We start from the raw sequence: 144,179 nt of genomic DNA, 5'->3' as shown, positions 1-144,179 counted from the left end.
GAAAGAAAGAAAGAAAGAAAGAAAGAAAGAAAGAAAGAAAGGAAGGAAGGAAGAAAGAAAAGAGAGAAAGAGAGAGAGAAAGAGAGAAAGAGAGAAAGAGAGAGAAAGAAAGAAGCACACACTCAAGGGGCAACAGCCAACCTGGAGGGACTGTCATCACAGAGTTATCATGTGCTGCACCAGTCAATGAAAACATGCTTACATGTGCAAATGCAGAGAAAAAAAATGGGGGGAGCTATATGGTTTCTACAGAGCTATTTTTCTGCAGAAAGCCTGAATTATTCCTATTGGCTTGATGTGACAACAGTATCTTAGACCCTCTACAAATCTATTACCATTGTTTTATGCTGCATTTTTGTATGATACATTCCCTGCTCCCAAAACAGACTCCACAGAGTCCCCACCACCTTCATTCGCACTGAGTTATGCCCAATAAGATAAATGACATTTAGTTATGGGGTCATAATTTTCTTGCCACTAAGAAGAAAGAAAGGCATTTAGTGGAAATTTCACCTTTTGTAGATAACACTTTGAGAACACTGTTCCAAATCTAAAGACAACTCAAAAACAAAAATCACTGACCAGCTTCCAAACCTATGAAAATTGTACAGTACTCCAAACTCAGTCAAGTTCTGCTTTTTAGCTCCCTCTCTGTTCTTCTTTCTCAACTTCTGTTAATGAGTGGGATCATCTCATACTCTTTCTCCTTCTGACTTTACCTCACTTAACATAATTCCTTCTAAGTACATCCAGGATGGGTTGGAGAAGGTGGGTTCATTATTCTTAATAGCTGCATAGTATTCCATAATGCATATATACCACAACTTTCTCAGTCATTTGTCTGTTGTTGGGCACCTGGGTTGCTTCCAAGTTTTGGTTATTATGAACTGTGCTGCTATAAACATAGGTGTACACATATCTTTTTGTATGGGTGTGATTGAGTCTATCTAAGCACTTGAGGTTTCAAATTAGTAATCTGATTGAATTTTAACAGTGGACTCAAATTTTAATATATTTTATTGGTTATTTATTACTGATTTATAAAATTATGAGATAACATGGATACAATTCTACACAATTCCAGCTGCCAAAATTTTGTGTCACCATTCCCTCCATTGGACACTATAGCAGTTCTCCCAAGGTTACAGATATAAGTTGACTGTTACTTCTATAGCTATTTATCTCTTGTTATATATAATTGGCTTTTTTTCCTATGGTCCTGCCTCTATTCCTTTCTTTTCTTTCTTTTTAATTGAATTAATTTATACAATAAAAAATAGAAAATGTTGACAGAACCATAGAATAAGAGGGGTAAAATTCCACACATTTCCCACCACAGTTCTATATCCCATCCCCTCTATTGGAAGCTTTCTTATTCTTTATCTCTCTAGGAGCATGGGCAGAGAAACAGAAGGTGGGAGGTCTGGTTTCTGTGATTTCTTCTGCTATGTACATGGGCATTGACAAGTTGATCCATCCTCTTAGCCTGTCCCTATTTTTCCCTACTGTGGCAGGGCTCTGGAGAGGTGGGGTTCCAGGGTACATTGGTGAGGTATAGCCAGACGAGTCAGGTTGACATCAAGGTAGCAGCTGCAACTTGGTGTTTGGAACATGTATTACTTTGCTTCCTCCTTTCTTGTGGAACTTGGTTCAGTAGTTCTTATAAGGTAGGGCTGATTGTGGCAAATTCCTTTATCTCTCCCTCATATTTGAAGGATAATTTTTTTAGGATATAATATTTGTGGCTGGAATTCCCTCTTCTTTAGAAATTTGAATATGTCATTCCACTCTCTCCTTGCCTCTAGAGTTTGTAAAGAGAAATCTCTGCCTTTGTACGTAAATTCTTTTTCCCTAGAAGCCAGCAATTTTTTTCCTTGTCATTGACTTTTGATAGTTTTACAATAATGAGCCTTGGCATTGGTCTTTTTGTATTTATAAATCTGGGTGATCTTTATGCCTCTTGGATGAGAATGTTCTGATGGTTTCCTAAGTGAGGGAATTTCTCAGCTAAAATTTCTCTGAAAATGAACTCTGGGCCTTTGGCCTTGTCCTCTAAATAACTATCAGTTATCTTATTGGGCATATCTCAGTGCAAATGAACTAACTAGCAACAAACATTTCTCAGTTTTAGCTAGTCATCAAATCACTTTGAGGTCAATTTCTGATTTTTTCAGTGTAACTGTCTTTTACCATGAGATCTAGTGTCTTCTCTAAACTTCTTTAAAGTCCTACTATTATCATATAGTCAATAGAGTGAAACAGAGTCTATAATTTCACTGAGAGTTGTTTCAGTCTTTCTAAACCATTCTTCTCCCTCATCTTTGAATTGTAAGAGTGGGTAGGCTGTATCTTCTACATTGGAGATTATTTTTTCTGAGCATATGGATCTACTTCTTAAGTCTTATATCTGGGCATGGATTGCAGTTAGAGTGTCTTTTACTCCCTGGAGTTTTGACTGAAGGTCTTCTTGATTAACACAAGCTCCTTTGCTTAATATGGGCCCCAGATAACATCAGTGGGATTTATAGTTAATCATATTTATAAACACTTCCCGTAGTTGGTAGCTACTCTCTTCCCTAATCCAACTTTCTAGTCCTATTTCCAACTATGACACTATCTCCCCAGACAATACCTTTAGGCCACCTGCATGTTATCTGTCAAGCTCAGGAAAAGTTAATAAAGTCAAATGCACCTTAGATTATACCTAAAATAGAGTTTATAGCTTTTTCCAAAATGGAGACCCCAAGTCTCATCTGCTGTATTTTTACGTATAAGTTCTTGATCATTAAACAATTTGTTCTGCTTTATAACTTAATGCTTTCAGCCACCAAGTTGCAGATGGTACCATGGTGGTCAACCTGATTTTCCTGGGTATACGACCTTACAAATATTTATTGGACCCCAACTTCCCTAGAGCCTTGCCCAACTAGGGAGAGATAGAAACAGGCTGGGAATATGGATCACCTGCCAATGCCCATGTCCATCAGAAAAGCAATCACATAAGCAGACCTTCCACCTTCTGCACTCCATAATGACCCTGGGTCCATGCTCCCTGGGGGGGATAGAGAATAGGAAAACTTCCAATGGGAGGGACATGATGAACTCTGGTGGTGAGAGCTATGTGGAATTGTACCCCTCTTATCCTACCATCTTGTCGATAATTATTAAATCAATGAAAAAGCAAATTAAAAAATGAGACTTGAAAAAAAGGTTCTGCAGTAACTACAGTATTAGATCAAAATTTTTATGATTTATATTTTACTTGGCACAGCAGAAGAGTTTAACTTCTGCATAGTCTATTTTGACCATTTTGTAAACCTTAATATGAAGGTCATAGCACAGAACACAGACACAATGAAAGTTTCTATGGCAAAGTATAGGCTGTTTTCTGTTATGAATTTTCTGTTATGTGAATAAACCTCTGTGGAACCTATGCACCAGGTCATGGGAAATAAAGCTACCCACTTAGCTATACAGTAAAATAGACTCAACTAAATGCATTAATACTAGTACTTAGATTCAACTTCCGGAGGCTGAGCTACGAGCAACAGATCGCTTTCTCTCCTCTCCTCTCCTCTCCTCTCCTCTCCTCTCCTCTCCTCTCCTCTCCTCTCCTCTCCTCTCCTCTCCTCTCCTCTCCCGGATCAACTAGGAATACCAAAGGAGACCACCCAGACCGAAACAAGACAGGACTAGAATGACCACTGGAACCCAGTAAATCACCCGTGAGTACAAACACACGTGGCTGGTGACAGAGAGGAGAGAGGGGCCTAAGGAGAAATTAAGTGACTGCTAACATTCAGCAGTTTATCAGTGGAGACACCACCTCCAGTCTGCTCCACAACAAGGGGACGGCTGAAGGGAGGAAAGGACTCCCCAGAGACTCACCAAGTGCAACTCTGAGTCTCCATTGCTACTACTCTCAGAATCTGGAGCAGCAACAGGGAGGGACACCAGGGGACAGAGATCTAACTGGGAAACTCAGGAGAAGACCTATACCTCCTTGGCATAGCTGAGGGGCTGTGAAAGTCTCTTTGCATAACCACTGGATTATCTCTGCCACACCCTGCTTTATCTCTTGGTCAGGAGTCAGTGATTAAGCTAAGAAGCCTATTGATAGTTTAAAAGCCCTCAGGCATCCATAGCCTACAGGGAAGAAAAAAAAGAGGCTTTTATACCATTGAGCTTCAACTCAGAGATTGAAAAAAAAAACTGTTAACTTCCACCACGATAAAACCTTTAATTAAATTACTTAGACACAAGTCAATCCAGGCAATAGTGATCAATAATTTGAAAAGTACTGATAAAGGGAACTCATAACATAAAATATAAAATGGTTAAAACAACAAGAAAAAATATTGGAGACTCAAACCAGGACAAGAGTCCAGCTAAAAGTCCTCCAGAGGGTGAAGCACAAAACAACGAGTTCAACATCCAAACATTAGCTAAGGAAATAATAATAGGAGTAAGGAATTTGAAAAAATTGTAATCAGAAATGCAGGAACAACAAATGAGAAAATGGAAGAAAATTCTAATTATCTCATGGTTATTAGAGAGCTGAAAGCTGAAATCGCTGAGCTAAGAAGGCAACTAGCTGAACAAGCTAAAACAGTATCAGAGCAGGGCAACAAAATAGATGAACTCCAGAAAGCAGTAGAGGGCAGAGAGAATAGAATCTATGAGGCTGAAGACAGAATTAGCAAGACTGAGGATGAATTAGAGACAACTAAAAAAGAAGTCAGAGATCTCAAAAAGAGATTAAGAGATGCTGAAAACAACAACAGAGTCCTATGGGATGACTTCAAAAGAAACAATATACGCATTATTGGCTTACCAGAGGAAGAAAGAGAAGGAGAGGAAGAAAGCATTCTCCAGGCCATAATAGCTGAAAATTTCTCTAGTCTAGACAACATCAAAGACATAAAGATTCAAGAAGCCCAGAGGGTCCCAAACAGAATTAACCCAGACCTAAAGACACCAAGACATGTCATACTTAGAATGGAAAGGAATAAGGATAAAGAAAGGATCCTCAAGGCTGCAAGAGAAAAACAAAGAGTCACCTACAAAGGAAAACCCATAAGATTAGCAGCAGACTTCTCCATACAAACACTACAGGCCAGAAGAGAATTGCAAGATATCTATTGAGTGCTCAATGAGAAAGGCTTTCAGCCAAGAATACTATATCCTGCTAGACTGTCATTCAGACTAGATGGAAGCATCAAAACCTTCTCAGACAAGCAACAGTTGACGGAAGCAACCATCACCAAGCCTGCCCTGAAAGAAGTTCTGAAAGGTCTCCTATAAACAACCAGACCACCACAAATAGGACATATATCAAAACACTCTAAAACTCTACAAGAATGGCGTTAAAATATCTTCAATCTTTGATATCAATAAATGTCAATGGCCTGAATTCACCTATTAAAAGACACAGAGTAGGAAGATGGATCAGAAAACACAACCCAACAATATGTTGTCTACAGGAAACTCACCTAACTCAACAAGACAAACACAGACTTAAAGTGAAAGGATGGAAAACTATCATTCAAGCCAATGGCCCACAAAAAAGGGCAGGAACAGCTATTCTCATATCTGACATGGGTTTTCTCCCTTTTTTAAAATAGATAACATTAAAAAAGATAGGAATGGACACTACTTAATGCTCAGAGGATCAGTCAATCAAGAGGACTTAACAATTATTAATATCTATGCACCCAATGAGAAGCCATCTAAATACATCAAACTTCTACTGAAAGAGCTACAGCAATATATTAACAGTAACACAATCATAGTAGGGGACTTCAACACCCCACTATCTCAACTTGACAGATCATCCAGGACGAAAATCAGTAAAGACATAAGGGAGCTAAATGAAGAGACAGATAAACTAGAACTATTGGACATTTTCAGAGTCATTCATCCCAAGAAACTGGAATACACATTTTACTCAAATCCACATGGATCATTCTCAAGGATAGACTGCCGGGATAGCCTGAGGGTACTTCTTCCCGAGCTAGTGCTCTCTGGGTTGGAGAGAACTCAACTGGAGCTGATCTAGGCTGCTGTGTGGGTGAGGGATCAGGAACTCGTGCCTCACTAACTTCCGCAGGAGATACACTCTGGAACTCTCGGAGCCAGAAAGCAATTTACAAGTGTCTTTAATCAGAAGAGCAGCTGTTTTTATACTCTCCAAGTAGGGTGGAAACAGGATGTGATATAGAGAGGGTGGAGAGAAAAGTGACTGGTGAAAATCAGGGTGTGACAAAGAAGGGATCAGGGTGTGACAAGGAGGGGGTGGAGCAGGCGAGAATCCTATCATTGAACCACCAATGCCCTGGAGTGCTTTATGTAAAAGTGATTTATGTAAATAGACCAAAGCTTTGGATCAGTAAATCCCTATATAGGCATATGGTTAAGCAGAAGCCAGGGAGAGGTGGCATACTACCCAACAATAGACCATATGTTAGGCCACAAAGACAGCATCAGCCTATTCAAGAGCACTGAAATCATCCCAAGCATCTTCTCAGACCACAGTGGAATTAAACTAACACTTAACAATCAACAAAAGAATAGTAACAGTCCCAAATGTGGAAGCTCAACAATACACTTCTTAACAACTTCTGGGTCAAAGAGGAAATCAAGGAAGAAATCAAAATGTTTCGAGAGTTCAATGAAAATGAATACACAAGCTATCAAAATATTTGGGACACAGCTAAAGCAGTCCTAAGAGGGAAGTTCATAGCTATTCAAGCACACATTAGGAAACAAGAAAAGACACAAATAAACAGCCTGATTGCACATCTCAAAGACCTAGAAGAAGAACAACAAAGGAATCCTAAAGCAACCAGAAGGACAGAAATCACTAAAGTTAGGGCAGAAATAAATAACATTGAGAATAGGAAAACCATACAAAAGATCAACGAAAGTAAATGTTGGTTCTTCGAAAGAGTAAACAAAATCGACAAACCTTTAGCCAGACTCACAAAACAAAAAAGGGAGAAAACCCAAATAAATCGGAGAGTAAATGAAAGAGGAGAAATCACAACAGACACTGCAGAAATTCAACATATCATGCGAGGCTTCTATGAACAACTATATTCCACCAAGCTAGAGAACCTGGAAGAAATGAATGATTTCCTAGATACCTACCAACTTCCAAAACTAAGTAAAGAGGAAGTGGATAACATGAACAGGCCCATCACAGCTAATGAAATTGAAACAGTTATCAAAAATAAAAGTCCTGGACCAGATGGTTTTACAAATGAATTCTACAAAACTTTCAAAGAAGAACTAATACCTCTACTTTTAAAAGTCTTCCAGAAGATTGAAGACACTGGAATACTCCCTGCCAGCTTCTATGAAGCCAACATAACTCTGATACCAAAAGCAGACAGGGACACAAACAAAAAAGAAAACTACAGACCAATATCTCTGATGAACATAGATGCGAAAATATTGAACAAAATTCTAGCCAACCGGATACAGCAGTATATCAAAAAGATTGTTCATCATGACCAAGTGGGGTTTATCCCAGGCATGCAAGGTTGGTTTAATATATGTAAATCAATCAATGTGATCCACCACATCAACAAAAGCAAGACCAAAAACCACATGGTCATGTCAATAGATGCAGAGAAAGCCTTTGACAAAATACAACATCCCTTTATGATCAAAACACTACAAAAAATGGGAATAGATGGAAAATTCCTGAAGATAGTGGAGTCTATATATAGCAAACCTACAGCCAACATCATAGTCAATGGTGAAAAACTGGAAGCATTTCCACTCAGATCAGGTACTAGACAGGGCTGCCCACTATCACCATTACTATTCAACATTAGTAATATTAATTCAACATGTTGGAAGTTCTTGCCATAGCAATCAGGCAGGAGCAAGGAATTCAAGGCATACAGATTGGAAGAGAAGAAGTCAAACTCTCCTTATTTGCAGATGACATGATAGTATACATGGAAAAACCTAAGGAATCCAGCAAGAAGCTTTTGGAAATCATCAGGCAATACAGTAATGTGTCAGGCTATAAAATTAACATTCAAAAGTCAGTGGCATTCCTCTATGCAAACACTAAGTTAGAAGAAATTGAAATCCAGAAATCAGTTCCTTTTTCTATAGCAACATGAACAATAAAATATCTAGGAGTAAACCTAACCAAAGAAGTGAAAGACTTGTATATTGAAAATTATGAGTCACTACTCAAAGAAATTGAAAAAGACACAAAGAAGTGGAAAGATATTCCATGTTCATGGGTTGGAAGAATTAACATCATCAAAATGAATATATTACCCAGAGACATCTACAAATTTAATGCTATCCCCATCAAGATCCCAAGCACATTTTTTAGGAGAATAGAACAAATGCTACAAATGTTTATCTGGAACTAGAAAAGACCTAGAATTGCCAAAACAATCTTGAGAAAAAAGAACAGAACCAGAGGCATCACACTGCCAGATCTCAAACTGTATTATAGAGCCATTGTCATCAAAACTGCTTGGTACTGGAACAGGAACAGACACACTGACCACTGGAATAGAATTGAGATCCCAGAAATGAGGCCCCACACGTATGGACATCTAATCTTTGACAAAGGAGCCCAGAGTATTATATGGGGAAAGCAGAGTCTCTTCAACAAATGGTGTTGGAAACAATGGGTTGAAACATGCAGAAGAATGAAACTGAATCACTGTATTTCACCAAATACAAAAGTAAATTCCAAGTGGATCAAGGACTTGGATGTTAGACCAGAAACTATCAGATACTTAGAGGAAAATATTGGCAGAATTTTTTTCCGCATAAATTTTAAAGACATTTTCAATGAAACGAATCCAATTACAAGGAAGACTAAGGCAAGTATAAACCTATGGGACTACATCAAATTAAAAAGCTTCTTCACAGCAAAAGAAACCACTACCCAAATCAAGAGACCCTTCACAGAATGGGAGAAGATCTTTACATGCCATACATCAGATAAGAGTTTAATAACCAACATATATAAAGAGCTTGCCAGACTCAACAACAAGACAACAAATAACCCCATCCAAAAATGGGGGGAGGATTGGACAGAATATTCACCACAGAAGAGATCCAAAAGGCCGAGAAACACATGAAAAAATGCTCCAAGTCTCTGATTGTCAGAGAAATGCAAATCAAGACAACAATGAGATATCACTTCACTCCTGTGAGAATATCACACATCAGAAAAGGGAACAGCAGCAAATGCTGGAGAGGGTGTGGGGTCAAAGGAACCCTCCTGCACTGCTGGTGGGAATGTCAATTGGTCCAACCTCTGTGGAGAACAGTCTGGAGAACTCTCAGAAGGCTAGAAATGGACCTACCCTATGACCCTGCAATTCCCCTCCTGGGGATATATCCTAAGGAACCCAACACATCCATCCAAAAAGATCTGTGTACACATATGTTCTTGGCAGCACAATTTGTAATAGCCAAAACCTGGAAGCAACCCAGGTGTCCAACAACAGATGAGTGGCTGAGCAAGTTGTGGTATATAGACACAATGGAATACTACTCAGCTGTAAAAAATGGTGACTTCACCGTTTTCAGCCGATCTTGGATGGACCTTGAAAAAAATCATGTTGAGTGAAATAAGTCAGAAACAGAAGGATGAATATGGGATGATCTCACTCTCAGGCCGAAGTTGAAAAACAAGATTATTAAAGAAACACAAGTCGAACCTGAAATGGAATTGGAGTATTACACCAAAGTAAAAGACTCTGGGGTGGTAGGTGGGTGGGGAGAATACAGGTCCATGAAAAATGATTAATTAAATAGTGGGGGTTGTATTGTTAAATGGGAATCTGGGGAATGTTATGCATGTAAAAAAAAAAAAAAAGAAAAAAGAAGTAGAAACGCAAAGCAGAAATTGACTGAGTTTGGAGTATGGCACCAAAGTAAGAAAGCAGAAGTACACTAGAGTTTGCAGTGAGTACCCTCCCTAACACTTCCTCTCCACTATTCCAACCTTTGGGTCCATGATTGCTCAACAATTTTTTTGGCTTTGTATGTTAACTCTCTTTTCAGCCACCAGGTTCCAGGTGTCATCAGGATGCCGGCCAGGGTTCCCTGGATTGAAGACCCCACCAATGTGTCCTGGAGCTCAGCTTCCCCAGAGAGACCCACCCTCTTAGGGAAAGAGAGAGGCAGACTGGGAGTATGGACCGACCAGTCAACGCCCATGTTCAGCGAGGAAGCAATTACAGAAGCCAGACCTTCTACCTTCTGCAACCCTCAATGACCCTGGGTCCATGCTCCCAGAGGGATAGAGAATGGGAAAGCTACTGGGGAGGGGGTGAGATATGGAGATTGGGTGGTGGGAATTGTGTGGAATTGTACCCCTCCTACCCTATGGTTTTTTTAATTAATCCTTTCTTAAATAAAAAGAAAGAAAGAAAGAAAGAAAGAAAGAAAGAAAGAAAGAAAGAAAGAAAGAAAGAGGCAGAAGAATTATTACTGAGAGGCAGAGCTCACCCAAGAAGACTGGTGTTTCCCATACACAGTCCCTCTGTTTTGAGTCCAGATTCTATCTGGTAACACTAAAACATCAGAAGCTTCTTGAATGGTCTCTCTCTTTCTCTCTCTCTCTCTCTCTCTCTCTCTCTCTCTCTCGGTCTTTACTTAAAACAAGAAAATAAGAATTGAGAAATTCATGCAGCAATGGTGGAATGAATGAGGTCCCAGTGGAACAAAAAAAAATGATAATAATGAATTGAAAAAAGTAGTTTTGACAGTTGGCTTTAAAGTCATTATAAAAAAAAAATACTAGTACTTACTAGTTAGTACTTCCACAATAATGATAGTAAATAGTTAAGAAAAGATCCCTGTAAAAACATAGCCATTGGAACAATATTGGATACAGATTATTCACTACTAGTTATAATGGCAAATAGCTTACACATATCAATAAATCATTGCCTCATGAATAAATATTACCAGTCAGGTTTATTATTAAATGAAATAAGACAATGTCACCTTGATAAGTAGGCCAATTTTAATAGATAACTATTGAATTTATTTCAAAGGAGCCAAGAATTTCAAATATTGCTATAGATATTCTTATAAAAACATGAGTATTTCAATATTCTTCTTTTTTACTTAAAGATTAAAGAGTTCTTTAAAGATTTTGTTATTTTATTTTTATTTGAGAGAAACCAGAGCACAGTTCAGCTGTAGCATATATGCTCAGAGGGATCAAACCAGGGAAGTCAGGCATTCAAGTTCTAATGAGTCTATCGCTGATCTAGCTACCACTTCAGCAAATGCCACTCCACAACCCACTTTTTCCTTTTTTCCCTTTCTTTTCTTTTCTTTTCTTTTCTTTTCTTTTCTTTTCTTTTCTTTTCTTTTCTTTTTATTCTTTTTAACATTTAATGGAACTTTTAGTATAGTTCTGTAGTCTTTGATATATATAATCTATAATTCAGTGAGGTTATGCTATATCTTGTAAAGTTAATTTTACTTCAGCTGTTACTGAGCTATTTGCTTTTATGGTTTGTGGTTTTGAATTATATATCTAAGGTAATAAAAAGTATCACTAGATATTTGCGAGTAGGAGTTGCCTTTTAATAAAGGCTTTAAAATTGTCCTTATAACTCTCAAGAAAATATTTTATTTGTATGGAAAGGTATAAGTATACCTTTAAATTAAAAAAAAAAAATATATATATATATATATATATATATAGTCAGTCTGTGTTAAGTCTATTAGTGATTGTTACATCACCAAATGTTGCATCATTTATACATACTTGATCAAAACTTTAAATTATAGGATTGTTATGAAGCTTTATTAAATATTTTACTTTTGAATAACGCACTTTCAAAGTTTGTATATAGACTATGCACTTCTTTTTTAACATTCATTTTTATTTCAATTGCTGTGAAAACTTCATTTTTATCTTTTTATTTATTCATTATTGGATAAAGGCAGAGAGAAATTAAGTGGAGAGATGGACCTAGACAGAGAGACACATGCAGCCCTGCTTCACCACTCCTGAAGTTTTCCTCTGACAGGTGGGAACTAGGGGCTTAAAACTGGGTCCTTGCGCACTGTAATGTGAGTGCTTAACCCAGTGCACCACTGCCTGGCCCCTAAGCTACACACTTCTCATCTAAATTTCTCCTTGTTATTAGCTTAAATTGCCATGGCACTTTAACTTAAGAAATACAAATCATCATATAATCAAAACTTGAACACCATATTCTATTCATAGTTACCGATTTTACTCCTAATATTCTTTTTCTATTGAAGGATTTTATCTAGAATATATACATATATTTTATTATATATATAATAAAATATAATATTATATAATATATATAACCTTTTAGTACCAATTTCTGTGCAGTTTCTTATTGGATGGTATAGTTGCCATGATTTTTGGTGACCTTATAAACTTCAAGCCATTCTGGTAAAGCATTTTATGTAATGTCACTCAATTTGAGATTGTCTGATGTATTTGTTGTTCAGAGTGAGATTATATTTTACTGAGGAAAAGGTTATTGAAGTGCCAGGACCTTCTTATACCATATCACGAAGTAAATACTGCCAACTTGACTTACAGTCCAAGATGCTAACCTTCTTAACCTAGATAGGGCTGTGTTTGCTAGGGCTTTCCTATTTTTCTACACACTATTATTTGGAAACAAGTTACTAATTCCAGCCAGCACACAGATGGAGAAGAGAAATTAAGTTTTACGTTGTAGAGTCACAATTTATCACTGCCTGTACACATATTACATCAACTTGTTCAATAAGGAAGAACGTCTTTTCCTTGCTTACTTATCTATAAAGTAATGATTATATCAGTATGGTCACACATATGTAGTATAGATTATGATTCAATATAATGTTACTTTACTTATATGATGATTTTTTTCTGATTATGTTTGGAAATTATCACTATTCTTATTTATTAACTTATTGGCTAGAAACAGAGAAATCAAAAAAGAAGAAAATTAGAGAGGGAAAGGTCTGTAGGTATCTATCTTTCTCTCCCCCTTCTGTCTTCCCTTTCTCTCTGTCCTAACAACAATGACATCAATAACAACAATTACTACAATAAATATTTTATATCTGATTGGATAGAGACAGGGAAATTGAGATGGGAGGGGGAAGGAAATAAAGAAGGAAAATGAAAGAGACACCTCGGCACTGCTTTCCTCTTTGTGAAACTTGACCCCTGCATGTGGGGACCAGGGGAAGGGGTAAGTTGAAACTGGGTCCTTGTGGATTGTAGCACTGAGCTTCCAGATGCCTCTGAACTAGTTTCATATCTTTAGACCTAACCCAAGTTCTACATTCTAGAAATCTGTCCTGTGCCACATATCTTCCCTTTCCATCAGTGAGATTTTAGCTCCTGCCATATAATATCTACACTTATTTATTCAGACTCTCTCTCTCTCTCTCTCTCTCTATATATATATATATACATATATATATGTATATATATATATATATAGTCAAAACCAACATGTATTGTTAATCATAAAGAAATTTACTGGCAAGAGTACAATGTTGATACTCAGTTAGTTTTGTCTTAAGTCTTATATGCTTCCATCAAAATATCATTTTCTGAAGTTAATTAGCTCATCTTTTTTCCTCAAAGTCTTTCTACCAGTTACTGAACACTGGACATTTATAATAAAGTTATATAGCTTATGGGCAATTTATGTTGGACCTATGTTATTCTCTAAACCCCTGTGTTTTGAAAATTTGAAATTTAATTTATGTTATTTTCATTCTTTATAATGTTAAATTGCATGGATTTTGGCAAATGTATTGATAGAATATTTGGAAAACTATGGTTTTAGAACAGAAGTTAAAGTCTTCATTTCTGTAGGCCCATTAATCTTAAATTAGATGTCTCATTTCATAGTTTTAAGTCATTTTTATTCTTCTAAATTGATTTGTATTGAAGAAATGTTTTACAAGACTATTTCTATTTTCAGAATTACAGTTCACATTTCCCCATTTCACATATATGCTAGTTGATCACATCTTCAAAATTTTATAAAGTGACTCCCATAGTTAGATAAAATTAAGAAGAACAGATTTGTCTAGATGGATATGCCTGGATATTTCACTTAAGAATCTCTTCACTGGGAGGAAAAAAATCACTAGCCAGAAGTAAGGAAAGCTAGATACAATGCCCTCCTCTACTTGAAGCAAAAAGACTATTTACTTGTGGTGAAATCAAGAGAAAGGATTCTAGAAATTAAAATATAATTTATTTCTCTAGATAATTTATTGATATATTAACTTTTTAATATTTATTTATTTATTACCTTTTTGTTGCTCTTGTTGTTTTATTGTTGAATTAATTACTGTCTGATAGGACAGAGAGAAATGGAGAGAGGAGGGGAAGACAGACGGGGGAGAGAAGGATAGAGATCTGAAGACCTACTTCACCACTTGTGAAGCAACTCCCCTGCAGGTAGGGAGCCCGGGCTCCAATGGGTCCTTGCACTTTGGGCCACCTGTGCTTAACCCTCAGCACTACAGCCCGACTCAGGATATATTAACTTTTTTTTTTCTTCCTCCAGGGTTATTGATGGGCTTGGTGCTTGCACCATGAATCCACCGCTCCTGGAGGCCATTTTTCCCCTTTTGTTGCCCTTGTTGTTGTAGCCTCGTTATGGTTATTATTATTACCATTGTTGACGTTGTTCATTGTTGGATAGGACAGAGAGAAATGGAGAGAGGGGGTGAGAAAGATAGACACCTGCAGACCTGCTTCACCACCTGTGAAGCGACCTCCCAAATCTGGGCCCTTGTTTTTTTTAGCCATTTCCTATACTCTGACAATTAGGAATGAGGATTCCTTTTCCTGCCAAGAATCATTATCCACTTATGATTTGGTGATGTTCTGAAAACAATCTTCTAGATTTATTGAATGTTGAGTCCGTGGGGGACCCTGGTAGGGTTAGATCAATGTCTCATATGTGGCCTGCAGAGTTGATGGTCCCCTTCCCTGATACTAATAAATACTCTCTCCAAGGTCACATTCCCATAATTCCTAGAAAGAGTTTCTCTTGAGGGAGCAGGGCAGTAGCACAGCAGGTTAAGCGCACGTGGCTACAAGTGCAAGGACTGGTGTAAGGATCCTGGTTTGAACCCCCAGGCTCCTCACCTGCAGAGGAGTCGCTTCACAGGTAGTGAAGCAGGTCTGCAGGTGTCTATCTTTCTCTCTCCCTCTCTGCCGTCCCCTCCTCTCTCCATTTCTCTCTGTCATATCCAACAACAATGACAACAATAACAACAACGGCAACAAAAGGGAATAAATAAATATTAACCAAAAAAGCTTCCCTTGGGCTGAGTAGATAAACATAATCTTATGCAAAGAGCTTTCCATGCCTAAGGCTCCAAGATCCCAGGTTCAATCCACAGCACCACCCTAAACTAGAACTAAATAAACCTATGGTGAAAAAAAAAAAAAAAACCTTGGCTCTTTTCTTTCTGTTTGGAATTAGTCCAAAAATTTTTTTAAAAAAAACATTTATTTATTTATTTATTCACTTTTTTAGCCCTTGTTGTTTTATTATTTATTTATTTTTTTAAAATAATTTATTTCTTTATTGGGGAATTAATGCTTTACATTCAACAGTAAATACAATAGTTTGTACATGCATAACATTCCCCAGATTCCCATTTAACAGTACAACCCCCACTATGTCATTCATCATCCTTCATGGACCTGTATTCTCCCCACCAACCCACCCACCCCAGAGTCTTTTACTTTGGTGTAATACTCCAATTCCATTTCAGGTTCGACTTGTGTTTTCTTTTCTAATCTTGTTTTTCAACTTCGGCCTGAGAGTGAGATCATCCCATATTCATCCTTCACTTTCTGACTTATTTCACTCAACATGATTTTTTCAAGGTCCATCCAGGATCAGCTGAAAATGGTGAAGTCACCATTTTTTACAGCTGAGTAGTATTCCATTGTGTCTATATACCACAACTTGCTCAGCCACTCATCTGTTGTTGGACACCTGGGTTGCTTCCAGGTTTTGGCTATTACAAATTGTGCTGCCAAGAACATATGTGTACACAGATCTTTTTGGATGGATGTGTTGGGTTCCTTAGGATATATCCCCAGGAGGGGAATTGCAGGGTCATAGGGTAGGTCCATTTCTAGCCTTCTGAGAGTTCTCCAGACTGTTCTCCACAGAGGTTGGACCAATTGACATTCCCACCAGCAGTGCAGGAGGGTTCCTTTGACCCCACACCCTCTCCAGCATTTGCTGCTGTTACCTTTTCTGATGTATGACATTCTCACAGGAGTGAAGTGATATCTCATTGTTGTCTTGATTTGCATTTCTCTGACAATCAGAGACTTGGAGCATTTTTTCATGTGTTTCTCGGCCTTTTGGATCTCTTCTGTGGTGAATATACTGTCCATGTCCTCTCCCCATTTTTGGATGGGGTTATTTGTTGTCTTGTTGTTGAGTCTGGCAAGCTCTTTATATATGTTGGTTATTAAACTCTTATCTGATGTATGACATGTAAAGATCTTCTCCCATTCTGTGAGGGGTCTCTTGGTTTGGGTAGTGGTTTCTTTTGCTGTGAAGAAGCTTTTTAATTTGATGTAGTCCCATAGGTTTATACTTGCCTTAGTCTTCCTTGTAATTGGATTCGTTTCATTGAAAATGTCTTTAAAATTTATGCGGAAAAAAGTTCTGCCAATATTTTCCTCTAAGTATCTGATAGTGTGTGGTCTAACATCCAAGTCCTTGATCCACTTGGAATTTACTTTTGTATTTGGTGAAATACAGTGATTCAGTTTCATTCTTCTGCATGTTTCAACCCATTGTTTCCAACACCATTTGTTGAAGAGACTCTGCTTTCCCCATGTAATAATCTGGGCCCCTTTGTCAAAGATTAGATGTCCATAGGTGTGGGGCCTCATTTCTGAGCTCTCAATTCTATTCCACTGGTCAGTGTGTCTGTTCCTGTTCCAGTACCAAGCAGTTTTGATGACAATGGCCCTATAATACAGTTTAAGATCTGGGAGTGTGATGCCTCCGGTTCTGTTCTTTTTTCTCAAGATTGTTTTGGCAATTCTAGGTCTTTTCTGGTTGCAGATAAACATTTGTAGCATTTGTTCTATTCTCCTAAAAAATGTGCTTGGGATCTTGATGGGGATAGCATTAAATTTGTAGATGGCCTGTATTCTCTCAGGTCCATGAATACAGGTCCATGAAAAATGATGAATGAAATAGTGGGGGTTGTATTGTTAAATGGGAATCTGGGGAATGTTATGCATATAAAAAAAAAAAAGTAGAAACGCAAAGCAGAAATTGACTGAGTTTGGGGTTTGGCACCAAAGTAAGAAAGCAGAAGTACACTAGAGTTTGCAGTGAGTACCTCCCTAATACTTCCTCTCCACTTTTCCAAGCTTTGGGTCCATGATTGCCCAACAATTTGTTTGGCTTTGTATGTTTTAACTCTCTTTTCAGCCACCAGGTTCCAGGTGTCATCAGGATGCCGGCCACATTTCCCTGGATTGAAGACCCCACCAATATGTCCTGGAGCTCAGATTCCCCAGAGACCCACCCTACTAGGGAAAGAGAGAGGCAGACTGGGAGTATGGACCGACCAGTCAACGCCCATGTTCAGCGGGGAAGCAATTACAGAAGCCAGACCTTCTACCTTCTGCAACCCACAATGACCCTGGGTCCATGCTCCCAGAGGGATAGAGAATGGGAAAGCTATCAGGGGAGGGGGTGGGATATGGAGATTGGGCGGTGGGAATTGTGTGGAGTTGTACCCCTCCTACCCTATGGTTTTGTTAATTAATCCTTTCTTAAATAAAAAAATAAAATTAAAAAAAAATTTGTAGATGGCTCTGGGTAATATATTCATTTTGATGATGTTAATTCTTCCAACCCATGAACATGGAATGTCTTTCCACTTCTTTGTGTCTTTTTCAATTTCTTTGAGTAGTGACTCATAATTTTCAATATACAAGTTTTTCACTTCTTTGGTTAGGTTTACTCCTAGACATTTTATTGTTTTTGTTGCTATAGTAAAAGTGATTGCTTTCTGGATTTCAATTTCTTCTAGCTTAGTGTTTGCATAGAGGAATGCCACTGACTTTTGAATGTTAATTTTGTAGCCTGACACCTTACTGTATTGCCTGATGATTTCCAAAAGCTTCTTGCTGGATTCCTTAGGTTTTTCCATGTATACTATCATGTCATCTGCAAATAAGGAGAGTTTGACTTCTTCTCTTCCAATCTGTATGCCTTTAATTCCTTGCTCCTGCCTGATTGCTATGGCAATAACTTCCAACACTGTGTTGAATAGTAATGGTGATAGTGGGCAGCCCTGTCTAGTACCTGATCTGAGGGGAAATGCTTCCAGTTTTTCACCATTGAGTATGATGTTGGCTGTAGGTTTGCTATATATAGACTCCACTATCTTCAGGAATTTTCCATCTGTTCCCATTTTTTGTAGTGTTTTGATCACAAAGGGATGTTGTATTTTGTCAAAGGCTTTCTCTGCATCTATTGATATGACCATGTGGTTTTTGGTCTTGCTTTTGTTGATGTGGTGGATCACATTGATTGATTTACGTATATTAAACCAACCTTGCATGCCTGGGATAAACCCCACTTGGTCATGATGGACAATCTTTTTGATATACTGCTGTATCCGGTTGGCTAGAATTTTGTTCAATATTTTTGCATCTATGTTCATCAGAGATATTGGTCTGTAGTTTTCTTTTTTGTTTGTGTCCCTGTCTGCTTTTGGTATCAGGGTGATGTTGGCTTCATAGAAGCTGGCAGGGAGTATTCCAGTGTCTTCAATCTTCTGGAAGACTTTTAAAAGTAGAGGTATTAGTTCTTCTTTGAAAGTTTTGTAGAATTCATTTGTAAAACCATCTGGTCCAGGACTTTTATTTTTGATAACTGTTTCAATTTCATTAGCTGTGATGGGCCTGTTCATGTTATCCACTTCCTCTTTACTTAGTTTTGGAAGTTGGTAGGTATCTAGGAAATCATTCATTTCTTCCAGGTTCTCTAGCTTGGTGGCATATAGTTGTTCATAGAAGCCTCGCATGATATGTTGAATTTCTTCAGTGTCTGTTGTGATATTTCCTCTTTCATTTACTATCTGATTTATTTGGGTCTTCTCCCTTTTTTGTTTTGTGAGTCTGGCTAAAGGCTTGTCGATTTTGTTTACTATTTCGAAGAACCAATATTTACTTTCATTGATCTTTTGTATGGTTTTCCTATTCTCAATGTTATTTATTTCTGCCCTAACTTTAGTGATTTCTGTCCTTCTGGTTGCTTTAGGATTTCTTTGTTGTTCTTCTTCTAGGTCTTTAAGATGTGCAATCAGGCTGTTTATTTGTGTCTTTTCTTGTTTACTAATGTGTGCTTGTATAGCTATGAATTTCCCTCTTAGGACTGCTTTAGCTGTGTCCCAAATATTTTGATAGCTTGTGTCTTCATTTTCATTGAACTCTCGAAACATTTTGATTTCTTCCTTGATTTTCTCTTTGACCCAGAAGTTGTTAAGAAGTGTATTGTTGAGCTTCCACATTTTGGGACTGTTACTAATCTTTTGTTGATTGTTAAGTGTTAGTTTAATTCCACTGTGGTCTGAGAAGATGCTTGGGATGATTTCAGTGCTCTTGAATTGGCTGATGCTGTCTTTGTGGCCTAAAATATGGTCTATCCTTGAGAATGATCCATGTGGATTTGAGTAAAATGTGTATTCCAGTTTCTTGGGATGAATGACTCTGAAAATGTCCAATAGTTCTAGTTTATCTATCTCTTCATTTAGCTCCCTGATGTCTTTACTGATTTTCGTCCTGGATGATCTGTCAAGTTGAGATAGTGGGGTGTTGAAGTCCCCTACTATGATTGTGTTACTGTTAATATATTGCTGTAGCTCTTTCAGTAGAAGTTTGATGTATTTAGATGGCTTCTCATTGGGTGCATAGATATTAATAATTGTTAAGTCCTCTTGATTGACTGATCCTCTGAGCATTAAGTAGTGTCCATTCCTATCTTTTTTAATGTTATCTATTTTAAAAAAGGGAGAAAACCCATGTCAGATATGAGAATAGCTGTTCCTGCCCTTTTTTGTGGGCCATTGGCTTGAATGATAGTTTTCCATCCTTTCACTTTAAGTCTGTGTTTGTCTTGTTGAGTTAGGTGAGTTTCCTGTAGACAACATATTGTTGGGTTGTGTTTTCTGATCCATCTTCCTACTCTGTGTCTTTTAATAGGTGAATTCAGGCCATTGACATTTATTGATATCAAAGATTGAAGATATTTTAACGCCATTCTTGTAGAGTTTTAGAGTGTTTTGATATATGTCCTATTTGTGGTGGTCTGGTTGTTTATAGGAGACCTTTCAGAACTTCTTTCAGGGCAGGCTTGGTGATGGTTACTTCCTTCAACTGTTGCTTGTCTGAGAAGGTTTTGATGCTTCCATCTAGTCTGAATGACAGTCTAGCAGGATATAGTATTCTTGGCTGAAAGCCTTTCTCAGTGAGCACTCAATAGATATCTTGCCATTCTCTTCTGGCCTGTAGTGTTTGTATGGAGAAGTCTGCTGCTAATCTTATGGGTTTTCCTTTGTAGGTGACTCTTTGTTTTTCTCTTGCAGCCTTGAGGATCCTTTCTTTATCCTTATTCCTTTTCATTCTAAGTAAGACATGTCTTGGTGTCTTTAGGTATGGGTTAATTCTGTTTGGGACCCTCTGGGCTTTTTGAATCTTTATGTCTTTGATGTTGTCTAGACCTGAGAAATTTTCAGCTATTATGGCCTGGAGAATGCTTTCTTCCTCTCCTTCTCTTTCTTCCTCTGGTAAACCAATAATGCGTATATTGTTTCTTTTGAAGTCATCCCATAGGACTCTGTTGTTGTTTTCAGCATCTTTTAATCTCTTCTTGAGATCTCTGACTTCTTTTTTAGTTGTCTCTAATTCATCCTCAGTCTTGCTAATTCTGTCTTCAGCCTCATAGATTCTATTCTCTCTCCCCTCTACTGCTTTCTGGAGTTCATCTATTTTGTTGCCCTGCTCTGATACTGTTTTAGCTTGTTCAGCTAGTTGCCTTCTTAGCTCAGCGATTTCAGCTTTCAGCTCTCTAATAACCATGAGATAATTAGAATTTTCTTCCATTTTCTCATTTGTTGTTCCTGCATTTCTGATTACAATTTTTTCAAATTCTTTACTCACTCCTGTTATTATTTCCTTAGCTAATGTTTGGATGTTGAATCATTTTGTGCTTCACCCTCTGGAGGACTTTTAGCTGGATTCTTGTCCTGGTTTGAGTCTCCAATATTTTTTCTTGTTGTTTTAACCATTTTATATATTATGTTATGAGTTCCCTTTATCAGTACTTTTCAAATTATTGATCACTATTGCCTGGATTGACTTGTGTCTAAGTAATTTAATTAAAAGTTTTTATTTAATTAAATAAGTGTCTAAGTAATTTAATTAAAGGTGGTGGAAGTTAACCGTTTTTTCAATCCCTGAGTTGGAGTTCAGTGGTATAAAAGCCTCTTTTTTTTTCTTTTTTCTTCCCTGTAGGCTATGGGAGCCTGAGGGCTTTTAAACTATCAATAGGCTTCTTAGCTTAATCACTGACTCCTGACCAAGAGATAAAGCAGGGTGTGGCAGAGATAATCCAGTGGTTATGCAAAGAGACTTTCACAGCCCCTCAGCTATGCCAAGGAGGTATAGGTCTTCTCCTGAGTTTCCCGGTTAGATCTCTGTCCCCTGGTGTCCCTCCCTGCTGCTGCTCCAGATTCTGAGGGTAGTAGCAATGGAGACTCAGAGTTGCACTTGGTGAGTCTCTGGGGAGTCCTTTCCTTCCTTCAGCTGTCCCCTTGTTGGTGGAGCAGACTGGAGGTGGTGTCTCCACTGATAAACTGTTGAACTGTTAGCAGTCACTTAATCTCTCCTTAGGCCCCTCTCTCCTCTCTGTCACCAGCCACGCATGTTTGTACTCACGGGTGATTTACTGGGTTCCAGTGGTCATTCTAGTCCTGTCTTGTTTCGGTCCGGTGGTCTCCTTTGGTATTCCTAGTTGATCCGGGAGAGGAGAGGAGAGGAAAGGAGAGGAGAGGAGAGAAGAGGAAAGTGATCTTGCCCTTGTTGTTTTATTGTTGTAGCTATTGTTGTTGGTATTGATGCCATTGTTATTGGATAGGACAGAGAGAAATGGAGAGAAGAGGGGAAGACAGAGAGGAGGAGAGAGAGATAGCCACCTGCCAACCTGCTTCACTGCTTGTGAACCGAGTCCCCTGCAGGTGGGGAGCTCTGGGATAGAACCAGGATCCTCACTCCAGTCCTTGCTCTTTGTGGCACCTGCTTAACCCACTGCTCTATAACCCAACTCGCTAGTCCACAATTTTTCACTTAGTCTTGATCTTCTTTATTTACTATGAATGATACCTTAAATACTTAATTTAAAATATTTTAATTTATTACTTGATAGAGACACAAATTCATAGAGGAGTGGGAGAAAGTGAGAGAGAGACACCTGCAGTCTTGCTTGAGCTAGCTTTCTCTCTGCAGGTGGAGATGAGGGGCTTGAACCCATCCTTGTGCAATGTAGTGTGTGTCACTAACCAGGTGTGCCACTTACCAGGTGTGCCACTAACCAGGTGTGCCACTAACCTGGTATGTCATTAACCAGGTGTGTCACTAACTTTGCCCTGTGAATGATAGTTAATTTCATTATTTACTCTTACAACTGAAAACCCCAGGACCTCACAATTCTTATAGACACTTTCTTAGTCATTCTTTGCTGCAGAACCTGTGATTTTTTGCACAGTGAAACTTCCTTCCTTTCTTCCTTCCTTCCTTCCTTCCTTCCTTTCTTTCTTTCTTTCTTCCTTTCTTCCTTTTTTTCTACCTGTCTTTCTTTCTCCCTTTCTTTCTTTACATTATTTTGATATAGATAGAGAGAAATTGAGGGAAAATTTAAAAAATGGAGAGCGGAAGATGAAGAAATATACCTGCAATGTTGCTTCACCTTTTGTGAAGCTGTTTGTTCCCTGCAAGTAAGCACGGGGCACTTGAACCCTGATCCTTGCACATAACAATATCTGTGCTCTACAGGGTATGTCTTCACAAGGTCCAGACATGTGTTTCCTAAGTGCTGACTAATTCTTGATTCATTTCACCCGCGTAAAGAGCAATACTAAAATAGTGAAAAAACAAATTAAGTGATTGCTAAATACACACACCACTTTATATATAAAGCTCTATTAAGATAGTCTCATGCAAGTGATTTGAATGTGACATATATTAAAAAAATAATATTATATTAAAAAAAGAATATTGAATCTTCCACCTGAGGAAGATGGGTCCTGATATTCGAGCAGCTTGTAGCATTCCTGCTCATGACCACAGAATGTGAGCTCAGATCTAGAGGGATGCAAAGGTCACATAGGCTCCTAAGCTGAATATGGGCCCCAGATCACATCAATTCGATGGGGTTTATTGTTGGTCTAGCTTCGTGGTCAGGAGACAGAAGACCAGAGACTCATGGCTGAGCTATACGCAGTATCTCTTTATTCATGTGGAACACAGCACAATCTAAGCCAAGCTAAACTAAAAACTAACTATAATCATAATCCTGTCCTTATATATATACTAGCCAAGTAGGGTGGAAAGAGAATGTGATGTAGAGAAGGTGGAGTGAAAAGTGATTGGTGAAAATTAGGGTGTGACAAGGAGAGGGGGTGAAGCAAAAAGACATAGTGAACCAGTGGGGATTAAACCAATGCCCTGCAGGCATGCTGGTGCTTAGTTAACAGTGGTTATGTAAATAGAATACAGTGTTAAGCAGGGGGGATTAAACCAATGAAACAGAAGGGTTTTGGAAGCATACCAACAGTTTATAGTCAACAATATTTATACACCTTTCCCATATTTCCCTGATCCAGCTTTCTGATCCTTTTTCCAGCCATGACATCATCTCCCTAGACAATAACTTGGGTCCACCTGCATATCAGATGTCAGGCTCAGGAAAAAAAAAAAAAAAAAAAGACACTAGTATAGTATGGGCCCTTTGGAATATAACTAAAATAGGCCTACTAGCTATCTACAAAACAGAAACCTAAATCTTCATCTGCACTATTCCAGCCTTTAGGTTCATGATTAGACAACAATTTGTTTGGCTTTATATGTTAACTCTTTTTTCAGCCACCAGGTTCCAGATTCTACCATGATGCCAATCAAACTTCCCTGGGCAGATGATCCCACCAGTGTGTCATGGAGTCCCATTTCCCCAGAACCCCACCCCACTAGGGAAAGAGGAGAGACAGGTCGAGAGAATGGATCCACCTGTCAAAGCCCATGTTCAGCGGGGAAGCAATTACAGAAGCCAGACCTTCCATCTTCTTCACCCCATAATGACCCTGGGCCCATAATCCCAGAGAGATAAAGAATAGGAAAGCTATCAGGGAAGGGGATGAAATACAGAGTTCTGGTGGCAGGAATTGTGTGGAGTTATACCCCTCTTATCCTATGGTTTTTGTTTGTATTTTCTTTTGATAAATAAATATTAATAATAACAATAATATTAAATAAGTTTCTGTATCTGCTCCAGCTTATAGAGACTTCACTCCAGCATATCTCCCTTTATGCATTTCCAAAAAAAAAAAGTACTCTACACAGCCTATGCAGATTTCTCCTTTTTTTTATTCTAGAGATCTGTTCAGATGAGCTTTGCTCTTTACTGTCTTTAAAAAAAACCTGATAAAACAGCAGATGCACATAGTTGCTGCTGTTGACACTTGGCTCTGTATCTCATGATAATTTCCTGCCACCAACTCCCAGACTGATCCATATCTTGACAATTCCCTGTCACAGTGTCCGCATAGTACCATCTACTGTTTTAAAGATAAAGTCATTATTTTTACATCCAGAAGTTACAGCAACAAATGACCTTTACTCTCTCACTAAAATGATGACTGATGATTATGAATGATTTTTCATTCAAGACAGCAGTGACTCTTGTTATAAAAATCACAAAATTAATTCAAAGGTCTCAAGATGTTCCCCTTTCTCCCCTCCCCACTCCAGAGAGAATTCAGCTTCAGTGCTACACTGACAACTTCCTGAGTGCCATCAAATAATTCCAGTAATAGGCATATGCATGGCATTATTTAATAAAGCTTTGTATACAGTCTGAATCTGAGGAACACATTAGTTCAGAATATTTTAAGACATATTTTCAGAGATTCTTCCAGCTGCTCACCCCACCCATACAATAATCTTTCTATCTCATTCTGAGTGGTTGAGCACAGTTATCCTTTTGGATTTCAAGGAGACCAAGGGAGCACAAGAAAATTCAAATTCTTGGTTTGGTCTGTCTGGTTTCTTTCATCCTATTGTTGGTATGCCACTTAAGTGAGTTTCTATTGTGGACCTGCTTTTCTTTCACCAAGGGCTGACCACAGGAGACAGAACAAATTGAGGCACATTGTAGCTAATTAGATAGTGTAGATTCCTGGGCAAACAGCTACATGAGTTACTGTAGAAATCACTGCATTAACAAACATAAATAAAATACTTAAGTCACTTGTGTGCAGGCCTATGTGCTGTTTGTATTATCATTATTATTTATTGGATGTTGGAATTTCCCTAGGACTCTTAACCTGCAAGACTCCATAGACCTTGACTGGCATTTATTTTTATTTAGAGAGAACATAAGAGGCAGGAGGGAGAGAAAAGAGATAGATAGATAGATAGATAGATAGATAGATAGACAGACAGACAGACAGATAGAGACCACAGCAACATCCACTGCTAATGAAGCCTTCTTTTTGCATTATATTTCTATATCATGTCCAGGGTCACAAATCCATAAACCAGGTCTTAGCACATGACAAACTGTATGTTCTACCATGTAAATAGTCTCCCAGTGCCCAGATCAATATTTTCTCCTAAATAAATAAAATGACCAAAATGATGTACCATATATATATATATATATATATATATATATATATATCAAATAGCTATCCGAGAGCAGGAAAAAAAATCTCACATCTCATTTAGGTTCTTCTCAGACTGAACAAATGAATTTTATCAATTTCCCTCCAAGACATCCTTTTTAGGAAGTAGGGATGAGCTTCAGGATCTTACACCAATTTTATGACCCAGAAACAACTTTTCATAGTTTTTTATTTCAGAGAAAGAGAAAGCGAGAGAAATACAAACAGCCATAGACAGAAGCAGAGACACCACAATGTTAGACCTTAATGTTCCAGCTCCCTCTGGCCCTGAACCAGAAGCCCAGGACAAGCATGGTTAAGCCATGCACCCAAACAGCTGAGCTATCTCCCTATCTGATACATGATTCTTAAAATGATTTTTAAAGTACAGAGTTCAAACCAACTACAGAAGATATGTTCATATTTCACTCAACCTCAACATCAAAGTTTTTTGTAACTTAATATACAACTTTGAGCAGCTTGTATGTATGTTATACCTGTGTTGCTAAGCTCACATGGAGAAAAAATTGGCTTGATAAACCTCAAGGAACAAACCAATTATATATTCATCAGAAGTCAAACAATTAGCAGACATAGAAATACATTGCAGGTTGTGTAAAATCAGATATTGATCAACCCATGTAAAGATATTCAAAGTTATTCAGTGGTGACACATCAAGTCAAAATAAAAGATGATCAAAGTCCAAATACAGCCAACCTGTAAGCACATTTACTTTTCTCAAAAATCTAGGAATCCATGTGATTCTATTTTTTTTCAGTATTCACAGTATAAAATGAATTTAAAATTCACTATTACTGATTATCTTTTCATGGTGACCCTACTAACTTTATTTTCAATGAATAATTTAAAAAATGTGTTGTGATGACGATGTATAGGTAAATGATGGAATTTAATTAAGAAATATTGACTACATGCCATGAATTTACCTGATGTGAATTCAGGTAGTAGAGATAGATAAGGCTGACAAAAAGTTTACTTACAAGGTGGAGGGTAGATAGCATAATGGTTATGCAAACAGACTCTCATGCATGAGGCTCCAGAGTCCCAGGTTCAATCCCCCACACCACCATAAGCCAGAGCTGAACAGTGCTCTGGTAAAAAAAAAAAAAAAAAAAAAAAAAAAAAAAACTTCCTCTACAACTGTTCATATTATATATGTATTTACTTTAACTCATAAACCACATGAAGAATGTAAAACACTCTGCTGCGCTCCATGTGGTCACCTCATTCAGCAGTTACAAACATTTGACCTTCAAAGGTTACAGTTACAAGTAGTCTAAAAGTTGTAGTAGGCATTTGGTTCTCAGGCTCATCAGTCTGTGGATGCTTTTTTAATTTCATTCATTCCAATAATGTGATAGTGGGGATGATGTCGGTTTTCTGCCGGAAAACAAAATGACATTTAACATTATGAAAAAATGCAAATAACAATATGATCCCTGAGTATAACTGGGAAGGTCTCCAAATGTCTGACCTTTCTAGACTTTATATTTAAATAATCAGCATAAGATTTTATTCTGAGGCAAATTTATATAGGAAAATCTCATAACATTCACTGATAAAATTAATAAATTACAAAAAAATGAATTTTTAACCAACTGCTTGAATAACATCTTAACTGAACTAGTTCCTCAGTTTTTTCCTTATTCACTTCAAAGGTACAAACTGCATCAGCTGATTGTTCAGTCTTTCAGGGGCACAGAAGAACACAGCAATAATGCTAGGGACACAAAGCTGAAAGAATCAAATTAATTTTGTGGATGAAATGATTCATTGACGAAGCTTTATGCTATTGTCAGGCATGCATTCATATATCTGGGTCAAAAAGAGAACTTTTAGTACATAAACTATTTGAATATTTAAAAAAATCTTTAGAACGCTATCTACAAAAGGGAAGCAAAGAAATATTTGATCAAGATTTAGTTCATAATGGAACTTGTGCTACCCCTTCCTTGGGTGTGTGACTATTTTTCTGGAAACAATTGTTAAGCTAAATAGTAAAGAAGTGAAGTATGAGAGAGAGAGAGAGAGAGAGAGAGATACTACAGTAAGTGTAATGCACCACATAATATATATTAATAGGTGTCTGCATGTGCAATATATAAACCATATATATATGCATATATATATTCTATCAATAGATACATTATTCTACTTTTCCAAGTAATTTATAATTCACTTAGATCAATGAAAATTGGTGTTTGTTACATAAGTTGGTGACATATTAAAAAAGATATAAAACACCATGCAATGACTGGAGTCAGCTTCACAAGCAGTGAATCAGTGTTTCAGGTGTCCACCTCCACCTTTCTCTCCCCCCGTCCCCTCTCACTTTCTCTTTATCTCTATCAACAAAAAAAGTTGAAGAGATACAGAAATATAGATGCAATATAATTCCTTTTAAAATATCATTTGTTTATTAGGTAATCACAGAAAGAAATGGATTGGGCAGGGAGAGGGACACCTGCCAGTGTTTCATTGCTTCTGACACTTTCACCTTGTAGGTGGGGACCATGGGCTTGAACCCAGGTCTTTTCACATTGTAACATGGGTGCTGAGACAGGTGTGCTACCAGCTGGGCCCAGATATATATATATGATTCTAACCATGCACATGGATATCTGTATGTTTAGATGTGAGAGCATTTGTTTATCTGTGCCTAAGTCTACTAAGTTTATATGCATATATATTTGCTATTTTGCCTAGGCTCAGTACTATCTGGAAGAGCTTTTCTGTTGGTTATGAAAATTAGTAGTCATATCATAGAAACAATAAAAAAAGAGCTCATGATCTCTGTAAACTGAGGGTATAAGATTTTCTAATTAATCTTTCTTGCTTGATTGCCTTTAACTTCCATGCCTTCCATTTTTTAGTCATCGTGAGACAGATCACAGTTAACTCTATTTACAAACTATGTTAAATCATAATATAGGAAAATGATTCATGGAAATAAGTGCACATTATTCATGATGATGATAACTGGAAAATATTATGCAGAAAGGCAGCATGTTTTTCAATCATCTGATTCTATTTCAAGGTACTCTTTCCCCCACCACACACAGTTTTTTATTTTCTTATTCTTTCTTTCTTTCTTTCTTTCTTTCTTTCTTTCTTTCTTTCTCTCTTTATTTTTTATTCTCTAATTTGCAGAAACAAGGCCTAAACATGGGAGAATTCATACACTTACCAAAAAATCCTAGCAGTATTTGGTATTAGGCTTTAACTGTGAATCTCCAAGTATGTTTAGGGAAAACCTCATTGCTTTAGTCATTTAAAATTAGGCTGCTCACATCATGGGGGGAATATAGCAGAGGAAATAATGCTCCATATTTCTTGAAGATGGGCATTCTGATTTAATGGGCTTTCTTCATTTTGAAATTCTATAATAACATGAAGTTTTCAGTTTATTTTTTTATGATCTGAAAACACAATTTTAGACTTATATGTGTGTGTGTGTGTGTGTGTGTGTGTGTGTGTGTGTGTGTGTGTGTGTGTCGTGAATTTATGAGAATTCTTAGGAAAGGGTATATATTTTGAAGCATATCTCAAAACTAAGTCTAAACGATTTCAGTTTGTTTCACTGATTTTAACATCGACAAAGAAATATGAAATATGTATTTAGTTTTTGGATAGAGACAGCCAGAAATCAAGAGGGAAGGGGGTGATAGAGTGCAGGAAATACAGAGAAACCTGCAGTACTGCTTCACCACTTGCAAAGTTTTCAGCTGCTGGTGGGGGCTGGAGGCTCGAAGCCAGGTCCTTCTGCATTACCATGTGCACTCAACCAGGTGCACCACCACCTGGCCCCTTTGGCTCCTAAGCTGAATATGGACTCCAGATCAGATCAAACTGATGGCGTTTACAGTCAACAACATTTATACACCTTTCCCATATTTGGGAGCTACTCTCTTCCCTGATCCAGCTTTCTGGTCCTTTTTCCAGCCATGACATCATCTCCTCAGACAGTAACTTGGATCCACTTGCATATCAGACTCAGGGGAAAAAAAAAAAGCTAGTATAGTCATGGACTCTTTGGAATATTGGAATATAACTAAATTATAACTAAATCGACTAACTGTAAATAAAACGGAGACCCCCTAACTCTTCATATGAACTATTCCAGCCTTTAGGTTCATGATTAGTCAACAAGTTGTTTGACTCTATGTGTTAACTCTTTTTTTTCAGCTACCAGGTTCCAGATGCCAACATGATGTCAACCGTCTTCCCTGGGCAGATGACCTCACCAATGTGTCCTGGAGCCCTGCTTCCCCAGAGCCCTGCCCCTCTAGGGAAAGAGGAGAGACTGGCTGGAGTATGGATCATCCTGTCAATGCCCATGTTCAGTGGGGAAGCAATGACAGAGGCCAGACCTTTTGCCTCCTGCACCCCATATTGACCCTCGGTCCATACTCCCAGAGGAATAAAGACTAGAAAAGCTATCAGGGAAGGGGATGGGATACGGAGTTCTGGTGGTGGGAATTGTGTGTTAGTTGTACCCCTCTTATCCTATGTTTTTTGTCAGTGTTCGCTCTTTATAAATAAAAATAAAATAAAATAGACATGAAATAAGTAATAATTTTCATATTTAGATATAAATTATTTTTGAAATGCATTTTTAAATAGTGATGAAAAGTGGTCCTGTGAAATATAATACTTGTTTTAATTGTGGTAAACATTTCAGAAATATATGAATTTAGCTGTTCCATTGACCGCTGGTTACATAATCTTGAACTGCTAAACAACTGAAAGTACAGTAAGATTTATGTTCAGAAAAATATGTATATAATATGCATCTTCTTTAAGATAAGGCAATGGTATTACTCTAATATACACAATCCATTTCTTTAAGAGCTTATTGAAGGTATTTGCTTGTTTTTATTTTTTTTTTTAATTTGGAGCCCTAAAAGTATGAAGCAATTTCAATCACATTAGAGGAACATGCCAATATTCTTGATGAAAAAAAAATTTAGTTTTGTTTTTTCCTAAATGAAATGTCACATGAATCTAAAAAGTCTGTATTTAGTAGACTGAAGATATTATATAAATGTATGCATTTTTAATATTATTTTTTATTTAAGAAAGGATTAATTAAGAAAACCATAGGGTAGGAGGGGTACAACTGCACACAATTCCCACCACCCAGTCTCCATATCCCACCCCCTCCCCTGATAGCTTTCCCACTCTCTATCCCTCTGGGAGCATGGACCCAGGGTCATTGTGGGTTGTAGAAGGTGGAAGGTCTAGCTTCTGTAATTGCTTCCCTGCCGAACATGGGCATTGACTGGTTGGTCCACACTCCCAGTATGCCTCTCTCTTTCCCTAGTAGGGTGGGGCTCTGGGGAAGCTGAGCTTCAGGACACATTGGTGGGGTCTTCAATCCAGGGAAGCCTGGCCAGCATCCTGATGGCATCTGGAACCTGGTGACTGAAAAGAGAGTTAAGATACGAAGCCAAACAAATTGTTGAGCAGTCATGGACCCAAAGCTTGGAATAGTGGAGAGGAAGTGTTAGGGAGGTACTCACTGCAAACTCTAGTGTACTTCTGCTTTCAGGTATATATTTTGCAGTAGTTTTTGGATATGTGTGAACATATGCTCTCTCTCATAGAAACTGGTGTATATCTAGGTTTTGGGACTTTGTTAGAAAGTGAACCACCTGAGATGAAACCAGAGTATACTATGAAAGGAAAGGTCTCACCCGAGTAATGAAGCTGAAGGGTTGTCATTCCACACTTGAAGTCTCTGGACACAGTGTGAAGTGAAGCATGTTGAGGTGGTAATCGTTGCATTGGTTAGGTTGTGATCGGCGGATGCAATATTATTTGATATGGATTGGGAGAGGCATACGGGAAAGTGGGCCCTATCCAAGGGTTCCAGGACTGGGGGAAGTAGGGGCTCTATAGTGGAGATGTGAGATTTCTGCTGTCTTAGGGTTCAAAAAGACAATTGATGTTATTGTGCACGGGCCGCGGAGAAGAGAGAGAGGAGGGGTCCAGAGAGAAGAGGAAACACAAATTTTTATTTGTGCTGGCACCTCAGTGTTGGGTGCTAGAGAAGCAGGTTGGGCCACATGGAGGTAGCGAAAATGGCCACCTCACACAGTAACCCTTCCTGCATCTGAACACCGGAGTGAAGTGCTGGAAAGAAAACGAGGTGCAGAGGAAGAAAGGCTTGATAGGAGCAGCTTTCATGAGAAAGGGAGGAGGGAGGAGTAACCAAAGCACTTCCAAATATCGCGGGGGATATAGACAATGCCCTGAGGGCACTACATGGCTGAACAGGCACTCTGAGAATGTCCCAACTCTTGCGGAAACTAGCAGTAGCCTGAGGGGAAAACATGGCAGATGTGACTGCGTCAGCACAATTTCCCAGCATCTCCCTTTTTCCTTTTATCTAATGCCCAGGGCAACAGTGTGTAAAGTCTATGAACTACTCAGGGTCAGTCTGTGAAAAACCAGCAACGTGAAGGGAAGGAAGCTGCTGTAAAATTGTCTAAAGTGTCCTAAGGGTATATCAGCAAGTCCGATAGAAGTCTCAGTCCAAACTAGGCGACTAGGGGGAGAAATGGCAGGGGATGAACTGCTGCATGAGGAAGGTCAGCCTCTGGAATTCTGCTTTTCTGTAGATTGTGAGCTGGAACCGCCAAAACATGACAGGCAAAGCAGAAGCAGGAAAGGCAGACATACAGTAAAAAGTTCTGTCCTTGGAGTCTGTGAATCAGGTTCTTCAGATCGCGTCAGGTGACATCTAGGGTTTTGGGGGTGTGTGCCACTGTAGTCGTGCCATCTAGTGGGTGATGTCAGGGTGTGCAGGGGTCCAGATGTTTTTTTTCTAGGATTCCTGTGGAAGAAGCACAAACAATCTGCTTCTCGTGGTTAGCAGGGCATCTGATTTGAATGTTTTATAGAAAAAAAGGTTTGGTGCCTTAAACAACTGAGTATTGGGGGATGTCTCTTTCCTATTCATTTATTATTATATATTCATGGGGAAAAAGAACTTATCTTTTAACAAAGACTCTAAGGTGTAGGGAAGCAGGAACTATCTTATCCCTTTTTTTTGTTTTTGGTATCTTGCCTTTTGTTGTCCTAGTTGTTTTATTGTTGTAGTTATATTGTTGTTATTGCTGATATTGTGGTTGTTGGATAGAACAGAGAGAAATGGAGAGAGGAGGGGAAGACAGGGGGAGAGGAAAACACCTGTAGACCTGCTTCACCACCCATGAAGTGATTCCCCTGCAGGTGAGGAGCTGGGGGCTCAAACTGGGATCCTCAAGCCAGTTCTTGCACTTAGTGCCACCTGAGCTAAACCTGCTGCACCACCACCTGATTCCCAGGAACTATCTTTGAACATAAACTCTATGGCCATGCCAATAGCAACCTTGAGGGCACATGTGGCTCCCCACATGTCCCCCTGTCTTATATCATGTTTTGATGTTTGGCGGACTTTGTTTTGTGGCAGGGTGGACTGTGCCTGTCTTAGGTTGGAGATCAGCCTTCCGTCTTACCCATCATTGGAACACCTGGTCATTTTTGCCCAGTAGTACCAGGTGCCCTGTCTTAGGTTGACTGGATAGCACTAGTTTCCTCTTACCTGTCATTGGCTAGCCAGCCCTCTACATGGTGGACATTCTGATGGAGGGGGGCAAATCCTCCACAGCAACTCAATATTCTGCCATGTCCAGCCTATGATAGTGAGTTTGTATAGGTTGCATCTTTATGGCATCAATCTGTTGCTGCAAAAAGGCCATGAGCTTGTTAAGAATTATAGGACCGTGGTCTGGGAGGTGTCACAGTGGATAAGGTGTTAGACTCTCAAGCGTGAGGTCCCAAGTTCAATCCCTGGCAGCACATGTACCAGAAAGATATCTGGTTCTTTCTCTTTCCTCCTCTCTTTCTCATTAATAAATAAATTAAAATGTTGAAAAAAAGAATTATAGGACCTATTGTGAGCAGAAGAAGTAAAACAAGCTAGGGTCCCACAACTAAGGGTAGACAGGTAAGGAAGGGGGAATGTATCCATTGGTATGAAGAGGTAGGATCATATCTTAAGTCTAAGGGAAGCAGTCAGTGGAGGTGATGTCCAGGGGAATAGCCATTTGTTTTGGGGGGTAGTAAAGGATGTCCGTGGCATGGGTGATGTTATAAAGGGAAACATCTTTAAATTGTTGGCTGACAAAGGCAGGCCTATGGTGGCAAGACAAGATACACCAGTTAAGTTTACAAGAATATGTGAATGTTGCTAATTCACATAGGTTGGATACGGAGGAACTTCTTACAGTTTAATACCTTACCATATGAACAGATCATTCTTCATATGAAGGCTTGATAGCTGTAATCACTTGTGAAAAAAATAAAACTTGTAACAAATTAGAGGTTTACTATAATTGATACCTCGATGATTATAATTGGTTTAAATATCTTTATGATTTTGTTTGAAGGTCATCTAATGTTACCTCTCGTAGCAGTCTCCACAGTAGGATCTTCAGACCAATATAGTTAAAATATATATTGATTTTTAACCATTTTTACTTTGGAGTATAAACAGAGTCAGGTTACTTAGAGAGTTAACGCATGTTAGTGACAATGGTTTTAAGATTTAGAGTACTCTGAGCAGATGGGTCATACAAAAATTTTTGGTCATTCAACACACTCACTCACAAAACACAACTGGCCAGTCATAACATAAGACATTCAGAGAAGGTGTAGGAGAGAGGGCTCTGTGAGCCAACTTTTGTAGGTTCTGCCATGTCATATTATGGATCCTGGGATGTATCCTGCATCTAGTCCTCTTGTATTATTTCTAGTTCTTCAGGGATAACAGTGCCATCATGAGGGTATTGTCGGACATGGAGGGCAGGAATCCAGACAGGTTTAGAGTAATTATGAGGGAAAATGCATGCAAAACCTCTTCCCATGGTCAATAGAGGGTCAGGCCCTTTCCAAATTTTATCAAGTGGGTCTTTCCATTTGACCTTAATAGATAGGAGAGTAGATGGTGTTTGCCAGTGAAGAATAATAGGAGGTAAGTCCGACTTATTGTAAATATTTAAGAGATTTAACGTAGTTAAGGCTTTTGCTAGCTGCATATTGGGGGGGTACATTCCTCCTTTATCTTTATTTAATTGAGCCTTATGGGTTTGATGGGCCCTCTCGACAATGCCTTGTCCCTGTGGATTATAGGGAATGCCTGTGGTATGAGTAATGTTCCAGAGGGAACAAAAATCTTTAAATTGTTTGCTGGTAAACGCAGGTTCATTGTCAGTTTTCAGTTGAAGAGGTAAGCCCATCACAGCAAAACAGGAGAGCATATGGCTTATAAGGTTTTTAGAGGTTTCTCCTGTCTGAGCTGTTTCCCACATAAATTTAGAAAAAAGAATCAATTGAGACAAACACATATTTTTGTTTGCCAAAGTTTGGTATGTGTGTGACATCAATTTGCCAAATAGCATTAGCTTTTAAGCCTCAGGAGTTAACACCAAGTGTCTGAATAGCAGGTGTCTTTATGAGACTCGCACAGGAAGAGCATGTAGCTAGGATATGTTTTAATTGTGGTAACAGAACATCAGGAAATCAAGCTCTAAGGCCTTTAAAATTAACATGGGTTAGGGAATGAAAGTCAGCAGGATCAGAGACAGAGACTAGAAGAGCTCCTGTGGAGGCAAGGTGGTCAGCTGCAGCATTCCCTTCGGACAGGGCACCAGGAAGAGGGCTGTGGGAATGAAGGTCCTGGTTTCGAGAAGAGAGGATAGAGGCGATTTGAATCAAAAGAGGGGAAAGTGGGTTGTCATCAATTTTCACATAGGAACGAGCAAGCCATGGAAGTAAGTTAACAGTATACACACTGTCAGAAAAAAGGTTGAAGGATTCTGGTACAGCTTTTAATGCAAGGAAAACAGCATAAAGTTCTTTGTACTGAGGGGAATTCTCAGGAAGTTCAGTAAAGAAAGGTTTAGGGGGTTGTTTGTCAGGGTAATATATAAGGGCAGCAGCTCCCTTTTTTCCACCATCAGTGAAGACTGTAGGAGCAGAAGGAATGGGATCTTGAGATAAAAGTTTAGGTGCTAGTATAGGCAAAAGAGGTAAAGAACCTATCAATTTATTAGAAGGAAAATGGTTATCTATTTGTCCTGGAAACCCCCAAAGCTTATGGCAAAGCAGGAATGATGGCGTATAAGCAAAAGGGAAAGAATAATTAAATCCGGTTCTTTCCCTAAGACCTACACAGACCTATTTCTTCCTTTGCGTACCATGAATGCTAACGCGTCTATCTCAGTGAGGAGTCTTGGAGCTCTGCCTACTGGCATGTGAAGCCACTTGAGAACCCCATGGTTCTGCCACAATGCCCCTACTACTGTGGGGGTGGAGTTAAAGATTAGAAGGTTTACTGGAGAGGAAGGGGATAAATGAACAAGGTGCATGTTCTGGAGGGCCTGGTTAATCCTTTCCAGTGCCAAGGAGGCCTCAGGAGTTAACTTACGTTTTGAGGAGGGCTGCTTGTTTCCTTTTAACAGGTCAAACAGTGGTTTGAGGCAGCTTGTAGGCAGATAGAGATACTGCCTAAGCCAACTTAAATTTCCTAGAAAACTTTGTAAAGAAGAAAGAGTAAGGTGACATTAGGTTTTAAGGGACAAATTTTCATTAGAGAAATCTCTGAACCTAAAAAAGATACTGGAGTAATTAGCTGTATCTTCTCAGGAGCCACATTAAGGCCACTTTTCTTTAATGCAGGAATGAGAAAAATCACATAGGGCACAGATATCTGTATCTGATTTTCCCCATATTAACACGTCATCCATGTAATGAAAAACATTAAGGCCCTTATGGATATATGGATAAAGGGCAAATTTAACAGCCTCTTGACAAATTGTAGGACTATTGACCATGCCCTGTGGTAGCACTACCCATTCAAATCTATCGGCAGGGCTGGTGTTATTAATAGAAGGAACAGAGAAGGCAAAACGTTTACAATCTTGTGGATGCAAGGTAATAGAGAAAAAACAATCTTGTATATCAATAGCTATGATTGGAATACCTGTGGGAATTGCAGAAGCAAGAGGCAAACCCCTTTGGGTGGAGCCCCAGACCAGCATGGTTTTATTAACTGCACGGAGATCTTGGAGGAGGTTCCATTTCCTGAGCGCTTTTTAATCACAAAGACAGGAGTATTCCATGGGCTTCGAGAATGGCGAATGTGTCCCAAGGATAACTGATCTCAGACGAGCTCTTTTAAAATTTCTAGTTTATCCCTAGGTAAAGGATACTGTTCCACCCAGACAGGCTCATTAGAAAGCCAGCTTAAGCGGGGTGTTTGGCTACGAACAGTGGCATTTAGTATTGGGGGTGCTGATTAGACCTGGTCTTGCAGGAACGAGTGTTACACTCTGCAGATGCATCTGTGGATATCCTAACATCAAGACATTTCAGAATATCCCTGCCCAGTAAGTTGGTGCTAATATCAGCTACCAAAGGGCGGAAGTGTCCGGTAGAACCTTCTGGGTCTTCCCACATGAGCGAGTCTCGTGTGCAAAATGATTGGGTCACCCCTTCTACTCCAAGTATACTGGATCCAGGGATAAGTTCCCAATCTTGGGGAACCTCTTCTTGCCTTAAAATCATCTTTGCTGCCCCCGTGTCAATCAAAAATTTAAAAGGAATATTGCCAATCTTTACTGTCATAGAAGGGTGACACCATTCTAAAACAGGAGTGGTCCACAAAATCTCAGGCCCCGAATTTGTACCATTCAGGGGTGAACCATCTTTATGAAATTGGGACCAACAATCTCTCTTCCAATGAAACCCCTTACGACATCTTGGACAAATAGTACGTGGCCTCTGGCTCCCTGACTGAAAGCGGGGTTGCTCTGACTGGAGGCGTGGTCACTCTAACTGCAGGTGGGGTTTCCCTGACTGGAGGTGTGGTTGCAGCTTATGAGGACATTGGTGTATGTCCTTGGCAACCTCACTGAAAGCAGGCCCCGTTGTGATTATGTGGGGTAAATGCATAAACCTGTGTCGTAGCGGGTGCCACATAATTACCTGATGTAAGTTCCTGTGTCGCTAAATTCCAATTATCTTGGTGTAGGTGTTTAAGATTAAGGCATTGTGGTATCATGCCTTCCCAGACAACAGAGCGCAGGAGTAGTGAGTGGACGTCAGGATTATAAACCTTTCTCTCTAAGCTTGTCTTCACCCTTGAGATGAAGCTCGCTAATGATTCATCAGTGCCTTGGCAAAGAAAGTTAATGGGAACAGATGAATCTACACCCTTTCCCATACTTTGTTGTGCAGATGTGTACCTGTTCAAAATAACTGGTTGGAAACCTGGCTTCTGACTGCTGAGATCCAGATTCATAAGGTCCTTCTCCAAACAAAGCATCAGAATCCAATTCTACCTGTGTGTTACTATTTTCCTGCGACTGTCTAGAGCACTCATTGCGGAAGCATGCCTTCCACTGTAGGTAGAGGGGGTCTGGGAGTGCAGCACGAGCCAGGTCCTTCCAATCCTGTGGTGTGTTAAGATGGTGGTAAAAACTCCTTAAAACGGACTTGGTCCATAGAGAGTGCACTCCATCCTCCCTGACCACTTGCCTGAGTGCTTCGAGTTTTTTAGAGGAGTATGGCTGCCACGGCTGAAGGTTTTGTTTAGAAGGGGCCACGTTTACTGGGAAGGTGTGGATTTGGTCCGATGGCGCGGGAGAGGAAACTACAGAAGTGGAAGTTGCCGCGGAAACTGCTGTAGTGGCCGCAGGGGAAACTGCACGCATATCTATGGGGACGGAGATCTCGGGGTGTACTGTACATGGTTTAAAGTCCTTAAATGCTGCCTTTAACTCCCATACCTCAGCCAATAGGTCTCTTAATGATGACGTATCAGCAGGGGGTGGGGTCAGAGAAGCAGAAGCCTCAGGGGAAGCCAAAACCGGGGAGGTAGGAGGAGGGGATAGAGAACCTGAAGCCTCAGGGGAAGCAGGGGGCGGGGACAGAGAAGCAGAAGGAACTGAACATGTGTTTGCCACAGAAGGAACCGAACACGTGTCTGCAGGGACAGCGGGTGAAGGGGTCATGGAAGCCGCAGAAGGAACTGAGCACGTGTCTGCAGGGACAGAAGTTTGGGTGCTGACTGCAAATTGCTTAGGGCGTTTAGGTTGTAAGCACATATCTCTTAACTCTTGTATCTAAGGAGAAGCTGAACCCTGGGCATCAGGGGGCAGGGTCGGAGGAGGATCTTCCGAACATGTGTACGTGTCTGTGGGAACAGAAGTTCTGGGTCAATCTGTTGATCGCTGAGGGCATCTGAGTCTTAAGCACATGTGCTTTAACTCTCGTATCTCAGCCTCAAGGTCATTTATCCTCATGGCAGACCACGTTGTACATATCTTGTAAGCGGCAACAACAGTTATAAAAATCCAAGGGGTAGCGAAAATTAAACAGTCTGTAAGAGCGTGAATCTGTCCCAGGGCAGAAGGAGATAATAACTGGGACACCTCCTCATAAAACAAAAAATTCCCATGGTGGAGGGAAACGTGGGGCCACAGAGGTGGATGGATGCCACTTACCTGTGTCTGGGCAGCTTTCGGGGACCTCAGGCTGGGTGTGAGTGTGGGACACGTTGGGCGTCAGATGTTGTTTTGCGTGGGCCGTGGAGAAGAGAGAGAGGAGGGGTCCGGAGAGAAGAGGAAACACAAATCTTTATTTGCGCTGGCACCTCAGAGTTGGGTGGTAGAGAAGCAGGTTGGGCCACGTGGAGGTAGCGAAAATGGCCACCTCACGTATTAACCTTTCCTGCGTCTGAACACCAAAATGAAGTGCTGGAAAGAGAGCGAGGTGCAGAAGAAGAAAGGCTTTTATAGGAGCAGCTTTGGTGAGAATGGGAAGTGGGAGGAGTAACCATAGCACTCCAGGATAGGATAATAACTCTAATGAGAATGGGAGGGGGGAGGAGTAACCAAAGCACTTCCAAATGTTGCGGGGATATAGACAATGCCCTGAGGGCACTACATGGCTGAACAGGCACTCTGAGAATGTTCCAACTCTCGCGGGAACTAGCAGTAGCCTGAGGGGACAACATGGCAGATGTGACAGTATCGGCACAATTTCCAAGCAATCGATAGTTAATGTAATCATCACATTATGTGGTAATTGGGTTAACTTTGAAAAGTCTTTTTGTTATGGTTTGCTGTACAGTACCCAGTATCTTGTATATAGCTGTGCTATTGGATGCTTCTGATCTACTTGGTCTAGGCTTTTGAGAGAGTCTGAATATCAAATACACAGCCTATATATTAAAAAGATTCAGTTTGTGTTTTGAAAAACTTTGAGACATACAATTGATTTTCCCTTCTCATATTAATTAACTAGTGATTTATATGTATACATTTTGCTAGGAGTGTACATAAACACCATTCCCACCACCAAAAGACTGTGACCCATCCCTCCCACCCCCACTGGCCCAGAAAGCTGCGTGTCTACCCCTCACCACAGGGTTTTTACTTTGGTGCCCTACTTACAATTTGGTCAGGTCCTGCTTTTAGTTTCCCTTTCAGGTCTTCTCAGTAAACTTCAGTTGATGAGTGGGATCATCCCATACTCATCTTTATCTTTCTGACTTAGCTCACTTAACATAATTCCTTCTATCTCTGTCCAAGATGGGTCAGAGAAGGTGGGTTCATTGTTCTTGATAGCTGCATAGTATTTCATTGTGTATATATTCCACAGCTTTCTCAGCCACTCATCTGTTGTTGGGCACCTGGGTTGCTTCCAGGTTATAGCTATTATGAATTGTGCTGCTACGAACATAGGAGTACACACCTCTTTTTGGTTGGGTGTTATGGAGTCCTTGGGATATAACCCCAGGAGAGGAATTACTGGATCATATGGAAGGTCCATATCTAGCCTTGTGAGAGTTTTCCAGACTGATCTCCACAGAGGCTGGACCAATTTACATTCCCACCTGTCTAGTCCCTGATCTGAGGGGGAATTCTTTCAGCTTCTGTCCATTGAGTATGATGTTAGCTGTAGGTTTGCTATATATAGACTCCACTATCTTGAGGAATTTCCCATCTATTCCCATTTTTCTAGAGTTTTGAGCATGAATGGGTGTTGGATTTTGTCAAAGGCTTTCTCTGCATCTATTGAGATAATCATGTGGTTTTTGGCTTTGCTTTTATTGATGTGGTGAATGACATTGATTGACTTACGGATGTTGAACCAACTTTGCATTCCTGGGATGAATCCCACTTGGTCATGATGAACAATCTTTTTGATATGTTGCTGTATCCAGTTGTCCAAGATCTTGTTTAATATTTTGGCATCTATGTCCATCAGTGATATTGGTCTGTAGTTTTCCTCTTTTGTTCTGTCCTTATCATCTTTTGGTATCAGGGTGATGTTGGCTTCATAGAAGATGGAAGGGAGTATTCCTGTTTCTTCAATCTTATGGAAAAGCTTAAGACGTGGGTACTAACTGTTTCCTGAAAGTTTTGTAGAATTAATTTGTGAAGCCATCTGGTCCAGGACTTTTGTTGTTGGGGAGAGTCTTAATAACGGTTTCAATTTCTTTGTCTGTGATTGGTGCATTTAGATTTTGTAGTTCTTCTTGGTTCAGTTTTGGAAGGGCATATGCTTCTAGGAATTGTTCCATTTCTTCCAGATTCTCTAGCTTAGTGGTGTATATTTCTTCATAGAAGTTTCGCAGGATTCTCTGGATTTCTTTGGTGTCAGTTGTGATATCTCCTTCATCGTTTACAATTCTATTAATTTGAGTCTTCTCTCTTTTTTGTTTGGTGAGTCTGGCTAGGGGTTTGTCAATTTTGTTTAATCTTTCAAAGAACCAACATTTGGCTTCATTGATCTTTTGTATGGTTCTTTTATTTTCAATGTTGTTTATTTCTGCTCTAACTTAAGTGATTTCTGTCCTTCTGGTTGCTTTAGGGTTCCTTTGTTCCTCTTCCTCTACGTCCTTTAGGTGTGCAGTAAGGTCATTCATTTGAGCTTCTTCTTGGTGTTTACTGTGTGATTGTATGGCTATAAGTTTCCCTCTCAGTACTGCTTTAACTGTGTCCCAAATATTTTGATAGGTTGTGTCTTCATTTTCATTTGTTTCCAGGAACATTTGAATTTCCTGCTTGAGTGAGTCTCTGACCCAGTGGTTCTTAAGGAGTATGTTGTTTAGTTTCCAAATTCTGTGACTTTTAATAATTGTCTGTTTGTTGTTAAATGTTAGTTTTACTCCACTGTGGTCTGAGAAGATCCTTGGGATGATTTCAATGGTCTTGAATTTATTGATGGTGTCTTTGTGGCCTAACATGTGGTCTACCATTTCCAAGAGATGTGGTCAGAGCTCAAGCCACTAGCAGCTTCTCAGTCCGCCATCTTCCGGGAACCCCCATTTTTAATATTTTTAAGAAGGGCTAAAATACTTCCATCTCAAATTATCAAAACTACCAAGTCTTTATAGTTTAAAAGAAATATTAGACATTATAACATTAAGTAGAAGAATTCCAAAATACTTTCTTTTATATTAATTAGGTAAGAGAATGTACCCAGAATTATGAGTTCTTGAATAACACAAGAATTTTATTCATAGATTTAGTATTATTTCTCCTACCTATTTTATTCTTTCTTTATATCCTCATTCTTTTAGCAGATGAAGTAAAATAAGATACCTTTTATGTCCTTGAGGGAGCAAATGGTCTTGTGTTTTTTTCTCATATTTATTAAGTAACATAGTAACTACATAGTAATTATTATTTCTTAAGTCCATTGTATATTATTTATTTATTTATTATTGAGGATGGTTAATAGTTTACAGTCAAATGTAAAATGCATTCATTTTCCTTTATATCACATAAAATTTGATGCTATTAAAATGTATATCCTTTTGGAATTTCATTGAATTTCGTTATCTTCTTTATTTATGAGAACAAATACCTTTTAATCATTACCATTTGCAAAATCTTAGATATTGATACTATATTCTAATGAGACAGATAATGTATATGTTACATATTCTAACTACTCACTTACCTTATGTAGCATTATTTTCTTTTCTCTATAAATGTTAATTTTTTTTTGCCTTGAACTCTTTCCTGTTATTTCTCAGTGATATAATTTTGTGGATCTGTATTCCTTTCATTTATGGTTCAATTTGTTGGTGCCTTCAATATAGCAGCATGGGTTCTTCAACTTCAGTAACTGCCTTTGTATTATTTCTTAGAGAGATAATATGGTGCAGTTGTTTTATTGTTGTAACCACATTATTTGTTATGATTTTAGCACTTTTGTATCAATTTTTAGGGAATATTATAATTTCTTTTTTTTTAGAATATTATTTCTTGGGACCAGTTAGTGGTGCACCTGGTTAAGCACACAAATTACAGTGCACAAGGACCAGGTTCAAGCCCCTGGTCCCCACCTGCAGGGAATTGTGAGGATATGGTAGAGCTTGGCAGGACCCCCCCCATTGAAAGATGGGTGCCTGAGGGACAGGGCCAGTCCTATCAGTCTCTCTCTACTGAGAGGTTGAGCAAGGAAGGACAAGGCCTCCAGAATCTGCCCTATCAGCCTCCCTGCCTCACAATAGCCCACTTCCTTATCTACATAATGATTGTTTTGCCTGAAATTCCCCTCCCTATTTCCACACCCATTCCATTCCTTTGATCATATCTGATCTGTCTTCTCTCTGCTCTCAGGACCCCCATCTGGCTGCTGGTTACTGATAACCTTGCTTCCTCATTTCTTTAATTGATTACACCTGCCTGGTTTAATCCCCACTGGTTACAGCTCTTTTTCCACTCTGCCCCCTTATCCTAGGTACTTCCTTTTATATCCTGCCACTTCCTTCCTGGAAAGTATAAATGCAGATGAATAGAGTCAGCATGTCACTGCATTCCAGCTCAGCCACAAGAGATCCTGGTTCCTCTCCCATGTCGCTGAGTAGGCAGCAGCCTAGGTTGGCTCCGGCAGAGTTCTCTCCAACCCAGAGAGCACTGGAAAGAAACACCCTCAGGCTAGCCCAGCATGTTCAGAGCAGCATCCTATGGCCATAGACAAAATCTCCTCATTGCAAAGGTCTTGGTGCACGATGGTAGCAAAAGACTGAAGTTGGGGTGAGAGTGTTTTCCATACACCAATCATGGTGAGATAAGAAATTTGACCCATGTTTCAACAAGTGTATTGCAAACTATTAACCTCCCCAAATATGATTTAAAATAGTAACAACTTAAAGCAAAAAAATAAATAAACAAACAAACACAAACAAAAAAACTTATGCAACTGATGAAATAGCTCCTCATGAAGACTATATGCCCCAGACTGAAAGCAATCCAGAATGGCTTCTCTGAGAGGTTCTCTCATAAAATTAGTAAACAAATCATTTTAAAAAATCATAGAACTCACCCAGAAAGATTTTTTAATCATCAACGAGAGTCCAGAAGCCAAAGTTCATTCTTTACGCCATATTCCTCATGAATTCTGTTTACTTTGCCTCTGGGACTAGCTGAGATAAGTACTCAGCTAGCATGTAACCATGTGCAAAGAACTGGGTTCAAGGCTCTGCTCCCCACCTGCAGGAGGCAAGCTACATGAGCATGAAACAGCTATGCAGGTATCTATTTCTCCCTCTTCATTTTCCCATTCCCTTTCAATTTCTCTCTGTCCTATCAAATTGAAAGAAAGAAAGAGAGAGAGAAAGAAAGAGCATTGAATGAAAGAAAGAAAGAAGAAAGAGAGGAAAAGGAAGGGAAGAAGGAAGGAATGAAGGAAGGAAGGAAGGAAGGAAGGAAGGAAGGAAGGAAGGAAAGAAGGAAGGAAATATGGCCACAGGAGTTGTGGGTTTGTAGTGTAGGCATCAAGACACAGCCATAACTTTGATGGCAAAAATTAATTAATTAGTTCCTTAATTAATAATGAATTTTAGTGTCAGTTAGTCAAGTTCATAAAGTAGTAGCTATTTCATTTATTTTTCATTGATTTGCTGACTCATGCAAATCTTGCAATTTTATAATTCTACATATCCCAAAGTATATGATACACTGTTCTCAAGAAAATTCAAACTTCTTTTATAAAGCCAAATATTTATCTCAGTAAAGTTTCTGCATATTATTTGCCAAATGTATTTGTTAAAATCATAATACTAGTGCTAACACTGAGAAATTTCTTCCTGGTTTAGATATGTGTGTTAGTGATCACTACTTTTAGATTATATGGTCATCCTATGTAGATCAGTGAACAAATATCAAAAATATCAATAGTAGTGTTGGCTCTTTCATTTTCTCCTTGTTTCTATAAAATTTGAAATGTATTTTAATAGTATCTGTAGCAAATGGAAGTGTTTTGTTTCTAAATTGATAAATCATCTTCTAAAATGTATTTTGTACATATATCTATGCATATATTTTGAATTTATGTGTGTATATAATTATACATGTATACTTTTAAATAACCTTTTTATGATTTAGATTAGATTAGGTTACAAGATTGTAGGGTGACAGGTTCCATATCACACCCATCACCAAAAATAACTTTTTTAAGTAGAAATAGAAGAATATGTCATTTTGATATATATTGGAAATCTCCTGATTCTATTTCCTCATAATTTAAATTATTATATTTAACAAATTAATATTGACCCATTATTTATTTTGGTATATTTTACCTTGTTCTGCATTAACATATTAATACAAATTATTATTATTTATATATTTAAATATAACTATAAAATCATGTTAATTTTGTAATTAATGCTGGAATACTATTGACTAATTAATTTTATTTTTCATATCTATTTTCAGAAGCATGACACCCATTTGATTTTCTTATTATTAAACAACCAAAAGCAGTTGTCTCCAGTTTGGGGCTACTAAGAATTATACTACTGAACATTTGTGTGGAGGTTACTATATGAGCCTACTTTTTCATAGTTTTGGAATAAATGTTAATTGTTGGAGAACGCCTGATAATAACGCTTATTTCTCTGCTGAACTATTTCTCTTTATTATTATCAGCTATGTATTATGCCAGAAATGCCAGAAATTCTTTGCTTTCTCAGTAATTCTGTCTACAGCCCCCAGGGATGTTTTGGCCATATCCTGGTAAACACAGATAGTGGTTAACTGACCTTCAGGCTACATGAAGCCTGATCTGATATCTCTGTATGATACCTACATCCTTGGGTAAGGTCAGGATTTTCAGAGTAAATATAGAATCTGATATCATCACTAGAACTGGAGTATGTAAGTATAAAATATTTATCTTTATGCATAACCCACCAAATGTTTATGCTTGATATAGCTGTATACACAATCAATATATATATACAGAGAGAGAGAGAAAGTGACAGTAAGCCAGTGTGAGATACCAGAAACATAAGAGACTTGATAGAAATTAGAGACATTAAAACGATTGGATATGGGGGTCAACGGTAGCGCAGCAGGTTAAGCGCACGTGGCGCGAAGTGCAAGGACCGGCTTAAGTATCCGGTTTGAGCCCGGGCTCCCCTCCTGCAGGGCCATCTCTTCGCAGGCGGTGACCAGCAGGTATGCAGGTGTCTATCTTTCTCTCCCACTCTCTGTCTCCCCCTCCTCTCTCCATTTCTCTCTGTCCTATCCAACAACGACGACATCAATAACAGCAACAGTAATAACTACAACAATTAAACAACAAGAGCAACAAAAGGGAATAAATAAATATTTAAAAAACACAAGAGCAATAAAAGGGAAAATAAATAATAATAATTTTTTTAAAAGATCGGATATTTAGGAAGCAACCACTAACCCCAGAGCATGTAGTATTTTTGTTAATTGATTGGCACATTTGTTTAACATTTCAGTTATTTGTCATTCTGTCACATTTTACCCTTCCATGAACACTGCATAAGTGATCTATGTTTTCTGAATCCTCCTCATCATTAAGTGTTGTCTCTTTTACTTCATATTCCAATATTTCCCTGAAGTTTTAATGTACTTTTTCCTAATGTCTATTGATGCTAACAATCTTTTCATATTCAATATTGTCTTTTAAGTGTACTTTTACAAAATGTCTCATCATATATTTTGTTAATATTATAATAAGACTTACCTGTTGTTGTACAAATATTTATTTATATAAGTAATTAATTAATTGGACAGAGAGAAATTGAGAGAGGAGGGGAAGATAGAGAGGGGGAGGAGAGAAAAATAGAAGCCTACATGACTCAGTCCTGCTTCACCACTTATGAAACAGCGACCCCTGCAGGTGAGAGATGACTGGGTTTCCAACCAGAATCCTTGGGTAGGTCCCTTCTCTTTTTACTTTGCCTGTTTAACCCTTTGCTTTAACACCAGGTCTCCCCTAATTTTTTTAATATGTTTTGTTTTAAAATATTTTTGTCATTTGGTTACTTTTCCTTTAAACATTTCATAAAACAAAAGTTTATTCTTCCAAATTTTGATGTCACCTAATTAGTTGTGTTCTTTTTATGAACTGTTCTTTTGTCATCAAATGGAACAAAACTTTCCAAGTTCTACAGTTGAGATTTCTCTTATCACTACTTCTCGGTCAAGTTATTTTAAATAAATAATTTATGGATATAAATTTTACATCAAAGTACATGATACAGTTTGATGTTGCTTTTGGCTTTTGTACAGGTGTGAGAGTCACATGGGCTTGTGTGAGGTTTAGCTACTTGAAACACTGTTGTGTGATTCTCCTGTAACTCATCTGACTCTCACCAGCTTGATATCTCTATGTGTGTGACAGATTTAAAGTCAACTAGATTTATCAATTCTGCTCACTTTATTCTTTTTAATTCCTGTTAATATAGATGCGCTGATGATTAATTCTATGGAATATATTTTGTTAATGTATGAAACATGTAATTACTGGTTTATATTTTAATCTTGGTGTTGTATTTTCAGTGTTTTAATCTTTTTGTCATTCTTTTGGAGAGACTAATGATTTACAGTACATTTACTGACACATGGTTACAAGATCATTGCTAGATATGAAAATATACTTGATTATTATGCACTTAGTATTCACTTAATATGTATCTTTAATCTAGATAAACATTTTCCTATGGAAGTTATAAATATTTTCTACTTTTTAAAAGATTTTCTACACGAACAATAACATAATCTGTAAGTAAGAAGTAAATGCTTACTTTCTGATGCAGAAATACTGTATGATAGACTGCAGGGCTAGTTAACTGGGCTGGTTAAAAGGGATATTTAACATGCCTTGCCATGTTCATGGCTCAGGTTTAAGTTTTATCTGGCAACACATTAAAATACTATGTCTCTGGAGATACTCCAGAGTTGTGGTGTCTCTGTCTCTTCTTCAAAATGAAAAATATTGGTGTGGAAGCAGCTTAGTTACTCAAATGTAAGTCCTTGCTCCTTAAAAATTAGTTAAAAGAAATGAAGATGTATTGTATTGCTGATTTAACTAAAATTTCCACTATTATGTTGAGTAAGAGTATCGAAGATAGACATCATTGCCTTGTTCCTGATCTAATGGAAGAAAATTTGTTCTCTCATTAGATGTGATATTACAGCACACTAAATATGATATTTTCCAAACATTAATCTACTAATTTTAGGAAGCTATTCTCTTTCCTGATATTCTAAATCTTTCATTTTACTTTTACGAAGGATTGTTCAAGTTTTTTTTTTAAGTATTTGACATAAAATGTCATATTTATTCTTTAGTCAATATGATGGAATGCAATGGTCTTTTTAAAAATTTTTTACTGGGGGATAAATGGTTTATAGTAAATAGAGATGTTGGTACATATGTGACAATTTTCAGTTTTCAGCAAAAAAACTCTAGTCCTGGCCTAGGTCCCCCTCCACCATCTTTTGCCAGGACCTGAAGCACCCACCCCCAGTCCTTTACTTTGGTGCAATAAACCAAACTCAGTCAAATGATTCCTTCAAGGTCCATCTAAGAAGAGCTGAAGAAGGTGAACTCATCATTCTTAACAGCTGAGTAGTATTCCACTGTGTATCTATTACAACTTTCTCAACCACTCCTCTGTTTTTGGGCATCTATTTTAGCTATTAAGAATTGTGCTATTATGAACATAAATATACACAGATCTTTTTGGATGGGGGTTTTGTCTTTGTAATATATATCTCCAGGAGAGGAATTCCAGGGTCATAGGGTAGATCGATTTCTAGCCTTTTGAGAGTTCTCCAGACTGCTCTCCACAGGTGTTGGAACAATTTACATCCCCACCAGCAGTGCACACCTTTGCTCTCACAACCTCTCTAGCATTTGTTGTTCTTTTCCTTTCTGATGTATGACATTCACATGGGAATGAAGTGGTATCTCACTGTTGTCTTTACTTGCATTTTTCTGACAATTAATTATTTGCATCATTTTCTCATATGTTTGTTGACCTTTTGGATGTCTTCTATGGTAAAAATTCTGTTCATATCCCTTCTCCATATTTGGATGGGGTCATTTGCTTTTCTGTTGTTGAGTTTAGTGAGTGTTGGAGAATGGACCCATTGTCCCAGAAAGACCAAGCCATTGTTTCCATGAGACCTGAGCAAGTTGACCCCCAACTCTTCCTTCAGGTCTAGAGAAGGGCTGGTTCCTCCCTCCCTCTCTGGAATTTATGATGGCTGGACCCCTGAACATGGGCACCTTTCTACATATGCCACCTCCTGCCCTTTCCTTCTTTAATTAAAAGCCATGGATTACTATGTTAAATTTAAAACCCCAAAAAACATCTTGATTGCTCAAGCTGTCTCATCTTTTCTCTCTCTTGCTGCTCTAAAGTGCCTGTAATTTACCTCCCGAAAAATGTACACTGTAAAGCTTATAATCAAACAGTCTGTTGGTCAAAATATAACTATGCATTGTGTTTGTGTTGTTCTATGTTTGGGTTTATGGATACTTCAACCTCCCCCACCCCCCATTATGGCCTATATCTACCCACTTTTTCTTTCAATAAATGAATTGTTCTTGGAGGAACTTCCCAGAGCTGACTGTTCTGTCTCTCTGTGCACTTCACCCTCGACACACTGAGCTACACCAGGACCCCCAGGGGCTGCTTTTGACCTCATCTCCCAACAGCCGGGAAGACAGGCAGACCCAGAGTAAGCCTGCAAGTGAGCTCTTTATATAATTTGGAAATTAGCCTTTTATTAATATATGACATGTAAAGATCTTCTTCCATTTGATGAGGATTTTGTTTGTTTGTTTGGATGCTGGCTCCTTTTGCTGTGCAGAAGCTTTTTTTAATTTTTTTTTTATTTTTATTTTTTTTTAATTTTTTTTTATTTAGTGCAGAAGCTTTTTAATTTGATGTAGTCCATTGACTTATTTTTGTTTTGGTCTTCCTTGCAATTGGATTTGTATCTGCAATTATTTTTTAATATCATCCAGTCTTATAACCCCAGAGTACATCACATTTGGTCACAGTGTCTAATGTTTCTTCTTCTTCTTACTGTTGTTGTTATTATTATTGATTTAATAATTATTTACAGAATTGCAACAGGGATATAATTCCACACCTTTACTACCACAGGAGCTCTATGTCCACATTTCCTCTATTGGAAACTATATTAATTCCTCAAGACTATAGATATGTGTTGATTATTATTTCTTTTTTTTCTTCTTTTATTTTATTGGGGAATTAATGTTTTACATTCAACAGTAAATACAATAGTTTGTACATGCATAACATTCCCCAGATAACCATATAGCAATACAACCCCACTAGGTCCTCTGAATCCTTCTTGGGCCTGTATTCTCCCTACCCACCCACCCCAGAGTCTTTTAGTTTGGTGGCATATTCCAATTCCATTTCAGGTTCTACTTGTGTTTCAACTTCTGCCTGAGAGTGAGATCATCCCATATTCATCCTTCTGACTTATTTCACTCAACATGATTTTTTTAAGGTCCATCCAAGATCAGCTGAAAATAGTGAAGTCACCATTTTTTAAAGCTGAGTAGTATTCCATTGTGTATATATACCACAACTTGCTCAGCCACTCATCTGTTGTTGGACACCTGGGTTGCTTCCAGGTTTTGGCTATTACAAATTGTGCTGCCAAGAACATATGTGTACACAGATCTTTTTGGATGGATGTGTTGGGTTCCTTAGGATATATCCCCAGGAGAGGAATTGCAGGGTCATAGGGTAGGTCCATTTCTAGCCTTCTGAGAGTTCTCCAGACTGTTCTCCACAGAGGTTGGACCAATTGACATTCCCACCAGCAGTGCAGGAGGGTTCCTTTGACCCCACACCCTCTCCAGCATTTGCTGCTGTTACCTTTTCTGATGTATGACATTCTCACAGGAGTGAAGTGATATCTCATTGTTGTCTTGATTTGCATTTCTCTGACAATCAGAGACTTGGAGCATTTTTTCATGTGTTTCTCGGCCTTTTGGATCTCTTCTGTGGTGAATATTCTGTCCAAGTCCTCCCCCCATTTTTGGATGGGGTTATTTGTTGTCTTGTTGTTGAGTTTGGCAAGCTCTTTAAATACATTGCTTATTAAACTCTTGTCTGATGTATGGCATGTAAAGATCTTCTCCCATTCTGTGAAGGGTCTCTTGGTTTGGGTAGTGGTTTCTTTTGCTGTGAAGAAGCTTTTAATTTGATGTAGTCCCATAGGTTTATACTTGCCTTAGTCTTCTTTGTAATTGGATTCATTTCATTGAAGATGTCTTTAAAATTTATGTGGAAAAGAGTTCTGCCAATATTTTCTTCTAAGTATCTGATAGTTTGTGGTTTAACATCCAAGTCCTTGATTCACTTGGAATTTACTTTTGTATTTGGTGAAATACAGTGGTTCAGTTTCATTCTTCTGCATGTTTCAACCCATTGTTTCCAACACCATTTGTTGAAGAGACTCTGCTTTCCCCATTTAATAGTCTGGGCCCCTTTGTCAAAGATTATATGTCCATAAGTGTGAGGGCTCACTTCTGGGCTCTCAATTCTATTCCACTGGTCAGTGTGTCTATTCATGTTCTAGTACCAAGTAGTTTTGATGACAATGGCCCTATAATACAATTTGAGATATGGGAGTGTGATGCCTCCAGTCATGTTCTTTTTTCTCAAGATTGTTTTGGCAATTCTATTCTTTTCTGGTTCCAGACAAACATTTGTAGCATTTGTTCTATTCTCCGAAAAATGGGCTTGGGATCTTTGTTGGTATGCTTCTAATTCTACTTCTAAAAAACCTCTTCTGTTTCATTTGGTTTAATCCTCCCTGATTAACACTATTCTATTTACATAACTAAGCACAAGCATGCCTGCCGGCATTGGTTTAATCCCCACTATTCATTATGTCTTTTTGCTCCGCCCCCTCTCCTTGTCACACCCTTATTTTCACCAGTCACTTTTCTCTCCACCCTCTCTACATCACATCCTGTTTACACCTGACTTGGCAAGTATATTAGTTTAGTTTAGTTTAGTTTAGCTTGGCTTAGATTGTGCTGTGTTCTACATGAATAAAGAAATACTGCGTACAGCTCAACCATGAGTCCCGGGTCATCTGTCTCCCGTCAGTGAAGCTCAGCCCAACAGATCTTGATGGGGATAGCATTAAATTTGTATATGGCTCTGGGTAGTATATTCATTTTGATGATGTTAATTCTAGCAACCCATCCATGAACATGGAATATCTTTCCACTTCTTTGTGTCTTTTTAAATTTCTTTGAGTAGTGACTCATAATTTTCAATATACAAGTCTTTCACTTCTTTGGTTAGGTTTACTCCTAGGTATTTTATTGTTTTTGTTGCTATAGGAAAAGGAATTGATTTCTGGATTTCAATTTCTTCTAGCTTAGTGTTTGCATAGAGGAATGCCACTGACTTTTGAATGTTAATTTTGTAGCCTGACACCTTACTGTATTGCCTGATGATTTCCAAAAGCTTCTTGCTGGATTCCTTCAGTTTTTCTGTGTATTCTATCATGTTACCTGCAAATACAGAGAGTTTGACTTCTTCTCTTCCAATCTGTATCCCTTTAATTCCTTGCTCCTGCCTGATTGCTATGGCAAGAACTTCCAACACTATGTTGAATAGTAATGGTGATAGTGGGCAGACCTGTCTAGTACCTGATCTGAGGGGAAATGCTTCCAGTTTTTCACCATTGAGTATGATGTTGGCTGTAGGTTTGCTATATATAGACTCCACTATCTTGAAGAATTTTCCATCTATTCCCATTTTTTGTAGTGCTTTGATCATAAAGGGATATTGTATTTTGTCAAAGGCTTTCTCTGCATCTATTGATATGACCATGTGTTTTTTGGTCTTGCTTTTGTTGATGTTGTGGATCACACTGATTGATTTATGTATATTAAACCAACCTTGCATTCCTGGGATAAACCCCACTTGGTCATGATGAACGATCTTTTTAATATACTGCTGTATCCAGTTGACTAGAATTTTGTTCAGTATTTTAGCATCTATGTTCATCAGAGATATTGTTCTGTAGTTTTCTTTTTTGGTTGTGTTCCTGTCTGCTTTTGGTATCAGAGTTATGTTGGCTTCATAGAAGCTGGCAGGGAGTATTCCAGTCTCTTCAATCTTCTGGAAGACTTTTTTTTTTCTCTTTTAATTTATTTCTTTATTGGGGAATTAAAGTTTTACATTCAACAGTAAATACAATAGTTTGTTCATGTATAACATTCCCCAGTTTCCCATTTAACAATACAACACCCACTATGTCATTTATCATCCTTCATGGACTTCTATTCTCCCACCCACCACCCCAGAGTCTTTTACTTTGGTGTGATATGCCAATTACATTTCAGGTTCTACTTGTTGTTTTAATTTCTGATCTTGTTTTTCAACTTCTGCCTGAGAGTGAGATCATCCCATATTCATCCTTCTGTTTCTGACTTATTTCACATAACATAAATTTTTCAAGGTCCATCCAAGATGGGCTGAAAATGGTGAAGTCACCATTTTTTTACAGCTGAGTAGTATTCCATTGTGTATATATACCACAACTTTCTCAGCCACTCATCTGTTGTTGGACACCTGGGTTGCTTCCAGGTTTTGGCTATTACAAATTGTGCTGCCAAGAACATATGTGTACACAGATATTTTTGGATGGTTGTGTTGGCTTTCTTAGGATATATCCCCAGGAGAGGAATTACAGGGTCATAGGGTAGCTCCATTTCTAGCCTCTGGAAGACTTTTAAAAGTAGAGGTATTAGTTCTTTGAAGGTTTTGTAGAATTCATTTGTAAAATATCTGGTCCAGGACTTTTATTTTTGGGGAGATTTTTGATAACTGTTTCAATTTCATTAGCTGTGATGGGCCTGTTCATGTCATCTACTTCCTCTTTACTTAGTTTTGGAAGTTGGTAGGTATCTAGGAAATCATCCATTTCTTCCAGGTTCTCTAGCTTGGTGGCATATAGTTGTTCGTCAAAGTCTCGCATGATATGTTGAATTTCTGTGGTGTTTGTTGTGATATCACCTCTTTCATTTAGTATCTGATTTATTTGGGTCTTCTCCATTTTTTGTTTTGTGAGTCTGACTAAGGGTTTGTCGATTTTGTTCACTCTTTCGAAGAACCAATATTTACTTTCATTAATCTTTTGTATGGTTTTCTTATTCTTAATGTTATTTATTTCTGCTCTAACTTTAGTGATTTCTGTACTTCTGGTTGCTTTAGGGTTCCTTTGTTCTTCTTCTTCTAGGTCTTTAAGATGTGCAATCAGGCTGTTTGTGCTTTTTCTTGTTTCCTAATGTGTGCTTGTATAGCTATGAATTTCCCTCTCAGTACTGCCTTAGCTGTGTCCCAAATATTTTTATAGCTGTGTCTTCATTTTCAGTGAATTCTTGACACATTTTGATTTCTTCCTTGATTTCCTCTGACCCAGAGGTTCTTAAGAAGTGTATTGTTGAGCTTCCACATTTTGGGACCATTACTAATCTTTTGTTGATTGTTAAGTGTTAGTTTAATTCCACTGTGGTTTAAGAAGATTCTTGGGATGATTTCAATGCTCTTGAATTTGGAAAATAATAAATATTTACAAGGTGGCTGATGCAACATATATACAATTTATTTTCTCTTTATGATAGGTGTCCTCACAGCAGTCTCACCACCAATTTATGTCATTCTGTACCATCATGAACTAGTTGTTCAATGCTTGCTCTTCCTCCTATGACCTATCCTCTGCTGAAGAGTGTAAGAGTGTTTGCAGTAGACTGCAATCAGTTCAAGTTCCACACATTATAGGCTTTTTTATGGAGTCATTTGTGGATTTTTTTTTCTGGTGTCATTCTTCAATTTTCTGAATTGTTAAAGTTTTCTATATTATTTTCTTGAAGGTAAAATGCAAATAGTTTACTCAATAAGATGTATTTTTCTTTTGATGGTGGTTTCATACATTACACAGGAAGTTTTAAATTTGATGTGATTCCATCTGTTTATTTTTGTTAATGTTTTTCTTGCTATTAGAATCTAGCCCTTGAAAAAAAAAAAAAACTCCAGGAGTTAATATCATGGAGTGCTTTGCTTATGTTGTCTTTAATGTCCTTTATGATTTCAGTTCTAGTCTGCAAATTTATTTTTAGTTAACTTTTGTCTACAGTGTGAAATTGTGATCTGGTTTCTTTTTTTTTTCATAAGATTATTTAATTTTTTCTAAGAGTGTTTGTGATGAGATTCTTCTGTCTTCGTTTTATTCTGTTGGCTCCTTTGTGATAAATTAACTTTCCATATATATGAGGATTTATTCCTGGGCTCTCAATTCTATTTCAAATATCTTATTTCTTCAATGACATTGATCTGCAATAAATGACACACTTGATAAATGTTCTTAGATGTTCATTAATTTTTTATCTATTGTATGCAAATTAATCCATACAGATCTTCTATACATCTTCCTTTATTGATTGCAATAGAAATAACATCATTGATACTAGACATTTAATTTGCATATTTAATTATGCATGAATTAGAAAATAACTATTGAGAATAAATAGTAGATGGAGTCCACGTTAATATATGAATTTCTCATTATAATAAAATTTAATTATAAATTTGAATTATTGATTTTTTGCTTGGCTAAACTAATTCCTCCATCACCAGTGGTATTGCAAACATATTATAATTAAAGCATAGAACAAGGTAATGGAGATCTATCTCATCATATAATTATACCTTTCAGTTTGATGGAACTTAAATGAGGACAGAGAAAATGATATCAGTTTTAACAATGTATTTTTATTTGCTTAATTTCCCACTTGGAAAATTTATAAAGAATCTAGGTTGTGTTATGTGAATGCTTTTCTTTCTCAGTTATTCAGATGGTTAAAATGAATATGTTAAATTAATAATGTTAATTTTAGAACAGAAATCATGAATATTCCCTTCTCAAAAATTAGTACTGAGATGCTGAAAGCAATGTAGTAGAGTAGGAGGTACATTTTTAAAATTATTTTATTGAGGGATTAATGGTTTACAGTACACTTGTTGATACATAGCTGTAATTTCTCACCTCACTATGTCAATGTTTGCAAAACCCTCTCACTCCCAACTTATGTCCTGCTCTCCCTCCCCAGAGTCCTTTGCTTTAACACAATAAACCAACGCCGTCCAAGTTTTACTTTCTATTTTCCCTTTCTGTCCTTGTTTCTTATGTTCTGAGTGGGAACATCTGGTACTCGACCTTTATTTTACTTAACATGATTGTTTCATGGTTTGTCTTAGATGAGGCAAGAGAAATGACTTTCTTATCCTCCCATGGAAGCATTGCTTTGTCAGGTGTCTTTTGAGGGAGCCTAACATTCAGATAGGATGTTGTGAAATACAGGTGGAGCACAATAATAAAGTTCATCATTTGGAGAAAAAAAAAAAAGCCCATACCCAGTGCTTTCTTTTTATTATTTATTTATTTATTTTCACTTTTGTTGCCCTTGTTGTTTTTCTTTTTTTTTTTTGTAGTTATTATTGTTGTTGTTGAGAAGAGGAGAAGACAGAGAGGGGGAGAGAAACATAGACAGCAACTCCCCTGCAGGTGGGGAGCCAGGAGCTTCAACTAAGATCCTTATAATAGTTCTTGCACTTGGCACCACGTGCGCTTAACCCGCTGCGCTACTGCTCAACTCCCACACCCAGTGATTTCTGTAGTAAGGTCCCTGCTGGGGCCCTGAAAGCAGGCCTTCCCTCTCTCTACTCAATCTATAGCACCTCTACTTCATTGTCTTCCAGCTGGTTCTAACAACCAAAGGACAGAGAGTTAGGGTTCCATGTCCATCTTTTCAGGTAACATCCCAGACATCAATCCCTAAGAGGCTCATAACTAAGTCTAGTCTGCTTGACTGTGATACCAAGGTCATATCATCAAACAGGAAGCCCAGCAGGTAAGAGTCTTAACCTGATCAAATTAGTTTTGCAAATAGAAGGAAATACCTACTTCTTCCAGAGCACAAACAACAATGTAAGGTTGCACATAACATGGAGGATCTGAAAACATGGTGGAACGCCTGATTGAGGACACATTTTACAACGTGCAAGGACCCAGGTGCCACGCCCCACTCAACTCCAGAATGATGGGTCTAACAGAGTCAGCACCCTAGAAAACTCTCTTCAAGGAAGAAGAATTTTGGGAGTGGGTCTTGGCATTCTGAGCAGATTTAAATTGAAAACTCTGATTATTGTTTTCATTATGTACATGGTAATGATGTTGTGTAATAGGGGACAAACAGCCCCTATTCTCAGATTAGATACAGATGAACAGGAAATGAAGTAGACAAAGTTATGGGTCATCAAATATATAAAGTTTTAGGAAAAATTCTTAATAATACTTACCTCCTCTTATGAAATATGTTAAAACTCTATGTAAAATACTATCTGCTAAGCCTATTACTCAGAAATGTATCACCCCATAAAGTACGACATCACTGTGTAAAACCGCAAGGCCATCTAATCAAGAAATGAGCTTTACTTTCTGTTTCAGGTATTGTTTATGTAAGGCTGAAAGATATATAAGTTCTCACTGGCTGAATAAAAATGGAGTTCAGATTCACCCTCCAACAGAGTGTGGTGTATTCTGTTCTCCCATGTGCCGACTCCTGACCCACCTGGTGGTCACTTTCGGAGTTCCCTGATCCTTCCTGATGCTCTTCCACTGTAGAGGTCCATTGCACCCAGGTCTGAGCAGCTGGTCCCCACCAACAGAAGAAAAGCTTTGCCAAGTGGCAATGCAGTGCTTTCAGTGTCTCTTGGTCTCTCTTGATCTCTGTCATCCCTTTCCCTCTCAATTTCTGGCTGTCTCTATCCAATAAAATAAATAAACATAACAATTAAAAAAATAAAACATGACACTGCAAAGGAAACAAGTACTGTTACATCTTTGGATTTGAATGTGTGTATCTTCTTCTGAAGAAGAGTACAATATGTAATGACTCGAACTTGAGAGCAATTCAGATGCCTAACAGCAGATGAGTGGCTATGATGAACTTACTTATTATGTAAACTTAAAATAGAACAGATCCTTTTCTTTAAACATGCATTCTACCCAAACTAAATCTATCTTAATTTTATATTTTTGATTAATTTGAAATTTCCAATTCCTAAATATATTTTTTCCAAAAATATATAAATAGCAGAACAGAGTGTCTTTATAATAAACTTTGGTGTCTGGGTATGGTATATACATGCTTTTTGTTCTTGTTTTTGTTGTTTTTATTTACTTATTATGATGTAATAACCTTTGAAATAACCTTTACATCTACAATTCTATAATGATGCTCTATTATCTGAAAAATTTCTTTCCTGAATATTTACAAATATATATCTTATATTCATGTGTTGCTGTACTAATTTATTCTATGAAACAGAGCACACTCATTATTCCCTGGAGATTAGCACACAATTAGAGTTATTAATCAAAATCTAATATGCAAACTATACTAGCAGTTGAAGGAGAATCTCGGGAATATAAGATGAAATCTAGAAAATGTTATTATATGCATTAGTTGGCTCCCATTCTACTTTCCTATGAATTAAATGGAAAATAACACACAATACACACAAGCAAAATTAAATTTTCTCTGGCTATTCCTTAGTAAACATAATTACATACATGGGGTCCACATGAAAACATATTTAATAATGATTTTATCTTAATTATCTGACATAGTAAAGTCATACATTCAAATGTTTATAACTGAATCTTATAGAAGTATTAATGGAAAGGCAGAAAGTCAATCAACATTTCAAGGATATAACATAGTTTTACTATACCTACCATCATATTTGAATGTATGTTTTGTGACATATTAATTTAATGAATTTTCCAACATTCCATAAATGTTTGCCTTTGTAATGCAATTTCCTTCCTAGCAGTCTCCCCATTGAGCTATTTTCTTTACCAAGATCCCTGGCTCACCAGGGGCGCTTTTCCTTTTTGTTTTCCTTCTCTCTCTCTCTCTCTCTCTCTTTTTCTAAGTGATTGGAGCTCTATTTGAGTGAAAAAATACCTGACCAATCAGAGCCTCACCCCACCCCTGCCTGGGAAAGACTACTGGAGGATTTCTTTTCTTTCTTTTTTTTTTTTTGGAAACTTCTTACAATTGGCTGTCTTTGTTCAGACTGCCTGCAACGAATCTGGAGCTGTCCAAGCTGCAGACTGACTGTTAGGGTTTTTTAATCTATTCTACTTCATTATTACTATCATTATATATGTGTATCTTTTTTGTCCCCTCCTTCTTCAGGTTGACCAAAAATAAGTGTTGTTGTTTTCTCCATTGCTAGGTGACTGGCTGTCCTATCCAGTGTGAAAGGAACTTGTTTCTGTCTACCTCTTTCTTCCACTCTCCTTTCTCTCTCCTCCCAACTAATTAAAAAATGAAACAAACAAACAAAAAAAAACCTCTTACCTTTTTACCTTTAGCTGATCTTTTTTTTTTAGTTCTTGTCTTCTTTTCTTCTTTCCTCCTTCTTTTGATTTCTGAATTCACTGATACTCATTTGTGAATTATTTTGGGGAAGAAATCTGATGCAGAGTGGACTCTGTGTGTGTGTGCCTCTCTCTTCTCTACCTCTCCTTCTCCTCTTGCTATCCCTAGAATTTACAGTGAACAGTAGATTTTTCATAATGGTATATTCTTGATTTCTCTTCTTTCCTTTCTCTTTCTTTTTTCTTTGGATTTGATTGCCATTTTTTCTTGGACTGGAGTTACTGTTTGGCTAACTGGTATTGGTTGAACAGCATCAATCCTTGCTTCAGTTACTATTGTAATTTTTGAGGTTGGGTGACTACATTTATGATAAAGGTATTTAGTATAGTGTGGCCTGTACTAGGAGGAATTATGTTAAGTGAGCTAAGTCAGAAAGATAAAGATAATTATGGGATGATCCCACTCATAAATAGATGTTGAGAAAGAATAACAGAAAGGGAAACTCAATCAGGATTTGACTGAATCTGGAGAAGGGCACCAATGGAACATTTTTTTGGTGGTGGGATGTTGCTGAGGAGTTATTCTGATGCAGTCTCTGTCCCCAGGTTTTTCTATGCCCCGCTAAATCCTAGAGTGCCCCCTTTCAACCAATCCTGGCCCTACACGTCACCCCTGGTTGTCGCCCAATAAAAAGCCCCCTCACCCCTCCCCTCTCTCTCTCTGGGCTCTCGGCTCTCCCTCTCTGAGGTCTCGCTCCCTGCTCTCCCCCCGTGGTCGGCCATTGCTGGCTGACTCCACGTGGTCTGAACCAAACCTCCCCCCCCATCCTATAATAAAGATTTGTGTACCCCTTTGCTCTGGACGTCCGCTCTCTTCTCCGCGGTGCAGCCTGACACCAGACCGCCGCAACAACATCTGGCGCCCATCGTGTTCCGTACCCATACCACGCCCGGCCTGAGGTCTCCAAAACCGCCCAGACACAGGTAAGTGGCATCCGCCCACTTCTGTGGCTCCGCGTTTCCCTCCACCATGGGAAATTTCTCGTTTTATGAGGAGGTGTCCCAGTCATTATCTCTTGACCTGGGACAGATTCCCGCTGTCATAAAAGGTTTAATTTTCGCTACCCCTTGGTTTTTTTTAACTGTGGTCGCCACTTTCAAGATATGTAAAATGTGGTATGCCATAAGGATAAGTGACCTTGAGGCTGAGGTACGAGAGTTAAATCACATGTGCTTAAGACTTAGACATCCTAAGCGATCAGCGGCTAAACCCAAGAATTCCATTCCCACAGACACGCACACGTGTTTGGACGCTCCTCCTCTGACCCGGCCCCCTTCCGTCCCGGTTTCAGCTCCGCCTGCAGCTTCTGCGTTTCTGAACCCTGCCCCTGTCCCTGCCATCCCGGTTTTAGCTCCGCCCCCAGCCCCTGCCGCCACGGTTTCAGCTCCGCCTGCAGCTTCTGCGTTCCTGAACCCCACCCCTGCCCCTGCCATTCTGGTTTCAGCTCCACCTGCACCTTCCATTTTCCTGACCCCGCCCCCGGCCCCTGCTGCGGCGGTTTCAGCTCCGCCTGAGGCTTCCTCGTCCCTGACCCCGCCCCCTGCTGATACGTCACCATTAAGGGACCTAGTGGCTGAGATACAAGAGCTAAAGGATATTTTTTCAGCATTTAAGGATTTTAAACCATGTGCAGTCCACCCCGGGAGCTCCGTCCCCGTAGATATGTGTTTAGTCTCCCCTGCAGCCACTACAGCAGTTATTACTGAACTTTCCACTTCTGTAGCTCCCTCTCCCGCACCATCGGACCAAATCCACACATTCCCGGTAAACTTGGCCCCTTCTAAACAAAACCCTCAGCCGTGGCAGCCATATTCCTTTAAAGAACTTGGAACACTCAGACAAGCAGTCAGGGAGGACGGAATGCATTCTCCATGGACCAAGTCCGTCTTGAGAAGCTTTTACCAGCATTTAAATACACCACAAGACTGGAAAGATCTGGCTCATGCTGCATTCCCAGACCCACTCTATCTTCAGTGGCAGGCATGTTTCCACGATGAGTGCTCTAGGCAATCGCAGGAAAATAGTAACAAACAGGTAGAATGGAATTCTGATGCTTTGTTTGGAGCAGGAGCTTATGAATCTGGAGCTCAGCAGGCAGAAGCCAGGTTTCCAACCGGTTATTTTGAACAGGTACGCATCTGTGCAACACAAGCATGGGAAAGGGTGACCACACCTGATGTAGATCCATCAAGTCCCATTAACTCTTTTCACCAAGGCTCTGATGAGTCATTGGCTAGCTTCATCTCAAGGGTGAAGAGAAGCTTAGAGAGAAAGGTTTATAATCCTGACATCTGCAAACTAATCCTGCGCTCTATTGTCTGGGAAGGCATGACACACAATTCCGTCAGGTATGCTTTAATCTTAAACACCTACACCCAGATAATTGGATTCTAGTGACACAGGAACTTACATCAGGCAATTATGGGGCACCTGCTATGATGCAGGTCTACGCAGTTGCCCCACGTAAGCAAAATGGGGCCTGCTTTCAGTGCGGTCGCCAAGGACATTGGCGTAACCAATGTCCTGATAAGTTGCGACCACGCCTCCAGTCAGGGAAACCACGCCTCCAGCCAGAGCAACCCCGCTTTCAGTCAGGGAGCCAGAGACCACGTATTGTTTGTCCAAAATGTCGTAAGGGGTTTCATTGGAAGAGAGATTGTTGGTCCCAATTTCATAAAGATGGTTCGCCCCTGAATGGTACAAATTCAGGGCCTGAGATTTTGTGGACCACTCCTGTTTTAGAACAAGGTCACCCTTCTATGACAGTAAAGATTGGCAATATTCCTTTTAAATTTTTGATTGACACGGGGGCAGCAAAGACGATTTTAAGGCAAGAAGAGGTTCCCCAAGATTGGGAACTCATCCCTGGACCCAGTTTACATGGAATAGGAGGGATGACGAGAGCATTTTGCACACGAGACTCGCTTATGTGGGAAGACCCAGAAGGTTCTACCGGACACTTCCGCCGTTTGGTAGCTAATATTAGCACCAACTTACTGGGCAGGGATCTTCTGGAATGTCTTAATGTTAGGATATCCACAGACGCCTCTGCAGAGTGTAAAACTCATTCCCGCGATACCAGGTCTATTCAGCACCCCCAATAGTAAATGCCACTGTTCGTAGCCAAACACCCCACTTAAACTGGCTTACTAATGAGCCTGTCTGGGTGGAACAGTGGCCTTTACCTAGGGATAAGCTAAAAATTTTAAAAGAGCTCGTCTGAGAGCAGTTGTCCTTGGGACACATTCGTCATTCTCGAAGCCCATGGAATACTCCTGTCTTTGTGATTAAAAAGCGCTCAGGAAAATGGCACCTCCTTCAAGATCTCCGTGCAGTAAATAAAACCATGCAGGTCTGGGGCTCCCCCCAAAGGGGTTTGCCTCTTGCTTCTGCAATTCCCACAGGAATTCCAACCATAGCTATTGATATACAAGATTGTTTTTTCTCTATCCCCTTGCATCCGCGAGATTGTAAACGTTTTGCCTTCTCTGTTCCGTCTATTAATAACGCCAGCCCTGCTGATAGATTTGAATGGGTGGTGCTGCCCCAGGGTATGGCCAATAGTCCTACAATTTGTCAGGAGGCTGTTAAATCTGCCCTTGTCCCATATATTCATAAGGGCCTTAATATTTTTCATTATACAGATGATATTTTAATATGGGGAAAATCAGATACAGATCTCTATGCCTTACGTGATTTTCTCATTCCTGCATTAAAGAAAAGCGGCCTTAATGTAGCCCCTGAGAAGATACAGCTAATCCCTCCAATATCCTTCCTAGTTTCAGAGATTTCTCTAACGCAAATTCGTCCCTTAAAACCTAATGTTACCTTCCCTTCTAACCTTACTCTTGCTTCTTTACAAAGTTTTCTAGGAAATTTAAATTGGCTTAGGCAGTATCTCTATCTGCCCACAAGCTGCCTCCAACCACTGTTTGACCTGTTGAAAGGAAACAAACAGCCCTCTTCAAAATGTAAGTTAACTCCTGAGGCCTCCTTGGCACTGGAAAGGGTTAACCAGGCCCTCCAGGACATGCACCTTGTTCGATTCTCCCCCTCCTCTCCCGAGGTTTAAAAGCTAATGCTATTTGGCAAATTGATGTCACCCACATACCAAACTTTGGCAAACAAAAATATGTGTTTGTCTCAATTGATACCTTTTCTAAATTTATGTGGGCTACAGCTCAGACAGGAGAAAGTGCTAAAAAGCTTGTAAGCCATATGCTCTCTTGTTTTGCCGTTATGGGGGTCCCATTATTTTTGAAAACAGACAATTCACCTATGTTTACGAGCAAACAATTTAAAGATTTTTGTTCCCTCTGGAATATCACTCATACCACGGGCATTCCCTACAATCCACAGGGACAAGGCATTGTCGAGAGGGCCCATCAAACTCTGAAGGCTCAACTAAATAAAAATAAAGGAGGAACATATCCCCCCAATATCCAGCTAGCAAAAGCCTTAACTACGTTAAATCTCTTTAATATTTACAATAACTCGGCCTTACCCCCTATTATTCTTCACTGGCAAACACCATCTACCATCCCATCTATTAAGGTCAAATGGAGAGACCCACTCGATAAAATTTGGAAAGGGCCTGACCCATTATTGACCATGGGAAGGGGTTTCGCATGCATTTTCCCTCAAAATTTCTCTAAACCTGTCTGGGTTCCTGCCCGCCATTTCCGACAATACCCGCAGGATGGCGCTGTTATTCCTGAAGGACAAGAAATGCTACAAGAGGACCAGATGCAGGATACATCCCAGGACCCGTAATACGACATGGCAGAACCTACAAAATCTGGCTTACAGAGACCTCTCTCCTACCCTTTCCCTGTATGTCTTATGTTATAACTGGCCAGTTGTTTTTGTGAGTGAGTGTGTTGAATGACAAAAAAAAAAAAAACCTTTTTTTTTTTTTTTTTTGCATGACCCATCTGCTCAGAGTACTCTAAAAGGTAATTGGCCTTATATAAAAATGCTGGACGCAGCCAAAGTTTCTGGAGACGTCCAGAAACATTCCAAAATTTTTTTTTCTTTCTCCCTCTTTTGAATTTTATATTTAGTTTTGGTATATATGTAAGTGTTTAGTCTTAAACTGTGTGACTAATGACAGATTTAAATTTGTTTTTAAATAATGTGTTTTTATAACAAAAGTTCTTTTTCCTCCAGTTTGTTATAACTAAATGTTTATGGATATGTCTCAAGTTTGATAACACTAACTTAACGGTCAAAGTGTAACCCTACAGCTACACTTTTACCAGATTAGGTAAAAATTAATTTGTTAAGGTAACTTACTATTTAGGTAAAAGTCTAAATGTTCAACGTGACTATTCATTCCCAAAACTAAACTATATAAATTTTATATACAGGACACCTTTGAAGGGCCCCCAAAGGTGCCCTGTAAACTATCTTGTGGAAATTAATCCACAACAGATCTGGCATCAATCTGGCACTGTAAACGTTGAAATCATTGTCACGAATATGCTTTAACTCTCTAAGCAATTTGAGTCTGTTTAAAATACATATTTTAGCTAAAATTGGTCTCAAGATCCTGCGGTAGAGGCTGCTACAGAAGGTCACATTAGATGACCTTTAAATAAAATCATAAAGAGATTCTAAACCAATTATAATCATTGAGGTATCAACTATAACAAACCTATAACTTGTTACAAGTTCAAATTAACCACGAGAAGCAGATTGTTTGTGTTTCTTTCACAGGAATCCCGGAAAAACCATCTGAACCCCTGCACACCCTGACGTCACTCACTAGATGGCACGACTACCGTGGCACACCCCCCGAAACCCTAGATGTCACTCAACGTGATCTGAAAAACCTGATACACAAACTCCAAGGACAGAACTTTCTTCATGCCTGGTTACCGTTCCTGCTTCTGACCTGCTTGTTACATGTTGGCAGTTCCAGCTAGCTATCTACAAAAGAGCAACATTCCAGCGGCTGACCTCCCTCATGCAGCGTTGCATCCCCTGCCAATTCTTCCCCTAGCCATCTACTTTGGACTGAGACTTGTATCGGACTTTCTGACATACCCTATATACATTTTACACAATTTTGAAGCAGCTTATTTCCCTTCACGCTGCTGGTTTCTCATAGACTGATCCTGAGTAATTCATAGACTTTACAGACTGTTGCCTTCAGGACTATACAATGCCAAATAGCCCCTCTGTTTGGTGGGTCATGCCTCCCGCCTCCCCCTCATTATGTACCCTTGCCCCTTTCCCCACCCAAACAGGGAATGTTCCTTTACACACCAATCCTTCCCTTCACACCACACTGGCTTTTACTTCTCCCCTACTTGTCCCTTCCTATTTTGTTATATCATTTAGGCTTATGCCCAAAAGGTTTCTGCCCCATGATAGTCTTTTACAGACTTTGTACATCTTATGCAATTACTAGATAGAAAGATAAAAAAGATGTAGAGATATTGTGAAGAGATGGTTGAGCAGGCTGCGCTTAAACCTATGAGATGAGTCTCTCCAGGTAAGTCTCTCTCTCTAAAGAGGGGTTGAGCATAGGAGGACGCATAAATCTCACAAGGTTGGCAGCCATTTAAGCCTTCCCTCCTCCACAGAAAGTCCTACATCTTCCCACCTGAGCATGGCATTCCTCTAAAACATTTAAGCCTGCTCCATTTTTCTTTACTGTGTCCATTTAGATATAAAGGGATAGGAGGAGATGTTGCTGAGGAGTTATTCTGATGCAGTCTCCGCCCCCAGGTTTTTCTATGCCCCACTAAATCCTAGAGTGCCCCCTTTCAACCAATCCTGGCCCTACACGTCACCCCTGGTTGTCACCCAATAAAAAGCCCCCTCACCCCTCCCCTCTCTCTCTCTGGGCTCTCGGCTCTCCCTCTCTGAGGTCTCGCTCCCTGCTCTCCCCCCGTGGTTGGCCATGGCCGGCTGGCTCCACGTGGTCTGAACCAAACCTCCCCCCCCCATCCTATAATAAAGATTTGTGTACCCCTTTGCTCTGGACGTCCGCTCACTTCTCCGCGGTGCAGCCCGACACCAGACCGCCGCAACAACAGTGGTAATGGTGTTTATGTACACTCCTATCAATTTGTAGTCATATAAATCACTATTTAATTAATGAGAGGGGAAAAATTGATTGAATATCTCAAACTTTTTAAATCACAGATGGAGTCTTTTTAATACATAGACTGACTCATATGTTCACTCTCTTAAAAGCTTAGACCAGGGAGAACAGAGGCAACCAGTGGCACAGCTATATATATAAATAATGTCAAATGACATAAATTATGGTGATTTTGTGTGTAATACAGCAAATCATAACAAAGGGATATTTCAAAGTTAACACAATTGCCAAATAATGTGATTATAGTAATAGCTATCCAATGTCTTCTTAAACCCTAAGACAACAGCATCCTCCTGCTTCCTCTTGTAGCCTATATTTCCCCCAGTCCTAGAACCTAGGGTGGGGCTCACTTTTCTGCATGCTTCTCTCAATTCACATCAAATTATATTCCATCCACTGATCCCAACCTAATTAATGAAAGGATTACCACCTCAGCATGCTTGACTTCAGACTGTGTCTAGAGAAGTCAGGCATGGAATGTCAACCCTTCACCCTCATTACACGGTGAGACCTTTCCTTTCATAGTATTCTCAAATTCCATTTCAGGAGGTTCACTTCTTCACAAAGTCCCAAAACCTAGATACAGAACATGTCCCATAAGATAGAGCATATGTTCACATGTATCCATAAATTATGGCAAAAAATATGTATGAAAACAAAAATTCACAAAAATACACAGTTCATAATGAAATAGAGTCTACTTAGACTTAGATACCCTCTTCACCTACTTCCTATTTTAGTTCTCTCACTCACTCCAAAGCTAACCTCATCAAAGCAAGGACTGCAAAAGCTGAATAAGGGCCAGAGACTGGCATACTTTAACAATGACTCCTTAGTCACTATTAGGTCACCCCATCAGCTGGGGCCCTAATCGGGGAGTCCTGAGATTCCCAAACAGTCATTATAGGCCTAGATCTCAAATAAATCCCTCACTCCATTGTTATCTGTTATTTCTATCAGGAACAACACAATAGACCCCTTGTGGGCCCCCATAGGACCTTGCCCTCAACTTGGATAAACAATGTTCCATCATCCAAAGGTAGGATGGACAATATACTCTATGCTACACCTGAGGAAGATGGGTCCTGATATTGGGGAAGCTTAGAATGTTCCTACTTATGACCACAGAATCTGAGCTCAGATCTATAGGGATGCGGAAGTCACATAGGCTCCTAAGCTGAATATGGGCCCCAGATCACATCAAATCGATGGGGTTTACAGTCAACAATATTTATACACCATTCCCATATTTCAGAGCTACTCTCTTTCCTGATCCAGCCTCTGGCCCTTCTGCCAGCTATGACATCACTTCCCCAGACAATACTTAGGATCCACCTGCACATCAGATTTCAGGCTCAGGCAAAAAAACAAATGAACAAACAAACAAATGAACAAACAAACAAACAAAAAACACTAGTATAGCCACAGGCCCTTTGGAAAATAACTAAAATATGCCTACTAGATGTCTTCAAAATGGAGGACCTCCCAACTCTTCATCTGCAATATTCCAGCCTTTAGGTCCATGATTGGTCAACAGTTAGTTTGGCTTTGTATGTTAACTCTCTTTTCAACCTCCAAGTTCCATATGCTAGCAGTATGTGACCAGACTTCCCTGGACAGACAGCCCCACCATTTTGTCCTGGAGTGCCGCTTCCCCAGAGCCCTTCCCCACTAGGGAAAGAGAGAGACAGGCTGAGAGTATGGATCGACCTGTCAACGCCCATGTTCAGCAGAAAGCAATTACAGAAGCCAAACCTTCCACCTTCTGCATCCCACAATGACCTTGGGTCCATACTCCCAGAGGGTTAAAGAATAGAAAAGCTATCAAGGAAGGGGATGGGATATAGAGTTCTGGTGGTGGCAGTTGTTTGAACTTGTACCCCTCTTATCCTATGGTTTAATTAATGTTTTCTTTTTATATATAACAAATTAAATAGAAAAAGAATTTCATGTCTTCAAATGAATTCCATTAAAATTGTGTTAAATCTCCATTATAATTAACTTTAGTAATTTCCTTCACTATTAAAAATCATTTTAAAATTTATTATTTTATATCATTGTAAGTGGAAATTTGGGGGAAAACACCATTTTGAGAATAGTTTTTAGAACAACAAAAATGTCTTAAATTGGGGCTGGGTGGTGGCCTACCTGTCAAAATGTGCAAGAACTGGGGATCAAGCCACTAGATGCCCTACAGAGGGGAAGCTTCACAAGTTGGATAACAGTGTTGCTGATGATATTCTCCCTCTACTTCCCCTTTATTCTGATTTTCTCTCTTCCCCCCCTGCCTCTGCCCCCTCTCCCCCCCAAAAAAGTGCTAAGTTTGCCTTTGGCATATGACCATTATAAAGGTAATAAATTGAAATTGCATTCTAAGGTAAAAGTACAGATAAAATTTTAAAACATTATATATTACTCAATTGTTATTTTCATATGAAACAAGATAACTTAGAGACACAAAACAAGGAGTAGTAACATTAATTAACAAGACAATATCCGGGGCACAATTTCACACCTTTTCAAAATACAAAATTTTAAATTGAACTTAGCATACATATTTACATATGATAAGAGAACTAGATTATATGCAATTCAGAAGTGTGTTAAAAGAAAGATAGATTATAAGACTATGAATTCAAAACTCATATCATTCATATACAATTTGTAAATTCTCTCCATTTGATAGAAGCAATAAAAAGCTGATTCTGATTTACTCACTTTTTTGTAAATATGCTAATGAAAGTGACTTTTGCTGTAAAGGTAAATAAAGTTATCAATGTCCAATAATGAGTATGATTTTTTATCCATATGGATATTATAGTCATTTGGAAAAATTCATATTTTGTCTTCATTCAATGTGAAATCTATGAAAGACTTTTATTATCTACAAGAATGCACTATTGACAAAATAGGACCATACAGATGTTCAAAACCCCCATTTCTGATGCAAAAGCAAGATCGAATACTCATTAACAAGACCATCAAAATCAAAGTCTTCAATTTAAGTATGAGTATTAATTATAGAGGGGAAGGAGACTTCAGTACAAAAAAAAAAAAGATCCTCAAGTTTGATACAAAGGGAAATAGTGGAGTGAGGCTTGGTACTGACATAACAGAGAAAAAGTGAGAAGAAATGGGGGTGATAGAGAAGGAAAGAAGCAAAGAAACACCTGCTATACCACATGTGAAACATAGTCAGTACAGATGAATACCAAGGGCTTGAACCCAGGTCCTTGTGTATGATAATCTGTGCACTCAGTCAGATGAATCACTGCCCAGCCTGAGGCTAAAACAACTTCTAACAATCTGACACAGTAGGATTCTTGCTGATGGTACGTCATGATCAGTTATTATCCGAAGAAGACGGGGAATACAGAGGAGATTCAGACATTGAAAATGAGGTTTCTCTCTAAATTGATCTTGCACTCTGGCTAAAACTGCGCTGTGGGGAATAGAAACAACACTACATTGGATCTGGTCATGCAAATTGCTCAGCGAAATGTGACAAAAAATTTATCAAGACTGTCACCAGACAAACATTAATTTCTGGGAGGAAAAGATTTCATTGTAAAATGTTCTTCAATATAGTTTCAGTTCAAAATAGTTTTCCATCTTCAAGGGGAAAAGCTCCATAAGCAGTTGGATAGAACTGTAGATGCTTCTCCTCTGTTTCTCTCCCTATTTCTGTCTCATTCTGTATCTAAAAAATGAAGGAAAAAAGAAAAAAAAAAAAAGATGGCCACCAGGATCAGTGAAGTTGTGCAGGCACCATGCTTGGTTGATAACATTTACTGGCCCGATTTATTTATTTATTTATTTATTTATTTTTGCCTCCAGGGTTATTGTTGGGGCTTGGTGCCTGCACCATGAATCCACTGCTCCTGGAGGATATTTTTTCCCTTTGTTATGCTGGTTGTTTTTATCGTTTTTTGTGGTTATTATTATCGTTGCTATTGATCTCGCTGTTGTTGTATAGGACAGAGAGAAATGGAGAGAGGAGGGGAAGACAAGAGAGGGGGAGAGAAAGATAGACACCTGCAGACCTGCTTCACCGCTTGTGAATCTACTTCCCTGCAGGTGGGGAGCCAGGAGCTGGTCCTTGTGCTTTGCTCCACGTGTGCTTAACCCGATGCGCTACCAACCGACCCTCATGCCCAATTAATTTTTATTCTTTATTTAGAAAGGGAAAAAGAGACAAAGACAATGTGCAAAGGCCCGTGTTCAAGGAAAGCTTTTTGAGTGATGAAGTAGTACTGTAGACGTCTATCATTCTCCACCTCTCTATCTTCCTTGCCTCCCTCAATCTTTCTCTGTCCTATCCAATGCAAATAAAAATTTTTTTAAAAAAGGAAAAAATTGATCAGTGGATTCATAGTGCCAGCACTGAGACCTAGTGATAAACCTGAAAGATAGAGAGAGAGAAATTGAGCAGTGGATTTATAGTGCCAGCACTGAGCCCTAGTGATAAACCTGAGAGAGAGAGAGAGAGAGAGAGAGAGAGAGAGAGAGAAATTGAGCAGTGGATTTATAGTGCCAGCACTGAGCCCTAGTGATAAACCTGAAAGAGAGAGAGAGAGAGATGAAAGGTAGATACCCTGATAGTCTTCCACAATACTTGATGTTCCCCCACTGTAGTCCATGGCTCTTGCATGTGGTACTGGAACTAGAACCATCAAGATATATGCTCTACTGGATGAGATATCTCCAGTCTTTTATTTACTTAATGAAATTCAGCGTGCAATATATTTATTTCATGACTATCCTGAGGATTTATACAATACATTATTCACTTTTCTACATCTTATATTGCCTCTCCTTGAGAAATTTTTTAAAGTGATAAACCATCAGTGAGAGTCCTGGTGACAAAAAAAATATTGTTTATGGAAATGTGTTTTATCATAGTCTTATTAGTCAAGTCTCTGAAAACTCTCAAACAATGCAGCATTAATACTGACAGAAATAAATATCTGTATATTTACCTGACATGTATTGTTGGTATGCTTCTAAAAACCACTTCTGTTTCATTAGTTTAATTCTCCCTGCTTAACACTATTCTATTTACATAACCACTTCATTCTATTTACATAACCTCTGTTAACAAGCACCACCTTCCCTCCAGGGCATTGGTGATTTAGTGGTAGAATTCTCACCTGCTCCGCCCCCTCTCCTTGTCATACCCTGATTTTCACGGGTCACTTTTCTCTCCACCCTCTCTGCATCATATCCTGTTCCCACCCTACTGGGCTAGTATATTTATAAGGATGACATTGACTTAAAAAAAAAATTCTAGACGCAGCCATGATTTCTAGAGAAATCCAGAAATAATCAAAAAATTGTTTTTTCCTCCTTTGATTTCTTTTTTACGTCTTGGCATAAATCTGAAACGTTTAATCCTGAAAACTGTATGAGTTATGGGTGGGGCAGATAGTGCAATGATTATGTTAATTATTCTCATGCCTGAGGCTTCTACCGTGGTTCTTCTGTTTACCTTTCCACATTTTATTGAGTTTAAACTGTTTTAACAACCTTGAAATGATACTAGAAAGGACTTCCAATTATAATGGAGTTATCAATTATAGTAAACTTCTAATCTGCTACAAGTTTTGTTTGACAAGTAAGTGAATTTCAGCTGTCAAGTCTTCACATGAAAAAGCATCTACTCAAATGGAATTCCTGGAAATCCATTTGGACTTCTGTTCTCTGACATCGCCCACAAGATGGAATGACTACAATACACCCCCAGAAACCAATGATGTGACCTGGCACGACCTGAAGAAACAGATTCACAGACTCCAAAGATCACTATCTACAGAAAAGCAGAATTCTGGTGGCCGACATTCCCCACCAAGACAGACATGCAGCATTTCATCCCTTGGCATTTTCTTCTGTGGTCAGCTACTTTGGACTGATACTTCCATCGGACTTACTGGTACACGCTGCTGTGTTTCTCAAAGACTAATTTCAGCCAATTGCCTTGAGACTTTATAAACCATGTCCCCTTGCCTGCAGGCTCTGTCCCCAGAGTCAGAAAACTCCCCCTTAGGGGGAGGTTATGCCCACAGAGGCAGGAAACACCCTTTGAGGCAAGAGATGCCCCCAGAGGCATGAAGCGCTCCCAGAGGCAAGAAATGCCCTTTCGGCTGCTAGGCCTTGCCCTTTGAGGCAAGAAATGTTCCCCTTGGCATCACACTGGTTATTGCTGCTCACCTATTTTGTTGTCCATGTCTTATGCCAGTTCTTTTGAAAACACCTGTATGATATAGGTTTCTGTTCACCCCACAATCCTGATACTATGGTCATTAGTTAAAAAGAAAGGGGGAATTGTTGGTATGCTTTTAAAAACCTCTTCTGTTTCATTTGGTTTAATCCTCCCTGCTTAACACTATTCTATTTACATAACCACTTCATTCTATTTACATAACTGCTGTTAACAAGCACCACCCTCCTTCCAGTGCATTAGTTCAATCCCCACTGGTTCATGATATGTTTTTGCTCCGCCCTCTCTCCTTGTCCCACTCTGATTTTCACCAATCACTTTTCTCTCCACCCTCTCTACATTGCATCCTGTTCCCACCCTACTGGGCTAGTATATTTATAAAGACAAGATTGTTTGTAGTTAGTTAGTTTAGTTTAGCTTAGCTCAGCTTAGATTGTGCTGCATCCTGCATGAATAAAGAGATACTGCTCAACCATGAGTCCCTGGTCGTCTGTTACCCCCCCCATGAAGCCAGCCCGTCAAAAACAACAATGTATCTTTAGATCCACAGTCCATTTGGATCATCTTTATTTATAGAATTTATTTATTCTTTATTAGTGTGCTAATAAAGAAGCCATAAGTCATAATGATTTAACCAATAGCAGGAATTCAGTTTGTTTTAAGTCAAAGTTTCATAAAGATAGTATACTTGTATATTTTACTCCAAGATGAAATAAAAGATCACAGGATCAAGTAGTGACTTTTTCATAAGACCAAGACTTGTTTTATTTTGGAGTGTCTACCTAATGAGAGAATCGTTTTCTCTGCAATACAGTGAACTGAAGGTCATCATCAATTCAGTTTGCTTCTTGCTGCAAGTGACTCCATGGCTTGTAAATAATTCATGATACCATGTTATAAATAACATCTTATGTAAAAGAAAGCTATACTTGGGGTTTAATAAGTGTTTCTTTAATCTTTAGGAATACATCAGCTCAAATGGTTCTAGCTTTTATATAGCGCTTTAACTAAGTCTAAGAAAAATTGCATTCTCAGTAGTTACTATAGGAAGCATGGGAAGACTTACTGCTGTTGCTGCATCAAGATAAATGGGCATGGGTTGTGGTTTATCAATTTTAAAATCTCTCAAGGAGAGGCAATATGAGGTGTAGGAAAGTAAAGAATGAATCATATAAATCCCCAGGAAAGTTATGAAAAAGTACATTGCAGGCTAAATTTCATAAAGTAGGCATTTAGGTAGAATCAAAACCTCCTGCTTCCCAAAATATTGGCATTTTTCTCCTGTCAAAATGATAAATAAAAAACTGGAGATAACTCATCCAACAAAGCACATGTCTTGATGGTTCTAGTTTCAGTACCATATGCAAGCACCATGGACCACAATGAAGGAGCAATAGTATCACGGAAGAATAGTATGGTATCTACTTTTCTCTCTGCCTCATTCTGTCTTTGTCTCTCATCTTTCTAAATTACAACTAAAAATAGGGGCCAGACGGTGGCACACCTGGTTGAGTGCACACATTACAGTGCACAAGGACTCAGGTTCAAGCCCCTGGCCCCCACCTGCAGGGGGAAGCTTCACAAGTGTGGTGAAGCAGGGCTGCATGTGTCTCTCTATCTCTTACCCTCTCTATCTCCTCCTGCCCTCTCAATTTCTCTCCATCTCTATCTAATATCAATAAATAAATAAAATTAAAAAAATAAAAAAGTAAAAATAAAAATAAATTGGGCCATTAATATTCTCTTGGTTTCTGGCTGTCTCTATCCAATAAATAAAGTTAATCTAGAAAAAAAAAGTAAAATCTTCTCTTGCTACATTTTGGATGGAGCTCGATGGAATCATGTTAATTAAATGAATCAGAAGGAGATAGACAAATACAAGATGCCTTCTCTCATAAGTGGAACTTAAGAAACGAAGATAAAATAAAAGTAGCTGTAGTTTATTGCAGGAGACTCAGAACCGTAAAGAGAAGGAAGAGAGGAGTTGAGATGCCACTGGGGCCCCAGTGCATGATGGTGGAGGAAGACTTCAGTTGGTTGTTGGTGTGCTGTGTAGATACCCATCACTGGTATATAAGAAATCATATACCACAGGAGACTCTGTGGCGCAATGTATAGCACATTGGGCTTCTAGTGACAAGAAATCATACTCCTGTCACAACGATTGTCTTATAAATTATGACTTCCCCCAGTAAAGTGATAGTAAGTATGAATCAAAAAGGCTTTGGGGGAAAAAAAACTTTATTTTGACTTTTTTTTTCTATTAAACTTTTCAAGGGCCATTCTAAAATTTATAATACAAACTATTTTTCCATTAAAATGATATATGATTTTATTAGTCAATTTTAACTGTTGACTTTAAAAATAATAAAAGTGTTAATATTTTCTTAATTTGAAAACTCTTTCTTAAAACTCCTCTTTAAAACAGTCACCAAAGCAACATGGTTTTCCTCTTCCACTGCACTGGTTTCTCTCAATAATTGCATTTAGTGATATAGTAATTCATGCAGGGACTCACTAGTCCAGGATCACTTTTCAGCTAGAAAAACAAAGACATAGGAGGCAGGAGGTGGCACACCCAGCAGGCAGAGTGTACATGTCACCATGCACTAAGACCTTGGTTCAAGCTCTGCGTCCTTAAATGCAGGGGAGAAGTTGATCCCAGAAGGACGAAGCGAGTGTTGCAAGTATTCTTCTTTCTCCACCTCTATTTCTCTCTGCCCTATGAAATAAATGAAAAGGAGTGGGGAAAAAAAAAAGACTGGTGGAAAGAGTCAATTATGACTCAGTGATATTTCTGGTGGGAAATAATTAAATATAAATAAAATATAAAGATTAAATATAAATAACAGATTTTTACAGTAGATTGAAAGAGACAGAAGGAGAAGGAAAACAACCGCTGTGAAGCTTCCTCCACTGTGAGTGTTTATACGTCCGGGTGGGAGCTAGCTCTAAGGGCTGGAAGAGCTCAGTCTGAACCTGGGTCCTGCACAGAACAAGCTGGCATATTATCCAGGTGAGCTTTCTTGCTTATCCTTGTTATCCACTGAGACATAAGAGCAAGGGGCAAATTTAAGAGAACTTAAGTTACAGACCTGAAAAGTCTTGCATATCAATATTACCTAAAAAAAATGGAAAAAAAATAGTGGTAAAGGCAAAAGGTCGATAATAGTTAACATAAATATCAAAGAACATATAGGAAGGAAGGACATTCCCTATGTTCAAGACTTATTGTAAAGCTACAATAGTCAACACATAGTGGAGTTGGGCAGGGGAGGTAGAATAATTATTAAAAAACTGATTTTCATGCCTGAGGCTCCAAAGATGCAGGTTCAATGTCTCACATAACCATAAATCAGATTTGAATAGTGCTCTAATCTGTATCAGCTCTCTCTCTCTCTCTCCCTCTCCCTCTCCCTCTCCCTCTCCCTCCCTCCCTCCAGGGTTATTGCTGGGACTCGGTGACTACACTACAAATCCATTGCTTCTGGAGGCAATTTTTCCCTTTTGTTATTCTTGTTATTATTATTGTTGTTATTGCTGTCATTGCTGTTGGACAGGACAGAGAGAAATTGAAAGACGAGAGAGAGACAGAGAGGGAGAGAGAAAGATAGACACCTGAAGACTTGCTTTACTGCTTGTGAAGTGATCCCCCTGCAGGTGGGGAACCATAGGCTCTAATCATGATGCCTGTGCTGGTCCTAATCTTTCATACCATATGCGTTTAACTCGCTGTGCTACCACCAGTCCTTCCCACGTGTGTGTGTGTGTGTGTGTGTGTGTGTGTGTGTGTGTATGTTCCTCTGTTGTCTACTCTATCTCTCTCATTCAAATAAAATTATATATATATATGGCATAGTAGTGGTGAAAAACAGAAAATGTGTTCACTTGCATATTGTGAGGTGTGTACCAATAATGTGACCCAGGTTCCAACCTAACCCTCACCACACTGTGGAGTACATAGATTCTATGATATCTTCCCCACCCCTTTCTCTATCTGAAAATATCAGCACCTGTCAGTAAAACACCAATTATAAAAGAAAAGGAGAAATCATGTTATTAGGGAATAGAAACACAAAATATAGCCAAAGGACCCTTGAGAAAGAAGCAAGCAGCAGACAAAAATAATAAAGCAAAATACTTTGTGGTATTTAAGTGACAAATGGTGCTAAAAATCAATAGATATGTCAGAAATGATTCTATACATAGATTTTTTTCATATATATATATCACTCTTCTTATACACTAGTTGCTAGATTTTATTTATTAATTTAGTATATGGAGAGAAAGGAAGTGAGAGAAAAGGAGGAGATAGAGAGGAAAAGAAAGAGAGACACCTGCTGCACTATTTCACTGCTTCTGAAACTAACCCCTGCAGTTAGGCACCCAGGGCTTGAACCAGGGTCCTTCAGAACCATCAAGTGTGCACTCATTCAGGTACATCACCACTTGTCCTCCTAGTCAAATTATTGAAGTAGTTATAGATGATTTTGATATTATAGGTGTGAATGTTGCATGGCTGGGAAAACAGTATTAATCTTTGAAAAAAGTATGTGTTTTCTTTTGTGTAAAATTATGGCTAGCTATCCTTCAGATGCAAATACGGGTAAGTTGTGTTGATTATATTTGGAAATTCTATCATATGTTCTTATTAGACATTTGACTTCTTTTTCTAGACCTTCCTTGCCTATTTGAAATACATGTATTAAATATTTATCATTTAATAAGTTTCAGGTGAAATTATATTTTCATATATTATTCAGTTTGTCTTTTCATTTCTCTGTAATTACTGAATTTCTGAATATTTCATTTTTATATTCTGTGTGGAATAAAATACTTAATCACTAATGGGTTTTATTCTGCAACCTGCATCTTTAATAATATAAAATTTACATTTATAACACAGACTTCTATTCTTTTTTTTTCTTAGATGTTGAAATACCCTATTTTTGATTGGGGTTTACTTTATTTTTGTACAATGTAATTGTTGAAGTGTAGACAATATTATTAATTGAAGTACGCTTTTAATTATACTGTCTCTAAATTTCATTGCTTTGATTTATATTTGGAAGGATTTTTTTTATTTTATAATTTTTATGTATTATTATTTTTTAAAATTTTATTTATAAAATGAAAACAAATCCTGTCGGACCATAGAATAAGAGGGGTACAATTCCACACAGTTCCTACCACCAGAATTCCATATCCCATCCCTCCCCTGATAGCTTCCCTATTCTTTAACCGTCTGGGAGTATGGACCCAAGGTCATTATGGGATGCAGAAGGTGGAAAGTCTGGCTTCTGTAATTGCTTCCTCGCTGACCATGGGAATTGACAGGTTGATCCAGACTCCCAGACTGCCTCTCTCTTTCCCTAGTAGAGCAGAGATCTGGGGAAGCAGGACTCTAAGGCACATTGGTGGGGTTGTCTGCCCAGGCAAGTCTGGCTGGCATCATGGTGGCGTCTGGAGCCTGGTGGCTAAAAAAAAAAAGTTAACATATAAAGTCAAACAAATTGTTCACTATTCATGAACCTAAAGTCTGGAATATTGCAGATGAAGATTTGAGGTCTTCGTTTTGGAAATAGCTAGTAGGTCTAGTTTAGGTATTATCCAAAGGGCTCATGACTTTATTAGTTTTTGCCTGAGCCTGACAGCTGTTATGCAGGTGGACCCACGTTATTGTCTGAGGAGATGATGTCATGGCTGGAAAAAGGGCCAGAAAACTGCATCAGGGAAGAGAGTAGTTCCCAACTATGGGAACAGTATATAAATATTGTTCACCATAAACCCCCATCAATTTGACTTCTTTTCTATTTTGTCATCATCATGCTTCACTGCTCTGTACCAAATTTTAGATAGAAAGATACTAGACAGATGCCATAGCACTGAACCAGCCTCCAGTGACTTGGGGCAGGGCTCAGACCCTGGTTACACGTGTGATAAAGCAGTTGCACTATCCAGGTGAACTGTTCTGTTGAATTTTCTTCATTGACTTACATTTAATTACTGTTCATGATTTTTCATTTAAATTTTGTCACTGTATCTTTTATGCATTAAAATGTTATTTTAATTTTTTTCTTAGGGAAGTAAGTATTTACAGTCAACAATAAATACAATTATTAGTGTGTGTGTGTGTGTGTGTGTGTGTGTGTGTGTGTCTGTGTGTGTGTTTTGAAAGTAGACTTATCATTGGGACTTGGTACCTGCAGTATATATCCACTGGTCTTGGTGGTGATTTTCCCTCCAATTCTCTTTTGTATGAGAAAGGGAAGAAATCAATTGAAATGGGAGGAGGGTAGAGATGAAAAGAGCAAGAGAGAGAGAGAGAGAGAGCGAGCATCACATGCAAACTTGTTTTACTTCTCTTGAAACTGCCCTTTCTCCCTGCAAAGTGGAGACCCGAAGCTTGAGCATGGTAACATGTGAACTTAATCAAGGTGCTGCTGTATGACCCCAGGTGAATGATAGCACAGTTATTTCTGTAAAATAGCCAATCCTCAGTAACTCAGAAAACTGACAGAACAAAGAGATATCCACAAAAAGTTTTCACACACAAGTACATGTACTATCTGCACATAACCCAGTGCGCCACCACCCAGCCCCACAAGAACTTATCTAAAGCTATGCTTTAATAGATTGGTGAAAATAGCTCAGTCACATAGGCCACTGCTTTGACATGTACTTTTGTGCTATAGTTAGTTGACTTCTATCTGCCTCTCACTCTGTTTATATGTGAAAAAAGTAAAGTTATGCTTTATGCATTTAGTATATTGTTGGTCTTTAATTATCTACCAGATGATATATTCAAGTGAAAGCAGACAATTGATTAGCTACATATAAAAGTTACAGTCTGAAGTTGGTAAATGAATAAGATGAAAGTTTCTGTTTTGGTTTCAAAATCACTTTAATGCACTAATACCTGACATATGTGCTTGTTTACATTTTTGTACAGATAATGTGTGAAACAGTTCCATTATTTTGTTATTATTATTGATAAGGATGATTGCAAATGTCAGTAATCTAATATCATAATATTTTCTACTTGTTTCAAAGCACTATATTTGGTATTAGTTGAAAGAAAGCCTCGACATAATGATTTGAAATATTTTTCATGGCTTGATTATGAAAGGGGTATACCATAAAAAGCAATGAGGGATAGAAAATATGAAAGCAATATGCAAAGCTAATATTCTTTTCTTATGTTCATGCTTATGCTTTAATGCTGATCCTCAGAGAATTCCTCACATCTCCCTAAGAAGTACCATTGAAGGTATATAGAAAATGGTGTGACTGGGAAAACACTTGAGTGAATTATTGACATTTAAAAACCACTAATGCAGTATGGGATATTTAGAAACATTGGATCTTGTAATGCTTTGATCCTAGTCATCTGTTTGAAGAAGAATAGTTTGCATTGTGATGTTTTTCCTCTGACATATCTCTGTATTCTGTTTCTTAATTGTAGACTATAGCATATCAGGATAAACGGATTTAAAAATTATCTGTCATAAAAATCAGAGAATCAAGCCAACTTTCTTAGGGAAACTGTGGAATATGAGAATAAAACAAAAAAAAAAATTCTTACTAAATCCAAGCAGGACAAAATATCCACTGAAGTTTTATCCAAAGAAAATGACTTTCTAACTTCCTTGAGAATGTGTTCCTCAGTTGCTTATGCCTCTCAATGAGGACATCCACACAGGACATACTACTTTTTCTCTAACATTCAAATCAAACATCACTTTTAAAATGACAAAGTGGAGAACTCATGTTCAAATAATAATACATAAAAACACTTGTAGTCTGTCACTATGCTTATATTTTATGATAGGCAAAAAAAAGTAAGTCTAATCAAAGAAAAGGAGGTAAAATATTGGCAACTTCTCCAATGAATTGTCCCTGTAGTTAAGAAATATGTGTACTTTCCCATCTACTGTGTGAAAGCTTCACAAGTGGTGAAGCAGGGCTGCAGGTGTCTCTCTCTCTCCCTCTCTATCACCACCGTCCTTTTCATTTTTGACTGTTTCTATCCAACAAATAAAGTTTAAAAACAAAAACAAGAATGGAATATGTGTGTAAATGAGGTTTTATCCTGGCCCCACCACACTGAAGGGATGTTCTCTCTACCTCTGTCTCTGTCTCTGTCCTTTTTTTTTTTAATTAAGAAGTTGTCGTAAATAGTGAAGTCCCAGATATGAAAAAAGTAAAAAAATAAAAATAAATAAAAAAAGAAATATGGTCACCTAGTGAAGCATGTTTCTTGGTTTGAGTCCTGAAACCATAGAGGAGTTTCACAGCATGGGTGGAACTCAAGAGCTGTTTTGTTCACTCACTGTTTTCCCCCCTTGCTATTCCTCTAAAATGAAAGAGTGAAAAGCCCTAGGGCAGTTGCATCCTACATGGATGAGGCTGTGGTATCCCTCCTCCTCCACAAATGTGTGTTTGTGTGTGTGTGTGTGTGTATGTGAGTGTGTGTGTGTGTGTGTATTTCCCACATGGATGAGGCTGTGGTACCCCTCCTCCACAAATGTGTGTGTGTGTGTGTGTGTGTGATAAACTATTTAATAGTAGGTAGAATGAGGAAGGCTCACTCTTGTGAAGGCAGAAATGAAAAATAAAAACATAACATAATTTGCATGGGGAACCGTTGATGTAAATGTATTCAGTTAGACTTTCATAGATACTGACCTAAGTTACAAAATCTCACAATTATCTAAGTACAAATTGAAAGTCTACTAATATTTGTGAGTATGAATACCAATACAATTATAATACTAGCGTTTAAAACTTGATATGCCCTACTTACGCTTTAGTTTATGATGCTAATTATCATGCATCCTTATTTTAAAGCAAGCTTGTCTTTCTGAACTTCTGTATATTCAGCTTTACTCACTGTATATTTACAAGTTTGATTATTTAAGATGCATATTACAGTGATGATAAAAATATCTCACTTTCAAATTATTACAAATAAATCGAAATAGAGATTTTAAAAAAAATTCTGGGGAATATTGAATTTGAAATATTAAAAATTTGCAACAAATTTGTGTAAGTTAATTACAGATCAAATAATGTGGGAGGTAATGACATACAATGATTCTAAAGTGATTGAAACTTGCAAATTTTATGCTTCATTAACTTAAATCTATATGGTGTATATATGTATGTATATATACCCAATCAGTAACTGACCCTGTGACAAATGCTATGAGAGGTTTTCTTTTTTTTTTCTTTTTCCTGTTCCTGGTGCTTTACTAGTTTAGCCAGACTCTTTCCTATAGAAGAATAAATGATGCAGAGGGACAGATAAAGAGAGTGAACGAAACCTCAGTACCAGAGCTTCTTCCAATTTAGTGGGAGCAGGAGTTGGGCGGTAGCACAGCAGGTTAAGCGCATGTGGCACGAAGAGCAAGGACCAGAGTAAGGACCCCAGTTCGAGCCCCCGGCTCCCCACCTGCAGGGTAGTCGCTTCATAGGCGGTGAAGCAGGTCTGCAGGTGTCTATCCTTCTCTCCCCCTCTCTGTCTTCCCCTCCTCTCTCCATTTCTCTCTGTCCTATCTAACAATAACGCCACCAATAACAACAATAATAACTACAACAACAATGAAAAACAACAATGGCAACAAAAGGGAAAATAAATTAAAAAAATAATAAAAAACGAATTTAGTGTGAGCTTAGCTTGACAAGCTTAGGCTTGTGAGTATTAAAGTAAGTACACTATGCAAATAAGTGATTTTGTTAGACTCAGAGATTATTTTTAAATATTAATAATTATCTCATGGCATCAGGAAGGGTCACACCTAGCAGAGTGCACACATTTCAGTGCACAAGGACCTAGGTTCAAACCCCCAGTCCCTATTAGAAGGGGAAGCTTCCCCAGTGGTGAAACAGGTGTTTTTCTTTCTCCCTCCACTTCCCTCTTTCCTCTCAATTTTTGTCTCTATCCAAAATAAATAATTAAAATATAAAAATGAAAAAATTGCATTATCATATTTGTCATCAGCTTAAAGTACAATTTGAAAATTATTCAACCAAATTGGTGTGTATCACACAAACAGTAGATACATGTAACTACAAAAATTGTAGACAAGTGACACATGAGTAAAGTTTTTTTTTTTATCTTTCCACAATAGATGTCTGCACAGCAGTCTTTTCATCAGCCTAGGTCATCCTAATCATGCACTGGTCCCCAAGACTCACTCAGTTTACTTTCCTCCCCAAGTCCTTGACCTTACTGCAACAAACTAAGCCAAATGCAAGTTTCACCTTGTCTTTTGTCTTTCTTTCCTTGTTTCTTAATTTCTACCTATGAGTGATATCATTGGGTGTTTATCCTTTGTCTGCTGGCTAGTCTCACTTAACATGATTTCTCTGAGTTCCATCCAAGATGAGGAAGAGGAGGTGATTTCATCATTTGATAGCTGAGAAATATTATATTTCCCATTCTAAGTAGATAAACTTAAACTTCCTATTTCACTCATGCAGTACCTGGAAATTATATATATAATTTAAGAAAGGATTAATTACCAAAACCATAGGGTAGGAGGGGTACAACTCCACACAATTCCCACCATCCTATCTCCATATCCCATCCCCTCCCCTGATGGCTTTCCCACTCTCTATCCCTCTGGGAGCATGGACCCAGGGTCATTATGGGTTGTAGAAGGTGGAAGGTCTGGCTTCTGTAATTGCTTCCCCGCTGAACATGGGTGTTGACTGGTCAGTCCATACTCCCAGTCTGCCTCTCTCTTTCCCTAGTACAATGCAACGATTGCCACCTCAACATGCTTCACTTCAGACTGTGTCCAGAGACTTCACGTGTGGAATGGAAATATATATTCTATGTTTTTTGTTATTAAAAGGAGATCACTATAACTTTTTCTACTTCTCAGATACTGAGCTTTCTATTTCTTCATTTTGTGAGTTGCTTTAAATATGGCCTTTATCTGAAATCTGGTTCCTTGGCACCTGCACTTTTGTACTAATTTAACCCAATTTTTTCTAATACCTGGATTTTCACAAAGTAAGCAGAAAAGAGTAAAGTACTAGAAAGCTTAAAGATGATATATGTTGAAGAGTAACTAACTGATCAAAGAGTGGTATACAACTGAAATGTGTTATCCTTTCAGAAATAAAAGGATATGTCAGATACATAGAAAACAAGGATATATGTGTTGTACAAAGATATTTAAGGACATAATAATATACCTGGGTTTGAACCTAGGTCAAGACAATATCGTGAGTCCTACTTCAGGAACTACCTCTCAGTACCTAAGGCAAATGTGTGTGTGTGTGTGTGTGTGTGTGTGTGTGTGTGTGTGTGTGTGTGTAGTGTAGAACTGTTTTTCAAGATTCTTTAAACTTTTTCTTTTTTAAATTTATTTTTATTTATTAATTGGACAGAGACAGCCAGAAATCAAGAGGAAGGGGGATAAAGAGAAGAGAGAGACACCTGCAGCACTTCTTCATCACTCATGAAGCTGGTTTCCAAGCTTTTAAAATTAAAGAGGTATAGCTCCATCAAACATCTACTACCAAAGCTCTTCCCCTTTAACACATACACACACACACACACACACACACACACACACTATGGGCACTATAGTTATCACAAAATCTACCTGAAGTAAAATTTTTGGACAGAGTAAATGTTCTATTTTTAACTCAAATGATGATAGTTATGTTTACAGATAGTTGACAAATAAATAATGATAGATAAATGGTTAATAGATCAATAGATATATAAAAGATAAATGATAGATAAGTAAAACAAGCACATGTCACTATACCATGTCAATCACCAACATGTACACTTTTAAATGTATTGGAATATATATATATATATATATATATATATATATATATATATTTTTTTTTTTTTTTTTTTTTTCTCCAGGGATATCAGTGGGTCTCAGTGTCAGTGCTACAAATCCACTGCTCCTGGTTCCATTTTTTTTTTCATTTTATGGGATAGGATAGAGAAAAATTAATAGGGAAGGGTTAGATAGACAAGGTGAAGGAAAGATAGATACCTGCAGACTTCCTTCACTGCTTGTGAAGTGTCTTCAGCAAGTGGGGAGCTATAGTAATTGATTTGAGGTCAACAATACTTCATTGGATTAAGCTTTGGTACTCTGGTGGCTATCCATATCTTTTTGTATCTATCTGAAAAATAATTCAACCCGAAGTAGTGAAAAACCCAGGGAAAAATATAAAATAAATGTTTATTCACCCATGGCTGAAAGTGTGACAAGGCCAATTTTACTGCATTCCCTTAGGGAACATAGTCACAAGGCTACACACATTTCAAGTAGAAGGGGGGAAAGTAGCCCTTGTTTCTGGATGAAAGTAGTGGCATGTATATACAAAGAAGAGAAAAATTATTGGTTGAGTATCCTCAAGGAAAATTTGACTTAAAGAAGTTGTTAGGTGACTCAATAGGGGAAATCCTGCTTTGTCATGGATGTGGTCCATCTTCAAACACTCAATAGAGGTATATCTATGGTATTACTAGGTGACTGGGGTATATTTCAGTGTCATGGTCTCTCTCTCTCTCTCTCTCTCTATATATATATATATATATATATATATATTATACATATATATTCATCTATCTCTATCCAAATATTTAAGTCTGACTTAAAATTGCTTATGCAAAAAATTCCAGAATATGGATATCTAATATCAACCAAATGATTCATCTCAGTAATAAAATATATCCTTTCTTTAATACTTTATTTGTAGAATTACTCAAATGGTGCTAATTAACTTTTAGAGTCTTCTTAAAATCATCCAGAAGAATGGTTAGATTGATGAGAGTAGTAGCATATGATCTCAAGGAAACTCACTTTCATAAGAGTTGCATATTCATGAAATTAATGCTATACCCAGAATGTTATTTTGTCATTCTGCCTTTTTCCATAGGTTGTAAATAATCAAGATATGCCTCAAATGTCCTTTACATCTGAGACTTGAATATTATTTGCTGCTTGTAGTGGTTGTGATTAAATATTCATAAAGAGAAACTTGGTGCAAAGTTTTAAAATTCATTCTCTAAATTTTTTCAATAATATTCAAAATAAGTCCTTTCATTTTGTTCTAATATGCTTCCACACACTTTTTTGATTTGTAGAATCTTCTGAATAAAGATTATCCTGAAATATTTGTTGCCCAATAGTACTGCAGGGAAGATATCATCACCATTATTTCTGACTCTTTGTGAAATTTGAGTTCAGTTAGTATTCATCAACAGTAATTTCTTTGATAGAGCTGGAATAGAGACTTCTTAGGAAAGGTGTTATATAATGTACATTTGCATTTCTAAAACATCAGTTTGATTCTTTACTGCTTATATTTCAGCAAAAGCACTCACTTAAAATTAATATAAAAAGTTTAGTCTATGTTGTAGCAGTTAAATACCATTCTATCTAATGAGATGCTTTAAGTAGAATTGCTATTGTTTCATTTTGGTTAAAATCTTTTTTTTTAACAATTCTTTTTTTAAAATATTTTATTTTATTTGTTTATTCTCTTTTGTTGCCCTTGTTGTCTTATTGTTGTAGTTATTATTGTTGTTGTCGTCGTTGTTGGATAGGACAGAGAGAAACGGAGAGAAGAGGGGAAGACAGAGAGGGGGAGAGAAAGATAGACACCTGCAGACCTGCTTCACCGCCTGTGAAGCGACTCCCTGCAGGTGGGGAGCCGGGTTCGAACCGGGATCCTTATGCCGGTCCTTGTGCTTTGCGCCACCTGCGCTTAACCCACTGCGCTACAGCCCGACTCCCCGGTTAAAATCTTAAATAAATATCAGACCAAAATATACCTTGTGTTTTTCCCCCCCATAAATGTTAATCAAAATATCCTGACAGTATTTTTATTCATGAAAACTAATACTAAAATATTGCATTTTCTCAGAAAAATAAGTTTATATGTGGAAAGATAAGCGTGAACAAATCATCACAAAATTATAGGTTCCAGGTCCAATCTACCAATAACTAGAACTAAGTAGTGGGCAGGCAGAGACACTAAAGAAATGGAGAAAGAAAGAAAGAAAGAGAAAGAAGGAATAGGAAGATATGATTTTTTTTTAAATAAAATGTTCTGGGATACTAGACAACCACATGTAAAATTAATCTTGAGAGAGGACATATTACTCTGAAAATTTTTTCAAAAGAGTTTGAAAATATTATTGTAAAATGTAATACTATTAAACTTCTAGAATAGAGGAGAAAATATAAAAAGCATTACATATGATGATGATATTTTAGACACAACTTCAAAAGCACAATTCAAGAAAAAGGGAGCTGATAAGTTGTACTTATCAAAATTAAAAACCGCTATTCTGAAAAAGACATGTGAAGAATAAAAATGGTATCAGGGTCTGAGATAAAATATTTGAAAAATGTAATTTGTGAAGAATTGTTATCCAAAATAAATAATTTGTATAACTCAGCATTAATAAAATAAGCAATATAATTTTAAAATTAGGTCTTAACTTAGTAGAAGTCCAAAAAAGAAAAGGTAGGTAGCATAGAAGTGGAAATACCTAAAGTAGACTTACTAGCTATTTCCAAAACTGAGACCTCAAAATCCTCATCTGCAATATTCCAGTCTTTAGGCTCATAATTAATCAACAATTTGTATGGATTTATATGTTAACTCTTTTTCAGCCACCAGGTTCCATTTTACCATGATACCAGCCAGATTTCCCAGGGCAGAAGACCTGTGTCCTGGAGCCTTGCTTCCCCAGAGCTCTGCCCCACTAGAGAAAGAGAAAAACAGGCTGGGAGTACGGATCAACCTGTCAACACCCATATTCAATGGGGAAGCAATTACAAAAGCCAGACCTTGCATCTTCTGCATCCCATAATGACCCTGGATCCATACTCCCAGAAGGATAAAGAACAGAAGAGCTATCAGGGGAGAGGATGAGATATGGAGTTCTGGTGGCGGGAACTGTGTCCTATGGTCTTGTCAGTGTTTCCAGTTTATAAATAAAATCATATATATATGCAGACTTTCATGCTTGGGCTCCCAGAAGTTGCAGGTTCAATTCCCAGCACCACAGAAAACAAATAGTTACATAAAAATGCAACAGGTAACTCAACAAGGAAATGAAAACTTAACTAATAAAGATATATCATTATATACCAATTAGCATTGCAATAATCTAGAACACAACTACAGCAAATGCTAGCAATGAAGTGTAACAGGGAGAATATTCCTTCGTTGCTGTTGGGAATGCAAATTAGTATCCACCACTTTGTGGAATTGGATAGTTTCTAAGAAACTACGCAACTATTAACATATTAAGTATCAATTCGTTGTATTTGCTAAAGAAACTTAACATCCATTAACTCTAAAGTCTACTCACAGGGGCCAGGAGGTGATGCACTTAGTGAAGCATACACATTACAGTGCTCAGGGGCCTGGGTTCAAGCCCCAGATCCCCACCTGCAGGGAGGAAAGCTTACCAAATGATGAAACAGAGCTGCAGGTGTCTCATTGACTCTTTCCCTCTCTATCTCTCCCTTCCCTCTCAATTTCTCTTTGTTTCTGTCTAATAATAAATAAATAAATAAACATTTTTAAGAAGTCTGCAATATGATTAGAGAAGCTCTAATTATAAGTAATGAAGAAGTATGTGAAAGGTGAAAGACTGAGTAGTCTGTGATGCAGACATAAGATCACTAAGATGAATCGAGCTGTTAAAACCATGGAACGATATGGAGGAAACTAAAATATAAATTGCTAAGTGGATAAAGCCAATCTGAAAAAAGCTCCATGTGTATGATTCTAATTACTTGACATTCAGGGAAAACAAATACAAACAATGGCTGGCTGGTGACACATCTAGTTGAGCACAGACATTGCTGTGAATAAGGGTCTGGCTTCAAGCTCTAGTCTCCACCTGCAGGGAGAATGTTTTAAGAGTCATGAAGCAGGCAGCACCTCTCTCTCTCTCTCTCTCTTTCTCTGTCTCTCTCTCGCCTCCAGTGTTACTGCTGGGGCTCAGTGCCTGCTCCATGCATTCACTGCTCTTAGGACAATTTTTTTTTAATAGGACAGAGAGAAATTGAGATTAAGAGGGGAATATATAGAGGGAGAGAGAAAGACAGACATCTACAGACCAGCTTCACCACTTGTGAATCGACTCCTTTGCAGGTGGGAAGCTGAGAGCTCGAACAAGGGTCCTTATGTGTATCCTTATGCTGCCAGGCACCCCATCTTTCTCCATTAATACCTCTCCCACTCCCCTTTCTATTTCTCTCTGACCTTTATAATAAACAGAGAGAGAGAGAAGAAAGGAAAAGGAAGGAAGGAAGGAAGGAAGGAAGGAAGGAAGGAAGGAAGGAAGGAAGGAAAGAAGGAAGGAAGGGAGGGAGGGATGGGGGAAAGGAAGGAAGAGAGAAAGAAAGGGAAGTATGGCCACTAGGAGAAATGGATTAATCAGATAAGCATCCAGCGATAACACTGGTGACAATTAGAGAGAGAGAGAATGAGAATGGAAGAACAGAAAAACAGAGAAGCTATGGAAACAGACTATACATCATTGTTTGTCTGATATCAAATTGTTGTGTATTTATTAAACTTGGTATTTGTGAACTCCTTAAAGTGAAATGCTTAAACTATAGACTATAAATTATAACAGTGTTGAAGTTAATCTATTTCTCTAATTAGTGGTGGTGATAATGAGAGAGGTTATTCAATAGTGTGAGGACTGGGCCATAAGTTAATCCCTGTAACCTTAAAAGCAATTTAACTCTAAACTTAAAACTGCCCTAAAAAGTGAAATTTCTTTAAAAATCCTAGATGTGTATTATGCATACCCATCAAATATATAAGGAATGGAAATAATGCTTATGGAAAATTAGTATGTCTATACTTATCAGAATATAATTTAAAATCTGCCTTACCACAATGAGACGTTTGAGAGAAATTTGCATCTAGAATTCATAGTTTGATCAGAACACATTTCAAGAATATTTAAATATCAAACTATTGGGATGGTACAGACCATGAAAATATTGTCAATAATCACTTTCACACTAAACTTTAATCTTCACAGATGATAGCTTAAGATGGGCTTCTTTTTATCCATTTAGAAGTCATCCTGAAATTACATAGGTAGTATCAAAAATGGTTTCACCTGGGCCAGAAGAGCTTACATGGATAGGATGCTGGTTTTGCTCTCTGTTCATCCTAACAAGTCTGATCACTACTGTTCTAGAGGAAGTTTGTGCTATTGTGTCTTTTCTTCTTTCTGTTGTTTTTTTCTTTTAATTTTTTATTTATAAAAAGGAAACATTGACAAAACCATGGGATAAGAGGGATACAACTCCACACAATTCCCACCACTACATCTCAGTATCCCCCCCCCCCCCCGATAGCTTTCCTATTCTTTAACCCTCTGGGAGTATGGACCCAAGATCATTGTGGGATGCAGAAGGTTGAAGGTCTGGCTTCTGTAATCGCTTCCCTGCTGAACATAGGCGTTGACAGGTTGATCCATACTGCCAGCCTCTCTCTCTCTCTTTCCCTAATGGGGAAGGGCCATGGGGAAGCAGAGCTCCAAGGTTCATTGGTGGGGCTGTCAGTCAAGAAAGTCTGGTCCCATACTACTAGCATCTGGGAACCTGGTGGCTGAAAAGAGAGTTAACATACAAACCTAAACAAACTGTTGAACAATCATGGACCTAAAGGCTGGAATAGTGCAGATGAAGTGTTGGGGGGGGTTCCTCCATTTTGTAGATAGCTAATAGACATATTTTAGTTATATTTCAAAGGGCCTGTAGCTATACTAGTGTTTTTGTTTGTTTGTTTTTTGCGTGAACCTGAAATCTGATATGCAGGTGGATCCAAATTATTATCTGTGGAGATGATGTCATGGCTGGGAAAAGGACGAGAAAGCTGGGTCAGGGAAGAGAGTAGCTCCCTAATATGGGAAAGGGGTATAAATATTGTTGACTGTAAACCTCATCAGTTTGATGTGACCTGGGGCCCATAATTAGCTTAGGAGCCTATGTGACCTCTGCATCCTTCTAGATCTGAGCTCACATTCTGTGGTCATGACTAGGAACATTCCACGCTGCCCCAATATCAGGACCCATCTACCTTAGGGGTAGCATAGAGTATATTGTCCATCCTCCCTTCAGAGGATGGAACATTCTCTACTATTGTAGATCCAAGTTGAGTGCAAGGTCCTATGGGGGCCCACAAAGGGGTCTATTTTCTTGTTCCTGATAGAAATGATTGGTAATACTGGAGAGAGGGATTTATTTGTGTTGTAGGCCCATCAAGTCTGTTTTGGAATCTCAGGACTTAGGGCTCTAGCTGATGGAATGGCCTGATAGTGACTAAAGAGTCATCATTAAAGTATGCCAGTCTCTTGCCCTTATTCAGCTTTTGCAGTCCTTGCCTTGATAAGGTTAGCTTTGGAATGAGTGAGATAACTGTAATAGGAATAGGTGAGGGGGGTATCTAAGTCTAAGTGGACACTATTTCATTATGAACTTGATAGTTCTCTAATTCCTTCTTTCTTTTTCTATCTGAAAAAGTATTTATACCAGCATGATGCTAACTAAACAGATGATATTTAGAATCAGAGAAGTCTTTTAACATTTTGAATGTTAAAAGATCTAACTTATACAACTGTTGTATCTCCTATCCTAATTTTAGGTGGGATTTAAAAAAAATTTTTTCTTTATTTATTTGTTGGATAGAGACAGTCAGAAATTGAGAGGGAAGGGGGTGACAGAGGAGAGAGACAGAGAGACACCTGAAGCACTGCTTCATCACTTGTGAAGCTTTCCCCCCGCAGGTGGGGACCGGGGGCTTGAACCTGGGTCCTTGTGCACTGTAACATGTGCGCTCAACCAGGTGTGCCACCACTTGACCCCTCCTATCCTGATTTTAGTGCAGCCTTAGCTATTAATTCATCAAATTAGATACCAACTATTATATTAAAATAAAAATAAAATACATACATATCTGAACAAGTAGAACAATGGGGAAAGCATTACTTGAAAGGAGTAAGTTTAATAGTAGATAAAATTCCAAGGATAAGTTAAAATGTTTAAAAATGTTAGCTATCAATTTAGAAGCAAATTACTAACTTGTAATCATTCCTCAGAAGAATCAAATGCAATTATTTTCTTTAAAAATCTAAAAGTAAGAAGATAGAAAAAGCGTTATTTTCATTTTTCCAAAAATGAGTTTCCAGGAATGTATTACTAAGAAAGAAATGTCACCATTTTTTCCTATGATAGAAATATACTTTTCCTGAAAGATTCATGTTCATTGCTCGTTTTGCTTTTCTTTCACATTATATTAAAACTGTTTCTTCTTATTATTTGTATTTCCCTCAAGAATAAAAATAGTTTATATGATTTTAAAAGGAGGACAGCTTAACACAGACATATCTAGTAAAGCACATTAAGTTTACCCATTAGTTTACTTCTGGAAAAAAAAAAGTAGACTGAAAGAAGATTAAGTAAAAGTCCCAAGGAAGTGGAAATGGAAGTCAAAAATAGAACCTGTGACTCAAAATTGAAAGCTTTAGAGAAACTTAATCATAAAGAGGTAACTTAAAAATATTTGCTCAGAATACAGTATAGAAAAACCACAAGACCATTTAGTAATTTTCCTTAGTTTATAATCACTACTATATGTAGGCAACCATACATAATTAATTAGCTACCAATAGGAAGAGTAGCTATTTTTGGAAAAGGGGAAGAAGATATATGGTTCTTTAAAAAAAAATGTTGCATGCTCAGAAGAGTTAAAGTTTATGGCTGAAAAGTATGGGGGGTTTGGGGTGTAGCAAGTAACTCAGTCTATAGAGCAAGGTCAATTGTATCACATAGCCCATGGTGCATGTATGCTTCTGCACAGCAAAATAAAAATGGCAAATGCATTAAAAATTAGTAATATTATTCAAAACACTGTTTACCTATAAAATAATTATAGATTTTCTTTTGTCTGCATGTGTACCTTAAAGTGAATTAAACATGCTAAAGTTAAAGAGTCCCCAAATTAATTTCAAGTAGGTGATTTTGACTCTCATTTATATTTCTTTAGAAGATTAACTTATTCAAGGAAAATTTGTCCCAAATGTTCTATGACTATATCTTCCTCAGATGACCTGTTTACTAAATTGTTTTCTAGGTGCCAGATATCAGTGGCATATTTAAAATAATACGTAAGTAAAGTATATTTAGTGAATTTCATAAAATCATTCTTTCTTTCTTTAAAAAATATTTATTTTATTTATTTATTCCCTTTTGTTGCCCTTGTTATTTTATTGTTGTAGTTATTATTGTTGTTGTCGTTGTTGGATAGGACAGAGAGAAATGGAGAGAGGAAGGGAAGACAGAGAGGAGGAGAGAAAGATAGACACCTGAAGACCTGCTTCACCGCCTGTGAAGCGACTCCCCTGCAGGTGGGGAGCCGGGTTCGAACCAGGATCCTTATGCCTGTCTTGTGCTTTGCGCCACCTGCGCTTAACCCGCTGCACTACAGCCCGACTCCCTAAAATCATTATTTCTGAGGAAAGTTCCAGGGAGTGCCTGGTTTTCAAGAAGAGAGTATGATTAAATGAGAAACTAAGTATAATGATAAATATCATTTTAATATTATCATTTGTTATATATTTTGCCATCATGGTTGTTGCTGTGGCTCCAGTCTGCAAAATGAGTCCACAATTCCTGGTGGCCATTTTCCTCTCTTTCTTTCTTTCTTTCTTTCTTTCTTTCTTTCTTTCTTTCTTTCTTTCTCTCTCTCTCTTTTTCTTTCCTTCTTTCTTTCTTTCTCTCTTCCTTTCTTCCTTCTTTCCTTTTTCTTTCTTCTTTTCTTTATTTTTTCCTTCTCTTTCTCTTAATTTTTTATCTCTTTCTTTCCTTATCTCTCTATTCCTTCCTTTTTCTTTCTTTCCTTTTCTATCTCTTTCTCTTAATTTTTTAACCCCTTTGTTCTTTCCTTATCTCTCTATCACTTTCTTTCTCTTATTTTTTTTTAATCTTTATTTAAAGACAATCAGCTATCATGAAGGAAGGGGAAGATAAGAGGAAGAGAGACAGAGACACCTACAGACCTACTTCACCACTTATGAAGTTTGCGTCCTGAAAGTGGGGACTTCCGCCCAAATCCCTCTCTGAACATTGTAACATGTGCACTCAACCAGCCCTTTTTTCTTTCTTTCTTTCTAACAGACATACAAATTGAATGGAGGGCAGGGGTAGATAGCATGCATAATGGTTATGCAAAGACTTTCATGCCTGAGTCTCCAAAGTCCCAGGTTCAATCCCCTGCACCTCCATAAGCCAGAGTTGAACAGTGCTCTGGTAAAAATATATATATATTGAATGGAACAGAGGGGAAAGAGAGATACTGTAGTATAGCTCTACCACTAGTGAAGCTCTCCCCCTACAGGTGAGAAACGGGGTTTGAACCAACTAAAAGTTAAATACCTTCATATGTGAATTAAGTGAGAGAATTAAGTGAGATATACAATGAATGCTACTTTCATTTGTAAATAAATGAAAGCTCATTTTATTTATGCATTTGTTAATATATTAATTCCTATCTACATAGTTGTGATAAATATATTCTATATTCTTTCTTTTTTTTTATTTTGCCTCCAGGGTTATTGCTGGGGCTAGGTATTTGCACTATGAAAGGCTATTTTTTCAGAGCCTTGCTCTGAAAGGATATTTTTTTCCCTTTATTTTATCATTGTTGTGGTTATTATTATTGTTGTTGTTGTCTATGTCATTGTTGTTGGGTAGGACAGAGAGAATGGAGAGTGGAGGGGAAGACAGAGAGGGGGAGAGACAGACACCTGCAGACCTGTTTCACCGCCTGTGAAGTAGGTAGGGAGTCGGGGACTCCAACAGGATCTTTAAGCCACATATGCTTAACCCACTGTGCTACCGCCCAACCCCTATTCTATATTCTGTGTGAGTCATTGACTTATTTTATGAGAAAAAGCTAGAAAACCACAATGGCATAGGTGATGATGGGATGTAGAATTTAGGCTTCTCATATAGAGGTGCATTGTTCTACCTTCCAAGTCACTTCCACAGTTTCAGACACGTTCCGCTCAATAAATGATTTACTCCATGATGGATTATATAGGGATATATAGCACAAATTTCTTATTATATGACACTTTGATTTTAAGAGAAATCTCATAGTAGATACTTATGCTTAATTTGCAATTACTTTTTCTGTTGTTTTTCCTTCTTTTTTTTTTTTCTTTGACTTTGTTGGGGTTTACTGGTTTACATGAGAGTTGCTGACACACAGGCACAAACTCTTGATTTCCTCATAATAGGTGTCTGGTGTAGGTACTTCTGATTATTTACCTCTTTACTCTTTCACTATTTAGCTGTATCATTACATTAACCATTGTTTTTTAATTATTTTTTTATATTTATTTATTTTCCCTTTTGTTGGCCTTGTTTTGTTTTACTGTTGTTGTAGTTATTATTGTTGTTATTTATATCTTTGTTAGATAGGAGAGAGAAATGGAGAGAGGAGGAGAAGACAGATATGGGGAGAGAAAGCTAGACACCTGGAAACCTGCTTCACAGCCTGTGAAGCTACTCCCCTGCAGGTGGGGATCCCGGGGCTCGAACCGGGAACCCTGAGTCAGTCCTTGTGCTTTGCGCCACCTGCACTTAACTCGCTGCGCTACTGCCCAGCTCCCTAACCATTGCTCTTTTAAACTCTTTCTCACTGAAAAGACTGTTTGACTTGCAAACTGCTACAAATTCCTTCACAATAATGTTATAAGCAAAAGAGAAAATGAATCTAGCAATGCCCAGAGCTGAGAAAAGCTATTTATAGTACTGTTACATAACATTGATATTCTGTTCAATTTTTTTCATATTTATTGAAAACCTTTTGTGAATCTCAGAACTTTTTAAATTTAAATAATAATTAATATAGTAAAATTAAGTTTTAGTATGATATAGAAAGACTTCCTCAGAAACCTATAAGAAAATTACCAGCATCTATTGCCTTTATGGTTCTGAATTTCATGTGTGCAAGTTTTATTCATTATGACACACTGAAATAAACATGAAGATATAGCTGTGACTTCTACTGGTCAGTGATCCACAGGGGATCTGGGAGAGAATGAAGCAACAGACAGCAAAGGTTATAGGAAGTTTATTGGAATAAACAAGTTAGGGAATAGTCACCAAGAGAAGAGCAGACAGTAAAAAAGGAGCCATTTGCTGACAATATGTCAGCAAAGAGAGGCAATTGCCTGCTTGCTAGGCAGAAGTGCACTGGATACAATCTTAACAATTGCAACTGGGCTTTGTTGGAAGAAAACAGTGGGGGAGGAGTGTGTTGCTAGCCCCCTTACTGCCAGGGGCAGAGCCCTATCCTATTCAATTGCCTTCAATTCAGTTACTAAGAGTGCAATCCTTTTCTTTTGATGTTCAGAATGACTAGAAACAGACTTCTAGTTTTTGCACTTGTAAATACCTTAAACCTGGGGGGTATTCACTGGCTTAGCTGTCATTTGTTGCTATTCTGTCCTCCTATCACAGGCTTTATTTATAATTGTATGCAAGGGCAATCTACACAGATTAAGGGAAGAATTAACTATGGCAGAGCTGAACTGTCTAGGCGTTAGACATAGACAGTGTTCAGGGAGTACACAGAATCTTGGGAAATTAGATACTTTCAATTTACAACAGTTCTTACCAAAAACATTTCTGCTTATAACCTAGGTGGAAAAGGAGATACAAAGGGAAAGAATGAGAGAAAGAGAAACACTACTGACCTCTGCTCCACCTCTCATGGAGCACACCCAGTTTCTTACACATAGCAAAGTGTACCTACCAAGTGAACCACCATCCAACCTCATGATAAAAATGCAATCTCTCTTAAATTTATCTTATCATTTATAGTGAAAGAAAGTTGGGGTAGGGGAGCCAGGCGGCAGTGCACCTGGTTAAGCACACACACATTATACTGCACAAGGATGCAGGTTCGAGCCCCTGCTCCCCACCTGCAAAAGAAAGCTTCACAAGTGGTGAAGTAGGGCTGCAGGTGTCTCTCTGTCTCTCCCTCTTTCAGTCTCTCCCCTCTCATTTCCTCTCTGTCTCTAGCCAATAATAAATAAATATATTTAAAAAACAAACAACCCCTACAAAAAAAACTTTTAAAAAAGCTGGGCTAGGAAGTTAATGATTCTATGTTAAGTAAACAAAATATGTCATTAGAGAATAATATAAAAATATCCATTTTCATAGTTTCTCCAGTCCTGGAACCTCTGGGACTTTGCTAGTATTTCTCCATATCTTTCTTCTCAATTCCTTGCCCTGTTACACTGCCTCTGTGGACTTAAACTAAGATGACACAACCAGTGTCACCATACCACATTCTGGTGCCACTGTCATTTTGCTTCAAGTTGTATTCAGAGACACCAAGCCTGAGATGTCAACCTTCCAACTCCAGTCATCTGGTGAAACCTTTCCTAACACATGGGACAAACAAATTCCATTTCAGATAGCACACTCACTCTCTAACAAAGTTACAGACCTTAGATATAGGCTAGGGCCTAAAGGTTTGGGTACATGTACACATAAGTTAAGAACTAATATATGTCTCTAAATAAAAGTGGTTAATAATCCTCTGTGATTAGATTTAGACCAATAAACTTGGCATCCTAGTATAATGGCCTAAATAAGGCACCATGAATTTTCTTTTTATTTTATTTATTTTTTTATTGGGGAATTAATGTTTTATATTTGACAGTAAATAAAATAGTTTGCATATGCATAACATTTCCCAGTTTTCCATATAACAATACAACCCCCCATTAAGTCTGCTGTCATCCTTTGACTCCATAAATTTTCTAATCAAATATTTATTATTCAGGCCTAAACATACTCATCTCCTACCTTCTACTTGACTTCCTCAATTCTTCTATCTACTCAACTAATCACACAAAAGAAAGTGAGATATGTCTCTTAATCCTTTCTAACAACATCACTATTATTGTTACCCCCTTGATAATCACCTTTCTTTCAGCTGTGCTGGTACCAGGCCCCAGATAATTTTTAAAAGAAACATTGTACAGCTGTCCAAGAGATATACTGGCATAAGATATATATCAACTATAGAACAGTTGTTACCCTCATGAACCTGTATTAGAATTATCAAACATGTAAATGGAACAAAACAAGGTTAAGTTAGATCCCACTAAAATTCTAGTTATATTTTGCTCAACTGGAGGCCAGACCCCATGACCCTAATACTGGTTTGGATACAAGAAGTAATACTAATACTCAATACTTTAACCCCAGTATGGTTCCGTAGCCCCCATGTCCACTTGGTCGATTCCAAATTATATTCCTCCATGAGGATAATTTCTGGAACCATCCGTTCCACCCCGGTTCCATGGCTGCCAGTTCTTAGCAACATCACCCCGCCAGATATTCGTTGGGATGCGGCATCATCTAAGTTCATTTCCCACATCTACGCTCGACCCGACCTGCCAATATATGTGGATATCTTCGCCCACCCTGTCCAACGCTTGACGTCTCGTCACCCAATCTGGTCCCCTACGCCTACACTGAACTTGTCTGTTCCAGACTCTTGGAAACAGAGTTGGCAGTCAGCTGAGGTAAAGAACAAACACCTCATCACAGACCCCTACAAGTGTCAACCCGGCTTTGACCTAGCACATTATGATTGGGCCCTCCTCAATCGCTATCGAACAGGCCATGGCCGGTGTGCCGCTGTGTTCCATCGCTGGGGAGCCAGAGACGACCCAAACTGCCCCTGCGGCTACAGACAGACTATGACCCACATAGTCAACGACTGCCACCTCTCCAGACTCAAAGGAGGTCTCGAAACTTTACATCAGGCTCAACCTGACGCTGTTGACTGGCTACGGAAGAAGGGCAAACGTTAGAAGAAGAATACTTTAACAGCTGGGGGAAAGCCTAAACTCATCATATAAAGAAGGGACTATTGAAACTGATAAAGAGCAAGAGATGGGCTGGCCCTCACTGTAAGTTAGCAATAGTAAGGACTGCCCCACTTTCCAAAGGGTGGCTGGGTCAGCTTATTCTGCCTCTCAAGGAAGACTGGTCCTGAAATGAGTGCAGCCTAGAATGTTTCCAGCTGTGACCATGGACTGTTACCTCACACTGACAGGGACTTGGAGGTTTTATAGGCTCCCATGCTAAATATGAATATACATAATCCCAAGGTCAGATTGATGTAATAAACAGTTCATTGTATTTATATGATTTCCTCAAGTTTGGGAGCTATTCTTTACCCTAAACCAACTCTCTAGTTCTGTTCTCACCCATGCCATCATCTTCCAATATAATGATTTTAACCCACTTCCATGTTAGCTCCAGAGAAAATTACTAAAGTTATGGCCCCCTAGGAACACATTTAAAATAGATTTTTTTTCTACCCTAAAATGCCTATTTTCATCTTCTATAATCCTACTTTCTACTCCCATCCCCTTCACCCATGACCCTGCCTTCTCTTCTAAAGTCACATCTACTATCTTTAACTCATTCTGAATGCCTTTACATTTTTCCTCTTCTCTCTCAGGGTCCTGATGGAATTGGGGTGCAGAATCTTCTAATCTTCTCCCCCTAACATTTCTCCCCCTCTGGGAGTATGGACCAAAATTCTTTATGGTTGTAGAATATGAGAGGTCTGGCTTCTGCAATTGCTTTTCTACTGGACATTGGCATTGCCAGCGCACTCTATACCCCCAGCCTGTTTCTATCTTTCCATAGTAGGGTAAGGCTCTAGGGAGGTGAAGTTCCGAGACACATTGGTGAGGTCGTCTGTCCAGAGAAGTCAGGATGGGTTCATAGTAGCAATAGAAATGTAAGGGGAAGATCACCAGAGAGTTCTAAACTCCATCAAGACCTAGAAAAAGGAGAGAAAAAAAGGAAGGGCATTTGGAAGTGGTAATAGATGTTGGTGTGACTTAGAAAGGAAGAGAACACAAGATGATAGTAAAAAAAAAAGTCCATATATATTTATAGAATAAGCGTCTACTTTAATAGTTTGGAAAACTGGACAGTCACAAGCAAAACAGGTGAATGAAGAGCAGTCACCACCACTCCCGCAGTGTCTTTTTGTTTTTTGTTTTTGTTTTGTTTTTGCCTTCAGTCCCTGGGGCTTTCTTCTGGTGGCCTTTTTATTTTCCCTTTATTTTGTCTTTTCTTTCTTTCTTTTTTTCTATATTCAATATATATGTATTAGTCACCCTATATCTGTGACTTTGGGAGAACTAGTGCAATTTCCAGTGGATGGAATGAGGACATAGAACTCTGGTTATAGGAATGATGTGGAATTATGCCTCTGTTATCTTATAATTTTTTAAATCAATATTAATACACTAATAAAATATAATTAGAAAAATAAAACAAATACAGTCTATAGGAAACATATGATATTTTAATATGTTCATTTTGTCAAACAAAGAGAAGAAACTATGAGTTTCAGGTGTCACATCACCTAAATGGTAATTATTGTTTCATGACTTTATGAAGGGAAATAGGCCCCACTCCATCCAGCAACCAATGTGATACGTGATCATAGCGATAAACATAAATGTCGTTGTGCGGGCCGCGGAGAAGAGGAGAAGGGGTCCGGAGCGAAGAGGGAACACAAATCTTTATTTGCGCTGGCACCTCAGAGTTGGGTGCTAGAGAAGCAGGTTGGGCCACGTGGAGGTAGCAAAAATGGCCGCCTCACGCAGTAACCTTTCCTGCTGTCTGAACACCGAAGTGAAACGCTGGCAAGAGAGCGAGGTGCAGAAGAAGGGCTTTTATAAGAGTAGCTTTCTCAAGAATGGGAAGGGGGAGGAGTAACCATAGCACTCCAGGATAGGATAATAACTCTTGTGAGAATGGGAAGGGGGAGGAGTAACCAAAGCACTTCAACTATGGCGGGGAAATAGACAATGCCCTGAGGGCACAACATGGTGGAACAGGCGCTCCGAGAATGTCCCAACTCTCACGGGAACTAGCAATAGCCCGAGGGGACAACATGGCAGATGTGACTGCACAATTTCCCAGCATATAAATACACTATTAAACTCGTAAAAGTATAAATGGGAAAGTATGTATGGTAGTCAACCCATATCTGTGATCTTGGAAGAATCCCTGAAGTTTCTAATGGAGGGAAAGGGGACACAGAACTCTGGTGGTAGGAATGGTGTGGAATGATACTCCTTTTATCTTATAATTTTTTTAATCAATGTTAATCACTAATAAAAAATATCCATTTTACAAAGTATAGACTTAGTTTAGGTGAGAAAAGAACATATGAAATGTCTGTACAAGTCATCAGTACCTTCCAAGTCTCCTGCTAAGAGCTGTGGTCCTCCACTGGTTCTTCCGATTAGGTCTTTTTCGTGAATTTTTATCTTCTCTACTCTTCAGACCTTTGGAGTTCTCCAAGCTTCGATGATCTTTAAAGTAGCTTCAATTAAGTTTTTCTTGTAGGTCTGAAGCATTCTCTGGAGCAAGTTGCAGGGTAACATCTGAGGCAACCACCTTGCTCAGACTGCCTGCCTATAGCAACTTTACCTATGTTGCTTGGGCTTCTTTACAGCTATTTTGCTAAAACTACTTAAGTCCCTTTTCTTACACATAGCTAGCAATTAAGTTATTTATATTAACACTGAATAATCCTATGCATGCTATGAATTTTTCTCTTAAAATCAGAGGAAAATAGTTGTATGCAGAATGAAAAAGCATGCTCAGAAATAAAGCAATGTACAGCACACTAGGTAATATGGTAATTAATTTTCCTTTTAGATGAGATCAGGCGTGTTCAGGGTGGTAAGGCCGTAGACCTAATTTCTTTTTAGTTTTTCTGTCAGATTACATTAAATAATGTTACTTTAACAGATTAATTATTCTTAAACAAAGGACATAAATATGTGTGTTGTACTTAAAACACCATTTTAATTCACAAAAACAAGAATCAGCATTAGAATAAATTTTCATTGGCTACAATTAAACTATAACTTGGATATTATATAGTGTAAACATTACAATACAGAAAATATCATAAAATATGTCATTTCATTGGATTATATGACACAGTTAAAGATAGATAAAATTAAATAGAATTTTAGAATGCAGGAAATCAGAATTTCCATATGCATTACATTTTCTCCTATTTTTGTACAAGCTAAATATAATTACAATATATATTCATACATATTGTATATATGTGTGTGTACAGAATCAGAGAGTACGAAACTACTTTAAGAAATAATTTTGTAATACTGGATAATTACAAACAAAACAGGTGAAGGAGAAGAAGGAACAGTCACCACCAGACTTCCAGTGTCTTTTTTTTTCTTTTGCCTCCAGTCACTGGGGCTCCCTCATTTCTTCCTTCCTTCCTTCCTTCCTTCCTTCCTTCCTTCCTTCCTTCCTTTCTTTCTTTCTCTCTCTCTCTCTCTATATATATATATATAGATATATATATATCTATATATATATATAGATATATATATAGATATATATATATATAATTTATCTTCCTTTCTTTCTTTATTCTATAGGACAGAGAGAAATTGAGAGGGGAGGGGAGAGATAAAAAGAGGAAAAGATAGACACCTGCAGACCTGGTTCACCACTTGTGAGGTGTTACCCCTGCAGGTGAGGATAGGGGGCTAGAACCCATATATCTGAGTATATCCTTGCATGCAGCACTATATGCACTTAAGTGGGTGAGCTACAGCTCCCCCCATGTCACCAGTGTCTTTATTATCCCTTTTAATGATTTTTTTAGGTTTTAATTAAATGTTTCTAGGCAAGTCAGTTTCATATAAGCAGGAAATTACTTCCCATTATTTACTGAGTGTTGAGTGAGGTAGAGGCCCTCAGACTGGAAGAGGCTTTAAAGAAGCAGAATTCTTCATTCTTCCTTGCTTAGAATAGTTGTGACTGTATGCTCACTGTTAAACTATCACAATGAACAGATTTGAATAAACATTAATGCCCACTGACAGATGACTCATAAAGAAGCTGTGCTTTATATACTTAATGGAATACTACTCTTCAAGCTAAGAAATAACATTGTACTCATTCAGTCAAAATGAATGGGAGTTGAGGTGATTATGAAAGAAGTAAGGAAGTTCTGGGTGGTGACACACCAGACTAAGCACAGGTGTTATGTTATCATGCTCAAAGACCTAGGTTTGAGCTACCTCAGCTCTCCACTTGCAGGAAGCGCTTTACCACCTCACTAATGGTGAAGCAAATACTTTTAAAGATGGTTGTCTTTCTCTCTTCCTCTTTAACTTTCCCTCCCTTTTCAAGCCCTCTCTTATACTATCAAATAAAAGAGAAAGAGAAGGAAGGAAGAGGGAAGGGAAAAAAGAGAAAGGAAAGAAAACAAAGAAAGAAATAACAAGACAGCCATCACATTAATTTTCACATTTTTGGAAAACAAATAACTAAAATGGCACAAAACTAACTGAAACTTTAGTGAAAACTTCAGTGATTATTGAAGGTAAGAGAAAAGAAGGTCTGGTTTATAGGAGTCATTTAATTGTGAGGTGACACTGAAACTTGTATGGAAGAAATGATGGGTGCAAAGTTCTGCTCATGAAATTCTGTAGCATGAATTTTATTGATAAATCAATCAGCATTTTAAAATATCTACCAACATAAAATGAATTCATATATCTTGAGAAATCAAATACACTTCTCTATCCTGAGGTCATTCCCTTCATGTTTGTTCATGTAGGAAGCAATGATCAAGGACACATGTGATGCAAAATCATGGAAGTTGTTAGAAAAAGTTGTAGTCAGTCTTCAGTCCAGCGGTGTGAATGAAGATATGGCTAAGAGGAACAGATACACAGGAAACAACGTCGGGAATTGACCAAAAAAAAAAAATTCAAGTACATCCACAGCTAAAGAGTGAGGTGACAAGAAACTTCTATGAACAATTAGATGCCAGCCAACTAGATAATCAAGAACACATGGATAAGTTTCTAGAAGCATGCAACCTCCCAACTGGAGGCTCTAGGAAACATGAATAGATCAATCACAACCAATATATCACTCCTAAAGACCTCCCCACAACAACAAAAGTCCAGGCCCAGATTTTATTAAATCTCTTTTTATTTATTTATGTTTATATTGAATAGAGGAAGAGAAATCCAGAAGGATAGATAAGTACCTACAGTACTGACCCTTTCATAAGACCCCCCAACCCACCCCTATACACACACACACACACACACACACACACACACACACCCTACGTATAGGGGCCAATGACATTGACCTTGGGTCCTTGAACATGACAATGTGTATGCTCAGCCAGTTGTGTCACTGCCAAGATCTGGCCCATATGGTTTCATAGATTAATTCTACAAAGCCAACAAGAAAGAGCTGATACTTACAAATTTCAAACTCTTTCTGAATACTGCATTTTTAAATGTATATCTATGCTTATAGTATATCATCACTCTCATTCTCATGGCCTGGGGTGATGAACAAAGGACTTACACATGTGAAGTCTTTATATATATGTATATTCCCCCAAAAGGACAGAATGATAACATCTTTTCATAGTAATAGTCAAAAGTAGTAGAGCTTTGATGTTTGTGAATTACCAGAAAAATTTTTCTTGATGTTCATTCAGCTAGAATAAGTGGGGGGAACAAGCCCTGGCCCTCTCAACTTACATTGAAAATGGATTCCAGAAGAATTTAAAGATGGGTGCTATCTTTGTTGATCTCACAGCAGCCTATGACACGGTCTGACACCGTGGTCTCCTAGTCAAGATCTCAAGATGCCTGCCTCCATGGGTGGCCAACACTATATCGTTTCTTCTCCAAAACAGAAGATTCCGGGTGCATCTGGGTGACAAGTCTAGCAGATGGAGACTTGTCTCAAGTGGCCTCCCCCAGGGCTCTGTTCTGGCTCCTACGCTATTTAATATTTACATCAATGACCTCCCAGAAACTTCTTCAAGGAAGTTCATCTACGCCAATGACATCTGCTGTGCAACTCAGGCATCCAAGTTTGACATCCTCGAGGAAACACTCACGAAAGACATGTCTCTGATATCTGATTACTATAAAAAATGGCGACTAATCCCTAGCACTGCAAAAATGGTATCATTTGTTTTCCATCTACACCATGCCTCGGCCTCGCATGAGCTTAATGTGCAGCTTGGCGATACGAGAATCCGGCATGAAGCCCAGCCAGTCTATCTTGGCATTACTCTCGATCGCACTCTGTCATTTCACGAACATCTCATAAAAACTGCAGCAAAGGTGGGCGCGAGGAATAACATCATTGCAAGACTGGCCAGCTCCTCATGGGGCGCGAGCGCTTCCACACTACAATCATCATCTCTGGCATTATGCTATTCCACTGCAGAATACTGTGCCCCAGTATGGTTCCGTAGCCCCCATGTCCACTTGGTTGATTCCAAATTATATTCCTCCATGAGGATAATTTCTGGAACCATCCGTTCCACCCCGGTTCCATAGCTGCCAGTTCTTAGCAACATCGCCCCGCCAGATATTCGTCAGGATGCGGCATCATCTAAGTTCATTTCCCACGTCTACGCTCGACCCGACCTGCCAATATACGCGGATATCTTCACCCACCCTGTCCAACGCTTAACGTCTCTTCACCCAATCTGGTCCCCTATGCCTACACTGAACTTGTCTGTTCCAGACTCTTGGAAACAGAGTTGGCAGTCAGCTGAGGTAAAGAACAAACACCTCATCACAGACCCCTGCAAGCGTCAACCCGGCTTTGACCTAGCACGTTATGATTGGGCCCTCCTCAATCGGTATCAAACAAGCCATGGCCGGTGTGCCACTATGTTCCATCGCTGGGGAGCCAGAGACGACCCAAACTGCCCCTGCGGCTACAGACAGACTATGACCCACATAGTCAACGACTGCCACCTCTCCAGATTCAAAGGAGGTCTCGAAACTTTACATCAGGCTCAACCTGATGCTGTTGACTGGCTACGGAAGAAGGGCAAACGCTAGAAGAAGAAGAAGTGGGGCTCCCAGGCCATTTTAGCTCTGTGAGTTCTAACAAGATGCTATTTACGTTCAATGAATCTCAGATTTTTTTTTTTGCTCAAGATATAAAACTCCAAGGCTTAAGGTTATCTTTTAAAACTTTATTTCTGTTCCTTCTAAAGTGGTTTAATTAATTAGTTAATTAATTAATTTATGCCTCCTGGGTTATCACTGGGGCTCAGTGCCTGCACCATGAATCCACTGCTCCTACAGTCATTTTTTATTGATTAATTAATTAATTAATTGGATAGGACAGAGAGGAATTGAGATGTTGAGATGGGAGAAAAATACAGAGAGAGAGAGAGAGAGAGGAAGGCACCTGCAGACCTGCAGACCTGCTTTACTGCTTGTGAAGCGACACCCCTTGCAGGTGGGGGAGCCAGGAGCTTGATTCTTGGCCAGTTACCTGTGCTTGGTCCTATGTGGGCTTGAACTGGTGCGCCACCTCCTGTCCCCTAAAATGGTTTATTTTTATTAACTATCTGTGCTAGATAGGGAGAAAATGTCCATGAGAGAAAGAGAGAAGCCAGAACACCATGCCTGATTACAAACACTACTCTGGTTAATTGAACTGGGAGTTTCTGGAATTCATGTTCTGGGCTCTACACATTGGATTAGTTTACTCATCACAAAACAAATACAGCTTAAAGAAATAACCTCTGAAATTCATCTTTAAATTCACTTCTAGTCTGTATTTATTATTTCCCCAAAATTTACTGAAAAGAGAGGCTTATGTTCCTAGTGTTTGGAAGGAAGACAAATTTAAATTTTAACACTGACACATAACCAAAAAGAAGAGATATCAAGAAGCATCAGTGAGGAGAAAAATAAATAGCTTTTTATTGACCTCAACTTGATCTTTGGTAGGCATTCTCACTTTGATTTTCAACAGTGAATAGTTCCTTCCAGAACATTATCTTTCAATATATTCCACTTTTGTTGTTGTTGTTGTTTGGTTCATTTTCACTTCAGAAAACATATGACCCAAATGACATTAATAAAATAGAGTGTATAAAATGAGCAGTGCCTATTTGATCTTCAGCAACAATTTTATTACCCAAATAGTGACTTGGTTCACTGGGATATATGATATGTCATTCATCCTGAAAGGTTAAAAACAGGCAGTGTTGTGTAAACGTGGGTGATGAAATCTTTGAGTGGAAATCCGTAACAAAATGCAACTCTGCCTTTGCACATGCCCTCAAGAAGCAAGGATGATGCAGTGCATTTAAATGTCAAGAGTTAAAACCATTGATGGGCTACAAAGAAAAGATCTTAATATTTCATCATCTACTCAGATGGCAGGAAGACATCTAAATCATGTCCCTTTAAAAGCAACTTAAAAATGCATTTTGAATATTTTACTTAAGATTTAAACAGCAATGTGATAATAGAGGTACAAAGACCACCCTTCCCTCTAGATGAGGAAAGGAGTTTTGATTTCAGTGTCTGTCTGCTTTCATGTTGAACATATCCCAGGGCTGATTTCAACCTGAAACCTGTGTTGTCACTGGATGTGTGTGAGGAAAAGACCACAACAAGTGACTGTGAACCTCTGTTAGCCATCACTTTGCACACTGCTTCATGAAAGAATAAAAGCAATGAAGAAATGTAAAATTATTTTAAGATTGTACTCATATAAATGCATTAAAAATCAACATTATTTTTGGGGTGGTGGTCGAATCTGGGGTTGGTTTCACCATTCTGGGATGATCTTTTCAGAAAGAGATACAAAGAGAGAGAGAGAGAGAGAAAGAGAGAGAGAGAGAGAGAGAGAGAGAGAGAGAGAGAGAGAGAGACACCACAGCACTGAAGATTACTCCAGTGTGGTAGAGCCCAGATTCAGACCTGAGTTGTGCCCAATGCAAAGCAGGTGTATTATATAATATTTTGAATATGATAGAGACTGTTTGTTCCTTAGTTCTAACTTACTTCACAATTACAAAACAGCTTAAATATTGTGTTTATTAGTATATCACACTTTTGCTCTGGTGAAATACACAACTCTTCTTTTTTTTTCCTCAGTGTTGATTACAAATCTGGGGGTGTGATTAAAGGTAAACTGTACATTCTGCTACAATTTCCTGAAATGAATGGATGATTTCTATCCTACCCCAGTAGAAGACTGAAATATTTATTTAATTGAAGTTCACTAAGAAATTTTGGTTCTCATTAACATTTAATTGTATTTCTAGATGAATTATATTTACATATCATTCAGATGATAACGTATTGACTTAAGGATCACCATAGATGCTTCTCTAATGACATATCTTTGGGAAGTAAAATGAAAACAACATTAAGTGGCCAGGAATAAAAAGGAATATTTCCTGATTTGCATAGTCTTAGAACACTAGTACTGTTTGTTGTTCTTTCACTGGTGTGTAAGACTATCTTCATGTAAGAGATGTGATCATACTTAGAAAATTAGATCTGTATGGAAAATTTGAGCAATTTATCAAATCAACTATTCTATTTTTATTATCTTTATTTATTAGATAGAGAAAGCCAGAAACCAAGAGGGAAGGGGGTGATAGAGAGGGAGAGAGACAGAGGTACACCTGCAGCCATGCCTCACCACTCGTGAAGCTTTCCCCGTACAGGAGGGGACCAGGGGCTCAAACCTGGGTACTTGTGAATTGTAATACGTGCACTCATCCAGGTGTGCCACCACCCAGCACCCAAATCAACTATTCTAAAGCTTAATCTATCATAACATCATCATAATCAGATCTAAGGTAAATTATGGGATATTGATCTAGCTATTGTAACTGCTATGCTGATTAATAAAAATATTTCATAGTAAAAAATTCTTAAAACTTTTTTTCCCATCTGTATGGAAGTGAAATCATGAACTGTGAGCAGTGCTACAGGTGACACTTTGTCTCTCAGTCTCACTCCTCTTTACCCACTCACTCCTTATCTCTCTATCTCTCACTTCTACCAAAAACTTAGGAAAAGGGGGAAAATGAATGCTGAAATGGTGGAATTATCATATCATGCAGGTACTGAGTGTCAGCGATAACCCTGGTAGCAAAAAAAAAAAAAAAGCAGTAAGTTGTGTTTATAGTTTTAAAAATTTATTTTAAGGTATAAGCAAATTATCTCACACAGACAGTACACTTCCTGTTTTGTCACATCCATGACCTAAGTTTTAACCAGCCAACCACACCTAGGAGGAAATTTAGTTCTATGGTGTGTTTCTCTATTTTTCCATATGAAAAATCAACCCAGTGTTGAAGCAGCTGTAAGGAAAAAGAGAAGAAAGAATGATTGAAAGAAGAAAGAAAGAAAGAAAGAAAGAAAGAAAGAAAGAAAGAAAGAAAGAAAGAAAGAAAAAGGGGAAAGAAAGTAAAAAAGAAAGAAAATTAGAGAGAAAGAAAGGAAGGAAGGAAGGAAGGGAGAAAGAAAGAAAGAAAGAAAGAAAAAGAAAAAAGGGAAAGAAAGTAAAAAAGAAAGAAAATTAGAGAGAAAGAAAGGAAGAAAGGAAGGAAGGAAGGAAGGAAGGGAGAAAGAAAGAAAGAAAGAAAGAAAGAAAGAAAGAAAGAAAGAAAGAAAGAAAGAAAGAGAAAGAGGGCTGGTGATGGTACACGAAAGAGGGCTGGTGATGGTACACTCATTTAAGTGCACACCTATCTGAGGTGCAAAGACCCTGGTTGGAGTCTCAGCTCCTCCTTTACAGGAAGGATACTTCACAAGCAAGCAATGAAGCAGGTCTACAAGTATCTCTTTCTCTGTCCCTCTCTGTCTCCCTCACCCCTGTCATTTTCTAATTTATTTATTTATAAAATGGAAACACTGACAAGACCATAGGATAAGAGAAGTACAGTTCCTACCACCAGAATTATGTATTCCATCCCCTTCCCTGAAAGCTTTCCTGTTCTTTATCCCTCTAGGAGTATGGACATCATCTCCCCAGACAATAACTTTGGTCCGATCCACCTGCATATCAGATGTCAGGCTCAAGCAAAACCTAAGAAAGTCATGGGCCCTTTGGAATATACCTAAAATAGACCTACTAGCTATTTACAAAGGGAGACCCCCCCAAATATTCATCTGCAATACCTCTATATTTTCTATCTGTCCTAGCTAATAAAATTAGAATTATAAAAAGGTAAAAATAGGTAAAATAATAATAGGTAAAAAAAAAAGGTAAAAATAGCCCATGTATATTACTTGGTGTCATATTACTGACACCAAGCCCCAGAGATAAACCTGGTGGCAAGGAAGGAAAGAAGGAAGGAAGGAAGAAAAGAAAGAAGGAAGAAAGGAACTAACTAAATTTTTATTCTTGGAGCTTGGTACTGGGAAGCCATTTTCTTGATAGCATATGAGAGACTGACAGAGGAAGACAGTGAAAGAGGGAGAGAGAGAATATGAGAGAGATCTGCAACACTGCTCCACTGTGTGTGAAGCTTCATCCTGTTGTAGGGACCACAGACTTGAACCCACATCCTTACTCATAATAATACATGTTCTTTACAGAATGATCCATTTCCCAGCTGGTGATCAAGTATCTTAAGCAAAACTGTACTCTAGACACTTAGAATCTCAGAAATAATGGCCCAAACAAAGCTGTATATATGATATCTACTATTTAATAATGCATTAACTAACTCAGATAATTTTTCCAAATAATTCTTTTTTAAAATTTATTAAATTTATTTATTTCCTTTTGTTGCCCTTGTTTTATTGTTGTAGCTATTATTGTTGTCGTAGTTGTTGGATAGGACAGAGAGAAATGGAGAGAGGAGGGGGAAGACAGAGAGGGGGAGAGAAAGATAGACACCTGCAGACCTGCTTCACCGCTTGTGAAGCAACTCCCCTGCAGGTGGGGAGCCAGGGCTTGAACCGGGATTCTTACTCTGGTCCTTGTGCTTTAAGCCACCTGTGCTGAACCCGCTGGGCTACAGCCTGACTCCTGATTCTTTTTTTTTTTGTTGTTGTTATTGCTGAGACTCGTTGTCTGTGCCATGAGTCCACCGCTCCTGGAGGCTATTTTTTTTTCCCTTTTGTTGCCCTTGTTGTTTTTTTATCGTTGTTGTGGTTATTAGTATCATTGTTATTGATGTCATTGTTGTTGAATAGGACAGAGAGAAATGGAGTGAGGAGAAGAAGACAGAGAGGAGGAGAGAAAGGCAGACGCCTGCAGTCCTGCTTCACCGCTTGTGAAGTGACTCCCCTACAAATGGGGAGCAGAGGGCTCCAACCGGGATCCTTATGCCTGTCTTTGCACTTTGCACCATGTGTGCTTAACCCGCTGCACTAACACCCTGACCTCCCCACTCCCAAAATAGATAATTCTTATAAACCTCTTTATCCAGGACAGTCCTTTGATTCATGCTTTATCACATAGCACATTCTTACTTTGACTGGCAAGACAATAAAAAAACAGAATCTAAAGTTTGGGGTGGTGAGTGATTATGAATATATCTAAGCTCAAATTGTCACATTTTTAGGAGAGGGGTGCTCTGTGATATTCAATGACTCCACAGTTCCCAGTGACTTTTTTTCTTTTCTTTGTTTTCTGATAGTGACAGAGTAAAAGAATGGAGGAGAGTAAGAGAGAGAGAGAAAGAGAGATACCAGCAGCACCGCTCCCAGGGTTTTAATTCTTCTCACAGCAGATGGGGAATAGTGGTTTGAACCTAGGCCCTCACTCATATAACAAGTGGTACCGTGGCTATTTCTAATAATTTAAAAAACAAAAGCTTTCTTGAGTTTCAGGTAGGGTTTAGCAAGTGGGGGGTTTATTATATGGCAGGTTACTTAGTTACATCAAAACTGTGGTAGCAAAATAGGCAAAGGTGCGAATATGGGTTAGACAGGATGGCGTAGAAAGGCCCCAAGAGTCTTTTAAGCTATGTTAGCAATGTTTGGCTATTTGTCTGGGGGAAAGCAGTATGACGGGTCCTGGGGAGAAGGAGAGCAGGCCAGGGCAGCAGGAACCGAGAGCAATTTCTAACAGACACTCTCTTAAATAACTTCCTATCCAACTACAATCCTTTGCAAAAGTCCCTTATATGCTCGCCAGGTTGATGTCAGCTGTGTGCTAATTACATTCATGCTTCAACAGGTATTTATGACAAAATAGCTGAGCAAAGAAACGAACCAAAATATGCTATTTATTACTCATAAAAATAAAATTGTCGGGAGTCAGGCAGTGGTGCAGCAGGTTAAGTGCAGGAGGAGCAAAGTTCAAGGACTTGTATAAGGATCCCTTTGGAGCCCCCCTTCCCCTTCACAGGCAATGAAGCAGGTCTGCACGTGTCTTTCTCTCCCCGTCTCTGTCTTTCCTTCTTCTTTCCATTTCTCTCTGTTCTATCCAACAATGACGACAATAACTACAACAATAAAACAAGGGCAACAAAAGGGAATAAATAAATATAAAAAATAATAAATAAAATTGTCTACTGATATTCAAAACATTTTAAAATTTTATTTCAAATGTCTTTTCATGCATGATTTTTAACTACAACTCTATTAACTCCAGAATTAAAGAACTGAATTTAAAGTTTGAACACTCCTTCAAATAAAGAGAAAATATTAAAACCTTGCTTTTTGTAAACATATAAAAATAACTACCATCTAATAAATTCCTACAATGATTCCTTTGCTCTGTCAGCTCTGATTAACTTCCTTAAATCTCTGAAACTTTCCTTATTTGCATTTTAGAATAAGGATTTCAATAAACACAGTACTCTAAATATTGTAATTGTGCATCACTATACCAAACATGCAATGTAAAAATAGAAAGTATTTTTCCTCCTTAGCAATTCATGTGTAAGTTAGATATTTAGAGATGTAATTTCCATGCAATGACTTTAACACATAATTTATACTAAACAATTTATCATCTGTCATACAGTTGAAACTGAATTTTAAAAATCTGATTGAAAATATCCCAGGAGGTGGAGTAACAGAACGGGTTTGGGACTTTAAGACATGAGGTTCTTAGTTTGATCCCTGGCATTGGAGTTTTCAGTGAGGTGCCTGTCCATTCATTGAAAACTCCATTAACCTGTTGATTTGAATTAAGAAATTGTCATCAAGCAAATCTAAAGATTCTTGCTGATGAAATTTAAGTATTAGCGTATATTATAAATATAAATTTGTAAAGCTGTTTCTCCTCTGTGCATAGGCAGGAGACAGGGGTTGGGGAGAGATGGGCCACCCTGTGGGTCCTGGGAATCCTACTGACAAGGGAGAGTTCATGGAGAAGAATCACATGGCCTCCTCCTGGAGAAGCTTCAGATAGACAACTCATTTATTCGGGAGTACAGGCAGGTAGATATACCCAAGGGTTAGGAAAAAGATTCAAGTAATCATGAGGGTTAACAATACAGGGTTAAGTCTTGACCTATCAGGTGTTTGTTGATTGCTGAGAAGTTACCATATAAGGTCTGGTCATGAGCTCACCATGCATAAGTAGTCTATTCTCTAAAGGTGAATCATGAGTACCTCAGAACAGGGGAGAAGGGGCAGTTAAGCAAAACCAAGATATTTGCAGTGGGTTTCAGTTGGCTATATATGGTAATTCATGGCCTTTGTTGAAAGAAATGAGGAAGTATGTGCAGGAAGTTTCCTGGCCTGGAAAACTCCATCCATCATAAGGTCATGAGGTCAGGTTGGGAACTGCCTCCCTCCCCTGCTGTGAGGAGAGGGCTCAGGGTCAACCCTCTCAGACCCTCATGGAGATGATGGTCTGGATTTCCTAGACAGCAGGCTTTTCCCCACATATATATATATATATGATCTTAACTGATATGTATTTATGTCTTTAATATTTTATTGGAGAAATAATGGTTTACATGATAGTTATTGACACATGGATACAATTCTTCCTCCTCCCATGATAGGTGTCTGCACACCATGCCCATCATCGACTTCATTCCTTCACACTACTGTTTCCTGGGTCCTCAATGCTTTCTATGGCCTCTCACACCATCCCTTCTCTCAGATTTGTTTTGATATAGTACATCATACTCATTACAAGCTTAACCCTGTACGTATCCTTTCTCTGGTTCTCAAGTTCCACCTATAAGTGATATCATTTGGTATTCATTCTTTGTCTTCTGGATTCTCTCACTTAATATGATTCCTTCAAGTTCCATTGAACTTAAGCAAAGAGATCATTTTATCATTGAGTAGTCTTGCATTGAGTATTCTTCCATATGTACTACAGATTCCTTAGACACTTATCCATCATTGCACATGAACGCATTTCTATGAGTGAAGTATACTAACAGCAATATTTACCTACTCTTTTTTTTCAGATTTTTTTCAAAACACTCAGTTGTCACTGTAACCCCCATTTTACCTTGAATTGTAATTGTCTTAATATATCAAACTCAGATGAAAGAAATAACTTTCACTTCAGGTAGAAGCTTCAAATGGATAGAAATGACAGTTATACATATGCACTAGAAAATCAATAAAGAATTACTGTAATGTATTTTGAAATCAAGAGGTTTCCAGTGGCAAAATCCTGAATCTGTAGGGGTGAGATAAACACTTAGTCCTAGCACTGTTCATGCAAAATGTTGGCCTAGTCTTACTCTCCAATCTCTCATAAGTAAATAAAATAAATATTCAAAATTTATTTCTAAACTATGTATTCTATTGATTGTCATTGCATTTTTAATACCATTTACAGTTTAAGTACAAATCATTGAAACTCTACTTGGATGTCCACTTAGTTCTGATTTATTTTCTCATCCAGCAGTTTGCTTTATATTCTAAGAGTTTATTATTTTAGTTATTTTTATTGTCTTTATTTAATGACTTTATTGATAAAAGGTCTGTTGTTGTATCAGAGGTATGGTTTCACGGTTCTTCTCCTCTTTCCACTAAATCATTATCTTCATCCAAAGAGTACACCGTGTTCACAAACTCCTTTTGAAAGTCTTCTCATCTCCCCTTTTTGAGTATATTTTTCTCTTGTTAATTTTTTTAATTTTTATTTATAAAAAGGAAACACTGACAAAAACATAGGATAAGAGGGGTACAACTCCACACAATTCCTGCCACCAGAACTCCATATCCCCTCCCTTTCCCTGATAGCTTTCCTATTCTTTATCCCTCTGGGAGTATGGACCCAGGGTCATTATAGGATGCAGAAGATGGAAGGTCTGGCCTCTGTAAGTGCTTCCCCACTGAACATGATTGTTGACAAGTCAATCTATACTCTGAGCCTATCTGTCTCTTTCCCTAGTGGGGTGGGGTTCTGGGGAAGCAGGGCTCCAGGACATAAAGGTGGGGTCCTCTGTCCAGAGAAGTTCAGTTGGCATCACGGTAGCATCTGGAACCTGGTGGCTGAAAAATGAGTTAACATATAGAACCAAACACTGCTTTGTTTTGTTTTTAATGTCTTTCTTGTGCCACACCTCTGAATGAGATCATCTGGTATATTCCCTCTTGTCCTGCCTTTTTTCACTTAGCATGTTTCCCTCCACTTCTATCTGTATTGTAGGAAAAGAAAAATTCTACATTTTCTTACAGCTGTTTCAATTATTATTCTGGTTGTAAGTTTCTATTTCCTCAGTTACTATCTGTTGTTGGACATGGGATGTTTTCATATTTTGGTTATTACAGTAGGACTACAGTAGACAAAGATGTGGAAAAATATCTTCAGATAAGAATTACTGTGTCCATTAGAAATTAGAAATTTTGTGAGAAGAATTTTTGGACCCATAACCTAGACTGAATCATTTTAGTTTTGTCACCATATTTGTCTCTGAGACTTGGTGCCTGCACAAGTCCATTATTTCTGGTTGATATTTTTTTTTATTTTTTGAAGAAGGATGAGAGAGAGAGAGAGAGATAATAGATAGAGACATATACAGTACTGCCCCACACTCATAAAATTTCCCTCTGTAGGTAGGGACCATGGACTGAGTAGGTCCTTGTGCATGATAACATGGGTACTTTACCAACTGAGTCACCACTTGGCCTTGTAGTAATATATGTATATATTTTTTAATTTGAGAAATGTAAAAGTTGTATTAAACTAAAAATTAAACTAAAAGTTGTATTAAACTAGAAATTAAACTTGCCCTGTTAGAAATGGAACAGATCAAGGTTGCCTATTAGCATCATTACTACTATTATACAGTATCCTGAATCTAGCCATAGCAATTAGTTAAGGGAAATAAGTAAAAAAAAAAATATAAACAAAAATGAAAAAATAAAGCTATTACTACTAGTAGAAAATAATACACACAGAAATTCAGAAGAATCCAGTAGAAAATTCTTAGAAATAGCCAATATAGTAAGGTAGCAGTCTACAAACTAATTTACAAAAATAAGATATTTTTTCTATGCATGCTGTAAACAATAAAATAAAAAAATTCATTTGCAAGTTCCATATACAATAGCCTCAAAAGAGTTAGGAATTTAGGGATGAATTTCAAAAAGGAGGTGAAAGACTAAAGAACATTGTACATTGAAAACTATGAGTTACAGAAAAAATGCGAAAGAATTCAAAACACAAAGAGATGGAAAAAATGCATTTGTTTGTATTTCACATATGCTCCCATGAGAATGAAATCACAAGGTAACAGTCTTTCTTTGATTTTTGTCATCTAGAATAATGTTCTTTATTTCCATCTCTGTAGTATCTGACAGATTAATATCTTTCTTTAACTTAGTAGCATTCCATTACTCAAATACACCATATCTTCTTTATTCATTCATCAACTGATATGGCTTAAGGTAGCTTTGGGTTTTTGTTTGTGATGGATAATTATGCAACAAATATGAGAACTAAACTACATTTAAAAATAATGTACTCTAGATATTTCAAAGCAAATTTGAGTTGCTTGGACTGAATTTATTGGGTTTTTAGTGACTATATAAAACATTTCCATAGATTTTAAATTTTTAACTGAAGACATATTTATCTCTTTCACTTTACTTTGATTCATACATATCAAGGCATTTACTATTCAATTCATTTTTATATAACTTCATCTCTTATAAATTCTTCTCTGAATTTCAGATATTTCTATTTAAGAGAGTACCAGGATTTGAAACTTTGGTGCTTGAGAATAATATATACATAAAGGAATACTCAGCAACTGTAAAAATAGTTAAATGAATTATTTTGCTTCATATTTTTTTTCATCCCTGGGGTTTCACTGTTCTGAACATACTTTTTCAAACAAAAAGAGTGAACCAAAGAGGCAGAGAGAGGAGGAAAGAAACCACGGTGTCAAAGTCATTCAGTTCAGTGGGAGACAGGCTAGAACCGGCATTGTGTGCATGGCAAAGCAATACACTGTCCTAGTGAACAATTTCATCAGTCCTTCTTCTGATAGACCTTGGATGAAACTTGAAGGAGACCTGTTATTTAAGAGTTAAGCCAAAAGGTATGCAAATGCCAGGTGATTCACTTAGAGTTGGGACATAGGAAACAAAACCAGGGGAAGTGAAAGTTGCTCTCTAGGCCAGCTGTCTATTGCAACAGATCCCTTGATCTTTCACAGTAAGAAGAAAGAGGAGATTGACACAGAAATGGGATGGAGATCAAGTGCACTGTGGTGAAGGAAGATGTCCGTTTATGGTGGGCTTGGTCTGCCTACACCTATAGGGTTACAGAAGAAACTGTAACACATGATAATAACTGTCATGGAAGTCATTATTTCCCCCCAACAAAGTCATTTATGCAAAAAAAATAAGATGGTTAGATAGGTATTAGTTATTGTTTACACTATTTTCTTCTGAAATTGGTGTAACTATATTTGCAATATACAATATTTATTGCAGATGGGATTATTTGTGTTCTCAAATACCATTTCATAAAAATTAGCATCTATATCTATTGTTGTATGACTGTTTTTTGATTATTATATACTGTGAACACATCCTCACAAAACCTAAGGACACATCCAAATAGAATTTTCACATGCAATTGTAAGAATTAATCATTGAGTTTCAAGTGGTCCATTTCATTCTGTTCTCTGATGTGACCACATATGCCAGTTCATAAGTAGCCTAGAGTCCAAGGTAAGTAAACATATTAATTTGGATTTTCTCTACGTAAATTCAACTATTCCATTTCCTCTATTTTTTTTAAATATTTATTCCCTTTTGTTGCCCTTCCTTTTTTGTTGTTGTTGTTGTTATTGTAGTTATTGTTGTTGATGTCATCGTTGTTGTTGGATAGGACAGAGAGAAACGAAGAGAGGAAGGGAAGACAGAGTCGGAGAGAAAGACAGACACCGTTAGACCTGTGTCACCGCTTGTGAAGCGACTTCCCTGTAGGTGGGGAGCCAGGGGGCTCGAACAGGGATCCTTATGCCAGTGCTTGTGCTTTGTGCCACCTGCGCTTAACAGGCTGTGCTACAGCCCGACTCCTTCATTTCCTCTATTTATTTGTCATCACCAGTGCTTCACTGCTCCATGATGACATTTTCAGATAGTGTGTGTGTGTGTGTGTGTGTGTGTGTGTGTGTGTATGAAGAGAGAGAGAGAGAGGGATGTAGAAAAGCACCACAGTAATGAATCTTCCTCCAATGTCCAATGACTTGGAAGCTGGGATCTAACCTGTATTGTGAACATGATAAAGCAAACATACTATTTAGGTGAGCTATTTTGCCAGTTTCATATTCTTCATCAAAATTAAGCAATAAATAAATCTTTATTAGTAAACCCTTGAGGGAATGAATTTATGTCAACATTAGCAAATGAACACACAATCTATTTATATGTTTTTTTCAAGTGGATATCTTTTGAAATGTGGTATCCTTAAATAAATTGAATATACATATATATATATATATATATATATATATATATATATGCATGCATTTTAAAAATAAGAGCTACAAAGCCAGAAACCTAAATAAATAATATTCTAGAAAATCGGTCTTAGATAGATGATCACAGATTGTTTGAGTTCTGAAATATTTGTTAAATCTGACACTTTTGGCTGACACAGACAAAGGAAATCTTTTAAAGGAAGGTTAAGCCATGAGAGCTATTGATTTCTGAACTAGCTGACATGACAGATTGTAATCTGTGTAGTATCCACATACAAAGATAATATTTTTGTCTGGCGATTCTCATTGTCTTTTGGTTTGTACACATTGGCTGAGAAGACTGGGGAAGCTGCTATGAAGAATACAGATCTCTGTACTTGTACACTTAAATTCCCAAGACTTGCAAAAAGCAAGAAACTGTGGTAGGAGAAAGTAAAGTTTATGCTGGAAGTAATGAAACCAGCTAAAAATAACCCGACATTGTTTCAATTAAACTCCCAATGGAAATTAAATAATTATACCGAGGGCATGGCACAACCAGTAGAGCACACACATTATCATGTACGAGGACCTTGGTTAAGCTGGGAGTACCCAGGTGCAAGGCAGAAACTCCAACTTTAAAGTAGGGCAGCAGTTGTTTCTCTCTCTCTCTCCCTCCCTCTCTCTCTCTCTCGCGCTCTCTCTCTCTCTCTCTCTATATATATATATATATATCCATTCCTTCCCAAATTCTATCACTATAAAAAAAAAGACAGAAAATAAGAAAGAACAAATAATTGCACATTATCTTAGCTGTCAGAAGAAAGACAAGTCTCTCTGTATTGGAAAATAATACTCAAACACATTCATATGTCTTTTAAAGATACTATTTGTCACAAGAAAACAAAATACAGGATAATATGCTCTGTAAATAGATTTTTTTCCTTTTGCTGCCTCTGTTTTATCGTTGTTGTGGTTATTGTTATTGTCCTTGATATCGTTGTTGTTGGATAAGACAGAGAGAAATGAAGAAAGAAGGGGAAGATAGAGACGGAGAAAGAAAGATAGACACCTGCAGACCGTTCGTGAAGCGACCCCCCTCTCCTGCAGGTGGGGAGCGGGGAACTTGAACCCTGATCCTTTAGTCTGTCCTTGTGCTTTGCGCCATGTGCACTTAACCCGTTGCGTAACCGCCCAACAACCAACAAAATCTTTTTATTTCACCCAGATGTTAGAATCAGAAGAAAAGAAATTTAAAATAGTTGAAATATATAAAAGAAGCTTTAGGGGCCAGGTGGTGGTGCACCTGGTTGAGTGCCCACATTACAGTGTGCAAAGACCCAGGTTCGAGCCCCGGTTCTCCACCTGAAGAAGAGAATCTTTGCGAGTGGTGAAGCAGGGCTGCAGATGCCCCTCTGTCTGTCTCCCTCTCTACCTCCTCCTTCCCTCTTGATTTCTGGTTGTCTATATCCAAGAAATAAACATAATAAAAAATTAAACAAATAAATAAAAAAATATAAAAGAAGCTTGAAGAAATGTAAAATCTATTGATAGTTTCAGAAATATATAGGAAACAAGAGCTATGAAGAGCATTGCTGCAGGTGTCTCTCTTTCTCTCATTTCCTATCCTCTCAATTTCTTTCTGAATAATTAAATAGAAGAATAAAAAAGGAAAAATATGGATACTGGGAGCACTGGGATTTCCATGCAGGTATAAGAGCTCAGTGACAATCCAGGTAGCAATAACATAAATGGATGGACTGGGATATAGAACATATAAATTATTAAGTCCCTTCAACTATTTTTATTTGTGTAAAGACCCTCCATGCAGTCTTCCGAAGTGGCTGTACCAATCTGCATCCCCATCACTAGTGTACTAGAGTCCTTTCTTTCTCCACAACCTTGCCAACACCTGCCATTTTCTGTTTGGTTGATGTAGCCACTCTCACATATGTGAAGTGGGACCTCAATGTGGTTTTAATTTGCACCATAATGATCAATAAAGTAGAACATTTCTTCATATATCTCTATCTCTTCTTTGGAAATCTATTATTTGGCCCACTTTTTTTTTTTAACTGAGTTATATGTTTCCTTCTTTTGTTGAACTGATTCATGTTTTGTTAGAGCCCTAGGCTACTTTAGGAATATGAGTGATGGTAGTCTTGTAGAATGTGATTCACCCTCTTCAATTTTCTGGAACAATTAGAGGGGAATTGCTATTGGTTCTTTACAATTTTTATAGAATTCATTGACAAAGTTGTCTGAACATGGACTTTTATTCGTGGAAAGAATTTTGGCTACTGATTCAATTTCTGTACTAGTGATTGTCCTGTTTATACTACCAATTTCCTTGGTTCTTTGGTAGTAATATGGATCTAGGACTTCACCCAATTGACCTAGGTTTTTAAGTATATTAGTAGTTTATCAGTATACAGTTGTTCCTAATATACTGATAAGATTCCTTGTAGCTCCATGTCTTAACTTGTAATTTTATTTCTCTTTCCTGAATGTTTTTATCATAGTTTTCTCTATTTTTTTTCTGATTAAGTAAGTGTAGCCTATAGTTTGCCTATATTATGTATCCTTTCGAAGAAACAACCCTTGACTTCATTCAACATTTGAATTGTCTTTATGGGATTTAATTAGGCATTTATGAGAAAAAAAAATAAAAGCAAGAAGAGACAGAGAGCCCTACCATAGCTCTAATGGAAGAGATACCAGGGGTCAAACTCAGGACCTCATGCTTGAGTATCCAATGATGAATACACAGTGGCACTACCCAGGTTGGGAAGTTAATTGAATTGTTTTAATGTTTTTGCTTTAATTAAAGAATTATAAAAATTTAAATTCAAGTCATTCAAGATTATCTACTAAAGCTCATTGGTTTTATTTAAATTATTGTATCATTACAAAAAATGATAATTGGGAATTTTTCTTCCTGATGGTAAGAACCAGATTAGATAGAGGGTTGGTCGCATACCTGGTTGAGCACACAAATTACAATGAACAAGGACCCAGGTTCGAGACCCTATCCACCACCTGCAGGGGGAAAGCTTTATGAGTGGTGAAGCACTGTGTTGCAGGTGTCTTTGTCTTTCTCCTCTTTATTACCCCTTCCCTTTTGATTTTGAACAGTCTCTATTCAATAACTAAATAGAGACAATAAAAAGAAAATTAAAAAAGCCAGAGTAGAATGTGTTGGTGTATCCATATTATACACCTCTCCTGACAGCCTCCATCCAACCAGCATCACCTTTAAAAAACAGCAACAGCAAAAGAAAGAATTGATTCAATAGGTGGGAGGGATGAATGGTGTTATTTCAAAACATATTTCAGTTAAAGAGACTTACCAGTACTAGTAAGCATACTGAAAATATATTGAAAGGCAGACTTATTCTTCCCACCAATGCAGACATCTGGGTATAAAGGCAGTGATAGAGAGTTCATTTCAAAGTCACTAATTTTATCATTAATCCTGTTTTTATCAGATTTATGAGTTTGTCTTTTTTTTTTTTTTGAAAACTAAATTGTGAAAGATCACTTTCATCAGAGACAGGAAATAGGAAGATGGCTCAGTCTGTAGTAAGCAGCACTTGCCTGTCTGATGTTCCATATTCAGTCCATGGGATTGCGTATATTAGAGTTGAGCAGGGCTCTGGTCTCCCCTGTTTGTCTCCTTTAGACACTAATAAAAATGAATCAATCAAACAATGTGTCTAAGGAGCAAAGGCCTTACATGCAAGAGGTCTTAAGTTAAATCCCTGGCCCCAAATATGTGAGAGTGATGCACTGTTTATTTCCCTTTCTCTTTCTTTCTCTCTCTCTCTCTCTCTCTCTCTCTCTGTTTATTTTCTTTTACCATTAATTCAAATCAACTTTATTTTTTATTTCTTTATTGGGGGATTAATGTTTTACAGTCAACAGGAAATACAATAGTTTGCACATGCTTAACATTTCTCAGTTTTCTACATAACAATACAACCCCCACTAGGTCCTCTGCCATCCTTTTCCAGGACCTGTAATCTCCCCTCAACCCACCCCAGAGTATTTTACTTTGGTGCAATACACCAACTCCAGTTCAGGTTCTACCTGTGTTTTCTCTTCTGATCTTGTTTTTCAACTTCTGCCTGAGAGTGAGATCATCCCACATTCACCCTTCTGTTTCTGACTTATTTTACTTAACGTGATTTCTTCAAGCTCCCTCCAAGATAGACTGAAAACAGTGAAGTCAACATTTTTAATAGCTGAGTAGTATTCCAGTGTGTATATAGACCACAACTTGCTCAGCCATTTTTCTCTTTAAGATAAATTATTTTTTAAAATAAAGATGACTGTTTTAATTTTTAAATTTCTGACTATATTTGAAAAGATTTTTAAAACTGGTAGAATTTCTATGGAATTTGATAAAAGTAGTGTATTTTTCCTGCTTCATTAACTTTCTAGTAAGATGTCAGATTCTTATAGCTAATTACTGTAGCTGTTGGACCATTCTGAAAACATTAAAAATGTCTTTCAAGGGGCAGGGGGGGGGCGGGCACAGCTAGTTGGGAACACACATTACAATGCTCAAGGACTCAGGTTTGAGTCCCTGGTCCCTGGCTGCAGGGGAAAGCTTCACAAGAGTTGAAGCAGGGTTGCAGGTGTCTTTCAGTCTCTGTCCCTCTCTATCACCCCTTCCCCTCTCAATTTCTAGCTATCTCTATGCAAGAAATAAAGATAATTTTTAAAAATGTCTTATATTTGTGCATCAGCTATGTCATTCATAAAATTTGTCAGAATAAAAATGGATTAATTAATGAACTTAAGGAATTTTTAATTTTTTTTATTTGTGACTAGTAGTGGGTTGCAAGATTGTAGGTATATAGAGTATAGTTCCACACCACAGTCACCATAATAATTCTGTGTCTCTAAGGAAAGAAAGAAACAGTTAGGGGGTATGGATTGATCTAACATACATGTCCAGCAGAGAAGCAATTACAGAAACCAGAACTCCCACTCTCTGCACTCCCAAAAGAATTTTGATCCATACTTCTAGAAGCTTAGAAATGTTAGTGGAAGATGACCAGATAGCTCTGACGTCTAATTCCATCAGAAGAAGACCAGAGGGTTCTGAGGTCTAATTCTATTAGGACCTGGAAAGAAAAGAGAAAAAAAGGAAGGACTCAGAAGTACTTATAGGTATAGGTGTAACTTAGATAGGAAGAGAAGACAGGGACATTGGGGAAGCATTTCTCCCCCTCTCTGGGAGTATGAACCCATTTTTTTGGGGGGGAGGTACAGAAGGCAGGAGTTAACTCACTGAATTTCCTAAACTGCTAGGTAATTCCTGTTATAGTTAATGCTACCTCTTTGGTTTTTGAGTGCATTGTAAAACTTTATAAAGCTTCTGCTCTTAAATTTACAAATTCTGTATTACATCTTTTTATTTTTCTTCCTCAGCTGATAGCTGGTCATAGCACATATCTAACTAAAAAACATAGTGTTCTTTGGGCTCTCTGTCTGAGGGAAACTAGACTCTACCTACAACTGTTAATTGGTATCACAATTATTCTGCATATAAATTAGAAAAATGGAAATACTGAAAAAATAGTTAAGTTCACACAGTAAAATAGGAGAATAAAACAGAACTAAAGAAAAGAAAATTCATTAACATTAGTGCTGAAATCAATGCAGCAGTAGGTAAGAAGTCTGAGGTTATTTATGGTGTCCACACTTTGATATCTTTGAAACAGTTAAGAACACAAAATGCTGTCAGAATTATCCAGGAAAAAGAAAACAAGAAATAACAAATAATAGTTATGTGCAATTACAAAGATATGCAAAGGCTATTTTTAATTTAAATTTCTAGCTAGACTAATTATAACATTTATGCAAAGGACTTGTGATTATTATATAATGTTATCAACATTTAACAATCTAATTTCATGAATGAGTCATAATAAGTCCTTAAGATAAAGAAATAATTAGGTATAAGACAAATGCATGCTTTATTGGAAAAATATGAGTGAATGATGAAAAGTACGACTGTAATTTATTCAAGCTGTAAGTATAAACTAAAGGTACCGACATGACTCAGATCTCTGCATCATTTAGCTTAAGCTCTTCATAATTTGTTGTACAGGTATGCTTTTTTATTGGGGGGTTTCCTTTTTTATTTTCTAAGTACAAACCACCCTGAGAGTAAGTATCCTCTAATGCATTTAGCACTCCTGTGCATTCAATAAGAAGGAATTGGATTACTTTATATCAAGATGTTCATGATGCTGACTTGGCAACTGTCCGTCATCAAGTGTGCTAAGGTTGCTTCTCTATTTCTTAAAATATATACTGCATACATATCACCTCCTTAAAGTTCATTATTCAAGATACCTTATTATTTTGCATTTTAATGTGGAATATCTTCATCGACACATATAACTTATCTTTTCACATCTAAAATCAGGGGCAAGGAAGACAGAACTGGGTTTCATCATTGTCAAAAATCCTCACTCACAAAATCTATTAGAGTCAAAATCTGGACTTAGTTTCTTAGAATGTCACCAGTGAGTCCTAGTTGGAGTTTGGTAGCTCAGTTTTGGGACTTATTATATCAGAATAAATGATTTCTTGTCTTCTCAGGAAGAGAGTTAAAAGCAAAATGGCCAGGAGTCAGGCGGTAGCTCTATGGGTTAAGGGCATGTGGTGCCAGCACAAGGACTGGCATAGGGATCCCAGTTGGAGCTCCCGGCTTCCCACCTGCAGGGGAGTCAACTCACAGGTGGTGAAGCAGGTCTACAGGTGTCTATCTTTCTCTTTCCCTCTCTGTCTCCCCTCTTCTCTCGATTTCTCTCTGTCTTATCCAACAACAGCAACAACAACAACAATCACGACAGTGATAAAACAACAAGAGCAACAAAAGAGGAAAAAAACGGTCTCCAGGAGCAGTGGATTCATGGTGCATGCAGGCACCAAGCTCCTACAATAACCCTGGAGGCAAAAAGAAAAAAAAAATGGCCCAAACCTGTTTACTATTCTCCTTTCAGTTTTTACATTCCAGAAAGAACAACTTCATATGCATATCTTATTAGCCAGCTTTAAAACTGACAACTATTAATCAGAAGCTACCAATATTTAATTTGATTTATGACTGTCAATTTCAGTCTGAGGCCCAAAAGGAACACTCTCGAAAGTCTTGTTTGGAGACATAAAAGGAAATATTACTAATATTAACAAGTATTAAAGCACTAATAATAAAAAAATGGTAGGAAATCATAACCACTACTGGCCCAAGGAAACAAGAGGAGAAGGTTCACATATATAAGCCCAACAATTAGTGACCTTGTTCTTAGTACAGATACCTGACAGTAGAGTCGATGGATAAACAGAACTACTTCTTTATCTTTTTATTGAGGGGGTTAGTGACTCACAATAGTCATTGAAATATGAGTATATTTATTATTCACTAGGACCCCAAAGTTCTCTTCTGCCTCTACCTCTCCCTAGTTCCCACAGTGCTTTGCTTTGATGGAATATATCATTCCAGGTTCATATTTCACTTTGTTTTCTCTCTCCCTTTCTGTATTTTTAAAGTCCTATTCATCAATAAGACAATTCAGTATTTATTCTTCTCTTTTTGACTTATCTCACTTAACAGGATGTCTTCAAGTTCATGCAAGATGATGCAAAGATGACTTCATCATCTTTTAAATATAAAAGTCTAGGGGAGTCAATTCACAAGCGGTGAAGCAAGTCTGCAAGTGTCTATCTTTCTCTGTCCTTCTCTATATTCCCCTCCTCTCTCCATTTCTCCCTATCCTGTTCAACAATGATGACATCCATAAAAACAATAATAACTACAACAACAATAAAAACAACAAGGGCAACAAAAGGGAAAATAAAACAAATAAATAAAATTCTTCGAACTAGTGGAGTTTATATACAGCCAACATCATACTCACTGAGGAAAAACTGAAAGCTTTCCCTCTACAGTTGGATACAAGACTTGGCAGCCCACTGACTCCAGTACTATTCAGGACAGTCTTAAAAGTTTTAATATATAGGCTATGTATTTGATATGCGGACTCTCTCAAAAGCCTAGACCAAGTAGATTAGAAGCTTCCAATAGCACAGCTATATACAAGATACTGGGTACTGTCCAGCAAACCATAACAAAGGGACTTTTCAAAGTTAACCCAATTAACAAATAATGTGATGATAATATTAACTATTGAGTGTCTTTTTGAACCCTAAGACAGCAGGAACCTCACATCTTCACTATAGAGCCCCTACTTCCCCCAGTCCTGGAACCCTTGGATAGGGCCCACTTTCCCGTATGCATCTCCCAATCCAAACCAAATAACATTGCATCTGCCGATCACAACCTAACCAAAGCAACGATTGCTACCTCAACATGCTTCACCTCAGAATGTATCCAGAGACTTCACGTGTGGAATGACAACCCTTCAGCTTCATTACTCGGGTGAGACCTTTCCTTTAATAGTACACTCTAATTTCATCTCAGGTAGTTCACTTTCTAACAAAGTCCCATAACCTAGATATACACCAGTTTCTGTGAGAGAGAGCTTATGTGCACACGTATCCATAAACTACTGCAAAATATATACCTGAAAGCAGGACTACACTAGAGTTTGCAGTGAGTACCTCCCTAACACTTCCTCTCCACTATTCCAAGCTTGGGATCCATGATTGCTCAACAAATTGTTTGGCTTCATATGTTAACTCTGTTTTCAATCACCAGGTTCCAGATGCCACCAGGATGCTGGCTAGGCTTCCCTGGATTGAAGACCCCACCAATGTGTCCTGGAGCTCAGCTTCCCCAGAGTCACACCCTACTAGGGAAAGAGAGAGGCAGACTGGGGGTATGGACCGACCAGTCAACGCCCATGTTCAGCGGGGAAGCAATTACAGAAGCCAGACCTTCTACCTTCTGCATCCCTCAAAGACCCTGGGTCCATGCTCCCAGAGGGATAGAGAATGGGAAAGCTATCAGGGGAGGGGGTGGGTTATGGGGATTGGGTGTTGGGAATTGTGTGGAGTTGTACCCTCCTACCTTATGCTTTTGTTCACTAATCCTTTCTTAAATAAAAAATTAAAATTAAAAAAAAAAAAGTTCTAATGATAGCAGTCAGGCAAGAGAAAGAGAATAAAAGGGCTCAGATTGGAAGAGAAGTCAAAGTGTCACTACTCACAGATGATACAAAAGTAGACACAGAAGACCCCTCAAAGGTGGGAGGCGGGGTAGACAACATAATGGTGATGCAAAGAGACTCTCATGCCTGATGCTCCAAAATCCCAGGTTCAGTCCCCACACCACCATCAGCCAGAGTTTATCAGTGCTCTGGAAAAGGAGGAGTAGGAGGAGGAGGACGAGGGGGAGGGGGAGGGGGAGGGGGAGGGGGAGGGGAGGGGAGGGGAGGGGGAGGGGGGAGGAGGAGAAGGAAAAGAGGCAGGAGAAAAGGAAGAGGAGGAGGAAAGGAGAAAGAAGAAGAGGGAGAAGAGGAGGAGGAAGAAGAAGAAAACCCAAAAGAATCTGGTAGGAAAATCTTGGACATTATTGAACACCATAGTAACTGTGTCAAGCTACAAATCTAACATGCAAATATCAATATCATTCCTCTATGTAAACACTACGAGGAAATCCAGTAATAAGTTGCTTTCAGTAGAACAACAAAAGAATAAAATATCTAGGGAGAAACCTAACAAGAGAAATGAAGAACTTTGATACTGAAAAATATGAGACTTTAAGGAAATAGAAAAGGACACAAAGCAATGAAAAGACTTCCCATTCTCATGGATGGGAAGAATTAGCATAGTTAAAATAGCCTTTTAAATATGCATATAGCCCGGAGCCATATGCATATTTAAAATAATTCCTATCAAGGTCTCATCAAATTTCCTCAAGAGAGAATGAGGAAAAAAAAAAAAAAGACTAAAAAATTCATCCTAAGACAGAAAATACCATGGATAGTCGAACCAATTTTGAGAGAAGAGAGTAAGACATACTACAGAGTAGCTATAATTTCCAATGGTCTGGTACTAGAACCAAACTAGACACACAGACCAGTGGACTAGAATTGAGAAATCAAAAATTAGCCCCCAAATCTAAGAACACCTAATTCTTGAAGGGAATCATAAATATCAAATGAGGAAATGGGAAGCTATTCAGCAAATGGTGAAAAACTGGACTCAAATGTGTAGAAGAATGAAAATGGATTGTCACATTTTACCATATACAAAAGTAAACTCCACATGTATCAAAGTTTTAGATTTTAGACCAGAAATTATCAAACATTTAGAGAAAAATATTGACAGAACTCTCTTCCATGTAAGTTTTTTTGTACTGCTTTTTTAATAAAAATATTTATAAAATGGAAATATTGACAAGACCATAAGATAAAAGAGGTACAATTCCACACAATTCCCACCACCAGTACTCTTTATCCCATCCCCTCCCTGGAAACCTTTCTTCGTCTTTATCCCTCTGGGAACATGACCCAGGATCATTATGGGGTACAGAAGGTGGAATGTCTGGCTTCTGTAATTGCTTCTCTGCTCAGTATGGAAATTGGCAAGTCAATCCATACTCCTGGCCTGTCTCTCTCTTTCCCTAGTGGGGCAGGGCTCTGGGGAGCCTGAACCATCTTCGCCAACTGAAATACAATTGCAAGAGAATGCAAACAAAAATAAAACAATAAGTCTACCTCAACTGAAAATGTATTGCATAGAACAAAGAATCACTACCTTAACAGAACTGTGTTTTATTGACAACAGGACATATTGTAATATATCCTCTATTATATTTTACTGTGGATGAAAGAATGTTGTATAATCTCTTCGAGTTACATAGCTGTATTTTGAAGCATGAAAAATAAAATGCATTGGTTTTTTTGTTGGCAATGTTTTTTAAATCTCAGTTAAGATTATTTATTATTTTAGAGTAGAAAAAAGGGATACAAGTAAATATTATGTTCTTTTGACATTAAATAGGCAAATGAAACTTTTGAGGAAAGTGCTCCAAAAATAAAATTCGCATTTAGGCAAGATGGTAATTTTTCAAATAAGAAACACTTGAATCTAAATGTATTCACGTAGATGACAACAAATAAAAGCAAACGATAATGAAAAAAAAAATCAAGGAAGTGTCTATGGTGTCAAAATTTAAAACAGAAACCTGACAAAATATCAAGATTTCCTACAACATGCAGACAGCAAGACTGTATCAACTTATTTTTATAGAAACAAACATCATAGCAGTTGGACAAGTTTTTAATTATAGGAAAAATACTGAACTTCATATGCCAAGTGGGTGAACATTATGGGATGCAAATTATTTTGAATAAAATCACTTAAGACATATTTGCATATAAGTGAATATATACATGTGTGCTTGTATTGGTATATATGGATGTGTGTAGACGCATAACAAAAGTTGAATACATGGCCAAAAACATTCAAAACAGTCTTAGTGAAAAGATATGACAATGAGTATCTCAACATGGATAAAGTAGTATTGACAAAGGAGTCTAAGAAGAGCCTCACTCCTTCTTAGCCCAGACAAAGTTGATTTCATAGTTAATATTCTACTAGTGCTTCATATAATATTAAATATATATTTAAGCAATGAGGGGATGGAGATTGGCACCCCGGATTGAGTGTGTATGTTCCTATGCAGAAGGACCAGAGTTTTATACTCTGCTCTCAACTGTGGGAGGAAGCTTCATGGTCAGTGCTTCAGGTCTCTCTCTCTCTCTCTCAATTTCTTTGTCCTAACCAATAAAAGATACCAGGGAGATACTAATAAGCAAAATAAAACTAAATTTAAAAAAGATAAAACATAGAAAGTGATACAAATTTCCTAACAGATTTAGATCACTTTATTTTTTATAGAAACAGAAACATATAAAAATAAAGGGAATAGTGGAAAATCATTGTGAAAGTAGGAATCACCATTTAATGATGGTATGAATTGATTTAGAAGTTTGTAGACTTGAAAACACAGCAGAAAATGAATTTTATATATTTTTTAAAAAGTGGCTTGTCCACATCGTATCTATACTAGTCCCCATTCATGGGACTGCATCATCATTTACTTTCTGAGTTGTTCACACACAATTATAGACACATAAATAATTCTCAAAGGTGTTCAATCTTAGAAAAAGCCTATTTTATGAATATAGTAAATCCAAATATAGAAAGTTTCACTCCAGACACTTGTCTCAGTTTCTGAAAAATATGCAAGTCTTCACGCATCATGTCATTAATTCATAAAGTATTTAGTGTTGGGTAAAATCCACAGAAACCCTAATATCATGATATCTAAAGCACGTGTCTAAAAAAGCCTAATAGATTTTTAAAATGTGACAGCTGTCTTTCAAAGACCTATGGTATTAGCAATAATAGTGAAAGTTTTTTAAATTTTTTTTTATTTATTCCCTTTTGTTGCCCTTGTTTTTTATTGTTGTAGTTATTATTGTCATTGTTGTTGGACAGGACAGAAAGAAATGGAGAGAGGAGGGGAAAACAGAGATGAGGAGAGAAAGATAGACACCTGTAGACGTGCTTCACCACCTATGAAGCAACCACTCTGTAGGTGGGGAGCCAGGGACTCTAACCCGGATCCTTACGCTGGTCCTTGTGCTTTGCGCCACCTGCGCTTAACCCGCTGCGCTACCACCGAACTCCCAATATTGAAAGTTTGATAAGGTGATTGCAGTATTAATCGTTTTCCTTGTTATTGTGGAGAAATAGTCAATGAAATAAAGAAGGATGAAGAGAAAGGGAATTTGTAGAGCTATGACTAGCAGTGAAATAAACTATATATGTATATTTGAGGCCTGCAATATTTTTGCTATTTCTGAGTTTTAGAAATAGGTTATTTAAAGGTTAGGTGGTGGTTACTCAGGGGTTAGGTAGGGCACAGGTTCCTCCAGGGGCCAAAATTTCATGAGCAGAGGGGCAATGCTGCAGCTCTATCATTATTTTTTTTTTCTTTTTGTCCTTAGGGTTATTGCTAAAGCTCAGTACCTGCACTACAAATCCACTGCTCCTACGGCCAATTATTATTATTATTATCATTATCATTATTGTGGGTAGGACCAAGTAAAACTGAGAGGAAATGGAATATAGGGAGGAAGAGGGAAAGATAGACACCTGCAGACATGCTTCACCATTTGTGAAGAGACTCCCCTGCAGGTGGGGACACTGGGGCTCCAACTGGGATGCTTGTGGGGGCCCTTGATCTTTGTATTATGTGCACTTAACCCTATGCGCCACTGCCCCCTACCCCTCTATTTCTCTATCTCACTCTCCCTAACTTTCTCTGTCTCACATTCTCTCAAAAAAAGAAAAAGAAAAAAATGACAAGAGGAAACAGTAGAGTTAGGCAAGCACCCAGTATCATATAATAATGTGGTTGCAAAAATAAACAAATAAATAAATACTAATAGCAGAAAAAAACTCATAGGCATGATATATTTTCTAATACCTATACCCATTCTCTTTCATCTTAATTTGATGTTTATGATTTTCCATTTTAAGAAATTATATCATGAGGTGTCTATCTGCATGATCTAATAACATTCTCCAAAAGGATCACTATCACACTGGGTGTTGTTGGAAATACTGTTCACATACGGTAGGCAAAAGGAACTATAGGATATGAACATAATCAGCATGAGGCTGACTTCAAGAGTATAGAGAAGGATGCAGACTTACAAGGGCTTGCGGGTATAGGAAGTTACTCCTGGAAGTAACTCTCTTTTCTGGATTGGTCCTTGCCTGACTGCCTCAACCTTCTCCCTGGACTCTTGATATAGATTCTCTTGGGACTTGTAGCATTGTAATCAGTGCTCTAGGGCTGTGGCCCACACCACAGGCTGGTTGATCTTTCTTGCTTTTCTTATTTTGCTGCCATAGCCTTTATGTATCTATATAAGACCACATAATAATAAATCTCCTATTTTGATAAAACCCCCAAAAATAGCCACAGAATTTTTTATTATAGTTACCACTGTGTCTGAGAAATGTTATGTATGAATGGAAGAGACAAGGACACAAATATTCACATCACTGTATCAATAGATCACAAATTATAGCTACAGTTTGATTACTAATTTTGCACAATTCTCAAATCTTCTCCCAATAGTCTGTACAAACACACACACACACACACACACACACACACACACACACACACACGAGAAAGAGAGAGATCAAAGCACTAGCTTGGGATATGTGGCAGCAAAGATTGAACCAGAGGGCTCATCCATGTAAGTCCTGTACTCTATCCACTTGATCCAAGTCTTTAGTTATTCAACATTTCTTTAACTTCCTTTGTGGTTGCTTTACCCATTAGACACACCAACTCAGCGTTTGACTCAGTTCTTTCTGCCACATCTCTTCTTTTCTATTGCTTCCAATGTTTGATTGCAAAAGGTCATATTTAAATGCATTCATTTTTCCTTCATAATATTACAAATTACAGTTGTTCCTGATGAAGATGACCAGGGAAAATGGAGAGAGAGATCTATTTGAAGTCTAGACCCATCAGGTCTGTGTGGGAATCTCAGCACTAGGACCCCAGATGATGGGGTGGCCTGATAGTGACTAAAAAGTCATCGTTAAAGTATGCCAGTCTCTTGACCTTATACAGGTTTGAAATCTTTACTTTGATAAGGTTATCTTTGGAGTGACTGAGGGAAGTATAATAGGAAGTAGGAGAGGAGGGTATCTAAGTCTAAGTAGAGACTATTTCATTAGGAACTTTATGGTGTCTTTTTAGGTCTTTCTACTTGCTTGCTTCATTACTGACTCACTGCAGACTATTGTGCACTTTTGCTTTCAGGTATATATTTTGCCCTAATTTATGGATACATATGAACATATGCCCTATCTCATGGGACCTGGTCTATATCTAGGTCTGGGGGCTTAAAAATAGGGAATGCTTAATGAGTTTGTGTGTCATCTCTCTATTGTTACTGGTCATCTCCACTCAGAACAACATAATGGACCCTTTTGTGGGCCCCCATAGGACCTTGCCCTCAACATAGATCAACAACTGTAGAGAACATTCCATCCTCTAAAAGGAAGCTGGGTAACATACTCTATCTACAACCTGAGTAATATGGGTCCTGAAACTGGGGAAGCTTGGAATGTTCCTACTCATGACCACAGAATGTGAACTCAGATCTACAGGGATACAGAAGTCACATAGGCTCCTAAGCTGAATATGGGCACCAGATCAGATCAAATCGATGGTGACTACAGTCAACAATATTTATACCCCTTTCACATATTTGTGACAAGGGATGAATGTGGAGAAAGACAGAGTAGTAATGGACCTTTATCAATTGAATCTTTTGCTTACTGATTTATTGTCTTTCTATTCTCTTGAAATTATCTTTCATAGCCTAGAATTCATTAATTTAATGAAGTTCAGTCTATCAAATATTTCTTTGAATGATTGTATTTTAGCATTCTAAATGTATAATACTTTATATAGTATTTAAGCACTAGTTTTATATATGCTAAAACTAAAAGATTTTAACTGAATTTCTGTGACAATTTCAGGTGTGCATTTTTCACTTATTTATATACCAATATCATTTTTTTCACAAATTTGTAACTTTAAGACGGAATACTTTTTCCAAGTGTCTTGATTTATTTCATTATTATTTCTTCATGTATATGTATATGTATATGTATATGTATATGTATATGTATATGTATATGTATATGTATATGTATATGTATATAATTTTATTTTTCCCTTTTAAGAATATTGTGCCCAGAGGTTGGGTGGCAGTGGACTTGGTGAAGAAAGCACACATAGTACAAAGTGCAAGAACCCGGGTTGCAAGGATCCGGGTTGCCTCCCTCCCCCCATACACACACCTCTAGAAGGAGTCACTTCACAAGCCTTGAAGCAGGTCTGCTGATGTCATCCCCCCCTTACCTTCCTCTCGCAATTTCTCTCTGTCCTGTCCAATAAAATGAAAACAAAACAAACAAACAAACAACAACAACAAGAAAATGGCCTCCAGGAGCAGTGGGCTTATAGTGCAGGCACCAAGCCACAGAGATAACCTGGGAGGCAAAAAAAAAAAAAAAAAGAAGAATATCGCACTCCTTTTAAGACTTTGGGTAACACTGAAACATAATTTATAATATTATAGAAAGGACACAAAACACACACTGCTAATACTCAAATACAATATTGAAATATTACGCAGCTACTAAGAACAATGAACTCAACTTCTCTGACCCATCTTGGTCAGAGCTAGAAGGAATTATGTTAAGTGAGTTAAGTCAGAAAGATAAAGATGAGTATGGGATGATCCCACTCATCAACAGAAGGTGGGATGGGACACAATCTTTTGGTGATGGCAATGGTGTTTATGTACACACCTAGTAAATTGTAGTAATATAGATCACTATTTAATTAATATGAGAGGGGGAAAATTGATTGTATGTCTAACAAAGGGACTTTTCAAAGCTAACCCAATTACCAAATAATGTGATGATAACAGTAACTATCCATTGTCTTCTCAAACCCTAAGACAGCAGGAACCTCACATTTCCACTATAGAGCATGAACCTCCCCCAGTCCTGGGACCCTAGGACACTTTCCCGTATGTTTCTCCCAATTCTTATCAAATAATATTGCATCTGCTGATTGCAACCTAATCAATGCAAGGAGTGCCACCCCAGCGTGCTTCACTTCAGACTGTGTCCAGAGACTTCAAGTGTGGAACGACAACCCTTCAGCTTCATTGCTCGGGTGAGACCTTTCCTTTCATAGTATTTTCTAATTCCATCCCAGGTGGTTCACTTCTTAACAAAGTCCCAAAACCTACATATAGACCAGGTTCCAGGAGATAGAGCATATGTTCACAGGTATCCATAAACCAGGGCAAATATATACCTGAAAGCAGTAGTACACTAGAGTTTGCAATGAGTACCCCCCAACACTTCATCTCCACTATTCCAACCTTTGGGTCCATGATTCTTCAACAATTTGTTTGGCTTTGTATGTTAACTCTCTTTTCAGCCACCAGGTTCCAGATGCCATCAGGATGCCGGCCAGGCTTCCCTGGACTGAAGACCCCACCAATGTGTCCTGGAGCTGAGCTTCCCCCAGAGATTTACCCTTCTAGGGAAAGAGAGAGGCAGACTGGGAGTATGGATCGACCAGTCAAAGCCCATGTTCAGTGGGGAAGCGATTACAGAAGCTAGACCTTCCACCTTCTGCAACCCACAATGACCCGGGGTCCATGCTCCCAGAGGGATAGAGAATGGGAAAGCTATTGGGGAGGGAATGGGATATGGAGATTGGGTGGAGGGAATTGTGTGGAGTTGTACCCCCCCATCCTATGATTTTTTTAATGTCTCCTTTCTTAAATAAATAAATAAAATTAAAAAAAGAAATAGTCAAACATATCAAGGACAGAGAATATGAAAATTTAGTAGTACTTCCATTGCCTGGAACACATTTTTAAGGATAGCTAAAAGCAAATATCTGAGCTATTTTTTTTATGATTGCATGTTGGTAAAGGTTATAATGAAAATTGTCAAATTACTTGCATTTTTTTTTTCTTTTTAAAGGCTTTCTCATGTGGAAAGTTGTCCTACAGTATGTCAAAAGAATAAACTGTCAGGTTAGTAATGTTTAATACATTCTGAAAATAACCATCATGTACTATCCTAATTTGACCTTTTCAGAACTCCAGATTTGATTTGGTGGGCATTTTCCTCTTATTTAAAAACTCAAATCCCTGTTGGGAAGAGCTAGAATGACCATATGTTGAAAATCAGAATACTAAAAAGGTTAAAATATACAAGAAAAAATTTTAGACAGTATTTTGGATTCAAATTTTATCATTTTACTTTCTGTTTAAGATTATAAGAAGCTGAGATGTTATTCAATAGTCATTGCTCAGAAAAAAAAAAGTGAGATAAGCATGTGGTAAAATAAAGGTGGAAATGGAAGTTACCCCTCTCCAAAAGTTTCTTAGTTTCTCTGAGATGTAAGAAATTAGTCTAAATAGGACAATCTCTCACACACAAAAAAGTTCAGAATGACATTAAAGGAAAAATGGTCAAGTCAACGTATATCCTTGATTTGTTATCAACAAGTTATAAAAGTCATCTATGCTTCAATATTTTTAATATTGGTAATATACGTTTATTATACAATGCATAGCATTCATGTATTTGAATCATAAGAAATTAATCACAGTGAGTCAGGTGGTAGCACAGAGGGTTAAGTGCACTTGGCACAAAGTGCAAGGACCAGAGTAAGGATGTGGGTTTGAGGTCCCGCTCCCCACCTGCAGGGGAATTGCTTCACAAGCAGTGAAGCAGGTCTGCAGGTGTGTCTATCTTCCAATCCTCTCCCCATTTCTCTCTGCCCTACCCAACAATGACGACAACAATAATAACTGCAGCAACAATAAAACAAGGGCAACAAAAGGGAATAAATAAATATTAAAAAATAACTAATCACAACGCTTTCTAGAGTATATCTCACTAATAGTCATCTGACTTGAAATTGGCAGGACTGATTTTGGCCTTAGGATATCAAATAGAATATTACCATAGAATCATGATTTATTTCATTTTATTTTTTGATTTTATATATAAAAAGGAAACACTGACAAAAAACATAGGATAAGAGGGGTAAAATTCCACAGAATTCCCACTACCAGAACTCCATATCCCATCCCCTCATCTGACAGCTTTCCTAGTCTTTATCCCTCTAGGAGTATGGACCCAGGGTCATTATGGGGAGCAGAAGGTCTGGCTTCTATGATTGCTTCCCCACTGAACATGGGTATTGGCAGGTTGATCCATGCTCCCAGCCTGTCTCTCTCTTTTCCTAGTGGGGTGGAGCTCTGGGGAAGTGAGCTCAAGGACATATTGGTGGGGTGCCTCTACAGGGAAGTACAGTTGGCATCATGGTAACATCTGAAACGTGGTGGCTAAAAGAAGAATTAACATCTAGAGCCAAACAAATTGTTGACTAATCATGAACATAAAGGCTGGAATAGTTCATATAAAGAGTTAGGGGGTCTCCACTTTATAGATAGTTAGTAGACCTATTTTAGTTATATTCCAAAGGGTCCATGACTATGCTAGTTGCTTTTTTTTCCCCCTGAGTTATTTCTGTAACTACTGCTGTAACTATTCCAAGTGGTTCACTTCCTAACAAAGTACCAAAACCTAGATATAGACCAGGTCCCATGAGATAGGGAATATGTTCACATGTATCCATAAATTAGGACAAAATGTATACCTGAAAGCAAAAGTACACAATAGTCTGCAGTGAGTCAGTATATGCAGAAAGCAAGTAGAAAGAACTAAAAAGACACCATAAAGTTCCTAATGAAATAGTGTCTACTTAGACTTAGATACCCTCCTCACCTACTTCCTATTATACTTCCCTCAGTCACTCCAAAGCTAATCTTATCAAAGTAAGGACTGCAAAAGTTGAATAAGGACAGGGGACTCTTAGGACGATGAATAAGAATAAGGACGATGACTCTTTAGTCACTATCTGGCCAGCCCATCAGTTGGGGCCCTAGTTGGAGAGTCTTGAGATTCCTAAACAGAGATGGTGGGTCTAGACCTCAAGTAGATCCCTCTCTCCATTGTTACTGGTCATCTATATCAGGAACAACACAATAGACCCCTTTGTGGGCCCCCGTAGGACCTTGTCATCAATGTTGGTTAACAACTGTAGAGAATGTTCCATCTTCTGAAGGGAGGCTGGACAACATACTCTATGTTCCACCTGAGGAAGATGGGTCCTGAAATTGGAGTAGCTTGGAACATTCCTACTCATGACCACAGAATGTGAGCTCAGATCTACAGGGATGCAGAGGTCACATATGCTCCCAAGCTGAATATGGGCCCCAGATCACCACAAATTGATGGGGTTTATACTCAAAAGTATTTATACCCCGTTCCCATATTAGGGAGCTACTCTCTTCCCTGATCCAGCTCTCTGGTCCTTTTTACAGCTATGACATCATCTCCTCAGACAATAACTTGGATCTATCTACATATCAGATTTCAGACTCGGGGAAAAAAGAAAAAAAAAGTAGAGTCACAGGCCCTTTGGAATATAACTAAAATATGCCTATTAGTTGTCTACAAAATGTAGGACACTCCCAACTCTTCATCTGCACTATTCCAGCTTTTAGGTCCATGATTGGTCAACAATTTGTTTGGCTTTGTATGTTAACTCTCTTTCAACCACCAGGTTCCAGATGCTAGCATGATGCCGACCAGGCTTCCCTGGACAGACAACCCCACCAATATGTCCTGGAGCTCAGCTTCCCTAGAGCCCTTCCCCATAAGGGAAAGAGAGAGAGAGGCTGGGAGTATGGATAGACCTGTCAATACCCACTATCAGAGGGGAAGCAATTACAGAAGCGAACCTTCAACCTTCTGCATCCCATAATGACCTTGGGTCCATACTCCCAGAGGGACAAAGAATAAGAAAGCTATCAGGGGAGGGGATGGGACACAAAGTTCTATTGGTGGGAATTGTGTGGAGTTGTACCCCTTTTATTCTATGATTTAGTCAATGTTTACTTTTGATAAATAAAAAAATGAAAAAAAAAAAAGAATGTATCCTAACAGTCTGATCACTCCTTCTAAAGGAGTTTGTATCAAGTATTGTGGGTGTCTCTCTGTCCTAGCAAATAATTTTTAAAATTACATGGCTGCTAGGAACAATGGATTATTCAAACAGGCACCAAGTGGTTAATAACAAAAAATGAAGTTCTTTAGTAAAATTAGAGATCCTTATGAGATGATTGTGGTTCTTGAGGAAATGGAAGCAGAAATTATTTTTGTTAATTTACATAATAGCAAAAAAACACATGACTCTGAGTTTATCTTCTACTATCAAAGCATTAAAAATATAGAGAAAATAGTGAAAATTTCAGGCTAGAACAGACCTTTCAAGGGCAGCTTTATCCCACTTTGATTTTTTCAATGAAATGATTAAGACTGTATAGTCTGATGTTACTCAAAATCTGAAAAAAATAATGTGATAAATTTTGAAAGAATAATAATTGAGTCATTAATAACATTTGTCAATATGACTAATTATTAACTTATCAAATGATTAATGATACATCAATTATTTTTAGCCTGCTGTATCTTTTCCCTTCTGTGTTTCCTTGGGGCTTTGTGCCAGCACTAAGAATCCACTGCTCCTGGTAGCCAATTTTTTTCCATTCTATTGGATAGGGCAGAGAGAAATTGAGAGAGAGAGCAGAAGATAGACAGGGAGAGAAAAAAAAACACCTGTATATCTGCTTCACCTTTGTGAAGCAGCCCCCTGCAGGCGGGGAGGAAGGGCTCAAACCTGGATTTTTGTGCAGGTCCTTGCACTTTGTACTATGAATGTTCAAGCAGTTGCAGCACAGCTGGCCCTGGCCTGCTGTATATTTTTAACTTCAGGAAATGTGTACATAATATATTATTAATTTGGTACGGGGATTTAAGCTAGTGGCAATAACCACTAAAAACTATCAGAACATAAGATTTCTATCAAATCCAATATTAGTATAGAACTGATAATACTTCAGATTGACCTTGGTGCTTCCATTTTAAGTTTCAGTTTTATCTCTGGAAGAATTCTTCTTTGGTATGAGCAGTTTAATATCTCTTAGGTATTAGGTTGAATTCTTTCTATTATTAAGTTATTTCTCCCTTGGTTGACTAGTAACTTTTAAAAAGTTTCTTTTCTGCACTTTAAAAATCTTGCCTCAGTATTATCTTGCTCTCCTTCTGATAAGAAAACAGTAGTTAACCTTATTCACTCACTGCTTTCTAATGTTTTACACTTCCATCAGAAAAATCTTTCAATACTTTCTTGTAAATGTTTTGTATTAGCCAATAATTACAGCTTATATTTTCTTCCTTTGTTCCTGTGGAAAATGCTTTTTTTTCCCCCATGGTCCCTAAGTAACAATGTTTTTTTTTTTTTTTTTTCAAAGATTTTGTTTATTTATTCATGAAGAGCAATAGGCAGCGAGAGAGAGAGAAAGAACAAGACATCACTCTGGCACATGTGCTTCTGGGGATTGTACTCAGGACCTCACGTTTGAGAATCCAGAGCTGACCACTGAAACACTTCGTAAGCCACAACAATGCTTTGTTTGTTTGTTTATTTTGTATTTTTCTTTACTTCAGCATAAATGACTTCTCTTGCAGATACTGATATATAAAATCTGTAACTAATATTTAAATATACAGGGTGAGGAGGTAGAGATTTAAGACTAACAACTGAACTAACTACAAGTAAAAATTTCATCATGATCTTAATGTAGATGTTAGTGTATAGTCCTCAAGAAAGTCAGTATAAAAAGCAAAATCAAATACTGAATAAGTAACCCTGGGAAAAAAATCAAATATAAGGTCCTAGGGAATTAAATAAAAACCCCAAACAATATTATAAAGGATCAGCCAGTAAAGTAGAAAATTAGAGTTTATGATCCCAAAGGCAAGAGAGTTTTCAGAGGAAAACAGCAATCATCTGACTTAAAAGCTGTTGATTCAACAACACATGAGATAAACAACTCAGAATATACTCTCAGACTGGCATACTTAGCAAACTATAGTGACATAAACAAAAATGGTGACTGTGGAGGGTTAGAATTGCAGATTGTTGATGACTATTCCAAACATTAAAAGTATTGAGGCAGATAGCATAATGGTTATGCAAAGAGATTCTCATGCCTGAGGCTCCAAAGTCCTAGCTTTAATCCTTCAACCTAAACAAGAACTGATCAGTGCTCTGTTAAAAAGAAAAGAAAAAAGATAAAATAATAAATTGACAAGTAAAATTGATATTAAGTTATTTGAATCTAATATAAACACAGTATGTGTTATATAAAATTAACTATACACATTAATTTCTGACATACACATAAGCATATATATTTGAACTGTACCCCCCTCAAATGCCCTAGGTGATGATCCCTAAAATCTTCACATCTGTTATATTGCAGGGGAGCACAGCTACTTATATACCCTGGACCAAAGACTGGAAAGTCTACCTATGTATTGTGTGCTCATGACCAGACTTCATGATCAAGAAGTAACTCTGTATTGTGTATGGGTTAATGATTATCTTAACCTTTCTCAAACCATTGTGTATATCTACTTGCTTGTATCACCCAATAAAGGAGTTGTCTCTGAGGCTTCTCCCAGAGGAGGAAGTCTTGTGGTTAATTCCTCTCTGTGCGCTCTCCTTTGTCTTCAGGACCTTCAGAGGCCACCCAGTCTCCACTGCCAGAGGCCAGGGAAGCGAGAGCCTAGGACAACCCACAAAAAGAATATGCTCTACTTTTATTTTAGATGAGTGAGCCCTGTTTCAAACTTCTGAATATTATGATTACTACACTTAAAATAAAATTATGCTATTATTTTCTCATTTTATTGAGGGGATTAATGGTTTACTGACAATTGTTGGCACATGGGTATAGTTTATTTCCTTGCAGTGGGTGTCAGCATTACATTCCCAACTAAAATTTAAATCATCCACCATTATGCACCAGGTCCACAACACTCTCTCTAGTCACTCCCTTCTCTTCCTTCCCCAGAATCTTTTGCTTTGGTGTGATACACAACACCAAGTCCAAGTTTCACTTTGTATTTTTTCTTTCTGTCCATTTTATTTTATTTTATTTTATTTTAATAAATCATAAAGTTTTATACCATAGTAAAATATAGGTCACATATGGTATGTTTAGCTGGCTTCTCAGCACAGGTTTTTACTGCTAATTCCATATTTGGTGGTAAAGGCAGCAGCCCCCAGGTCCACAGGGGCCCCCTGGTCCATGAGACAGCAGCTGCTAATGCTGGAGAAGTTGTGTTGACAAAGGAACAATTCATTTTTTATCTTTATTTATTATTGGATAGACAAAAATAGAAAATGAGAGGGAAGGGGAGACAGAGAGGGAGAGAGACAGAGAGACAGACACCTGCAACCCTGCATTATCACTCACAAACCTCCCTTTCTGTCCTTTTAAATTTATTTATTTATTTAAATTCTTTATTGGGGAATTAATGTTTTACATTCGACAGTACATACATATCATACATGTACATACATATCATTTCCAAGATTTCCATATAACAATACAACCCCCACTAGGTCCTCTGTCATCTTTCTTGGACCTGTATTCTCCCACCCCCACCCCCCACACCAGAGTCTTTTACTTTGGTGCAATAAGCAAACTCCATTTCAGATTCTAATTTGCCGGTCCCAGTTAGGCGCCAGATGCTGGGCTAGCTTCGCTGGCGGGAGAGAGATGACCAGGGACTCATGGCTGAGCTGGGAACACAGTTCGATCTTTATTGATGAGCTGCTATGCAGTTCAACAACCTAATCTCTATTCATTAGAAAATACTGTCCTATATATCTCCTGAGGCAGAAGTGTCAGGTCAGAAGAGGATGTACATAGAATATGGGGTGGGAAGAAGGAAAAAGCACTCAAACCAGTGGGGATGAAAACAATGATTATGTAATAGACCACAGTTTCAAGCAATGCAACAGAAGGGGTCTTAGAAGCAGAATTTAGAAGCAGACCAAGACTAATTGTGTTTTCTCTTTAGATCTTGTTTTTCAGCTTCTTCCTGAGAGTGAGATCATCCTATAATCAACCTTCTGTTTCTGACTTATTTCACTTAATATGATTTTTTCAAGCTCCATCCAAGATGGGCTGAGAATGGTGAAGTCACCATTTCTAATGGCTGGGTAGTATCCCATTGTGTACATATACCACAACTTGCTCAGCCACTCATCTGTTGTTGGACACCTGGGTTGCTTCCAGGTTTTGGCTATTACACATTGTGCTATTAAGAACATATGTGCATGCAGATCATTTTTTGGATGCATGTGTTGGCTTCCATAGGATCTGTCCCCAGCAGAGGAATTGCAGGATCATAGGGTAGGTCCATTTCTAGCCTTCTGAGAGTTCTCCAGACTGTTCTCCACAGAAGTCGGACCAATTTACATTCCCACCAGCAGTGCAGGAGGGTTCCTTTGACCCCACACCCTCTCCAGC

Source organism: Erinaceus europaeus, chromosome 5 (genome assembly GCF_950295315.1).
Source record: "Erinaceus europaeus chromosome 5, mEriEur2.1, whole genome shotgun sequence".
Taxonomy (NCBI): Eukaryota; Metazoa; Chordata; class Mammalia; order Eulipotyphla; family Erinaceidae; genus Erinaceus; species Erinaceus europaeus.
The sequence above is the reverse complement of the archived record's forward strand: the minus strand, read 5'-3'. Positions refer to the sequence as shown.